The 144179-nt window shown below is 34.9% G+C and overlaps 13 protein-coding genes and 1 long non-coding RNA gene across 19 annotated transcripts; 10 read left to right on the top strand and 4 right to left on the bottom strand.

Moving 5' to 3' along the window:
- Window positions 1-22093: 22093 nt before the first annotated feature.
- LOC141711864 (kinesin-like protein KIN-5C) lies at window positions 22094-29864 on the bottom strand. Its single transcript, XM_074514559.1, has 23 exons — window positions 29602-29864; window positions 29338-29467; window positions 28642-28800; window positions 28203-28552; window positions 27989-28127; window positions 27698-27795; window positions 27396-27552; window positions 27124-27193; window positions 26927-27003; window positions 26567-26620; window positions 26402-26482; window positions 26219-26330; window positions 26055-26141; window positions 25772-25947; window positions 24893-25054; window positions 24671-24778; window positions 24302-24460; window positions 24132-24215; window positions 23845-24050; window positions 23612-23713; window positions 23408-23517; window positions 23105-23256; window positions 22094-22618 (listed from the first exon to the last, which is right to left on the bottom strand). The coding sequence occupies exons 1-23, from the start codon at window positions 29655-29657 to the stop codon at window positions 22415-22417; spliced, it is 3033 nt and encodes a 1010-aa protein (XP_074370660.1). The 5' UTR covers window positions 29658-29864; the 3' UTR covers window positions 22094-22414.
- A 29821-nt stretch (window positions 29865-59685) lies between these two features.
- On the top strand, window positions 59686-63399 carry LOC141711863 (uncharacterized). Its single transcript, XM_074514558.1, has 3 exons — window positions 59686-60512; window positions 62522-62690; window positions 62801-63399. Exons 1-3 carry the CDS (start codon window positions 59763-59765, stop codon window positions 63259-63261), a joined length of 1380 nt encoding a protein of 459 aa, XP_074370659.1. The 5' UTR covers window positions 59686-59762; the 3' UTR covers window positions 63262-63399.
- A 1139-nt stretch (window positions 63400-64538) lies between these two features.
- Window positions 64539-64919, bottom strand: LOC141713942 (auxin-induced protein 15A). The gene has a single exon (XM_074517501.1). The coding sequence runs from the start codon at window positions 64917-64919 to the stop codon at window positions 64539-64541; it is 381 nt and encodes a 126-aa protein (XP_074373602.1).
- A 3641-nt stretch (window positions 64920-68560) lies between these two features.
- LOC141711862 (putative small nuclear ribonucleoprotein G) lies at window positions 68561-71908 on the top strand. The gene is made up of 4 exons (XM_074514557.1): window positions 68561-68694; window positions 68808-68830; window positions 71492-71613; window positions 71702-71908. The coding sequence occupies exons 1-4, from the start codon at window positions 68660-68662 to the stop codon at window positions 71762-71764; spliced, it is 243 nt and encodes an 80-aa protein (XP_074370658.1). The 5' UTR covers window positions 68561-68659; the 3' UTR covers window positions 71765-71908.
- A 1748-nt stretch (window positions 71909-73656) lies between these two features.
- Window positions 73657-76050, top strand: LOC141711860 (rho GTPase-activating protein 5-like). Of its 2 annotated transcripts, none has more exons than XM_074514555.1 (5): window positions 73657-74141; window positions 74503-74623; window positions 74740-74859; window positions 74948-75178; window positions 75297-76050. In XM_074514555.1, exons 1-5 carry the CDS (start codon window positions 73987-73989, stop codon window positions 75807-75809), a joined length of 1140 nt encoding a protein of 379 aa, XP_074370656.1. In that variant the 5' UTR covers window positions 73657-73986; the 3' UTR covers window positions 75810-76050. The 2 variants fall into 2 exon arrangements, with proteins under 2 accessions (XP_074370656.1, XP_074370657.1); XM_074514556.1 differs by having other exon boundaries at window positions 74003-74141; window positions 74413-74623.
- Window positions 76051-76254: 204 nt separating this feature from the next.
- Window positions 76255-77171, top strand: LOC141710612 (uncharacterized). The gene is made up of 2 exons (XM_074513179.1): window positions 76255-76774; window positions 76874-77171. The coding sequence occupies exons 1-2, from the start codon at window positions 76658-76660 to the stop codon at window positions 77024-77026; spliced, it is 270 nt and encodes an 89-aa protein (XP_074369280.1). The 5' UTR covers window positions 76255-76657; the 3' UTR covers window positions 77027-77171.
- A 1699-nt stretch (window positions 77172-78870) lies between these two features.
- LOC141711859 (uncharacterized) lies at window positions 78871-84217 on the top strand. Of its 4 annotated transcripts, none has more exons than XM_074514553.1 (9): window positions 78871-78957; window positions 79413-79719; window positions 79844-80019; window positions 80331-80395; window positions 80488-80589; window positions 80726-80881; window positions 82173-82292; window positions 83589-83718; window positions 83803-84217. In XM_074514553.1, the coding sequence occupies exons 2-9, from the start codon at window positions 79712-79714 to the stop codon at window positions 83907-83909; spliced, it is 864 nt and encodes a 287-aa protein (XP_074370654.1). In that variant the 5' UTR covers window positions 78871-78957; window positions 79413-79711; the 3' UTR covers window positions 83910-84217. The 4 variants fall into 4 exon arrangements, with proteins under 4 accessions (XP_074370654.1, XP_074370652.1, XP_074370655.1 ...); XM_074514551.1 differs by having other exon boundaries at window positions 78876-78957; window positions 79564-79709; XM_074514552.1 differs by having other exon boundaries at window positions 78878-78957; window positions 79413-79709.
- A 119-nt stretch (window positions 84218-84336) lies between these two features.
- On the bottom strand, window positions 84337-86428 carry LOC141711858 (putative pentatricopeptide repeat-containing protein At3g11460, mitochondrial). The gene has a single exon (XM_074514550.1). It carries the CDS (start codon window positions 86328-86330, stop codon window positions 84408-84410), a length of 1923 nt encoding a protein of 640 aa, XP_074370651.1. The 5' UTR covers window positions 86331-86428; the 3' UTR covers window positions 84337-84407.
- Window positions 86429-86786: 358 nt separating this feature from the next.
- Window positions 86787-87707, top strand: LOC141710611 (uncharacterized). Its single transcript, XR_012570974.1, has 2 exons — window positions 86787-87162; window positions 87391-87707. It is a non-coding gene; the product is annotated as an uncharacterized LOC141710611 (long non-coding RNA).
- A 1156-nt stretch (window positions 87708-88863) lies between these two features.
- LOC141713941 (protein FAR1-RELATED SEQUENCE 5-like) lies at window positions 88864-89870 on the top strand. Its single transcript, XM_074517500.1, has 2 exons — window positions 88864-89382; window positions 89487-89870. Exons 1-2 carry the CDS (start codon window positions 88864-88866, stop codon window positions 89868-89870), a joined length of 903 nt encoding a protein of 300 aa, XP_074373601.1.
- A 9349-nt stretch (window positions 89871-99219) lies between these two features.
- On the top strand, window positions 99220-104967 carry LOC141711856 (heterogeneous nuclear ribonucleoprotein Q). Its single transcript, XM_074514548.1, has 9 exons — window positions 99220-99379; window positions 100340-100841; window positions 100953-101069; window positions 101158-101298; window positions 101396-101569; window positions 103182-103389; window positions 103477-103652; window positions 104014-104096; window positions 104558-104967. Exons 2-9 carry the CDS (start codon window positions 100374-100376, stop codon window positions 104754-104756), a joined length of 1566 nt encoding a protein of 521 aa, XP_074370649.1. The 5' UTR covers window positions 99220-99379; window positions 100340-100373; the 3' UTR covers window positions 104757-104967.
- Window positions 104968-105380: 413 nt separating this feature from the next.
- On the bottom strand, window positions 105381-106906 carry LOC141711857 (uncharacterized protein At3g28850). The gene has a single exon (XM_074514549.1). It carries the CDS (start codon window positions 106758-106760, stop codon window positions 105594-105596), a length of 1167 nt encoding a protein of 388 aa, XP_074370650.1. The 5' UTR covers window positions 106761-106906; the 3' UTR covers window positions 105381-105593.
- A 12401-nt stretch (window positions 106907-119307) lies between these two features.
- Window positions 119308-120603, top strand: LOC141711855 (uncharacterized). Its single transcript, XM_074514546.1, has one exon. The coding sequence runs from the start codon at window positions 119458-119460 to the stop codon at window positions 120346-120348; it is 891 nt and encodes a 296-aa protein (XP_074370647.1). The 5' UTR covers window positions 119308-119457; the 3' UTR covers window positions 120349-120603.
- On the top strand, window positions 120338-125594 carry LOC141711854 (uncharacterized). 2 transcript variants are annotated; one of them, XM_074514545.1, is made up of 3 exons: window positions 120338-120459; window positions 123134-124141; window positions 125355-125594. In XM_074514545.1, exon 2 carries the CDS (start codon window positions 123160-123162, stop codon window positions 124138-124140), a length of 981 nt encoding a protein of 326 aa, XP_074370646.1. In that variant the 5' UTR covers window positions 120338-120459; window positions 123134-123159; the 3' UTR covers window position 124141; window positions 125355-125594. The 2 variants fall into 2 exon arrangements, with proteins under 2 accessions (XP_074370646.1, XP_074370645.1); XM_074514544.1 differs by having other exon boundaries at window positions 123160-124141; window positions 125355-125589.
- Window positions 125595-144179: the final 18585 nt, after the last annotated feature.

The following is a 144179-nucleotide window of genomic DNA, read 5'->3' as shown; positions in this document are numbered from 1 at the left end:
AAGTATTATACATTGACGATGGAATATATACAATAGTCCAATAAATATATTTTATCCCAATTTTTTACTGATAATATATATTTAATTTAAATTAATTATTATATATAACTAAATTATTTATTCAATTGGATTCATCCTATAATATTTATAGAAATATAATCTTATTAATCATGACAAATGTCATAAATTATTAAGTATTATACATTTTAATTTCTAATAAAATCCGTACTAAAGTTTTTTAAAAAATAAAAGTAGTTTTTTGTCTTTTTATACCAAATCCCAATAACCATTATCCATTTGTCTACTTCTACCCTAGGGAATCGAACCTAGGTTTTATAATTGTTTTGGAATAGTTTTAACCAATGTGCTACTTAAACCATATGTGTTGTTAATCATACATATATTAGGTATGCTTGTGTGTCTTTAAATGAATAAATATTTGGTATTTCAATTATTGAGACTTACTAATAATTTATAATTATATTTTTTTGCATTTGCTATTTTTTATCATATTATATCATATAGTATTTTTTTTAAAATAACATATACGTAATATTTCGTTAAATACACACGATATGAAGCAGAGTTAGCCAAATTGTAATTAAGTATTATACTTTGACGATGGAATATATACAACAGTCCAATGGATATATTTTATACCAATTTTTTACTGATAATATATATTTAATTTAAATTAATTATTATATATAACTAAAATATTTATTCGATTGGATCCATTATATAATACTTATAGTAATATAATCATATTAATCACGACAAATGCCATAAATTATTAAGTACTATACACTTTATTTTCTAATAAAACCCGTACTAAAGTTTTTTAAAAAATAAAAGTAATTTTTTGTCTTTTTATGATAAAATCTAATAACAAAACTTTGTATATGTAATTGTCATACTTTTTTTCTTATTTTTTTAATTTTTTAAATATATTTACACAAATTTTTAAAACTGAAAGCTGAACATATTAATAATTAGACCACGTTAAGTGAATGCAAATGATAAATTGTTGAGATCGGTAAACAAAATGATATATGAGTTTCATTTCAATGACCATTTTAATATCTAACATACTGAAAATATCATAAAAATACCTGATATTATATTAAGAATATCAATCTGAAACTAAGTGCATTTCAAGTTAAAATCATAAATATATTTCGTTTTCCAACAATTTGAGAAATGCACTATCACATGTGTCTTGTAGTGCTTAACACTTAGAAAAATTGACAATAATAATGATTCTGGTATGAAGTTAAAAAATAAATGGATTCTAAATCTCCCACAAAGATGTTTTTCTTTTAATATAAAAAAATATTATTATTCTACATCCATATATACTTTAGAACTTTGCTTTTTTACAATTTATTTTTCTTTTCATAAAAGATATATAAATATAATTATATGTCATGAATAATTGAAACTTTAAGTTTTCAGTTTTATCTTACTTCTTCATTCAACTTGCATGATTAAGAACGTAGAAATTTAATTATAAAATGAAATTTTTTTGATTTAACAATTTACATCCAAAATGATAATCGACGAATATTTTGATAATTACTGAAGAATGGTCAGTGACTCGTATGGATTTTTATGCTAGTTGTATATATATATACGAGAGATCTACTTATCTGAAATAAATATTTAATCAAAACATTTTTTATTATTTCTTAATAATTGAAATTTATTGTACATACACATGGGATCACAAATCCTAGCATGTCATATTTTAATTTAGAAAGTACGCGTATTATGTAAATTTAAAATATATATATATGTTGGCATGAAAATCATAAAACCGTCATACTGATAGGAGTAAACGGAAGAATAGGGTTGACCTGCCATAGTCCTGGATATGGGCATTAGCTACTGACGGCTGAACATTGAACAAGGATACACCCACGCCCCCAAATCTTGGAAAATATTATTTATATTTTCCGCGATTCTGACTGACTATTGGACCATAGAAATGTCATAAAGCAGAACCTGTTTGGCTCAGACCATTTTAGGCATTCAATATTCCAAATCCAATGTGTTTTTGCTGTGGGTCACCGAGAAGATTTACACAGCAACTTGCACCACTATTCGTTGTCATAAATTATAGTAGTAAGTAAATAATAACACGAGTAAGAATATTATATTCATTATTTTAATATATAAAATATTTGATTTGTCAACACTCAACGGTATTATGCAAAAAAAAAACACTTGCATCATTACCTTTTCTTTAAGAAATATTTTCTACCTCCAGTCAGCAATTGCAGCATGTGACTATAATGTCGATATGTGTTAGTCATAATATCGGATAGTTCAAAAGAAACTATTAAATTATATTGTAATAAGCAGCAAATAATGATTTAAATTGAGTTTTGGGCTGATTTCAGTATAGGTCGTCGGAGTGCATCTCCTCCTTTCCTATTATTGTATGTTTGCAGTGGGCCAGCAGGCCCAAAAATGAGTATGGTCCGTATGGACCATCCTTATTAACTACACGCTCGGTGCATCCAATTTAATAAGGATACCGCGCCATACATGCGCATCGCATATGGCTAATATTTTATTACTCAATTACCAAAACTATACTCGAACACAGGTATGTATTTTTGACTAGATCTCTAGCATTTAAAATCTTGTCACCAGAAACAGTAAGTCGGCGAATATATTATTCTTATCTAATAATGGAAACTCTAGGGGTAGATAACAAAATAAAAAAAAAACGATAAAGTTTTGAATTAACTTATTGAACTGGAACATGTCTAATTTGCTTTGTCAAAAGACGAACACATACAAAATCACTTCTGTCTAACTTGAGGAAGAACCATTAACATTAAACACATGCTTCATTTAACTTCCCTCTATATTTCTTATAGCATAACACTTGTTCTGTTTCCATACTTGTTTCTTATGTTGACAATGAAAATGAACAAATGTACTCGCTCTCAGAGGGTTTGAATCTTCTTAAAACGAGGTGAGTGTTTGAGTGTGTTTTATAGCAATAAAATATAAAATGAAACTGTACTATTTCATCTTGAGTAAGCGGTGGACGTGGAATCAGAGACAGGTTGGACTCTTTAGCATCATGCGATTTAGGCGTCGTGTTCTCGAAATTTCATGACATACAACACAAGGGTGTCCAATGCCAAGTGAGAAGTGCGCCAAAATCTACGGTTCTGGTTAAATATATGATCCTATTGGGGCCTTCATCTAAAACTTACCCCAATAGGATCATATATTTAACAAAGCTTGGTATATTCTCTTTTATTTTTCTATATGTATCTTATTTTGCTGTCATCTTAATAATTCTGAACTTGAAATCATATGTTAATTGTTTGCAGATTGATAATTCCGTTGTGGAAAGCTTTGGAGCTAGAGGAAGGACTTGCATATCATCCAGGGTTTATCCTACTCTAGCAGTGTATGAGAATGCTCATTTATATGTCTTCAACAATGGCTCAGAGACCATTACGGTAGAGAATCTGGCTGCGTGGAGCATGAAGAAGCCCTTGCAAATGAACTAGAGTGATGCAAGAAGAAAAATAGATATTGCCTTGCACATTTTCGTTTTTAATCAGGGAACAGTCTTGTATACTTTTGAAGCTAGAGGCCTCTATAATGATACGTAGTATGAAAAAAAAGGAACTATAATCTTCTACAAGTTATAAATGTCTGTATAACCGGTATTGATATAGAAAGGAGGCCTAATATGCATGGCATGTATTATAGCTGCATCTTTAAATGAAAGAAATAAAATTTCTTAAGCCTCTCTTTTAATTCTTTCGTTTCTTTATCTGCTCTTAATTTTCATTGGTAGGTGCTCACCTATACTCACTCATGGAGTCCACGGGTTTGTTCACCTTGTGAAATAACCTTATCCTGGGCTCCCAATGCAAACAAGCACCAGAAAATCACAAACATACTTTCTGCAAAACAAACGGAGACTTAGTTCTCTGAGTTCACCTATTGTCGAATCTAAATGAGGGCACGGTAGATATTTCTATTCAATTGTCAGTGTATCCGTTCTAGTAGGCTGCTGAAATTTATTGAATAACAATCACTAAAATACAATAAATAGTCACTTGCACAAATGGAATATGATGCTACCCTGTGTCTTTAGGTTCCAACTATAGTGATCTAAGTATCTAACATCAACTGGTTGCAAAGCATAGGCTTAGAGCTAGTGCATTATTGTGTGTCTGCACAAGAAGCCCCCTCAAGAACAATTGGCAAGTTTTCTTCTAATAAAGATTAGTTTGCATATGTTCAAATAATCTTGCTAACTTGTAAGTCTACTGGGATTTACAACAGGAAGTTTCATTAGGGAGATTTAATTTCCAGAGTGGTTAGCAAACCCTGTAATGGTGAAGAAGTCCAATGGAAAATGGAGGATGTGTGTGGACTTCACTGATCTAAATGATGTCTGTTCTAAGGACTGTTTTCCGTTACCAAGGATCGATACTTAGATAGATGTCACTACTGGGCATGAGATGCTTAGCTTCATGGATGGATTTAGTGGATACAATCAGATCAAGATGCATAAAGACGATATTCCAAAGGTATCATTCATCACTGACTTTGGTGTTTATTGTTATCTTGTTATGATATTTGGTCTTAAGAATGCAGGAGCCACCTATCAAAAGTTGGTAAATAAAATTTTTAAGGTTCTTATTGGCAAGACTATGAAAGTCTGTGTTGATGACATGTTAGTCAAGAGTCTAGTAAAGACTGATCATATAACCCATTTTAGGGGAGCTTTCGAGGTCCTGAGGTACCACAAGATGATTTTAAATCCTACGAAGTGTGCTTTTGGAGTAGGATCTGGAAAATTTTTGGGATTGATGGTCTCCAAGAGAAGGATCGAGGCCAACCCGGATAAAATAAAGGCAATCCTGGACATGGAGCCACCAAAAACTGTCAAAGATGTTCAGAAGCTCACGGGAAGGGTTGCTGCGCTGGGACGATTCATCTCCAAGTCAGGAGACAAGTGCTTGTCGTTCTTCAAGTCCTTAAAGAAGGTCAAAGTTTTTCAATGGAGTGAGGAAAGCCAGAAGGCATTTGAGGAATTGAAGAAATATATGGCTCAAGCCCCGTTGTTGGCCAAGCCAGTTTTAAACGAGGTTCTATACTTGTACTTGGCCGTTTCAGAAAACGCCTTGAGCGCTGTGTTGGTTAAGGAGGAACTGAAAATCCAGAAACCCGTATACTATGTCAGCAAAATTCTGCATGGAGCTGAGTTGAATTATTCAACCATTGAGAAGTATGCTTTAGCTCTGGTAATGGCTTCAAGAAAGCTACGTTCTTACTTTCAGGCTCATCAAATTGAGGTTCCAACAAATCAACCCTCGAGAAATATAATCCATAGTCCCAAGGCTAGTGGGAGACTGATCAAATGGGCAATAGAGCTGAGAGAATTCGACATCAAGTATAAGCCACGAGCGGCAATAAAAGCCCAGGTATTGGCTGACTTCGTGGTGGAATGTACCATACCCAACCAAGAAGTCGGGGGGCAGGAAGATACCATACCTCGGGACAAGGAAGTTGATAAGGGGGACAAAGAAAAGGATGATAAGGAGAAAGAATATTGGGTTCTCTATTTTGATGGAGCATCAAAAACAAATTCAAGTGGGGCAAGTTTGGTTTTACAAAGCCCTGATGGGTTCTTGATTGAGTATGTCATGAAGTTAGGCTTCCCAACCACAAACAATGAGGCAGAATATGAAGCTCTGATAACTGGTCTTGGCTTAGTAGGGATACTTAGAGTCAAGAACTTAAAAGTCTGTGGAGACTCGAAGCTGGTTATATCCCAGGTGAAGGGAGAGTTTGAGGCAAGGGATGATACGATGGCTAAGTATGTCCGCCTAGTAAGGGCCGTAATGACCCAATTCGATGAATGTCATGTTGAGTACATTCCAAGGGAGGAAAATGCTAAGGCAGATGCATTATCAAAGTTTGCTTCATCTGAGATAGAAGAAAGTTCGGGAAGTGTATACTTTCGCGTTTTGAAAATACGGAGTATTGATGTTAAGCTTGTGGCTCCTATAGGCCTGGGGACGTCATGGATAGATCCCATTAAGGCTCACATTCAAACTGGTTGGTTGTCAAATGATGCTATTGAAGCACAACAATTGGTTGTTCGAGCACTAAGATACTCTTTGATGGATGGAATTCTATACAAAAGATCTTTCGTGGTTCCCTACTTAAGGTGTCTCAGGCCCGATGAGGCACGTTTGGCCCTTGAAGAAGTACATGAAGGCATATGTGGGCAACACTTGGGGGGCAGGGCCTTAGCTCATAAGATAACCCGTTTAGGCTTTTATTGGCCAGAAATGATGGATGATTCCAAAGAATATGTGAAAAAGTGTGACCGCTATCAGAAGCACGCACCAGTCGTTAGACGACCCCCCGAGATGCTGAACTCCGTCAACTCACCCATCCCCTTTGCTATGTGGGGAATGGATATACTGGGGCCTTTCCCCATGGCCATGACACAAAGGAAGTTCTTGATTGTAGCCATTGATTATTTTACTAAGTGGATTGAAGCCAAGCCTTTGGCCAAAATCACAACTAAGCAAATTGCATAATTCCTGTGGGAAAATATCATGCCGTTATGGAATTTCCCGCATCCTAGTCACTGACAACGAAACACAATTCAACAATGAGGAATTCAAGAAATATTGTGAGGAGAATGAAATTGAGTTGCGATTCACCTCTGTGGCTCACCCGCAAGCCAATGGGCAAGCGGAAGTGGCGAATCGAATAATCCTGGATGGATTAAAGAAGAGGATCGAGAAGTCAAGGAATAACTGGGTGGATGAAATACTCCCAATACTATGGGCCTATAGGACTACCTGTAGAGTCACGACTGGAGCAATTCCCTTCATCTTAGCATATGGTGCAGAAGCAGTTGTTCCTGTAGAGATATCACATTCCTCCCCCAGGATTCAAGCTTTCAATGCTGAGGAAAATGAAGACGGGCAAAGATTATCCCTGGATCTAATTGATGAAGTACGAGATGAGGCACATGCAAAGATAGTGGAATATCATAAAAAAGCTTTGTTCTACTACAACCTAAGGGTTAAAGAAAGGTTCTTCAAATAAGGTGACTTAGTCTTGAGAAAAGTGGAAGCTTCTAGTGTAGGGCAGAAAGGGAAACTTGCCCCAAATTGAGAAGGGCCATACAAAGTCAAGGGCGTTCAGGGTAGAGGAACCTACAAGCTGGAGACTATGGATGGTTTTGAAGTTCCGAGAACTTGGCATGCCCAAAACCTGAAGCTTTACTATGTATAGAACAGTTAAAGTACGATTCTCACTTGTCAGAGTGACAAGTAGGTTTAAAAGCACCTTGAAGCTTTGCTTGCTTAGGATTTTTTATATAGAAGATATGTTTAGATTTTATCAGGGTTGAACCCATTTCATGTAAGGTATCAAGAATACCAAGTTATAATAAAAATCGTTCGACTTAATCTTAGCCTATTAGATTGATGCATTGTGAAAGATAAAACCAAGTTATAAACTTGAGTTTAAAAACTCGAAAAAAATAAGATGATACTTGGGCAAATACAACTGAAAATAATAAAAGTCAATTACAAAGTTCAGTATTGTCTAAGAAAGAAGAAATACATAAAACTTAGGCCTTGGAAGGCTCAGATTCTTCGGAACCACTATCCGAAGTCTCCTCGGACGTCTCTTCAGTCGGTCCCTCGGAAGTCTCTTCGGAAGTCTCCGCAGAAGTTCCCTCGGAACTATCCTCGGACGCTTTAGATGTCGTAGGAGACGCTGGCTTAGGAGATGTTGGTTTTGGAGACTCTTCTACCCTGGCCTTCTTTATAACGGGCTCAGGCTCCTCTTCAGAAGAAGATTCCTCCTCTTCAGAGCTGGATTCAAGCTCCTTCCTTTTTTGGCCTTGGCCTTGACTCCCCGATGGGTCGTCCTTAATCAGATCGGCAAGCTTATCTGCAACGCCCCCAAGTGCTGGGACTTTAACAGGGCAGGGGAAAGGAGATTGTTCAAGAACCTCAGGAAATTCTTCCTGGATAGTCTCCACAGCAGCCTCTTAGCCTTCCTTGTAGCTGACTGGATGTAGGAGGGCGTCATGCTCCACCATTAAATCCTTAAATTCATGAGTATCCATTCAGCCATCAAAAGCTTTGTCTTTTTTAGCCTTGAGAATAACATTCTCAGCCCGGGCCGTTTCAAGGTCAGAAGTTGATGAGGCAAGTTGGGCTTCAAGAGCCTCTATCCTCTGGTTGGCCTCCTTCAGCTTCTTGTTTGCATCCTTTAGGCCAACTTTCCAAGCCTTGGCTTGGTGAATCGCCCCTTGAAAATGGACATTCGCCTACAAGATACAAAGCAAAAGTGAGAAATGAGAAAAATTACGGCAAAAAGCTATGAATGCCAAAAGAAAAAGACGTACCGTCGCCAAAGCCTGATCTCCGAAAAGCTCGTTAGCCTCCAAGTCATGTTGAAGGACAAGGTCATGATAGTCAACCGGGGAAATGGAATGCATAGACCATTCCTTGGCAAGCGTTATGTTGCCAACAATCGAATCCTTTCCCCGGATTCCCTAAGCGGGTTGGAAGAAAGCTCCTGGTTTTTGTTTAGTACGTAAAGGTTGGCTGGGGCCTTCCTCGCCTGGTTCCTTCGCCTGGAGTAGGAACTCCGGGAAACGATCCCCGAGGCACGGGTCTTTGAAGACCTTCCCAGCACGTTTCATCCTGGTTGTCTCCAGGTCTTTAGGCTTTGTAGCCTCCTCAATCTTCTCAGCCACTGCAACAAATAAGATAAGTGAGTTGAGAAGTTAGCAAAGTAAAAGATGGAAGAAACGAAGACAACTAGAGAAGGAAGGAAACATACTCTTTCTAGGAACGGGAGAAAGGCCTCGTTCTACAAGAACAGTCTCCCTGATGAGATCCCAGGAGTGGGAAGTCCCATTATCTTGAGTAAGGAGGTTGAAAGCTCTGGTCTCCTCCTCAGACAAAACTATATCATTAGGGCTCCCATCTACAGCTAGCCCAAAAGACGAACGAAAGAGGGTATCCCAATCGCCGCCCTCCCAAAGAACGTACAAAAAAGCTTTCTTCCACCCCAAATTATTGTCAGGGATGGACTTCCCATTCACTATGTGGGGAACGGTAGGGCGCTGGTTCAAAGAAACCCACCCCGGATTCTTGTCGGGACTGTTCTTGAACTGAAAAATCCTTCTAAAAACGGCAACCGAAGTAGGGACGTTGTGCTTGGCGCATTGCGACAAATAGCACAGAATCAACCTCCAAGAGTTGGGAAGGAGTTGGCAAGGGTTGATTCCCACATCAGCTAGCAAAACAGGGATAAATGGGTGAAAGGGGAGTCTAATGCCTGCCCTTAGAGTGTCCCTGTAGACGCATAGTGCGTCCTTCCTCCATTGATAGGCCCTGTCGGCCGGACCCGCAAGAACTAGCTTGAAAGGTTCCTTGATTTTGAAATAAGCACTCAACTTGTCCAGCTCCTTGGGATCCCGCAAGACACTGATATGGTTGTGCGCGTCTAAATGCGTATCAGACAGGTACTCATCCCCTCGGGTGTTGATCATATCAATCAGGGAAGTGTACCTTGATCGAATGGGGAATTCATTAGACTTTCTGGCCACGTTCATCTTGGCTAAACGAGTCATTTTCTTATCAGCCATCTGAAAAAGGGGCACATAAGAAGACAATTTTAAACGCAGGCTGTGCAAAAACAAGCACAAGAAGGAAAAAAGGAAAAGTATTTACCTGAAGTAATGCTGCTAAAATAGGCTGGCTTTCTTTGGGGCTCGAAGAACTTCGACCTGCAGTTATTTCTATGAGATCCTTAACAGAAGAAAAAAGAAGGAGAAGTTAGAAATGAAAAAGTGAGGAGCAATAGACCCTACTCACTCCTTTATATAGGAGAAAAAGAAAAGTTGAAGGGACAAAAAGCCCAGTAAGATTAAAAGCCCAAAAAAGAAAGCCCAAAAATGGAACGTTCCAGAATACTCCAAGGAATTCCAAAGGAAATAAATAAAAATTCCCGAGAATTCTAGAGAATTCCAAAGAAGGTGTTTTAACATATTAAAGTCCAGATTAATATGGAAGAGGCCCAATAGGAGGCCCAAATCCAATTAGGATTTGGAAAAATATAAGGCCCAATTCCAATTAGGATTTGGAAAAATAGAAGGCCCAAATCCAATTAGGATTTGGAAAACTAGAGGCCCAAGTCCAATTAGGATTTAGAAGAATACAGACCCAAGTCAAGGCCCATATCAAAGCCCTAAAGAGAGAAGGCCCAAACAAGGACCCGGTCCAAATTGAATTAGGAAGAAGCCCAAAAAAGACCAGGATTGAGGTCGAATTCCAGGTCGTGAATTCTATTCGAATTCTTTCGAACAGATACCCAAAAATTACGGGTAAAAAAGATCAGGATTGAGGTCGAAATCCTGAATCAAGCATAATATTTTTCGAAAATAAGTACAGAAATTTCGACCAAAATTCAGGTCGATGGTTCGTCTAGGATCTTGGTCGAAATCCAGGTCGTGTCCTAGTCGAAACCTTATGACCAAGAAATAAATTTGTACAGAAATTTTGACCAAAATCCAGGTCGAGGGTTCGACTAGGATCCTGGTCGAAATCCAGGTCGTGAATCCTAGTCGAAACCTTACGACCAGGAAGCAAAGAAAGACATAAATTTCGACCAAAATCCAGGTCGAAGGTTCGACTAGGATCCTGGTCGAAATCCAGGTCGTGGATCCTAGTCGAAGTCCTTCGACCAGGATTGAAAGGCTGGCCCAAAATTCGACTAGGATCCAGGCCAAAATTTCGACTAGGATCCTGGTCGAAAAAGGGCTGAAAATTTAAAAATATTCGTGAAAAATTGCAGAAAATTTGGAAAAATCTCGGGAAAAAAGGGAAAATTCCTAAAAAATACCAGAAAATTCCTAAAAATAGGGAAAAGGTAAGAAAATAAAAAGGAAGTTTTTAAACGACCCTGAAGCCGCGTACAAGTCAAATCATTGTAAACGTGTAGGTCGCTCCACACTTTACGCAAAACGATACCCTGAAAGGGAATGAACGAACTTAACTTTTGCGAAATCTTATACGGTTTCCCAAAAGTTGGGGGGAAAATGATAGGGATAAATAAATCATGATTGTATAATTAAATATTATATTAATTATACATGATTTGGGCTACTAGGCCCAATAAGAAGATGTATGATATTCAGACCAAAAAGGTTAACACATTGATCAGGCCTGATGGACCGGATTAGGACTGATGGAACAAAGAAGGCCCAAATCCTTGCAGATTAGCCCCTAAGGAACCTGGAAGGAGAAGGAATCAGTTTCCTACTATTTAGGACTCCAAAGTCCATTCTAGTTCTGAGACTTGGCTACCAAGTCTCCTAACCCAAGTCCAATTCAAGGACCACCAACAGCTATATAAGGGGTCTCACCCCACAAATCAGAACTACATTTTTTGACTTGATCCTTGGCAATCAGCAAGGTACGTAGGCATCTTGTTAAGGCAGATTGAGTCATGAAACACAAGAGCAATCAAATCGAGCCTCGAAACTCACGTTCCTTAGTAGTTAATACAGCAATCATATACTTTAGTTTTTAATCAATAACACATGCATAAATAATAAAACAGATAATCATATTTAGATTAAATATTTATTCCAACAAACTCCCCCTTAATCTAAAAATGATTAAGGTCCTTGACTCCCAGCAATTTACGCATTCTTTCGAACTTAACAATCGACATGGGCTTGGTGAGGATGTCTGCTCTCTGCAACTCAGTACTAACATGTTTGATGACTATAGAACCCTTCTCTACACATTCTCGGATGAAGTGATAACGAACATCTATGTGTTTGCTGCGTCCATGAAACACTGGGTTTTTAGCAAGGTCGATAGCAGATTTATTGTCAATATAAAGCACTACTGGCCCAGCTCTAACATTCATAATCTGACTTAACAGACTGTGTAACCATATTCCTTGACACGCTGCATCCGTAGCTGCCATGAACTCACCTCCGCAGGATGATAATGCTACACAACATTGTTTTTGAGATACCCATGTGATTAACGATTCATCGAGATAAAAAGCCATACCACCTGTAGATTCCTATCCACAACATCACCTGCAAGGTCACTGTCTGAAAAACCAGACAACATGTAATCACCACGACCTCTAGTGTATACTAACCCGTAGTTCAGTGTCCCCTTTACGTACCTCATTATTCATTTCACTGCATTTGAATGCAACACTGTTGACCTCTCCATGAATCTACTTACCAATCCTACTGCATATGCAATATCATGACGCGTATGCACTAAATACCTTAGACTCCCCATCATGCTCTTATAGTCTGTGGAGTCGACCACCTTTCCTTGTTCATCCTTGTGTAACTGGATCTTTGGTTCCATTGGAAACCTGGCTGGATTACAATCTGGCAGATCAGCTTTTTCTAGTACTTATTTGCATAAGCAACCTGCTTTAGCTCAATATGCTCATCTCCTTGTTTCACCTCGATGCCAAGGTAATAACTCAGCTTTCCCAGGTCGACATATCAAACTTTTTGCTCATCTGCAACTTAAAACCAGCAACACTGATAACATCAATACCTGTACTGATTAAATCATCCACGTACACGCCTACAATTAGTGTCTCATTTCCCCCCTTCTTGTGTACACAACATGCTCCAGGGGGCACTTAATAAATCTCAGCTTCTCAAGATTTTTATCCAGCTGAACATACCAAGCTCGGGGAGCTTGTCTGAGTCTGTACAATGCTCTGAATAATATGTAGACTTTTCGCTCTTGCCCTGTCTTTTCGTAGCCTTCAGGCTGCTGTACGTACACCTCTTCATAGAATGCCATTCAGGAAAGCTGATTTTACATCCAAATGATGGACTTCCCACGAGTTTTGAGCTGCCAAAGTTAGTAGAAGATGCACTGTTTCCATCCTTGTCACCGGGGCAAAAGCCTCTTCAAAATTTATCCATACTTTTGCACATACCCTTTCGTGATTAACCTTGCCTTGTGCTTTAGTATCTTCCCTTCAGTATCCCTCTTGACTTTGTATACCCATTTAAGAGCAATCATCTTTTGACCTGGAGGTAAGTCTGTCAATTCCCAGGTCATATTCTTTTCTATGGAGCTGATTTCGCAGTTCATGGCTTGTCTCCAACAATTCTCTTTTACTGCCTATGCGTAATACACTGGCTCATCAACTCCAGAAAATAATAACTCATCAGCCATGTCTTCATCTAGCTGCACCTCCTCTGTTTCATCGTATATATCACAAAGAGATCGAAAATGGCGAGGTGACACACTGCCATCATATGTGTTGTCAACATTATCACCTGTGTGTCATTGACTTGCACTACTGTCACCACGAACTAGCAAAATTTGTGATGACGTCGTCTGAGGTGATTGTGTAGAGGACTGTGACACAGTCTGAGTTGACTGTGTGGGTAACAGGTAATTATCTCCTGAGCTTGCACTTTCACCATGGAAACCACCATGATAATTGTTGTTACTGTCTTCGTTACTATCTTCGGTACTGGATAGTACCTCATCCTAAGTTGCTTCACTGAAAACCCCTGCCTCAACAAAAGACGAGGGTGATACAGCATTTTCTTTTTCTTCATTATTCCAATTCCATCCATTTGCTTCATCAAAGACAACATCACGACTGACGTGCACACGACCTGTGTTAGGATTGAACAGACGGTAGGCCTTTGTTCCTGCTTCCCGACCGAGATGAATAACACGTATACTTCTGCTATCCAACTTTGTTGTATGCACATTAGGAACCTTCATATATGCAATGCAGCCAAAGATCCTGAGATGCTCAAATTTTGGTTTTTTTTTTCGACCATGACTCATACGGTGTAGCTTCCTCAACTGCTCTAGTTGAGAGTCGATTTAGCAAATAAACAGCATGCCTTATGGCCTCTCCCCACATATTTGAAGGCATGTTTCTTTCTTTCAGAAGGCTCCTTTGCATGGCAATCACAGTCATGTTGCGTCGCTCCACAACTCCGTTCTGTTGTGGAGTATAAGGGGCTGTAAACTGATGAGTAATGCCCATTTCTTCACAGAATTTTATAAAATCACGGGAGCAAAATTCTACTCCTCTGTCTGTGCAAAGTACTTTGATGACCTGGTTCGATTCCTTTTCAACTTGTGCCTTGAATGTCTTGAAGTGTACAAGTGCCTCGTCCTTTGTCCTGAGCATATAAACCCACATAGCACGACTAAAATCGTCAACAAATAACAGGAAAAATCTATTACCAGCTCGACTTTTTGGTGAGATTGGACCACAGATGTCTCCATGGATGAGTTCAAGACGTTCTTTGGCATAAAAATTTGACTGCGCAGGAAACGGACGTCTAGCCTGTTTGGACATGAAGCAGCCTTGACATATGTCCTTCTGGTGTGAGAAGGTTGGTAGCCCAAATCCCATGTTATTCTTAGACATCAAATACATGGAATTAAAATTCACATGACCGAGCCGTGAGTGCCACAACCAAGTCATTTCATCCGCTTTTGTTAACAGGCACATACCATCAGTATCATTTATCACCACCTTATATAATCTATTATTTGCTCGCTTCACTTGCATTATCAAGACATTTTCTTCATTATGCACCCATAAGAAATCTCCCTTAATCAGTATTTTGCTACCATTTTCAGACAATTGACCCAATGAGATAATATTATTGCATAAACTTGGAATAAAATATAACTCCTTGAGAGTACATTCTTTGCCATCCTGAGTTGTTAAATTGATTGATCCTCTGCTCTGTATTTTGACTGTAGAGCCATCCCTGAATTTGACTTCACCTTGCACTCTTTCGTCCAAATTAGTGAACTTGGAACGGTAACCTGTCATGTGGTTACTGGCTCCATTGTCACGATACCACACACTTGTGTCCCTTTGCCCTTCATGACCTGTTCCATTCAACCTTGGGTGCATTCCTTCTTCATTCAACAGGATCATTTCATCCTTAACCAGCTTACATTCTACCAACAAAAGGGTAGGTTCATCATTGTTTATTTGGGTCAAGTTCACCTCATGTGATTGATCCCTCACTCGCCTGGGCTTACGGCACTCTGCAACATAGTGACCGTAAGCACTACAATTGAAATATTGAATTTCGGCTTTGTCCTGGCTACCCCTGGAAAAATCTTTTCCCCTGGTTTCATCTCTTCCCGTGAGCTCCCCTTCTTTGCTCGTTTCAACCACTCATCTCTCGTGACTAGTAACTGGCCATTTTTGTTCTCCTTCTTTATCCATTCTTCTTCGGTTAGAAGGAGCTGTTGTTCACTGTTCTCAGTTTTCCCACGTACTCGTTCTTCGTGGACCTTGAGAGAACCCACGGTTTCCTCGACAGACATCTGTTCCAGATTGCCGAATTGCTCGATGGATGAGGCCATCTGCAAAAACTTTGTGGGTACAGCTCGCAAAATCTTTTTGACCACGTATGCTTCTTCAATCGTCTCTCCTAAGGCACGAATTTTGGTCACCAAACCGTTCAGCCTCATACAGAAATCATCTAGTTGTTCAGTATCTTTCATAGTGAGAGCCTCAAATTCGGATTTTAAAGTCTGGACCTTCGCTTTCTTTACCTTATCCACACCTAAGTGTACCGTCTTGATTGGACCTTCGCTTTCTTTACCTTATCTACACCTAAGTGTACCGTCTTGATTGCCTCTTATGCCTGTTTTGCACTTTTCTTGTCTGAAATTGATAACTGTAAGTCTTCAGCGATTCCCTGGTATATTATGGCCATTGCTCTTTATCTATCTTATCCTCGAGAGCTGCTTTAGGATCTTTAGGCTCTATGGCATCCCACACACCATGGGCTTGCATGAATACCTTCATTTTGAGTGACCATGCCGTATAGTTTGTCTTGGTAAGCATTGGATAGCTTATACCAAAACTCTCTTTTCCCTTTCCAGCTTTCATGGAGTAACAGGTTTCGTGGGTGAATGTGTAAGCTCTGATACCAGATGATGTATACGGATAAAGTAATATTAACTAACAATAATGACTAAACTTGCTTTAGTGTTATTTCTGAATAGATAGAATTGAAGTATTACTAAAACAAACTACATGCAGTTGTTTTTAAACGTGAAAGACTATCATATAAACCAGGAACTACATACCTACCTTATCTCCACTACTTCCCTAAATAAACTCAACCTCTAAGACTGATTCTAACTGCATATAACAACGTACATACACAGCTGATTTAGTCCAACATTACATGCATAAATAATAAAACAGATAATCAAATTTAAATTAAATATTTATTCCAATAAAAGATATGGATGTGAAGGTTTGTAAAGGACTGGTATAGCCTACCTTTTGGATCTGATGTTTGAAGTCATCATCCAGCAGCATCATTCGATCATGGAGGAAATAATAAATTCGATTAGCCAACAATAATATAGACCATTGATTTATTATCTAAATCTTAGCATACAAATTATCCAATTATTACATTATCACAGAACTGAAAACAGATGATCAGCCTTAAAGTCAAATGTAGCTAAAATTTTCTAGAAATGTTGAACATGAATGTTTTATTGGGACGGAGGGAGTATTATGTAAAAAAAAGTGAAAAAATCGGTACCAAAAATATTGTAGTGTTAGAATATAACATCAAAGAAGTATAAAATGACTACCGTATGGACAGGGGCCACTTACCATTAATCCAGTTTTGTTTGGGTTGAAAGTGGTAGCCAGTTCTATGTAGTTGCGAAACATTCTCAGCCTCAACAGACTGAGGCTGAGTCACTCTATTATGTAGAATGTAGTTGTGGTGATAAAGAATATGAGAAAGAGTGATTGAAAAATGAGAGTGACTCATAATTATTGTTATAATATCTCTGGGATATTTTGCTCCCCATGATGAAATGTCAAAATCTTTATGATGTATCTAAGAGTGAAGAAGAAAAAGATGAAGGAAACTGACGGTGGAAAAATGCAAGAGATCATGATATATATAGGCCGGAGGATGCACCTCAAGGAGTTGTGAATAAATTATAAAATTCCAAAATTTATAATATTCACGCAATGTAATAGTTACATAATTGACCAGAAGAATTAAAATAAATAAAACCCATAAACCCCAAGTCCACATGCAAATAAGTAGGTCAACTGTGCTTACAGCCTACATGAACTGGGGAGAGACGCATAACATATATTTTACCTTTTGCGTTGGTTTTTTTTCCCTTTTCGTTTTTTCCAAATTGGGCTACCTAAATAATAATAATTATTTAATAAAGATTGTACCATTAAAAATATATAAGTGAATATTATAACATAAAATTTATTTGATTTACTAATAACATTTATCGATTTAAAAATTATTTTGTTTACTGAAAATATAAAATAAAATTATTTTCACCAGTCATGTTGGAATCGAAAAATATTATTTATTTGTAAATATAAAAGAGTACGAGAATTCTTAAAATACGTTTTTAAATCTCTAAAATTTTAAGAATTTGTTTTTGAATCCTATTAAATTCTACAAATTCGTTTTTGAATATCAATTAAATCTTTTGAAAACTTTAAAAAAATCTTTTTGAATATTTGATTAATGATTCAAGTATCGACTTTAAAAATTAGAGTAAATTACAGGGATGTGGCTAACGTTTACACTCATTTTCAAAATATTAGCCGGATTTTAAAATTCAAAAAATGGTGGCTGAATTTCATTTTTGCAAATCAAAAACGTGCCTACTGTCAAGACCGTTAAGTTTGCACCGTTAACTCAAATAAAAAACGTAAAAAACAGGGGTATAAAGGTAAAAATACATTTGTGTTTAAGAAAAATAAATAATGAAAAGAATATAATGGTTTCTGCAAGCTTGCCCCGTCCCTGTCGGCTGTCCCCAATTCCAAATCCGCCCCCAAATCCCCCCCTCCAACTTCATTTAGAATCTCACCCCTGATCTCTCTCTTCCTCCTCCTAATTGTCGTCGCGTTCCTTCCCTCTCCATCTCTCGTCAAAGTCAAAACCCTAAAAATCGTCAACGACGCCCGATCCATGATCTTTTTCGAGAAATTCAAACATATTAAGTGCATACATGACTAAATCCCAAATAAAAACAACAACAATACATACAAACTATACATACACTGGATGTGATTGGAAATTAGGGATTTGTGATGGATTTGATCAAAAATTTTGAGGTTTGTGGTGGATTTGATCGGAAATTTTGGGATTTACGATGTATATGTTAACTGGAGAATTTGGGGGTGTCGGTGGCAGCTACCACCGGCCGATGGCAACGGCGGTGGTGGTAGATGATGAAGACGGAGAGGGGAAGAGAATGGGGTTTTATTATTTTTGAACTGGGGAGGGTTTGGTGGTTTTAAATGATCGTAGACTGAGGAGATAGATGGATGATGTTGTGCTTATGTTGTGTGTGTATTTTGTGTGTTGATCGGAAAATGAGTGGGATTGAGAGGTTTAGTATGAGAGATTAGAGATAAGGTTGAGTGTGTTGAGTGGATTTGTGTGCGCGGCAGGAATAGGGCGAAGCCACCACCGGCGGCGATGGTATTCCCAAATATAAATAAAGAAGAAGATGATGATGAAAAGCTGAAGTGAGGACAGAGGACCGGCCGAAACAGAATTGAAAAATAGGACAAAAAAAGTGAAGAAAATGATAGGTAATTAAATGAATAAAGAATATTTTTATTATAAATAAAAAAAATCTGAAAATACCCTTTGCTCCGTTAGAGCTGTTAGGCTATATTTGACGGGAGACACGTTTTTAAAATGCGGGAAGAAAATTTAGTCACTATTTTGTAAATTTGTAAATTTGGCTAATATTTTGAAAATGAGTGTATACGTTGGTCACACCTCTGTAATTTACTCTAAAAATTATATAACGATTATTAAAAGGTGAATGTATATTTATTTCATAAAAATAAATTAAAAAGTAAAATTAAAATGAATCTCATCCGATTATCTTTCAAGAGTGTTCTCCCTCGTAATAACCAATTTTCATTTAGTATATTTCATCATAAAAGAATATTTGCAACACAATTCATATATGTTATATGTAGTATATAAATTTGAAAAAGTTAAAATTTATACTAAATCCGTTATAAATAATATGTTCTTTTCGATCAACAAAAATAGAAAAACGAATTCTAGTTTTGATAGAAAAACAGCATTGAGAATTTAACTAATGCAAAAAATTGTAAATAGTGAATGTTAGTGAATTTGTTTAGAAAAAAGAAGAAAAGACCATAAATCATCTTAATTAACTAATGCAAGTTTCTTATTGAAATCGTTTTGTGTACTTAAAATAATTAAAATTATAAAAATAGGGTCAAATAAGATGAAAACCCAAAGTGGTGCGTCACAAATTTAGAATGGAATAAAAATATTAATATAAAAAATAAATAAATGTAAATACGATAGTTAATACATGGGCTACCGCCTTTGATGCACGACGTTTGTTAACAGTTTTTGTTGTGCCACTTTGACTACTGGCAATTGCGAGGAGAATATTGAAATATCGGTGGAATTATTAATTTTAAATTAATTAAAAATTGAAAATTAATCAAATTTAGACTAATCGGAACAAAAATTGGATGTGTTATAATATTAAATAATATTTAATATATTATTATGATTATATTAGTTATTTATTATTAAATATATATTTATTATATCAAAAAATTTATAATTATTCATATTTAATTTTAATATAGTATTTTAATTTTATAAATAATTATAGATACTCCAATAAAGAAAAATTCGTAAGGATTAATTAAATTTCAAAAATTGAATTGATCAAATATTTTGTAAAAAATTAATTAGAACACTACGCGCAATACATGCCTCTTGCGTGTGGTATTATTAGCATGTTATTTACAATTGTATTATTGTTCATTTACCTACATATTTAATATATTATTATTTGGTCTTTCTGTTAATAGGCTCATCTGGAAATTTAGTAACTATGTTGACGAGACTCTGTGTATTTCTTCAATAATAAATAACTAGCGTAAAAATCCGTACATCAATGACTAGCGTAAAAACCCGTGCGATGCACAGACATATATATATTAAAATATTAGCTTGAACAAACTTATCTATAAAGAAATAATTTTTAATACATAAAATAATTATTTTAATTTTATTTTATATTCGCATAACAATTACATAATAAAGAATAATATATTTTTTATAAAATTTGATTACATCTTGTAAATTTAAATAAATAAAAATGGGATGACATAAAATTCGTCACTGAATTGTCATACTTTTTTTTTGTCATACATATTGTTAAAGTTTGATTAGATAATTTAAGTGATGAGAGTTTATTTTCGGTAGTAGGGTTCGATTATCGTTCACCGCGTGAATTTTGAGATTAAATACTTAATGTAAGATATATAGGACTAATTATTAAATAAATCAAAATTATGTTATTATAACAAAAATATTTGAAGTTTATTTGTAGGGATATGCATTGGATCACTTTGGGATCCGGAAAATGTTATCACCGCCCTAACCCTGAACGGAAATTCTTTTACTCTCTGATCCCCGAACGGGAATTCCCACGGGATTCGGGAAATGATTACAAATAATAATCTTATAATTTTAATAATTTTTATGATTAAAAACAATATACTAGTTCTTATTATATAAAAAATACTAATAATATCTAAATTATTTAACATCAAATCATATTAAAATTGATTTCTAATATAAAGAAATGACACGTTTAAAATTAAAAACCTATATTATACTGCATTGTAAAAAAATGGGTCACGAAAAGCATAGATTATTTTAAAAATATATTAATAGTATAAATCCTACTATATATATAAATATATACACACATATCGTGGTGGGGAAGACAGTAATTAATCTTAAACTCCGCCTCGATCCCTAAAATATTTATAAAATTTTCCCCGTCCTCCGCCTCCTAAGAATGTTCTGAATCCTTGACATAAACAGGACGGAGATCCTATCGGGGTCAGGCGAGGCGAGATTAATACCCGTCCCTATTTGTAAAAAAAAAACGAGTATATTTATTACAAATTCGTGTCACTCCTAAATTTTTAACACTTAGGTTAACTAAGTAGGTTTTATATATGTAGGGGATGGAATAAATTAGAAAATTATTAGATTAATTAATATGAGTGTAAGACATATTAAAATTAATGAAAACTGACAGGCTCCCTTTAAATATAATAACAAGTGAATTACATTTAGAAAAACATCATGATAAAAAACTAAATTGACCAAAATGAGAGTGTAAATTATCGTCTAATTTAATAGAACTTTTAGTACTAATTTTCTTATTTTAGAAATATACTTAATAACAAATAATGAAATATACTATATTTAATACAATATTTATATTAGATAAAATTTAATTTTTTTTTTACATCTTACTCTCCCCATCCCTTGCGAAATCGGAATATATTTGGTATTTTTGGTTTGATTTGTCCGACTAATCCAATTCATTGTTCAAAAACTCGACCGTTTTAACCTATATATCGACCGAGTACACATACTCGAACATATTCAAGAGCTGATTTTCATTAGTCGAATAAAATCCACATTTGAGTCTAGTTCGGATCAAACTCGGTGCTACTCAGATTAAAGATTAAAAAGTCTAAATATAAATAATAAAATAAAATATTGAACCAATATAGTTATTCAATTATTTAAGAGTATTACAAAATTTACTCATTCATCTAACTATGTAATATATATGCCCGATTTTATAAAAAAAATAAAGTTTTTCACGTCCGTAATGAATTATAATTAAAAAAATTCCGTTATCCATGAGATATATACAATAATGATAAAAATAAGAGCAATATATATTTTTCTAGGTGGTTTCATTTTTAAAGTAATATCAAATTTTTATATTATACATATCTATACCTGTAAATTAATTTTAAATATATTTAATTTTTTATCCAAGCACTCATTTCAAGTACTACCGAATTAAATTGAATATTCTTGACCCACCAAACTCATTAATTCAAAATTAATTAAACCGGATTATGATTTTTAAAAAACAGATCCAAATACATTAAAAGGAAATATTTAATATTATAAAAAATATAAATCGTGACAATTAACAAAATTAACATTACCAAAGCAAGCATCATAACACCTGCCTTACAAATTTATAAAATCACAGAGCTCTCCCTTTTTACAAATTGTAATTAATCTACAGGATGAATCCCGAGTAGGGATTTACATGACCTTTTAACTAGGAAAAGTTTACAGACCAATAGTTCTGATTCCATACTTGTATTTCTCAAAAATTAATAGGAGCGGTATACATGAGAACTACAAATACACACGATATTTAAAGCACATTTTACCAAAGAACATCAAACTACACTACACTTGGTTGATCTGGGTAAGAGGTGGGCGTGGAATGAGTGATACCTTTGCTTCTTTAACGTCATGTGAATCAAAAGAATGGTTTTCTCGAAATTCCTCCACAAGGCTGTCCATTGGCATAGCACGAAGTGATTCTATAGTTCCGTTGCTAGGAATCTCAGGCTCACATCTGATTGGTGTACTTCCAGTTGGTTCGTAGTCCTGAACGTTTAAAGAAAATAACTTAAGACAGGCCAACATGAAAAATTTTAAATAAACAAAAAATTGTTTGCAGACTACCAGGTCCTATCTTTCTCAACCCAAGGGGGTCTATACGACAGTTAGAAAAAAAATTCTTACCCTATAACCTATTCTATAACTTATTTCACAATAGCAAAGACAATAGAGTAGATTAACAACAGTGTAGTCTAGTGGCTTCCCCTCTTCCCTCACTAACAAGAGGTCTCAGTAGTCAATGGAGTCATGTGATTGTGAGTATCTAAATTTTGTAGACTTTTATGAGTTTATCATATTTTTTTTTTTTAAAAAAAGATATCACAACAGACTTGATTAATCGACTCTCAACTTCCTAAAACTGGCACAAAGACATGGGATCTTTGTAAGTCAAGACTTCTATCTGACTTCACTTTTCCCATTTCGTACTACAAACTGCAAGGACAAACAATTTTAGACACCAAATTGGCATACCATAAACTTCATCTGGAAAGTATCAACGGCTCTCTGTTCAATTGTTGAAGTTTGTGCAGAATGATCATCCCAAAGAACCTCGATTGTTTTTGCATGAGCTTTTGCAGCTGCTAATATTCCAGATATTGATCCTAGTTCTTCTTCTGACACACCTGTAGTATAATCCCAAGAGAAAGTGAAATGTATGTATTATACACATTGAATATATAGACATGTTCACTAGATAGTAGTTACATTGTGTAGTTTGTTTAACAAGGATTTAGTAAAGTTGATAAATACATTTAAAAAATCGTAGATACTCACTATTAATGTGATGAATGAGGTCTTCACTGGATTTTACTGCATCATCTTCAGCTGCAATCGTTGCGGATGCAATTTCAGCGTCATGCTGGTCATTACCATTACAAACATTCCTGTAGCAGACATGTATTCTTATTGGCATTTGCAAACCGATGAGAGTATTCTGTATCTTCACAACTTTGGACAAATATTAAATCAAAAACCAACCTGACATGCGATGACAATGTAGATGCATGCTGCTTGCCAATTTCATTCATGGAATCGTGCGTCTTTTTCCAGTGCTTAGAAGCTTTTTTGTTAGTATCAACACTAAAAAGGAAGCCACGAAGTAAAAATATACATCAATAAGCCACTTCAGGAAAATGCTATGTTGCAAAAGGCCAAAATAAACACAATTGGAAGTTTCCAATAAAAATAACATTCCAAGATCCATCGTATACCATTCTTGTAGCACCAACTCCATACGGCAATGTTTGGCAGCAGAAAAATCAGAACAATCTTTCACATCATTTCCTGCTTGTACAGAAAATTCTTCCCACTTTCTTTTAGCATCTGTTGTAATGCCATCAATGGATGAAACATGGCTATCTAAAAATGTCTTATTTCCAACAACAGTTTCTTTTAAACCAACAAGCTTGGCATTAACCTGTAAACATGTGATAAATCGATTAAGATTCAGAAAATCGTAAAATAGAAAAAGGATGAACAGCTAAGAGAATTAGCTAACCAGCTCTTTTTGACGACATATGTGATTAGAGACCAAACTAGTCATATCAGCAATAAGCTTTTCAGCATCAGATCTCGATTGCTCCTGAGAATTTTATTTCTCCAGTGTAAGAGAACTCATCTTAATTCTTACACACTATTGAGACTCAAATTTGAATAACAAAAATATACCTCATAGGCTTTTTGAAAGTCAGTTATGCTCTTTGTCTGTACTTCATCAATGTCGCTGGCATGACTTTCAAGCTGTTTTGCTTCTTTAATTAGACTATTTAGAAATTCGTGAATATACTTTGATATATTTGTTGAAAGATCAATACTTGCAGAAAATTTCTGCACAAATAAATTGCAATCTATTAGTTTATATGAAGGAAAGACATAACTCAAAAGAATGTTTATTAAGTTATTAACGTGGTATATTGAAAAACTGTTACAAGTCTCAAGTTAAAGTGCATTAACTATCAGTTTTTAGATCTACAAAAATAATTAAAAGAAATCACCAAACAAAAATTACATGTTAAAAAGCATATAAAGATTTCAAACCTGACGAAGCTCGCTAGCAAAAATGGCCAGCTCTCCCTGTTGGATTGACAAACTTTTGTGTAGTTCATCAAATATTGAGTTTGCTTCAATCGATTCTGCACCTAAAAACTGATTGAACACAAGAAGCAAGAAAACACGAGAAAATACATTATTAATAAAATGACCATGCATGATCATTCGATAAATATAAAAAGTACGACAAATATTCCTGAGCCTCCTTACCTCTTCAACTGATTTAACATTAGCAGCAACAACAGTTGAAATATCCTCTAGACCAGCATTCGAACAAGCCTTATGCAGTCGCACAACATTTTGCATTGCCTCGATGTGGGAAATATACAGTGATTGGGAAGCATTAACTTTCTTCTTCACATCCATAACAGCCTATACATAAAATTTTACCCAAATGATTGGTAGAAATTAAATAAATATATTTAACACCATTTATCCTCCAAAAAAAGTTACATGTTCGTACTTTTCAATGCCAAAAATAAAGCATCCATAAAACGAAAAAATGACACAATAAGATCTCCATGTACATACATAAATACAAGGCACGTGTTAATTTTACAAAGTCTTCTTCTGTTACCGAATAGACAAATTATGTTGGCGCTAGCATAAAAATTATGTTACATTTCAGATATATCACATACAAAGAATTGTGTAAAACAGGAAGATGCTAAAAAGTTATTAGAGCATCATGAGATGAACATCAGCAGTCAAGAGGGAAACAAAATCTATTGGGCATTTGCTTCAAAAATAATTCATGCACTTATGTATTTAGTGATATTAAAAATCTCTTGGTTTAGCGGTATCTCCCTCGCTCCCTTTACAGGATATCGAGGCCCGAGAATTGGAAACTTGTTAAAGAAAAAGGAGGATGCGTGAGTGTGTCTAAGTATCAAAAAAAGATTAAAGTGACAAACTACCTTAGCAATGTTATTAAAGTATTATTACACCATTTAAATCACTGCGGCTATTTAAACACAGCAGTGAAATAATACTTGGTGAAAACAGAAAACAACAGTAGCGCATAAAAACTCTGATTCACATCACAACATGCATATATTAGATAACCCAGAACTGCCAAAATGAGAGTACCTTGACATTCACGTCTGAAAAAGAATTACAAAATTTCTCAATGCATTGCAGATGTTCATTTTGTTGACTTATTGATGCAGCCACTGTGTTGCAGAGGGTACGGATTTCTCGTGTCAATTCTGCTTGATAATTATCCACAACTGATCTATTATCAGCATTCAATTTATCCTCTCTACCTGTGAAATAGTTAAATGACAAAAGGTACAATAAACATGTTTAGGAAAATCGTAATAGATGTAAGTGATACAAGTATCATAAACAAGAATAACTCTATTCTGCATACCAATTTTTGAAAATAGTGATGCATTATCTTTTAGGGACTTCTCCAAGTCCGCCCGCAACACACAAGCTTGGTGAGCCAGAGCATTTTCTGTTTCAAGGTATTTAAGATTATAAACACGGCAACGTAAAAACAATGTTTTAAAATTCTATAATAACAGAATGTACCAGCTTTCTTCTGTTCAGATATAATGAAATCCCGTTCACTTATAGCATACTGACATCTTTTCACTTCTTCCTCAGTATTGACCAGCAACTTACTGGTTTGATCCAAATTTTTCTGCAAACCTCCCACTGGTAAGAATAGATGCATGTTTTACAATCTTGCAATGAAACCAAAACAGTACCCACCTCTGTGGCATCAAGTTTGATGCTCAAATCTGAGCACTTCAGGACCTCAGCATCAAACTTAGTTCGTAATTCTTCAAATTGCTGAACATAAGTAACCAGAAATGAGTAGACAGTTTTAGGATAGTACACACCATAACTTAAAAGAATCACATAATGAAATCAGACCTTCTGATGGTTTTCAATTGTAACTCCCATCTGTTCAATCTGATCTGACATTGCCTAAAAGTGAAACAACAAAGAACCAAAAAATATATTAAATAAATCACTAGACTATGTCCAACTTTAGTACACTTTATTCAGGAAGGACTGTCATATTAGCATCAACTCACTACCACAAATCACATAACGATATATTTCCTTGTCACGATAAAAAATTGTATGAATTGATAAAAATATTAACACTAGAGAACTATGAGCACGAGACAGGTAGCAAACAGAATATATTGAAGGCAATATTAAATTAACCCTGAGAGAGCAGCAGAGCTACAAAACTGCTTATTTAATAAACAGAGCAAGATGCAAAACCTTTCTTTCGCTTTCCTCCTGATAGTACCGCTCCTTTGGCATATAAACACCATTTTTCTCACGTGCAGCATATACCTCTGGTGAATTGTAATTGTAATTGATCAAAACATTGACAGACTATTCTCTAACAAATATATCAAAATTCAGATGTATTTTCTCTAACATATATATCCGCCATTAAGAAAAATAATACGCACCCGCTTTAAGTCTATCGATTTCACCATATAGATCTTTGATAAGGGTTGACTTCATCATCTTCTGATTAACCTGAAAATGTGAAAATATTAAATAAAAAACAAGGAAGTCCCAACACATACTATGATATACAGAGAAAGAAAGAGTATTATAGCAGCACAGTTATGTCATCTGAAACAAAATCCATGACATAAATATATCTGCTTTTGACCCTATGATGCAAAATGGAATATTGTATAACTTAGCTAGACACACACTCAAACAAATAACAAACCTCAGGTTTATTCCTTATATTCTTTGCTCTGTGGGCATAATCCAATGTGCTCAAAGTTTCTTCAAGGCAATGCACTGCAGGTGATACAGTAGCAATGATACATGTCTTTGTTTTTCCACCCAGTGAGTCACGAAGCAAACGAGTGAGTTTGCTATCCCTGCATTGAAGTTTCAGATTTGGTTGTAGACAAAAGTTTTCAGTCAACAGTTGGATAAAAAATTATGATATCGTTATCTGTTGCTATTATTCATTTGTCTTTTCTTACATACAAAAACTTACACACACAAAAATAATTTCCAAACCTGTAAGGGATGTGCCCAAGATGCTCCACAAGAGCATTAATTACTCTACCTAAAGTAAGTAAGCTTTTGTTTATCTCGCCAGCTTCTCTAGCACGCCCCTACACATCCATGTTCAAAACAACAGTTACAAATCTGCTGATTAGTAGACATGTTGTAGCCAAAAGACCAATAAATTAAAGAAAAGCAACACATTTTGACTGATGTAAAATTCTTTAGCAATTTCAAAAAATAATAATCAATCACTTTGAAAGCTTGAACCTAATAAAAAAGAAGCTTAAAGCTAACTGTTACCTCCCTAGCCCCAGAACGGGAGATATTTTCAGAACCAGCCAAATCAACTAAATTCAGCTTGCCACATTTGATAAGTTCTTCGCCTTCTGGAGTTGCTTCCTTAATGTGTATAGTTATTGAAAACAGAGAGTGTGATCGACTGTAATACAGAACACGCTTTAAAAAAGAGCAAGTGTACTACTTTATAATAATGGCTAGTTCAAACAGTTCTGACCTAGATTGTTTGTTTAATAGCGTTTCTGCAGTTCGCCTTTTGGCAGATCCTCTTTCCAATAAAGTAAAAATTTCACTTGCAGTTGTCACAATTTCCTCCTCTAATCCTCTAACAAGCACTCCCCCCTTACCATCTTCCATAAGTGGCAGTTGCTTCTTTTGTTTATCTTCCACAGGAATTCGAGATAGCTCTTCAGGTGCTAGCAAGTCGGTGATTTCTTCATTATAAAGCTCTAGGAATGTGACTTTGACACTGTATTCGGCATTTTGACCCTCCAAAGCATCAAATATCTGTTGTACAGCTCTAGGAATAACACCTGCCTCTGGAGGCAACTCTCCATTTGGTCCACTCTGTCAAATAAAATTATTAAAAATTGAAACTTGAATAGGTAAAAGTTCTACATTACAATGAACAGCAAGCAATCAAAAATATAAATTACCTTTGACCTTTTACATTCACCTTCCATGGTGTACGTTTTACCAGTTCCAGTTTGCCCGTAAGCAAAAATGGTACAGTTAAAACCCTCCAGGACTTCATTTACAATGGGAATAACTGCTTGCTCATACAAATCACTTTGGCGAGCTGCAGGACCAAAGACCTGCAAGTCCAATAATTAAACCCACCATTTGCACACAGTATGGAAGTTCAAAGAAACATGAATAACAGTTGGTCAACTGATCACATTTACCAACACCATTTGAGAAACTAAAAAACAACGCCTTTATAGTACCACAAACAACACTTTTGGAAATTATATACTCTAAATTTAGCTGCAATGAAGGTCTCGATATGCCAACAACATTTTTCATCATCTAATTTCTCTCAATTCCTATAAATAAATTCAAAAGATACTAGTTAATTCAAGGAAATTATCAATTTCTTCCATACAAATTAAAACCAATACCAGTTTCTTTAAAGGTGCTAGCCTGTTTTACAATACAGTAAATTACTATCCTATACGATGACAATTAATACAAAGTCTTTAACTTATATTAGAGTAATCTTATATCGATAACATTTTCACAACTAATTGAGTTTCAAACTAATGTCCTATTTATTGTGTCAACAATAATTAGCTCTCAATTACGAAAAAACAAACATAAGTAAGCACAACAAAATTTGGGGAAAAACAAACCCTGTCGAAAGTAAAAATCCTATCAATTTGCTTCCCAGCAATATTCTGTGAAACGGCAACCTCGCGTTGAAAATCATTACAAGTAACAACCTGAGGCGCATTATTTCTCAACTCATCTCCACTAAACGGCCTGTCAATTACACCAAAACTCAATTCAATTGAACAGATCTGAAACTCAAATCGAACAATATGACAAAAAATAAAACCCTAATTTAACAAAAATGCAATTATATTAAAAAAAGGGTTATTTAATTATTTAATTACCTGCAGCGGAGAAGGACTTGAACGTTGACGCCTTTTTCTTTGTCGCGACCGGACATTTTGAAGCGGCGAGAAGAAGGAGAGTCACTGTAAGAACCTATGTTAGTGTTTGATTAAGTTTGGTTTTGAAATTTGAACCTCGATCTGTATGTGTGTGTGTTCGTCTCGTTGTTATTGCAGTTTTGTTGTTTTATATGGGAAGGAGCGGGATAGAGTGAATTTTTGAATTTTCAGATGTACGCCCTCTTACTTTAATCTTTGCTCTACGCCTTTTCTTTTCTGGTTTTCCCAGAGTGTAGTAGTAATAGTTTATAGGCCCAACTAAAATTAATGGACCTTCTAGTATGAACTATGAAATATGAAGTAAACTATTTGGCCCAAATTTTTATAAGTGCTTAATTTGGGCTTTTTGGCGGATGTGAGACACCTTTTGTGCCCGTTTTCATTGGCTAAATTTATTTTCCTTATTTATGATGGGGAGATTTTTGGACAGAGAAGAGATGGTTGAAAGGAGAAAAATAAAAAAAAAATTAGAAAAAAATTTATTTTTTAATAGACTTCTTTTTAGAATGAATCTTTCATAGATTTATAACAGGAGAGAAAGTAATAAAAAAAGACATGTAATATTATTTAAAAAATTAGGTTTCCCGATCTTCCCATTTTTGAAAAAAAAAACAAAAAAAAAAACTTTTTCTCCGGATTGCGGAGGGCGCTGACCCTAAATGCCCAGCACAAGAAAAAGATGGTCCAAAGTGCTCAAATCTAGACACGCATTTTGTAAATGCTCATCTAGACCTGGCAATGTTTTGTGTCGTGTACAAACGTTCCGTGTACTTTCGTGTTTTCGTGTACCAAACCTTAAACCCGAACTCGATCCAGATTTACATTCATGTACCAATTTGGTGACACTAACCCGGAACTAATATATTCGTGTTTACCCGCTTTAGTGCATTAAAGTACGCGAATTATATACGAAAAATATTAATCGTTAAAAAATGCAATAAATAATTAAATGGTGAAGTGTTCACTCATGTAGTCAAGGAACAATAAAATATATTTTAATATTTACAATTATATGTTATTTAGAATAGGTACAATGACTTTCTACCTTTAAATTGGTGTATCTCAGATGAAGATTATTTTCAACAACTAGCTGAGAAAATGGTTAGAGTCTGGGTTGTATCTCTAAGGGAAGTTAGAATTTACTATGACGATGGATCCTTCACGTTCCTTGGATGTGCCTTAATGGATTCTCTCTCTCCCACAGAAATCAAGAGAGTGATAAGTCTGTTAAAAGATAAAGATACTGCTACAAGAACATAGAGATCAGTTTTGGCAGAGTGGTTGATTATAAAGGAGGAAAGAAAAAAAATGAGGCAGAATATGAAGAAATAAAAAGGAAGTATGATGAGGAGATTGAGATGTTCATTAAAAGATCAGAAGAACTCAAGGCAAAAGGAATGAGCAGAATCTCTAAGGATGAAAAGTTTTTAAACATTAAAGCTGGCAGATTCTCAAGATTTATGATTGATTTACTAGACAGTGGTTATCCAAAGACAGACAGACTCAAACTTGTAGAAGCTCTAAGTGGGACACCTATTATAGAAGAACTTGAAGTTCTTGATTACTTAAAGGAGCTCATTAGAAAATAAGCAGAAGCAAAAACTGTCTTTACCTAATACTTGTAACCATTTAAACTCTGTAAATCTCCTAATGTATAAAAGTTGTAATTGTGTCAATTTTCATGTATTAATTTTATTTTCCATTTTAACTTGGGGTTAGTCTTGTTAAGAGACATGAATTTTTGTTAAGCAATCTTCTCACAAATTGGGGAAGATGGTTGTGAAAGACATGCATGTACTTTAACAAGACTAAGTCAAATTGACAACCCTAAGTAAGTTGTATTGTAATCTTAGTTTGTATTTTGTATTGTAACATTTAAAGTCTGTAAAAATGTCAAAGAGCAGACTGAAGTCTTTTTCTTTAAACAATATCAAGCCTAAGAATTCTATCTGAAAGAAGATCAAGAAGATCATGCCTTAGAAGAATTATGAAGAAGTTTGGAGTTGAATAAATTTGTTTTGAGAAAAATGTTATAAGTCAAGATCTCTACAAGTCATAGAATTATTGTTATAGAGAAATCATTCGAGAACTCCGGAATGACTTATAGAGAACTCAGGAAAGCTACTAGATAATTCAGAGATATCGACAATCCAAATTGAAGACATAAAAATTGGACATATCGACAAGTCATTTCTTCACTAGAGAACTCAAAGTTATCAAAATGTCAAATATTACTAGAGAACTCTGAGTTATCGACAAGTCAAATATCATTAGAGAACTCTGAGATATCGATAAGTCAACTATCACTAGAGAACTCTGAGATATCGACAAGTCAAATATCACTAGAGAACTCTGAGTTATCGACAAGTCAGTTAGTCACTAGAGAACTCAGAGATGTCTATAAGCCAAAGTGAAGACATGAAGTGGAGAGATCTCGATAAGCTAAATTCTCTTATAGAGAACTCAGAGACCTCTACAAGTCAAATCAACTATAGAGTAATGAGAGATCTAGATAATCCAATATATTTATCGAGATGTCAAGTTTCCTATATACCAAACTGGAGATCTCGAGGTAAAATCTCAAAGTACAAATTACAGACCAGTTCAATATCCAAGATTAACAATCAACAAATAATCCAACCAGTTGGATTGAAAAGTCTAAAAAAAGCAGCTTGAAGAGTGTGCAAGATCAAGGATGAAGATTAACTGACAAAGGAAGATCAAGTTAACACAGTATGCAAAGATATGTTAAGCCATAAATGGAAGATATAATTTTCCTAAAATGGAATGATTAGTGATAGTTTACTAAAGTGAATAGCATCTCTTAATATACACTGTGTAAACCGGTGGTTAACTATCATATAAAGTTAACACTGGTCCTTTGTTAGTTGTAACAAACTAGATCAGGAATTTTTTGTATTCTCTCAAGGAAGAAGTTAAGCTCTTTATTAACAAAGAGCCTATAAATTTTGTAGCAAAATATTCTTAATTTTAATATAAAATTAAGTGAGTTTTGAAAGGTCTATGTTATTCATTGTTGCATGTTTAAATTCAACACTAGCACATTTTTCTATAAGATTTAATTTACTTTGTTCATAACTATAAACACTTTAAGAAAATCATAAAATCATAAAAACACATTCACCCTCCCCCCTCTGTGTGTAATTCATTACCTAACAAGTGGTATCATAGCTAAATCTGAAAGCAAACAGATTCAAGATTTTGGAAGAGTGAATACACAGAAAACCGGTAGCATCAAAATCCCTACTTTTGACAAAGCTAACTACACTCTTTGGAAAAAGAAAATGTTGTTGTTTATCAGGATGGCCAATCCACAATACATTCAGATTCTAAAAAATGGGCAATCACTCCTGTGGTTAGAGTTGAGGAATCTACAGATGGATACATGGTCATCCCAGCTCATTATGCTCCCAAAGATCCTTATGAGTTCACTTAGCCTGAAAAAAAAAGTCTCCCTGGACAGTGGATTGCAGTTGATCCTAATAGAGTCTCTTGACGATATAATGTATAATAACATTATCAACTGTGACATTGTTAAGCAGATCTGGGAAAAGATTGAAATACTTTGTGAAGGAACTAAGAAAGTTAGATCTAATCAAAGAAGGATACTTATTTCACAGTATAAGGGTTTCATGGCCAAGACAAAAGAAAGTATCACTGATGTGTTTGAAAGGTTTAACAAGCTGATAAATGACTTGCAGTTGCATGACAAATACTATGAAGCTGAAGAAGTGAACTTGAAGTTTTTTCTTACCCTCCCTGATCATTTGGAACAAAAAATTTCAGCAATCAGAGACGGGAGAGACTTGAGCAGAATAACACTGGAAGTTCTATATGAAATCCTTAAAAAATATGAATTAGAGATGATTCAAAGGAAATCATTAAAAACTGGTCAAGGGCATGTTGTAGATGGTTCAAATGCTCTGATTTTCAATGAAGGCCAAACCTCTAATAACGAGCCAATATTCCGGACTCCAGTTGCCTCAGCAAGTGAGCAAAGAAACAATGATTCACAGGAACAGGTCATTCTGGAATTGGAAGAAGATGAGTTTTACACCCTAGATGAATTTGATGAGCTTGATCAGTCAATGGCCTATATGTCAAGGAAGTTCTCTAACATTAAAGTAAAGAAGTCAAGATTCTTCAAGGGTAAAGGACAATCATTCAAAAAAGACAGCAGCTGGAAAGAAAAAGGAAAGTACACATCTGATAGCAAAAATGGTTACAAAACTGGATATGTTGACAAATCAAAGATAAGGTGCTATAACTGTGATGAACTAGGCCATTTTGCTACAGAATGCAGGAAACCCAAGAAAGCAAAGAAAGACAAAGCTTATCTTGAACTGGAAGCAAAGTATGAAGCTCTTCTGAAGAAACAGCAAAGCAAAGCTTATATTGCAGAGGGAAAAAGTTGGGATGACTCTGATAATGATGAAGATGAGGAAGTCGGAAATTTTGCACTAATGGTCATGGAGCAAGGAGAGTCATCCTCATCAAAATTACAGGTACCAAATCTCATTATCATTGATTTAAATGTAAGTCAATATAAGGAAACTGTAGAGAAGATGAGCATAGAAATGTTTCACATTCATACAAGTATGGTTGCTGTTAATGAAGAGGTTAACAGACTGACAAAGATAAATGAGAAGCTTGAAAATGAGAAATAAGAAGCTGAATTGTTGCCGGTAGAGCTTGAAGCTGTAAGACAAGAGAATGCAAATCTGAAGAACAAGCTCAAGTGTGCAAGTGAAATTGAAGCAGTGTTAAGGGAGAAGCTAGAAAAGAATGAAGTAAAGTTGAACTACTTCAAGAATGCATCTGAGTTGGTTGGAAAATACCATGAGAAAAACAAGTCATGTGCAAATATTGCTACTGGTCTTGATTATGATGCCTTGAACAGTAAAAAGAAAAATATAGGTGACAAAGAAAAGGCAACAGAAAATGAAAATGTTCCAGCAATGCTGAAAAAGGTTGGTTCACCTATGTTCAAGGCATGTGTAGTTAACTTCAGTAAAGAAGAGTTGATTATCAAGCAAGAAATTGTTGATGAAGACAATGAGAAGAAAAATGCAGAAGCAACTCAATCTTCCGAAGCTGAAGAGAAGCTCATGGACAACCAAGGTTCCAAGTCACCTGTCCAAGAAACCAAAACTGAAGATGTAAGAGAGAAGAAGAAAAATAGAAATGGGAAAATTGGGATAAACAACAGCAACAATTTTGCTTATGTTGCAGATTATCCAAGAAAGAAATTTGAGAAATGTGGCTTTGTGAACCACCTAACTCACCTTTGTAAAAGGGTAATTAGCAAGCCAATTGAAGGAGCGTGCAAATATAATGAAGCAGATGTAAATGATATGGTCTAGAAGTTGAGAGTAGACCTCAAAGAAACAAAAATTGGGTCTACAATAGATAGGGAAAATGCACAATAGTCCATGAATTCTATTTTATCTGAAATAACTCATTCTACTTCTGCTAAATCAGTTAACAAGAAGAAAGTGCCCAACACTGCTTGGGTTGCTAAACACACTTAAAACTCATTGTGTGCAGGGCAAAATGAAGAAGGTCATATGGATCATAAACAGTGGATGTTCCAGACATATGACAGGTGATAAGGCCATGCTATCACAGTTTGAGGAAAAGGATGGCCCTTTGATGATCTTTGGAGACAACGGTAAATGATTCACAATGGGATATGGCAAGATTATTTCTGGAAATATTATCATTAATGATGTAGCATTGGTGGCTGGTCTTGAAATAAATCTTCTCAGTGTCGGTCAATTTCCAGACAAAGGTTTTAAAGTTCTATTTGACAAAGAAGAATGTATTTTCATCAGCAAGAAAACCAATGAAGTTGCTCTGAAGGAAGCAAGGAAATGAAGCTTGTTTGTTGCAGACTTGGACTCAATAAATGAGGATGGTATTTGTTGCTTATACACCAAGGCATCAGAAGAACAAATAAAGTTATGGCATAAAAAGTTGTCTCACTTGAATTTCAAGGCAATTAACACCTTGGTTAAAAAGGAGTTAGTAAGATACATGCCTAATCTAGAGTTTGTTCAAGTTGAAGTTTGTGAAGCTTGTTAGAAAGGAAAAATGAAAAGATCAAGTCACAAGTCAAAAACTGTGAATTCTATAAGTGCACCATTGCAACCCATTCACATGGACTTGTTTGGGCCAACAAATGTTTTATCAATTTCAAGGAACAAATATGCACTTGTGATGGTGGATGATTTTTCAAGATACACTTGGGTAGAGTTTATGCACTCTAAAGATGAGACTCCACACATCATAATTGAGCACATAAAGAAGATAGAAAAACATGATGAAGATCAAAACTGTGTAAAGAGATTGAGAAGTGATAATGGAACAGAATTCAGAAATACAACATTAAGTGAATTCTGCAAAAACAAAGGCATTGTTTAGGAAATCTCTGCTTCAAGAACACCTCAACAAAATGGGGTAGTTGAAAGAAAGAATAGAACATTGGTAGAAGCTGCTTGAAAATAATATTGCAAGATGTCAAGTTACCAACAAGTTTTTGGGAAGAAGCTGTTAACACTGCATGCTACACTCAAAACAGATATCTCGTTAACAAGGCTCATGGCAAATCACCTTACTCAATTATGTCTAAGAGAAAGCCTACCGTAAAGCATCTTCATGTGTTTGGAAGCAAGTGTTACATTTTAAAAGACGACTCTGAATATGTGGGAAAATTAGACTCAAAGGTTTTTGAAGCAATTTTTTCGGGATAGTCATTGGAGAGAACTGCCTACAAGGTCTATGTAATTGATCAAAAGAAGATTATGGAAAGCATAAATATGACTTTTGATGATGACAAATGTCCAGACTTGGAATGCCTTGATGATAATGAAGCTAAAGCCCTTGCATTTGAAAATCTCAATATTGATAGTGATTCCGATGGAGAAGATGAAGTCAATGCACAACAGATGATGAATGAAGAGACTACTGGACAGGAAAATCATGGGAATGGAATCTCATCTCAAATACCTGAATTTGACAGCACAAACTCAGGGGGAGAAAGAGAAGAAGGATCTACCAGTCATACCAATAATGAAGAAAATGATGAAGGCACAAGTCAATAAACTCACACAAGTAAGTGGGATATAAGTCACACTAGAGAAGCAATTATTGGTGATCCTACTGCTGGTGTGAGAACTAGAAGTGCAACTGCTAATGAGTGCCTACATGCATATTTTCTGTCTCAAGTAGAACCTAAGAAAACTGAAGAAGCTCCAATGGATCCTGATTGAATATCTGCCATGCAGGAAGAGCTGAATCAGTTTGAAAAGAACAAAGTCTGAGAGTTAGTTCCTGCACCAAAGAACAGAAGTATAACTAGAACAAAATGGGTGTTCAGGAACAAGATGGAAGAAAATGGTATAGTTACCAGAAACAAGGCAAGGTTGGTTGTTAAAGGCTACTCACAGGAAGAATGAATTGATTATGATGAAACTTTTGCTCTAGTTGCAAGACTTGAAGCAATAAGGATTTTTCTAGCATTTACCGCACATTCAAATTTTAAAGTGTATCAAATTGATGTTAAAAGTGTCTTCCTAAATGGTGAGCTAGAAGAAGAGGTTTATGTGCAACAGCCACGTGGCTTTGAAGATCCAAAATTTCCATATTTTGTGTACAAGTTACTCAATGCTCTATATGGACTAAAGCAGACACCTAGAACTTGGTATGATACATTGTCAGAATTCCTACTTAAACATGGTTTTACTAGAAGGACTATAAACAGAACTCTCTTCAACAAGAAACATGGTAATGATATGATCCTAGTTCAAATTTATGTGGATGATATCATCTTTGGTTCTACAAATGAAAAGTTGTGCCAAAGATTCTCCAGGCTTATGCAGAGTGAATATGAAATGAGTATGTTGGCGGAATTAAGTTACTTTCTTGGACTACAAGTCAGTCAAAGAAGTGATAGAATCTTCATCAGCCAAACTAAGTATGTCAAAGATTTATTGAGGAAGTTTGGTATGGTTGACTGTTCACCTGTATCTACACCTATGTCTACAGCAACAAAGTTGGATGAAGATAAAAAGGGCAAAAGTGTAGATATTTCAAGCTATAGAAGGATGATTGGATCATTGCTTTATTTAACTGCAAGTAGACCAGACATCATGTTTGTTACATGTTTGTGTGCAAGATTTCAAGCCAATCCAAAAGAATCACATTTGATGTCTGTAAAGAGGATTTTCAGATACTTGAAGGGGACTCCAAACTTGGGATTATGGTATCTTAAGGGAACTGGTTTTGAAGCTGTTGGCTACACAGATGTGGACTTTGCTGGATGCAGGGTTGACAGAAAGAGCACTAGTGAAAGCTAACAGTTTCTTGGACAAAGACTCATATCCTGGTATAGCAAGAAATAACAATTTGTTTCAACTTCTACAACAGAGGCTGAATACATAGCTGCAGGAAGTTGTTGTGCTCAAGTGCTTTGGATTAGAAATCAGCTAATGGATTATGGTCTAGTGTTACACAAAATTCCAATTATGTGTGACAATACTAGTGCTATATTTATAGTAGATAATCCAGTTAACCATTCTAGAACAAAGCACATTGATGTAAGGTACCATTTTATTAGAGAACATGCTACAAATGGTACCATTGAGATCATTTTTGTTCCAACAGAAAAACAATTAGCTGACATTTTTACTAAACCTTTGGATGAAACAACTTTCACTAGACTTGAAGGAGAAATTGGAATGCTTAATTCTTCATCCTAAGGTAAGAACTCAGCTAATATTTTGCAGCAGATTAATTTCTGGTAAATCAACACTTATTTGATTTAATTGGAAATTAACTGAAATATGTACTATAAATATTTCAAAATTCTCTGCATATTTATTTTTCAAAAACAAATTCAGCTTGCAATTTTCAAATTATAAGTAAACTGCCTAAATGTTAGTTTACATCGTCAATATGAAAAATTAACACAAGACGGAATCAAATTGATCAAAAGTATATAGAGAACTGAGTTGTCGATAAGTCTAACTGACTTATCGACAAATCATTTTAAGACTTCTCGAGTGAGTTCTCGATAAGCTTTATTATGACTTATTGATAAGTCATTGTAGAGTTCTCTAATAGTGTTAATTCACAGAGTTCTCTACAAGTATAACTTTTAGACTTATAAATAACACAGAACTGAAATAATTTAATCTAATAAATTATTTTAGTCAAATACTTTTGGCAAAATTATTCTGATTTTATTTTGGTTTATTCAAATAAAAATTGGAATCAATTCAGTCCATTTTGAACAAACTGGGTATTTATTTGACATCTCGATAATCTTTTTTTAGGTTCTCTACAAGAATTATTATAATGACTTATCGATATATTTTTCATATTTCAAAATGATTTCTCGATAAGTATACTCCAAACGTCTATTTTTGACTTCGCGACAAGTCATTTGCTTTTGCTATAAATACTCAGACATCTCGATACATATCCATACTTACACCTTCGAGATCTCAAGTGACCTAGCTTTTCAATCCAAAACTGATTTCTCTCTTGTTTTTACTCCTTTCTCACTAATTTCTCTTACTCATTCACTCTCACTAAACAACAATGGCACTAAATATTGTTATAGCTACTATCCCTGAGAAAGGAACAAATTACCTAGCTTTTACTGATGCTAATCAAGCCACTGATAGTTTCAAGGGGTTTGTAAATTTCTTGTTTGAGTCTTATCTTGCAGGAGCTTTAACTGCTAACCCAGTCTTGTACATGGATGTTATGCATGAGTTTTGGACAACAATTATGGTAAGGACTGTTATGAATGATAACTCTGTATCTCTGGTGGTAACTTGCTCAGTTGGAGGCCAACAGATAGAGTTCAATGAGCAAGATATGAATATAGCTTTGGGTCTTCCAACTGCAAACTTAGTGGAGGTGCCAACCCAGGATGAACTGACTGAGTTTATGAACTTCATCAACTATGGTGGAAGAATCAACTTCTCAAGTTTGAACAAGACAAACTTAAGGAAAGAATGGTCCTTTGTGTTTGATTCTGTAGTGAGGGCCTTCACATGCAGGAAGACAGGGTATGCCAATATTTCAAGTGTGGTGGAGAAGCTGGTGTACTCAATAGCCCACAAAAGACACTTGAATGCTGGTTTATTGATCCTGGAAGTACTTGCAACTAGGCTGACCATGCCCCAATCTGCTAGAGGTAAGAAAATTTTCTTTCCTAGATTCATTATGTCTACTTTTAATCATAAAGTAACATAAATATATTTGTTGAATGGTATAGATAGCACCAAAATAGGCAATTGTAAGCAAGTGTCCAAAATAATATTTGGTTCACTTTTTTTTTATGAAATATTTGGTTCACTTACTACAAAGAACAAGGTAAATGTGAGTCTGAAAATCACTCCATTCATGATGGAGAGATTTAGGACTTACCCTTACGCAATGCCTGATATGAGATCAAATGCACAGTCTAGCACAACTATGGTTCCTGAACCTGTGCAAGTACAAATACAGGAACACCCACAGGGACCTTCCCAAACTGAGACCACTTCGTCAACCCAACTAGCAGCTAGGAAACCAACCACTTCATCCTCTAAAAAGGGTGAAGTGAGTAAAAAGAAAAGAAAGGAGATAATCCTAACAACAATAGATGAGAGTGGTGAGGATCATACACAAGTTGAGTCACCTTTGGTCAGAAAGACAAAGAAGGCTAAACAAACCGAGCTGACCACTCAAACCACCTCTGTATCCTATCAAAAGGATGCAGTTGTAAAACTGGGGACTAAACAGACTCTAAATCCATTCTCTCAACATGATGTGTCTATTGAAAAGAGCATTCATCTCAATGCACCTTGTATAGAGTCTGCACAACCAACACCTGAAGAAATTTAAGTGTATGGTAGAAGAAATAAGGATGGCAAACACTGTGAGAGCACATCTATTAAAGCTCCCTCATCCTTTCAGGGGGAGCTGCCAACACTCAATTTTGAGCAACAAATCTTAATCTCATAAATTTTTTCCTCTTCTACAACACTTGAATCCATTTCTCAAGTGCAAGCTAAATCAAGTGACTTGGTTCAAGAAACTTTACTCACCACCCAGACACTACAATCAGATGGTGAGAGGCTACTAGCTGGGGTAGACCTTGATGACATCATCAAAACCATGGGGGATTCATCAGTTTTTACTGAAGACCACATGGATGTCACAAATGCACCTTCATGTACAAATCAGTCTTCACAGACTATTAGGTTTGAGGATAGTACTCCTGAGGGGGGCTATCTAAATCCTCTCTAATTCAATTGGAGGTTCCTAATGTAGGAACAACTCCCCTCAAAAGCGTAACAGAAATTGCATTAGCAGTAGATGCTAGGAGTACAATTGCCAATGACCCTGCTATGGGAGAGACAAGTTTATCACATTTAAGTGGCAGTGCTTTACAAGAAGCACAAGGGTTTGAGGTTGGTGTACATGTCAGTAACCCAGTCAAATCCCCTCAAATTCAACTGAAGGTTTCCACTACAAGTGGAGGACAACACACTGTCATAAACACAGAGCTATCTGTGAGTAAAACTGTGACTTAAGTCACAGGTGGTTTTGATCCCTCACACCAACCTTCAACCTCACAACCTCAACAACAACACCTTCTCTCTCAATGGCTGCAAACATCCGACTCTCAACTTACATATGTTGATGATCTTCTTGTTGAGCGGATTTCTGGATTAGCAAATATCTCACAACATCTACTCACTTCAGACATTTGCAATCAGGACTATCAAGCCATTATGCTAACATACAATGAAGATGTTGAAAAATAGAAGGAGAAGATTGTCAATGATGCAGAACTAGATGGGAATGTAGATGCTTGGCTATCTCAGGACTTTGTATTGGAGATGGATCAAGTCTTGGCTAGGTTTAGGGATGAATAAATCACTATTCTTGGAAGCAATGCCAAGGTCTTGACTCCACAGGATGTCTATGATGCAGTCAACGAGGTCTACAAAGCTCAACTCAAGGTTTTTCACCTATTTGGTAAAACTCTAGAACTCAAGCTGACTGGTCATGAAGACAAGATAAGGAAGCTGGTGAAGGAGAAAATGGATGAGATCATACCATCTCAAGTCCAGATCACGTCTAAGTTCAAGCATTTTGTTGATCAAATGACAAGGATGGATCTGACTACCCCTAAAAAAGAGGTCAAAAATCTAAAACAATCCTTCATTGCTCTTCATGAAGTAGTCCAGAAGCAAATCACCAATACAAATGACTCAAAGGTCAAACTGGAATAACTTCACTAGAGCATATATGAGCCTTCTGCATTGCTTATGAATGGCATCAAACAGGTTGTGAAAGCAATTTTTGGCTCCTCAACATCTACAAGCTCTCATCAACCTGTCTCAATCTCTACAAATCTTCAAATTCAGTCTCTTCAAGGTCAAGTCTCCACTTTGCAAGCTTCAAATGACCAGCTCACATCTCAAGTGCATACTCTCATTACACTGGTGAAGATTCAACATCCAGACATTCAAGCCTTGGTGGACTCCTACAAGCACCTACAAATGCAAAATTCAGTTGCTTTGGGAGCCATCATGGGTAAACTTAATATACCATTGCCTGCACTTCCTGAAGCTGTGAGGCCTGAAATTCCTACTCCCCTTCTCATGCCTGCCAACAAGACTAAGGGGGAGATAGAGGCCAGGCTATCAAGATCAAGATCATCTAATCAAAATGTCCAAGCTGCTTGTTAGGAATATATGTGCATTAGTTTGATGATATGTTTAACAAAACACTTAAGTAGAAATCTAGTGTTTGTAGCCTCAACGGATAAGACCACTTTGGCTATCCGTTGATGGTGTAGCTTTACTTAGAAATAAGTCTAGTGTTGTAGCACATTTCAGTCTCTGAATTTGAGATATAATTCTTAAATATTGAGGGAAATTATAAGTCATGTTGACTACTAAAGGATATGCAGATAGGAAGACCAATTGTAAATATTTCATGCCTTGTAATTTTGTATAAATGAAATGGTGTCAACGGATAACTTAAAGACCTTCAACGGATGAGAAACAAAGCTTCAACGGATGTCTCTAAAGCTTCAACGGATAACATCCTTCAACAGATGAGTGCATCAACGGATAGAGCTTCAACTGCTAACACATCAACGGATAAAGCCATCAACGGATGAAGGCTTCAACGGATGTTCTGTTAAATAGCAGTTGACAAGTGGTAGTTGTACCTACAAACAGAGGCACATGGGTTGACAGAGACAACTGAGATGTGGTAGCCTATTTCAGGAACATCAGAAAAAGCAGCTGTTCTACTCTAGTATAAAGAGGCAATAGTCAACAATGCACTGGAGTAAAATGGATAAGAAACAAGTGGAGAACTTATTTTATTATTGTACTTTTTATCTTTGTCTTCACTTGTAAACTTGGTGTTATATAAACCAAGTAGCAGCTAGTAATTAGATAAGAATTTTTCCAGAGCTGTTTAGAAAAATCTTGAGAAAAATTATCTAGTTTGTACTAGGATGCAGCTGTGATCAACTTCTTGAATCACAGATTTTCTGAAATACCATCTCTGGTGGAACAACAAATCCACCAGAAAAGTTTTTAAGGTCTGTTGTGTTCTGTACTTTTGTGCTTGAATATATATCTGTCTGTATTAGCTTAAAGCAATTCACACACTTGTTTATCTTAAACACACAGCCTTTGAAACTGCTCAAAACTTGAAAAAGTTTTGAGATTTACATTCAACCCCCCTTCTATAAATCTCATTGTTAGTTCACTAGGAATAACAATTGGTATCAGAGCAGGCTCTTGACATACAAAGAGTTTAAAGTTCTTGGAAACTAACAAAGATGAGTAAGAAGGATATTGGAGTAAAAATCCCAGTTCTTGACAAAGACAGTTATCACCATTGGAAGGTGAAAATGCACCTTCATCTACTCTCCCAAGATGAAGGTTATGTAAACTGCATTGAGAACGGTCCTCACATTCCCCACAAAGTAGCCACAGTTGCTACAGCCACAATTGTTGTTGGTCAATCCATTCCAAAACCTAGAGCAGAATGGACAATGGAAGACACAGAAGAAGTCCACAAGGATAAGAAGGCTATGAACATTTTGTTTAATGGTCTTGACAAGGATATGTTTGATAATGTGATAAATTGCACAACTGCCAAAGAGGTTTGGGACACAGTTCAGCTACTGTGTGAAGGTACAGAACAAGTAAAAGAAAACAAAATGCAGCTTCTCATTCAACAGTATGAGTATTTTCATTTTGAAGAAAATGAATCTTTAAATGACACATTCAATAGATTCCAAAAGCTGTTGAATGGACTGAAGCTGTATGGTAGAGTGTACCAGGTGAAGGATTCAAATCTTAAATTTTTAAGATCCTTGCCAAAGGAATGGAAACCCATGACTGTCTCCTTGAGAAACTCTCAAGATTATAAGGACTTCACTCTTGAAAGATTATATGGAATCTTGAAGACTTATGAACTAGAGCTGGAACAGGATGAGGTATTGGAGAAGGGAAGAAAGAAAGGAGGTTCAGTTGCCTTGGTAGCTGAAAATGAGAAAGAATGCAGACAAGAAACTGTGAGATCAACATTAAACTCCAAAGATGGCACAAGCAAATCAGAATCAAGTAAGGGTAAGGAGCAAGTTGCTGAGAATGAAGACAACTCCAGCCAAGATGACTCTGATGGTATTGATGAGCATCTTGCATTTCTGTCCAGAAGATTTGCAAAGATGAAATTTAAGAAAAACACTAGAGCCACTAAACCTCATAAGAACATGGTGGACAAATCCAAGTTCAAGTGTTTCAATTATGGTATAAGTGGACACTTTGCAAGTGAGTGCAGAAAGCCAACTTCTGAAAAGAAGAAATTTGACCAAGCAGATTACAAAAAGAAATATTTTGATCTGCTCAATCAAAAGGAGAAGGCTTTCATTACTCAAGAAAAAGACTGGGCAGCTGATGGAGAAGAAGAGGATGAAGATGTGGAATATGTCAACTTGGCTCTCATGGCTGATTCTGAGGAAAATGAAGTTAGTTCATCAAGCAACCAGGTAATCACTACTGATTTAACACAGCTTACTAAAGAAGAGTGCAATGATGCTTTTAATGACATGTCTACTGAATTGTATCACTTGCGTGTGTCTCTTAAATCTCTTGCTAAAGAAAATAGTAGGATTAAAGAGAACAATCTATTTTTAAGTAATAGAAATATTGTGTTAGAAGATAAGTTGATTGACCTAGAGAAAACTAAGCTACATTGTATATCTGTTGAAAATGAACTAGCTGAATCTGTTAAGAAAGTAGAAATACTTTCTAATCAATTAGAGAGAGAGCAAGAGGTGATTAAAGCCTGGAAGACATCTAGGGATGTTAGTGCTCAAATTGTCAAGGTCCAAGGAATTGAATCATTTTGTGAAACTGCCTGGGATAAAAACAAAAAGAAAATGGAATTAATTGATGGGCTGTCAACGGATGTGGAATCAACGGATGATGAAAATTATCCGTTGAAGGAAGAAAAGGAGCATCCATTGAAGGTTCCTCAATTAAAACAGGCAGATGTTTCTAAAAGTGAAAATCTAAAGAAACTCAACAAAAAGTTTGGTTCAACTTCCAAGAACTTTGTCAAAGAAGAAGCAAGCACATCCAAAGATTTCAGTAAGGTGAATATAGGACACATGACCTTAGAACAGTTAAAGAATAGGCTCAAAGTGGTTGAGGATAAAAAGGAAACTAAAAGGAAATCTAATAGAAATGGGAAGGTAGGGGTTAACAAACATAACAATTACACACCTGATAAGTATGCTCCTAGAAAAAGCTGTGTGCATTGTAATAGTGTTAATCATCTATCTGCTAATTGCAAATCTATTAAGAAAACTCCCATACCTGTACCCTCTTCCATGCCTAATATGTCTGCATCACCTCTGCATGCTATGCCTGTTATGTCTCAACAGAATCCTTATACACATTTTGCAAACATGCCATATTTTAACAATCCTTATCTTGCTGCATTTAGTATGCCTCAAATGCCATACAATATGCCTATGTGGAATAACATGTTTGCACAATCCATGCCTTATCAAATTCCAAATATGCTAAATGATTCTGTGACTAACCCTACACCTCAACCAACTACATCTAAGATCAAGGTTGACTCAAAGTTACCTAAGTCTAAAGATGCAGGAGGAATGAAGTCTAGGAGAAAGGCTAACATGAATGAACCCAAGGAAACTTGGGTACCAAAATCAACTTGATTGATTTTATGGTGTGCAGGGAAACAGAAGAAATCTATGGTACTTGGACAGTGGCTGTTCAAGACACATGACAGGAGATTTCTCCCTGCTCACAGAGTTTAAGGAGAGAGCTGGCCCTAGCATAACCTTTGGAGATGACAGCAAAGGGTTTACTATGGGATATGGCTTGATTTCAACAAGGAATGTCATCATTGATGAAGTTGCATTAGTTGATGGTCTCAAGCACAACTTACTGAGCATCAGTCAACTATGTGATAGAGGGAATACAATTTCCTTCAATTCTGAAGCCTGTGTTGTCACCAGTAAGAAAGACAACAAAGTGGTTCTAACTGGAGTTAGAAAAGGAAATGTATACATAGCTGACTTCAACTCTACTGATGCAGAATCTATTACTTGTCTCTTAGCAAAGCAAGTCCAGTTGAAAGTTGGCTATGGCACAAGAAGCTATCCCATTTGAATTTCAAGACAATGAATGATCTAGTCAAAAAGGACTTAGTTAGAGGAATTCCTCTTGTTGAATTCTCAAGGGATGGTTTGTGTGATGCTTGTCAGAAAGGCAAACAAAGGAAAGCATCATTCAAAAAGAAGCTTGAAACAACAATTGATGAACCATTACAGCTGCTACATATGGATTTGTTTGGACCAGTCAATGTATTGTCAATTGCAAGAAAAAGATATTGCTTAGTGATTGTAGATGATTTCTCAAAGTTTTCATGGGTCTATTTTCTTGGATCAAAGGATGAAGCAAGTGAAATCATTATCAATCACATCAGGCAAGTCAATAATCATCCTGACTTGAAGGTTAGGAATATCAGGAGTGATAATGGAACTGAGTTCAAGAATTTGACAATGAGGCTATTCTGTGAAGAAAATAGAATCATGCATGAGTTCTCAGCTCCAAGAACACCTCAGCAAAATGGGGTAGTTGAAAGAAAGAACAGATCTTTAATTGAGGCTGCTAGAACAATGCTTGAAGAATCAAAGTTACCAACATATTTCTGGGTCGAAGCTGTTAATTGTGCCTGCTACACTCAGAATATTTCTTTGATCAATCAAGCTAAAGGCATGACTCCTTATCAGTTGTTCAAGAGAAGAAAACCAACTCTAAACTTTCTTCATGTCTTTGGATGTAAATGCTTTATACTGAGAAATCAATCTGACCATAAAGGGAAGTTTGATGCAAAGGCTGATGAAGGGATATTTGTTGGTTACTCAGCTGGAAAATCTTATAGGGTCCACAATCTAAGAACCAACATTGTTATGGAATCTGTGCATGTTGTGTTTGATGATAAAAAGATTGATGGACTAACAGATGAGGGACACCATGAGAGACTCAAATTTGACAACATTGAGATATATTGTGATGATAGTGAAGAGGAGACTGATGGAGATGACACTTCAAAAGGGATTCAAAACATGCCCTTGGATAATGCACAAAATTTTGCATCCGTTGATAGAGGCAATGCAGTATCCGTTGAAAGACATAATGCATCATCAGTTGATAGAACTCCAAGTTCCCTGCAAAGGATCAACAACTCAGGGGGAGTTTCAACTAATCAACACTCTGTCTCACATCATGACAATACTGAGGCCACCTCATCTAGAGTATATCTTCCACCTCAAAGGAAATGGACCAAGAATCATCCCTTTAAACTGATCATTGGTGATACATCATCTAAAGTGCAAACAAGAAAAGCTACTCAAGATGAATGTCTGTATAGTAGTTTTCTATCTCAGGAGGAACCTAAGAAAGTGGAAGAAGCTTTATTGGATCCAGATTGGATATTAGCTATGCAGGAAGAGCTGAACCAATTTGAGAGAAACAAAGTTTGGAAGCTGGTACCCAAACCAAAGAACAAGAGTCCTATTGACACAAAATGGGTATTCAGAAACAAGATGGATGAAAATGGCATTGTCATAAGGAATAAAGCCAGATTGGTTGCTAAAGGCTATTCTCAACAAGAGGGAATAGATTTTGATGAGACATATGCTCCTGTTGCAAGACTTGAAGCCATCAGAATTTTTCTAGCCTATGCAGCCCATGCCAATTTCAAAGTCTATCAAATGGATGTCAAGAGTGCATTTCTAAATGGGAAATTGGAGAAAGAAGTTTATGTAGGTCAACCTCCAGGGTTTGAAGATCCAAATTTTCCAGACTATGTGTATTATTTGTTGAAAGCACTCTATGGACTGAAGCAAGCACCTAGAGCCTAGTATGAAACCTTATCAAAATTCCTTTTGGAGAATCACTTCACTAGAGGTACTGTTGATAAAACTCTCTTCTTTAGGAATGTTAATGGCTCTAGTATACTTGTTCAAATTTATGTAGATGACATAATATTTGGATCTACAGATGATAAGCTTTGTAAAAAGTTTGTTAAGCTAATGTAAAGTAATTATGAAATGAGCCTGATGGGAGAACTAACCTATTTTCTTGGTTTACAAGTTAAACAAGTTAGTGATGGAATTTTCATTAGTCAAACTAAATATATTTATGATCTTTTAAAGAAGTTTGACTTAATAGAATGTTCATCTGCAAAAACTCCCATGGTCACTGCCACCAAACTTGAATTAAATAAGACTGAAAGGCCTGTGGACATTACAAGTTATAGAGGCATGGTTGGTTCACTTTTATATTTAACTGCCAGTAGACCAGATATAATGTTTTCTACATGTCTCTGTGCTAGATTTCAAGCTGACCCTAAAGAATCTCACTTAGTAGCTATTAAAAGAATTTTCAGATATCTCAAGGGGACTCCAAATCTAGGAATTTGGTACCCTAGAGAGTCTGGTTTTGATCTAATTGGCTACTCAGATGCAGACTATGCAGGTTGCAAAATAGACAGGAAAAGTACAACAGGCTCCTGCCAATTCCTGGGAAACAAGCTTGTATCATGGTTTAGCAAAAAACAAAATTCAGTCTCTACTTCTACAGCTGAGGCTGAATACATTGCTGCTGGAAGTTGCTGCTCTCAAGTGTTATGGATGAGGAATCAACTCCTTGATTATGGACTACATGTTGATAGAATTCCTATTTTTTGTGACAACACAAGTGCCATAGCCATAACAGAGAATCATGTGCAGCACTCAAGGACCAAGCACATTGATATCAAGTACCACTTCATTAGGGAACATGTGATGAAAGGTACAGTGGAACTTCATTTTGTTCCAAGTGAACAACAAATTGCAGACATATTTACCAAGCCACTTGATGAATCAACATTCACAAGATTGGTAAGTGAGCTAGGTATGCTTAATTACTCTTAAAATTCATGTCCTCATTGCAATTTGAATTGAAGCCTGAAATGTATTAGCTGCAAGAACAAATTTGATTTTTAACACAGATTATTTCATCAACGGATATTCCCTATCCGTTGAAAGTCAAAATTGTTCTGTCAACGGATGTTCATTATCCGTTGAAAGTCATATACATTTATGGAATTTTTATCCGTCAACGGATAAAACTGAAGTGCTCTTCAACGGATGACAGTTTACCTTATCCGTTGAAATATCACATCAGTCGATTCAAGTATTTCACAGCCGTTGATTCTATTGTCTTAACCGTTGATACTCATACATATAGTTGTATGTATTTGTTTTAAAGGTAGTTTTCAGAATACTTACAGTTTATTCTTAAACGGCTGAAATTCACTTACACATATTTATTGTTTAATCTCTTATTTATGTTTTTTTTATTATTTGAGAAAGTATATAAGCCCTTCTGATTTTTCATTTTTACTTTACGCTTTCTTGAAATTTCAAAGCTTTTACCATTTTCTCTCTGCAAAACCTTCAAGTTATTCTCTGCAATTCCTACTCACAACAATGGCACCAGTAGTAAAGATTATGTCTCAATCTGGGTTCATCTATGAGAAGAACAATTTCATAGCTTTGGTAGAAAAGAATGAAGCCCACTCAGATTATCACAAAATGATGGACTTCATCAAAAACTGTAAACTTAGCTATGCAATGCTGGAAGCCCCAACGATTTACTGGGAAGTAGTTGAGGAGATTTGGACATCTGCTGAGTTCAACTCCATAGATATGACTATCTCCTTCACTCTCAAAGGTAAAAATCACTGTGTTAACTGTGATGACTTACTAGCATGTTTTAAATTACCTGAAAATAATGCCATGACACCACACACTGATAATGATGTATCCAGCATGTTAGATTCCATAGGTTATTCTCTTAACTCTGCTAGTTTAGGGAGTATTAGAAGAAAAGGCCTTAGGAAAGAATGGAGTTTTCTTGGGGATGCCTTTATCAAGGTTTTCTCTGGGAAAATTAGCAATTTTGATGCCATAACTTCATCTCTTGTTAATATGCTCTATATGCTTGTTTCTGATAGGTATTTTAATTTTAGCAACTATATAATGCTAGAATTGGGTACTAGATTAGGTAACAAAGCTAATAGACCTAATAACATCTATTATGCTAGATTCTTTATGTTATTGGCTAACCATGTTGCTGAAGGTTTGGTCATTACAAATGAGAATAATAAACTCAAGTGCTGGGCACAAGAGAAAAGAGTTCTTGCAGATTTATTGAGAATGGATCTCAACAACAGTGTGCCATTGGTATATTTACCAATCATGAATGTACCACAGGTAGGTGAGGTAATTGCTTCTACAACTCCTACTTCTTCCAACCCCTCTATTTCTTTATCTTCTAGTGTGGCCATGGAATCTGTGACAATGCCCCAACAGATTCCTACCAAGGTCACCAAAACTAAACTTTCAAAATCAAAGACAAAGAAAACCACCTCTGTTGTTTCTCAAAAGACAACAGTTGTAACACCTACCATTAACCCTGAGGGGAGTGAACAGGGTGTGAGTGGTGAGGGGAGGGGTGAACATCAAAGAAACCCCCAGGATAAGGAAGGAGAGAAAAGTGCTTCCCAAGCTAGCCAAGCCACAGTTTCTCAAAAAGCTGTGGTGGTTGAAAAGGTTACTAGCATATCCCTAGCTGCATCCTCCCAAAAGGATGTAACTATTGAAAATAGTTCCCAACCAGGAACACACAAACGAGGGAGGGACACTAAAGCCAAACACTCACCAACAAAAGCCTTTATTAGAAGAAAGAGAGCTAGAACCCAATCTTCTACACAGGGTGCACACACTGCACAAATACATCCATCTGTATCTATGCCTTCTCAAACTCAGTTTGATATGGCTCCAACAAATGTGGAGTCACAGCCCCATTCTCTCACAATTAACACACATCAATCACCACACACTTCTTCACCATCTCTAGATGTGGATATGTTATTCCCATCAATTCCTGATTCTCCCTCTTTACAACTCAGGGAGGAGCCCCACTCAAATACAGGTGATCATCATCTTTTAGATGATTTGTTGGATCACCCGCAAATTCTTTCAGATGTAATTGAAGGATCTGTGTCACCAAAACTCATATCAATCTACACAGATTCAACAGTTATATCACTTTCAATTTCTACTTCTTTTCCTTCTTCAACGGATATCACTCATCCGTTGATAAGTGGTTGTTCTTCAACGGATAAGCTTAACAGCAGTTATCCGTTGATACCATCAGTTTCACCTTCAACGGCTATTCCTCATCCGTTGATAGTCTCTACACACACAACTGAAACAATTCCAAGTGTAGAAGACTTAATTACTGTACAATCACTTCTAGGACTGAGGGAAGAGAGTGACAATTTGAGTGAGAGGCTGGGTTGCTCCCAGGCAAAAGGAGAGATTGAGAGCTCAAATATGCATGCTATTTCTTCCAGCATGGCAAAAGTAAGTGAGAGGAGTACCACCTTAGTAGGTGAAGGTGAGGGAGTGAGTTGTGTGAGCCAGGGGGAGCCCCTGATGCAAGAACATAGAGAAAATGAGAGAAAGGCAGGTACAACAGATATAAGAATGGATCCAGCCATTGCTAGTGAGTCAATGATTGTGAATGATGCTGAAAAGGAAAGACAATTTCAGCAACATTACAAAGCTGTAATTGATAACATTTCCTTGGATGCTGACACTTTTACTCATCCTGTTTCAGCCTATCAAGTATTGGCTGCACAGGGTAATGTGGAGGCAGAAAAGACACTACATCTAGTACATACAACAACATCCCTTCAAAGGGACAAAACTGCTATTAACAAGATGCCTTCAACAGCTGGTGAGTCATTTGAAGAATTTGGAATAAATTCTGATGATGATGACTTTGTTTCTTCTGATGGAAGCATGAACTTAGGGGGAGATGAAGGCCCTAGTTCTATTCCAAATCTACCTGAATGGGCCTTCACAAAGGAGTCTATAACAGGGCAATTCAATGTCTCCTTAGTCAAACAAATAAGTAAAATCAAACAGGCCATTCAGAAAACTTCTCATGCTGGTACAAAGGCTATCCTTACAGCTCACTTGGACTCACTGCATCTCATGAAGTTGCAGCAAGTAAGACAGAATCTGAGTGTGGATGAACTCAGAAAGGATATTGCTGACTTGAAATCCTACAATTCTGAAAAATTGGATTCAGTCATGCTCTTTGGTACAATGCAGGACATTTTGTTGAGATTGAAAAAGGAATCACATACTGAAAAGAGGCTGGCCAAATTAAGAGACAGAGTTCAAGTTATTGAAGATTCTGTGGCCACCATTCTTCACAACCAACAATCTCAGACAAATCTACTTATGCAGTTGGCAAAAGCACAGGGCTTGACCCCTCTCCTTGATGATAACAAAAAGGGGGAGAGTAAAAAGGAAGGGGAAGGAGAGCCATCTACAAAAATCCAAATATCTAAAGTGCTAGTTCCTGCCATCACTACTTCTCCAATCATTCAAATCAAAGGAAAGCCTGATGGAATTGATTTAATCCAGCTAGCAGCAGCTGAAATTCAAGTGAAAGAGCAAAGGAGGAGAATTGATGAAAGGATGCAACAGTTGTTTGGCTCAACACAAGATAAATCAATATCTGTGAAATATAGCACAAAGGTTGAACCAATCAATATGGAGCACAAGCCAGAAAGGAGAAATAAGGTTGGAGAGACTTCTTTCAAGAATCTAAAACCTATGGTTCTCAAGCCCAACACCAGATCCAGCAAGGACTCCACAAAGAACCCTCTAGACTTTGCTTGATGAAAGAAGTGGATTTTCCTCTTCCAAAGCCTGATGAAGACAAAGTTTTGGGTACTAGCATCATAAAACACAAGGAGACCATGGATGAGGCAGTAAGGAGAAATATGACTATTATCTTTAGAGAGGGAAAGAGCATATGTGTGATGCAAGGACATCCCAAATTCTCAATAGCCAAGAGGGAAGAAACCAAAAGGTTAAAGAAAGAAGCTGAAAAACTCAAGGCTGACAAAAGAGCACAAGCAAAGCTTGAACAAAAGCTAAAGTCAAGTCTAGTTGAAAATGAGAAAGGAATTGAAGTCAGGGGTGAAGACAAGATTGCAAACTTAGATGAGGTTTTTGGGAGTATATTTGGTGAAAGCATGGAGGAAAAAGAGAAATGGCAGAAGGGAAACAGAAGGGAAACAGAAGAAAGGCCAAGGCACATAGAAGGAGTGAAGGCAACACTGAAGAAACTAAATCTCTACCTTCCATACCTGAACCCTTTGTTGCTGATCCCACTATAAACATCCATGGTGAACCAATCATCCCAAAAGAGGAACCTATTGATTGGGACACCATCAATTTGCCTACCTTTTTAACCACTCTTCCACTACCAAAGAAACAGAAAAGAAAATCCAAATCTACACCTCCCCTAAACTCTAAGAAATTCACTCAAAAACACAAACCTAACCCTAAGCCACCCATTTCTAAAGATGATTATGTTCACATCTGTGACATAAAAGAAATTTCAGACATTGAACTCTATATGGATGAGCTGGAGGATGTAAGGGGAATTGCTGCTTACAGACAGCTACCAGAGAGATTGGTGTTCAGATACAAAGGAGCTGGGGAAAGAACATGGCCTCTCCACAGGATTCTGAATGAAGGCTACTCTACCTTGATCAGAGTCTTTTCAGCCATACAAAAGGATTCTGGCTTTACCAGGACTGCCAAGACTGAAATTCTCAACAAGATTGCCAACATAAGGAAAACCTGGAGGGAGCCCAATGCTTTGCCCAGAACTTTACTCATTCAAGAAAGGGGAACTACAATTCACAAATCACCTCATTGGTTGATGGAATTCAGAGATGATAAAGGAGTCAGAAGATTTTTCAGACTTGAAGACCAACTCAAGATTGCCAGCAATGAAACTCTCAAAGAAATGCAATCTAAGTTGGATATCAGTGATGAAGATGAAGCTGAATTCTTCAGACAACTCCAACTCCAAATTGAGGAAAATGACAAAGGGCTAGGAAAGAAAACCATGGATCAAAGAAGAAAAAGATGACTTGCTCAGGCTACAGGAGCACCCTTGGAAACACTGTAAATCTTCAATTACCTTCTAGTACATACACTTTTGCAGCACTTTTAAATTTCTACTTAGTTTCAGTTCATATATTTGTTAAGTGTTTTGTTATCATCAAGTTAACCTTGAATTTATGTCTACAATTCTTATAGACATAAATAGGGGGAGATTGTTAGGAATATATGTGCATTAGTTTGATGATATGTTTAACAAAACACTTAAGTAGAAATCTAGTGTTTGTAGCCTCAACGGGTAAGACCACTTTGGCTATCCGTTGATGGTGTAGCTTTACTTAGAAATAAGTCTAGTGTTGTAGCACATTTCAGTCTCTGAATTTGAGATATAATTCTTAAATATTGAGGGAAATTATAAGTCATGTTGACTACTAAAGGATATGCAGATAGGAAGACCAATTGTAAATATTTCATGCCTTGTAATTTTGTATAAATGAAATGGTGTCAACGGATAACTTAAAGACCTTCAACGGATGAGAAACAAAGCTTCAACGGATGTCTCTAAAGCTTCAACGGATAACATCCTTCAACGGATGAGTGCATCAACGGATAGAGCTTCAACTGCTAACACATCAACGGATAAAGCCATCAACGGATGAAGGCTTCAACGTATGTTCTGTTAAATAGCAGTTGACAAGTGGTAGTTGTACCTACAAACAGAGGCACATGGGTTGACAGAGACAACTGAGATGTGGTAGCCTATTTCAGGAACATCAGAAAAAACAGCCGTTCTACTATAGTATAAAGAGGCAATAGTCAACAATGCACTGGAGTAAAATGGAGAAGAAACAAGTGGAGAACTTATTTTATTATTGTACTTTTTATCTTTGTCTTCACTTGTAAACTTGGTGTTATATAAACCAAGTAGCAGCTAGTAATTAGATAAGAATTTTTCCAGAGCTGTTTAGAAAAATCTTGAGAAAAATTATCTAGTTTGTACTAGGATGCAGCTGTGATCAACTTCTTGAATCACAGATTTTCTGAAATACCATCTCTGGTGGAACAACAAATCCACCAGAAAAGTTTTTAAGGTCTGTTGTGTTCTGTACTTTTGTGCTTGAATATATATCTGTCTGTATTAGCTTAAAGCAATTCACACACTTGTTTATCTTAAACACACAGCCTTTGAAACTGCTCAAAACTTGAAAAAGTTTTGAGATTTACATTCAACCCCCCTTCTGTAAATCTCATTGTTAGTTCACTAGAAATAACACTGCTGAAAAGAGCTTAATTCAAGTAGTAGATATTGGTATGGAGAGGTTCATTAGGGCCGCTGAAGGACCAAGTCTGAGTAGAAAATTTGATGAATTGCTCAAGGCTCTAAGGGCTTCTCTCAACAATAACTTCTTCACCTACAAAAAGGCCTTGGACAGGACAATAAATTCCGTAAGGGTGATCTTGGTGACTGAGTTCAATTTTCAGGAGAAGAGGATAGTGGTCAACATAAATGACTCAGGGGTAGACATGTGTATGCAGGTGTCCCTCAATTATCTTATAACTAGGAGGGCATTTGAGTTGGATATTCTAATAAGCAAAGTCAGAGTGGTGATCCATTAAGACACTCAATTGCTAACTGAACTGAAAAATACTCAAGTGGCTGCTTTTCCTAAGCATACCTACAACCAAGCAAGAGAGTGGCATACATCTGTCCTACCACCAAATACTTTAAACACTTCCAAATCCCTAAACAATGTGTCATGGCCAACAAAAAGCTTATCATGACTCTGAAGACTGAGTTGAAAGTAAAGAAAAATAAGACTGTTGAAGATGAAGAGTTGATTAAACTGTTGTGAAGATATCTAAGGAATGCTGAAGCCAACGTGCCCAAAACTCAAATCAACAAGGATAATTTGGATGATGATGAGCAGAAGAAAGATGATCAAAAACCTTCTGGCTCAAATCCAAGTCAATCCTCTAGGGCAGCTGGAAGCCAGTATGAAAAGAAGAAGTATGATGAGAAGAAGGATGGTGACAAGAAAAGAGGTGAAGAAAGAAGGAGCAAGAAAAAGCATGATGACTCAGGATCAGAACCACAACAACAAACCCTAAAAATCCAAACAAATCTAGCTCAACCTTCAAATCCAACAACTTCAATCATCAAACCACCTCTAACCTCTAAGCCAAAGTTTATAATTTCTATACAAACAAACTGCAAACACCTTCCTAAAAACACCAATCACCTCAAACCAAACATCTCTCAAGAAAATCACAAACTTACCTTTAGACAAGCCTTCACTCAAAATTCACTACAAAACTGTTGGGAGGAAACCTAAGAAGGCTGAAAAAGTACAAGTTACTGAAAGGGCCATATGGAACTGTTTCAAGCAAAGTGACTTTCTATCTTTAAATTGGCGCATCTCAGATAAAGATTATTTCCAACAACTAGCTGAGAAAATGGTTAGAGTCTGGGTTGTATCTTTAAGGGAAGTTAGAATTTAATATGAAGATGAGTCCTTCACATTCCTTGGCAGTGCTTTAATGGATTCTCTCTCTCCCACATAAATCAAGAGAGTGATAAGTCTGCTAAAAGATAAAGATACTACTACAAGAGCATGAAGATCAGTTTTGGCTGAGTGGTTGATTATAAGGGAGGAAAGAAGAAAAAGAAATGAGATAGAATATGAAGAAATAAAAAGGAAGTATGATGAGGAGATTGAGATGTTCATTAAAAGATCAGAAGAACTCAAGGCAAAAGGAATGAGCAGAATCTCTAAGGATGGAAAGTTTTAAACATTAAAGATGTCAAATTCTCAAGATTTATGATTGATTTACTAGACAGTGGTTATCCAAAGGCAGACAGACTCAAACTTGTAGAAGTTTTAAGTGGGACACCTATTATAGAAGAACTTGAAATTCTTCATTACTTAAAGGATCTCATTAGAAAAGAAGCGGAAGCAAAAACAGTATTTACCTGATGTTTGTAAGTATTTAAACTCTATAAATCTCCTAATGTATAAAAGTTGTAATTGTGTCAATTTTCATGTATTAATTTTATTTTCCATTATAACTTGGGGTTAGTCTTGTTAACATGCATGAATTTGAGTTAAGCAATCTTCTCACAAATTGGGGGAGATTGTTGTGCAAGACATGCCTATACTTTAACAAGACTAAATCAAATTCAACCCTAAGTAAGTTGTATTGTAATCTTAGTTTGCATTTTGTATTATAACAAATAAAGTCTATAAAAATGTCAAAAAGCATACTGAAGTCTTTTTCTTTAAACGGTATCTAGCCTAAGACTTCTATCTGGAAGAAGATTAAGAAGATCATGCCTCAGAAGAATTATGAAGAAGTTTGGAATTGAATAAATCTGTTTTGAGAAAAATGTTATAAGTCAAGATCTCTACAAGTCACAGATTTAGTGTTATAGAGAAGTCATTCGAGAACTCCGGAATGACTTATAGAGAATTCAGGAAAGCTACTAGAGAACTCAGAGATATCGACAAGTCAAATTGAAAACATAAAGATTGGAGATATCGACAAGTCATTTCTTCACTTGAGAACTCAGAGTTATCGACAAGTCAAATATCACTAGAGAACTCTGAGTTATCGACAAGTCAAATATCATTAGAGAAATCTGAGATATTGATAAGTCAACTATCACTAGAGAACTCTTAGATATCGACAAGTCAAATATCACTAGAGAATTTTGAGTTATCGACAAGTCAATTAGTCACTAGAGAACTCAGAGATGTCTATAAGGCAAAGTGATGACATGAAGTGGAGAGATCTCGACAAGCTAAATTCTCTTATAGAGAACTCAGAGACATCTATAAGTCAAATCAACTATAGAGTAATGAGAGATCTCGATAAGCCAATATACTTCTCGAGATGTCAAGTTCTCTATATAGCAAACTGGAGATCTCGAGGTAAAATCTCAAAGTACAAATTGCAGACCAGTTCAATATCCAAGATTAACAATCAACAAACAATCCAACCAGTTGGATTGATAAGTCTACAAAAAGCAGCTTGAAGAGTGTGCAAGATCAATGATGAAGATTAACTGACAAAGGAAGATCAAGGTTAACACCGTATGCAAAGATATGCTAAGTCAGAAATAAAAGATATATTTTTCCTAAAATGGAATGATTAGTGACAGTTTACTAAAATGAATAGTATATCTTATTATACACTGTGTAAACCAGTGGTTAACTATCATATAAAGTTAACATCGGTTCTTTGTTAGTTGTAACAAATTAGATAAGGAAATTTTTGTATTCTCTCAAGGAAGAAGCTAAACTTTTTATTAACAAAGAGCCTAGAAATTTTGTAGCAAAATATTTTTAATTTTAATATAAAATTAAGTGAGTTTTGAAAGATCTGTGTTATTCATTGTTGCATTTTTAAATTCAACACTAGCACATTTCTCTACAAGATCACTAAGACGGGATCACTAACTAATACTAATCTTATATAATAGAATATTAGAAAATACTAATTTGTTCATAACCATAAACACTTCATTCAAGAGAAGCAGACTAACATAAAAATACATTCACCCCCTGTATAATTCATTACCTAACAAATATTAATCACAATCAAGGTTTAAAATTAGTAATATATTCAAATATATATTATGCTTATTGTGTTAATTTTCATTATAAGATATTGTTCACAATTTAATTTTATAAAAAGATATATTCCTCATTCCCTGTGGGGGGTCGAAAGTAAAATAATTCATTTTCGGTGATGGGGTGTTGCGAATTACTTCACACGATCTTATAGGGGTATTGTTACTTAATAACTAGTTAATTAACTTAATTAGTATTAGACTTTTAATATGTGATCATATACAAATTCATGTATACTCAGTTGATATCATACTAATAATGAGAATGATGGCTGACTTGCCGTTCAACAGGAATGAGTTCGAAAAATAAATTTTAAAAAACTCTCGAGCACACTTTAAACTAAAAAGAATATCTCACCTTCTCTAAACTAGGGAACACCACAAATGAAAATGATCTTCTTTCCAAAATTCCGCCACATGTATATTTCGAAAGAGAATTTTTTTATTTTTTATTGCTAATGCTTAATTTATTTATCACTCTTTATTGTTATGATATTGGCTATATATATGATCCATCTAATCATGTTCCTTTAGAGTACTTCACAAAAAACCCAATATAATACATTATCTAAAAATTACACAATTTGAAATGTTGAAATATATTGTGTTGTGATCTGACTGTCACGCAAATACAAAAGTGTACTAATATTTTAAGCAGTAATTAAATAATATTTTATACATGAAAAATATCAAACGAATACAATTTAAAGCTGTCATTGTTGCTTATTATCACAAGTCAATACTACTTGTAACTTGTGAATTGTGATAACTTAAGTTGAGATATCAAATCAGCAATCCAATAATCCCAAAGTCTTTCCAACAAAGCAAAACATGTCCGAACAACAACACAAGTCCCGCCCGGTCGGCGGCACAGAGTACAGCTGGTGCAAAGCAGTTCCAGGCGGCACAGGCATTACTGTCTTAGCTCTCCACTTAACAACTCCACCAAACATTCCATTTCTCCAAAATGCCCTCCACTCTCTTCAACTCTCCCACCCTAATCTCCGCTCCAAGCTCACCTTCAACTCCTCCACCAACACTTTCTCACTCACCACTCCCCCTGGCCCACACATCCAAGTCCACGTCACTCATCACTCCTCCACTTCACACCTCATCACTAACGATCCACTTGTAACTGCTTTCCAGGTTGTTGTAGAACATGAAATGAATGACAATGCCTGGATCAATCCTGATGGGACGCTTGTTGAAAATGCTGATGTGTTGATCGCTAATGTGTATGGCCTGAGTGAGGCTGAGTGGGCTGTGGTGCTTAGGATTCATACTGCTGCGTGTGACAGGACCGGGGCGTTGTCGTGTTTGAGGGACTTGTTGGGGATGATGAAGAGAGGTGAGGATTGTGGGGGGTTTAAGGAGGAGTGGGAGATTAGTTTGGGGATTGAAGATTGTGTTCCTGATGGGAAAACGCATAAGCCATTTTGGGCACGGGGTGTTAATATGCTTGGTTACTCTTTGAATTCTTTGAGGCTGGCTAATTTGGATTTTGAGAATACCGAGGTGTCGAGATCATCGCAGTTTGTGAGATTGAAGATGAATTCGGATGATACTAGTCGGATTCTTTCTGTAAGTGCTTTTTTATGGCGTTTAATTTTACTTGAGTTTATTTTGTGTTTTCCTAATATTAGACCTATCCAGCTACATTGATATGTTTAAGGTAGATTTTAGATTTTAGAGGAATAGACTTCACATATTGTTTATGTAGTTGTTGATTGTTATCTTTGTTACAAATCAAAGGTATTTGATGCAGTATAATCGACTAGGACCTGAGTTTAATTAGGTTTCTTAAGATTTTAAAGGGATTGTGTCTTTTCAATTTGGATTGTGTCTTTTCAATTTGGTCTATTGAGAGCATAAAGAATTCACCAGCAAAAAGAAGTGAATTTCAAGATTTTAGAGGGATTGTGTCTTTTCAGTCTAGTGAAAGCTTAAGTAGTCTGTAAACATATGTTGCTTAGTGTCTGTCCTTACACGGATGTCAGTGGAAGAGTTAGATACTTTGAGAATTGGTAACAGGGGACTTGTCTATGTTTTGGTTGCACATGAGTACACGATCAACAAGTACCGATACTTAATTAAACAAGTATATTGGATAACTTATCGTGACAAAACTAAACAAAAAATTCAAACAAACCATGATTTAGTAGTACTTGGGACTTTGCAAGTACGCGCACTTGTATCTTTAAGACTAAAACATATATATGGGATTCCTATTGTTAGTGAACATCTTTACATCGATACTGAGACCACATCTTCTTCTTTTTGCTTCTTTAGCATCTCACATGAGGTAAGAATCAGTCAATGCAGGACAGCCGAAACTAATGAGTCACAAAATTAAAACTAAAGAGGTATCGGGCATTATTGATCCACCATATTTACAACAAATTGTTCACAATTGTTCAGATATGCCTGTTGAGTGACCAAGTGGGTTATTTGAGTACTCAATTGGTTGAGAACTTGAGATGCAATACTACACGTAAGAAATTCTAGCACATGTCAGTGTGTGCCTAAATTAGCAAATAGGGTCAGACATTATTGAAATGATATCCAGATTTAGTTTATAGAACTTTAGGAAGGTCAATTATATTAAACATGATGTGTTAAAGCAATCTCAATTTTCTTAAAACATGCTCACTGCCACCCAATGATGGATGTAGAAGGGGACAGAGTAAGCATCCACCTCCACTCGATATTGTAGGCAGAATCAGATGTTGTAAATTTTCAACAAAATGTCTCTCTCCCGAACTGATAACATTGTTAGTACTAAATTTTAAATTTGTCAGAAATTTGAGTAGATAATTTATAGCAGAATCTTTCATAAGATGTTGCGGGCTTGAAATTATAACTTCACTAGTTCCTTATCGTTTTGATATGCTTCTTCCTCGCTTCTCTCTCTAGAAGTTCTCATTGTCCTTCCTCTAGCTTTGAAAATTAATTGCCTTTATCTTAACTTTATAATAATTAAGTGTTAAAATATATTTAGAAAGTTATAATGTCCTAAATTATTCTTCTGGATATCAAGATATTTGCAAAACAGAAATCATCCCCCTTCACCCTCTGAAATTTCTGGTCGCACATTGCACCCTTCCCATGTCAGCAACGTGATATGTTTCCATTTTCTGACTCAGATGACAGTCACACAAGTACATAAATATAAGATGATGCATTTACATGTAATTATGTAATTCAATTTCTCCGCTAGTCTGAAGACTGTTAACTGCTAGTCTTTCTATAGTCCCAAGCTAAGAGTTGCAAAAAATCCTAAATCTGCCTAGTCTTAAACCTTTATAAATATTATTCAATTTTCATTACACATGCCGTCTATACTTAATATCTGTTGCTGATCACATTTGGCAAGTTCTGCTGAGGTCTGCTATATCTAAATATACAAGGGGATGGAAAAGTTTTTGTTTTGTGATTTTTCATTTGCTTTACCTCTAGACTCCTGGTCAATTTTTTTAAAAATATATACATGTACAAAAGAGAAGTATTATCTGCTGGGAAAAATCAACCAATGTTCTTGTATATGCAATATATAAGAGTTGCATAACCTGTGAGAAACTTGTGAATTTCAGGGCTGCGAATCAAGAGGGATCAAACTATGTGGGCTTTTGGAGGCCGCTGGATTAATTGCAGCTCGTACATCTAAAAACCTTCCCGAAGGACAATGGGAGAAGTACTCGGTTGCAACACTCACTGATTGTCGTTCTCTTCTTGACCCAATACTTACTTCTGGTCATGTGGGTGAGTCTGTACTTGGCATTGAGTCGTTGGTATTTTTGTGTTCATGTTGAAGGAGAGAGTTCACTGAGCAAAATGACTAATATGATAACTTTATATGATTACTTATGCAGGTTTCTACCATTCTGCCATCATAAATTCACATGACATACAGGGAGGTGAAAATCTGTGGGAGCTTGCTATAAGAACTTATACGGCTTTTGATAATGCTAAGAAAAACAACAAACATTTCTCAGACGTGGCTGATCTCAACTTTCTCATGTGCAAGGCCATTGACAACCCTGGTCTGACACCATCAGCAGCACTAAGAACTTCACTTATCTCAGTGTTTGAGGACCCTGTCATTGAACACACTAACCATCTACGCGGAGACATTGGACTGGAAGACTATGTAGGTTGTGCCTCAATTCATGGCGTAGGCCCTTCTATAGCTCTATTTGATACAATAAGGGATGGGGAACTGGACTGTGCTTGTGTTTATCCGTCCCCGTTACATTCGAGGAAGCAAATGGAAGATTTGATTAGTGATATGAAGAGAATTCTTTTGGATGGTTGCAAGGAGGAGGAAGCTTAGCTTTGTTCTGTCAAATATGTGTGTGTGGCTATAACTTTTATCTACAGGGGGTCATGTCCAATGCCCCATGTCTAAAAATTAGTATCGTCGGCAAGACCTTAATCATTAATGGCTTAAATTTCTTTTTGTTTCCAGAAATGTTTTTGCTTGAAGTAAATTATTGGGCAGGGCTAGGTAGGTCAAGCCAATACTGGTTACAAATAGTGTACATATAAAATTGACCCCTAGGCCTAGCCATGGATCATAATACTATATATCATTGCGAAGTTTCATGTACTGTCAATCTGTCGTTTTTTAAGCAAATTATTTGGCTCCCAAATTTGTTTTCACTGTGTGTTGGTGATGGTAACAATAAGGACTAATATAATTTTCTTAATAGATTCCCCCTGTATAAATCTGTTAAATGAATTTGCTATATTCCAATATGGAGAATATCAGGCCCCCAGTTTAAATTACTACTAATCTACTACATTCCCACCTTACTGTGCAACTAACAAAAAAAATTGTCTTCAGGCGCTCAGTAGCTAAACTATGCCTAATTGCCTATGATTGGTATGAATGTTTAATTGATTCCTTCAGCAACAATGCCAAATTTCTTAAAATTTTCGCAAGGCCGGTAGACGAAATTTTGTTGACTTGAGCCAATGGAGAACTGCGTGTGCTGCAACTACCGTGAGGAAGTAAAGAAAGGGCTCCTGCATATCAGTATTAGGTATCATTTATGTGTGCCTACCACGATCGAGAAGAGCAGATACATTAGCACAGCACACCATGTCATACTCATGTCTCTCATTCTTAAAAAACTCGAACTGTTACCGAGTTGGGTCAAGGCAATGATTGGCAAGACTACAAGAGGTAGTTCTTAACCGAAGCTTGAGGAATATAGAGCAAATGACATAATTTATAGTTGTGCCCAGAATTTAGTATTGTCACTTGGCATTAATATATCTACTTTATTCTTGGTTTGCTGGTTGAGTAGCCTGTCATGTAACTGTGATATATTTGAAATTAAGTTAGGAGAACTTTACAAGGCAGAAGAGGTTAAACATGTGTTGTGTTTTAAACTACCATATATACTTGTTTTACTTGGATCTGAGAAGAGGACAATGAGCTTAACAATATATCAATTTTATGCCGTCTGTACATGGATAATAGAGATCAAACAATGAAGTACACATTATCTAATTCCAGAAATGCATCATTCTAAGTACATGTACAAACATATCATCATTTTACTAAACACGAAAACATGGTGGGGATTACAACTACCTACCTACCTATGAAAGGAACTCCTCAACCAGGTTTCCAAAATCAAAATTCCCATTGCAACATTCAAGAGCATTTATCACTCCTTGAAATGCAGCTACACTACAAGGAACCACCAATCCGTTCATTTGCTTGAAACCAAACTCGTTGTATGCCTTCTCTAGCAGCATCCTGAATAAAGGATGAGACAGATACCCCGTGGGAACAACGAACCTTTTCCTCTCCTCTCCCACATACACAGCCAAAAAGCCGGTAGGGGTTGAGGATTCATCTTCCTGATCACCACTATCTTTAAGCAAAGAGTGATGTTGTGACGGTTCTTTATCGACCTTCTTCATTGACTGAACCTTCTTGGCTAGTTTCTTGACTGCATAAAACTTCTTCCCCAACATTCTGTTCAGTTTGTTGGGGAGAGAAACAATATTTCTTCTAGACTATTGTTGTCTTTTGCGTTGAGGGAAAGGATGCATGTAGGTCGTACTACTTATTAGTAGAGAATGTCTCAAGGGCAGAGACTTCTGACTTTTTTATATAAATATAAATAAAGAAATCTAGAACATACGATTTCATATCGCGATTAAAATTTTAAAATAATATGAAAATAAGCTGAGCTTCTTCACATCTCAATGCATCGCATTCACCTACTTTGACGTGTTAACGTTTAGGAAAATAATATATAGTTATATAATATTGAATACATAGCCACTTCCCTATCATATGCAAGTACAATTGTACATAATGTGAGTACATAGTGCAGAGCTGCAGGCCAAAGATCCAACCTTGTGACAACAAGATTAAAAAAATGAAGTTAGTTTAGGCAATCACCCACGTCTGTGCTAATTATTCAGATCGTTGCACGAGGAAATTAGATATGGATACATAAAAAAACATTAAGATTGATGAGAATAATATGAATATTAAATCTGGGATGCCAATTGTTTCGTATTAAGGAAACTAAGCATTAGTCGGAAACAACAATAACAACAACGATGACAACAACAATAACAGTATTGACATATTCTTTTTGGCGCTTATAACCCTTAGCAGTGTTGAGTACCAGTCTGAAGGCCCCAAAATATGATTATATAGTTAACAAGCAGATGCTATACTGTACAAAGAGCATGAGGTTTTTAACACTCAGGTCTGTTATATTTAAGTTCTGCAACTGATTATTTTGAAATATAAAGCTACGAATGTCTGAAATTGAAAGTTGACTACCGGAAAAATGAATATGTGAACCAAGGTCAATTATGCACTCTTTGTCGTATATACTGTGATAATGAACTTTTAAGTTGCCAGAGTAGGAGTTAAGGGATGATAGTTGCAGTGCAAGTAATCTGGTAGTGGTAGTGTAAACAGAATGATATAGTAACATTTATCAGTCAAAAGAAGAGGGAATCCAGAATGCCTGATGACGAAGAAGTGGTGTAGGACTCCTAGTTGTGAGTTGTGGGGGACATGAACAAAGTAGTTGGTAGGCCTCCCAAGTTTATAATCATATTAGTCAAACAATTGCAAATGCATATATGAGCGCCGAAGCTGAGATGATAATATATTCCACCCTGTAACCCTACAACTACACGCAGATTTTGTGATTTTTATTTAAAATTTACCTTGAATATCCAATATTTATATGTTCCTATTTTTTCATTTAAGCAAATATACTGCATATTCATTTTAATGCGAGTCTTTTGGGGAGAGGTTTAAAAACTCGCACCGATTGATAGGTTATAAGCAACCTGGTTAGGGTTCAACCCGGATCTAGGGTAAGACAACCAAGACCCTCCTCTCCCAGTTCAATCAAACGTAGAAGCCCAAACTCAGGTCCAACAAGGATCTGGATCATCTCCCAACCGGGGTCCAGCCTATGACCTGGATCACCCCCTACCGGGATCTAGCTTAGAGCCATAGCCAGAATCATCCTGAGGGGTCCCAGCAGGTATATGCACACTCCACAACCCACCAAGAAAGGGCATGTGACAGTGATAACTATCAACAACCAACATATCATACAAACACGACGCGTGTCAAAAGGCCGTTAGAACACCCTGAAGGTGGTCCTGTCTGGACTCGTACCCCAAAAACCAACGACCCTAATCTAAAGGTACCAACCCCTAAATCCTACATTTGGGCTATATATAACCCCAAAGATGAAGGGTTTAGGGGTTTAGAAAAATATTCACACTTTGGCACACTCACTCTCACACATCCATATACACACACAACAACCTTTCCATTACTTACATACATCTTCATCTTCTCCAAAACCCTATTCTCATTCTTACACTGGAGGCGCCGTGGAAGCCAAACCCCCCTTCCGGTGTTGTTTTGCAAAAACCCGACGAACAATCACACCTCATTTATACCTAGAAGGTCGTCGGACGGAGCCGCCCGTTCACCGGAGTAATCACTGATTTTTAAAGTGGAAGTCGTCGGAGCTTAACATGAAAAATTCGACATGAAATTTTAGTTTAATCGAGATTTTAGCCTAAGCTAGCCATTTTGATTCCGCGCTACCACTTTAATTTTGCACATATTTTAGTTTAACCTAACCGAGATTTTAGTCTAGATTAGCCCTTTTGATCCGCGCCAACACTTTAATTTTGCAAACTTTACACCACATATTAGTTAAACCGAGATTTCAGGTTAGCCCATTTTTTCTCCACTTTAGTTTTGAAGATGTAAATTTTAAATACATCAAATGAACTGTACGATGAGATATTTTGTTATGTTATACTAAAAAATCATCAAGAACAGGGAGCTTGAAATCAGCATACTACCTAGATATGCTGTACTGATGTAGTAAAGCTTTGTTGGATGCTAGGGGTAGGGAGGGAAGAAGCTAACGAATGTGACATGAGCATTCGTCCATTTGTGGTGTGCTATATGGGTGTACAAACGAACCGCTCAACCGCATCTAACCGCTCGCAACCGACCGTATTTTGCGGATAATCGCGAAACGCGAGTTGGTTGTGAATTTAAATTTTAAAAACCGCTCATTCGCGGTTTGGATACGGTTTTAAATTTTTGAAAATCGCAAAATCGCAACCGCAACCGCAAATCGCAACATATATTTATAATAAAATATATTTTAAAAAATATAGTTGATATTATATAAATTAATAAGTATACACATTTATTAACTAATCTTAGGTTAATGTTAGGATTTCGTTCATAAGATTTACAATCATTATAAGATATATAACCAAACAAATGGAAAATGTAATCAAGGTGTAATTTTTGTTTATTCTTTTCTTTTTTCTTTTCTATCGCCCCCATATTTTTGTATGTTTTTAATATTTTTGCTCCACACGTAACATTAGTTTGTATTTTATTTTTAAATGTAAATTTATCACGTAATTTAAACTTGAATTTATTAATAATCTGAATTTATTTTTTTACAGAATTTAATTATTTTAAAATAAGTGGTTGAACCGCAAACCGATCCGCAATAACCGCAAATTCGCAACCGCAATTGATGCGGTTAACCGCAACCGCAAATGCGGCTGCGGATGACAATTTTCTAAAACCGCTCTTCGCGGTTTGATTCGACTTTTACCCCAAAACCGATCTGATCCGAACCGCGTACACCTAGTGTGCTATAGTCTTCACTCTTCAGAAAGAATAACAATATAATAGAGGTCAAGAATATTTTTGAATTGACCCTAAGTACCATTGCTCTTGGCAGTCAAATGTTTCAGCTCGTAAGACTCTTGCCATTCACATTTTTTGTCAAATCGCGGTCAAGAATAATTTGTGCAATTATCTTATATTACCTTTACTTTTAGGATATAACTTTCAAGTACCTAATTCCGAATCAATTATGGGCCGTAAAATTAAAAATATTTTCGAACACATATTTAATTTCTTTTTCATTATGAAAGAACAAAGAAATAAATTTTTCCGAAAATTATTTTGAGAAGCGGACCGCAAACTCACCTAACAACAAGAAAGGCCCATAAAATTGTGTTTGGTGATTTGGTCGGACTATAATAATATCATTGGGCTAAAAGAAAACCCAAATACTTCGAATATAAATATCGTGCACATATTTTTTTAATTTATTATCACCAGGGTTTTGCTGAGCGAGCTCACAGTCTCTCTCCGTCGCCTTTTTCAATCAATCTCCGCGATGAGTCGTTCAGGCCAGCCCCCAGATCTAAAGAAGTAAGTTATTTTCTCACATCGTATCTATTTTATTATTTGTTAAATAAAATAAGTGAATTGGTTTATTGAGGCTGGAGATTAATTTACACTCTTTAATTTTTGTATGATGATAGGTACATGGACAAGAAGCTTCAAAGTAAGTCTGATTCAACTCTTTAATTCCCTTTTATTATTTTCTTTTTTTTTTAATTTTTATTTTTTTAGCTGCTTGCAAATTGTAATATTGTTTCCTCTGTTTTGATTTTTTTAGTTTATTTGTTCTGTAACAATTAAGGACAGGGCCTTGAACAATTAGTGTGCTTAATTCTAGGACAAAACTCGAAACTAATGCCTAATTCGAAGTTTTATAATAAGCTCTACTAATTGAAAACTTCTGATTAATTCTAGGACATAACTCGTAATTAGTGTCTAATTTGAAGTTTAATGATGTCAGCTCTACTAATTGAAAACCTATGTACAGAGGTCAGAAGTTAGGATTTGTTTATCCCAATCACAATCTGTATTTGTTAATTAACAAGTGTAGCGTCGATGAGTGAGATAAATATTTTTTGGGTTGTATAAAGAGCTTTTCCTGGCTGATAATAGATGATACAAAATTAATTAGACAACGGGAGTGAGGAGACCCGCTAGAAAACTAGTTTTTTTATTATAGGCATTTAGTTTGTGTTTACTTCGAAGGGATTTATTGGAGAGAATGGAAAGAAATTTGTACTCTTCGGTGCCGGGAATGTGTTTAATTTCCATAGCAATGCATGCACATGTCAAGTTTTAAAATGCGGTGTACATATGAATGCATAGGAGTCCACAAATTTATGAGAGGCCTTTAATTATAACTTGTATACTTGTACTTTCATCTATTTGATAAATCCGAGATTTATTTGGGACTCACAGATTCTTTGTGGAAATAGGTAATTTATCCCTTGTTTTATCTTTAGAACCTTTGTCTTACTTCAGGAAGAGATTCGATGGAGTCGCAAATAAATTCTTAGATTACCTAATAATGGCAATTCATATATCTATCTTCGATAAAAAATGATGTGTACAATTGTATATATAGATATTCTTATACTTGGGAGAATAAGTATGATTCTACGTAAGAACAAACTAATCCTAATTGATAACTACTACCTAAAAATTCATTGCTACCATAGAGAGAACAATTATCTAATTCTAATATTATACTATAATAAATATATTTATAATACCAATTAGTACCAACTAATTGATTTTTACCAATTAACATAATATAATTAAGGATTAAATTCTTGATTTTGTGCTCCGCGTGTCATAATTTATTTGTGAATCCACTAATTCTTTACTGAGATAGGGGATTTATATTTATCTCTCGTTCTTACCCTTTACAACCATTTTCCTACATCACTCGTTAAATTCGTGTTGAATATATAATGTCAAAATTTGTCATACACCCTTCTAAAATAATGGTAATCAATCTCACACCAAGGCTATATTCTTCCATACTCCATTGTTGAGCACCATCATCCCACAACAAGCTCCAACTGACAACACCGTCGTTCCAACCACCACATTCATTATGCTATAAGAAAGCCAATTATGACACCCATGCTTATTGGCAGTTCGCCTTCCATTTATTCTTTTGATGAAGGGGAAGCTAAGAGCATAAAGCAGTACAGAGCATAAAGCAGTTTGTGTACAAGGCTAGCTATAATTTGCTATTTTGTAATTTGTACCTAGACCTTTGAATTTAATGTCGTGGAGATCATATAAGAACATAATATACTGTCTCCTTCAAGATGTCAAAGAGAGTTTAGTAGTATGTACATATTGAACATTAAATAAAAATTATTCAATATTCAAGGGTTATGTAATTTTGATTGGTCAAATCTATAAGTTATATTTAGTAAGCATAGCATAAGAAATATTAAGATTGTAGTAGTAGAACAATATATGATTTGTTTGCTTTTGTTTAGGTTTTTACTTTATCCTCCAAGTTTTTGAAATCTATATAAACTCTTGTAGTACCCCTCTTTATTTAGACAATGAATATTATGATCATTGATTATTGGATAAATTTGATAATATATTTGTGTCCTCTCGTATTCTCTGCGGATATAGGTTTTTAATTAATTTATTTGTCAGATAAATTGATACAAGCCAAAACATTGTTAGATTCTGCTGCATTTCTATTAAATTAAGATCTGGTGATTTTTGCCAGTTTTAAGCTAAGACCTGGTTGACAAGTTCAACAATTTATGATAGCAAACACTAGAATTCAAAAATAACATAGCCTCCCCTAGCCAAGAACGATGAATTGTAAACTTTCGAAGGCAAAAACAAGTTACCTTGATAATAAAACTGCATAACATAATTAAGACAAGGAAAACTTTAATTTATAAGATACATGCGCTTGACACTTCCTTAATGATTTGCGTTTTTTTTCTTTTTTACATTACAAAAGAAAAACCTTTTTTTCCTCAGGTAGTCTATGCTGCACTGCATTATTCTGTTGAGCTCGAATGCTACATATTATACCTGTTTTCTCAAATGCCCCAAGCGGGGCAATTTTGTGCTACAACCATATACTTGATGTAGATGATTATTGTCTACTACTTCTGAGAGAGAATAAGAGGGAATAAAGTTCTAAATGTACCTTCAAATTCTTGGTCATCGATGTTCTTTAATATCACATTTATTCTTTGTAATTAATCTCTTTGGATACTGTTGCGTCTTGGCTTTTATGTAGCCATTGACGGTAAATTTTGCGTGTAACTTCCAAATTTGACATATTAACACCGTGGTTTCTATTCTTAAATTGCAGTCAAGATGAATGCTAATCGCATGGTGGTTGGTACTCTTCGTGGTTTTGATCAGTTCATGAATCTGGTGATTGACAACACCGTGGAGGTGAATGGTGATGAGAGAAATGATATCGGCATGGTGGTAAGTTTCATGGTTTCATGCTTGTCCATCCATATACATTTTTATTTCTTGGCAGTCCTTAACTAAATGTTTGTTTTATGTCAATCAGGTTATTAGAGGAAATAGTGTGGTCACTGTTGAAGCACTTGAGCCAGTAAGCAGAGGACAGTAGCTTCATATATGAATTTGTATGACAATGTATGTAGTACTTTTAAGAGACACTTTTGATTAGAACCTTTGAGTTTATGGCGGATTACATAAAATGACTTGTGACATTTGTCTTGCTTAATATTGTAATCTTAATCATCTTACATTACGGGTAGCCTGTTATGATCAGTCCTAGTCTAAGGTTTAATTGTAATTGAATATGGACCTGTCCTAACCTCTTGGTTATGTTGCATTATTCCCATTATAATTCACCTGGCTTTCTTGGGTGTTCTATGTGATATTATTCCCCAAAATTGTTATGTCAATACATTATAGAAATTTACGGAGAAGCTGATCATGATAGTGACAACATTCATCCAGTTTTCTATACTGCATGGAGTTCATATTATATTCTTCTTAAAACCGCTAGTAGGCAGTAGTCATTAATGCTAATGAAAGTTCATTACCTGCGGTTAATTCTCTTTCCAAGGAAAACTTTAAGTGCATCCTTAGATATTTTTTCGGTTTTTCTAATGTGTGCCCAAGGCACACAATAAGCACTAACTCCCATGAGTTTGGTGCATTTTTATTGGTGGAGTTGTTGTAAATACAGGGGGTCCATCAATATTTATGATTAGAGGACCAATCAAAATACATCAAACTCATGAGAGTTAGTGTATATTGTGTGCCCCTTGGGCATACCATAGAAAATCCCATATTTTTATTTCAAACCTCTTACATAATACTCTTTCTATTTTTTTTATTTGTCGTTTTGACTTTTGCACACATTTCAATGTGCTTTGACTGGTTACCTAAAATTATCATTTGTAAAATTTTCTTTTTATAAATAAAAGTAGACAACTTATATTTTAATTTACAAAAATGAAATTTTTAAAATCATATTTGTAACTAGCCGGTCAAAACACATTGAAATGTGTGTAAAAGTCAAAGCGATAAATAAAAAAAAAAAGGGAGTAATTCGAGTAAACAAGTTTAGGCTCTAACCTAATCACCTAAAGTTCATAAAAAATACATCAATTAGTGTCAAATTGAAGCACGCGGGACCTAGGACTAAAAACCTATGATTCTACCAAAATTTAGTTAAACCATTGTTCTAGCCATTTCTTAGAATACAAGCGTAGCCTTCTGCTCTGTTTGGGGATTACAATACATAAATTACAAGCCTATTACTACTATTTTACTAGTAGAAATTTAGTTGAATAATATAAACGTGGAACAGCTCCAAAATTACTGTGACATGGTCCCTGTAAAGATGCCGATCCTTCAAGTTTGCAAAACTGGCGTGGTCCAAACCTATGCAATAGGCTGTAGGCATATAGTTGTCCAGGTCCTGTCTTATCATCCAACCAGGATCCTTCTAATCGACTTTACTGAAAAAATCTCCAACATTGATACCTCTCAAATTCTCTATGAGACTACACAAATATGAACTAATAAGCTATGACTTGATAACCCAAAAGGATAATCTACCTAGCTAGTGCACCAAACTATTTCCCTCATTCCTTCACTTTTGGTTCCTTAAACACCAAATTTAATGTTAAACTAGCGAGAACGTATATACTTCTAATACTGCACTTAGCTCTTGGTACATACATCAGTTCGATAATTCAACTATTCAAGTGTTTCTAGTTAACATAGGGGAAAACAATTTGAGAATCGAACTTTAAATCTTACATAGTACTAGAGTCACATATTTAATCATCTCGTATTCTTGTAATCTCAAAAGTATTGAAGCACAATCTTATCATAAATGTCCAAAATATTAAGATCAGCAAAAGTTTAGCACACGAATTTGGAACAAAATTCATGGAAATAAGAACCATAGTGATTAGTACTGCTTAAGGATAAATCTAAATTTTTTTGTACCAAAGATTAATTTGTTCTGTTAATACGGAGTTGAAAAGTATTCAAACTAAAGGTAATGACGTGAGAAGCAATACGTAATACCACAGTCCATCCTCATCAGCTCATCTGTCTTCTTCTCCAAGCTCAGTATGCATCCATCTTAAGTAATGATTGGTTATACCAACAATTACAAATGCAAGAGACTTCGTCCCTTATTTGCAGTCTCAGTACATAACTAATGCTGTACGTAGTATCATACATGCAGGAGGAGCATATAATACAACATGAAAAATGAAGAGAAAGGTAGGTTTAGAGAGAGATCAACTGTCTCTGTCAGGTGTTTAATTTAGAGTTTAGCAAGTCCTCATAGTAAACAAATTAATGAAGAGAGGTAATAGAGAAGCTGTAACTATGGAAATTGGGGCTCCTACGAACGTAAGACATATAACTCATGTCACCTTTGATCGATTCAATGGCTTTCTCGGCCTACCCCTTGAGTTTGAACCTGAAGTTCCTAGGAAGCCACCTAGTGCAAGGTCTGTGTAATTAATTATGCATTTGTTTTGCTTTTTTTCCAACATAAAATGATTCAACGTCTTTCGATCTATAATGTTTAGCTGGATTGTTGTTCCAATAATGAAGAGATTCATATGCTAGAATTCGAAGTAGCTTGATTTATAGTATTATAAGTACAGAATTCAAAACAAAAGAATTCACATGATGGAAATGACTAGATCAGGTGTGTTGCTGAGAAGGATTTTTGCTATTTGTTTTATTTTTCTAGTCAGTTTTCAGTTTCTGTCTCAGGATATGATGCAAGTGCTTGATTAGTTCTAAGATGGATAGTTGGTATTGCGTCTTGTATAGCTCATAAGAATGTGCTTTTTCACTACGTAGCTCAAGTGTGTTTGGAGTTTCAACAGAATCAATGCAGCTTTCATTCGACTCCAGAGGGAACAGTGTGCCCACGATACTTTTAATGATGCAAAGGCGTTTGTATGAGCAGGGAGGCTTGCAGGTGGTGTTTTTGTGTTGGCTATTTTCTATACTATCCTCATAGTAACATCTGTATCAATCTGAAATAATTGTTCAAGTATTGACACTTTCAAATTTGAGTTGCACTTGGCTGTGCAGGCAGAAGGAATCTTCAGAATAAACGGCGACAATGGACAACAAGAGTCTACAAGGGAACAACTAAACATGGGACTGGTACCAAACAACATAGATGTCCACAGTTTAGCCTGTCTAATTAAGGTAGTACTGTTGCAACCTAAACACTCCATTTACAAGGCAGTCTGAAGCCTAACATTAATCTAGGAAATTTGTGCACTTGTTACTCTAGGCTTGGTTTCGGGAACTTCCAAATGGATTATTGGACACTCTACCACCTGAACAAGTTATGCAGGCTCAATCAGAAGAGGAATTTTCTCAGCTGGTGAGGCTCCTTCCACCAACAGAAGCTGCTTTGCTGGATTGGGCAATCAATTTGATGGCTGATGTTGTTGAAATGGAATTTTTTAACAAAATGAATGCTCGCAATGTAGCTTTAGTGTTTGCACCAAACATGACGCGGGTAAGCACAAACTTGTTAAGTTCATGTATGCACAAAAAACACGCTCAGCATAATCATCTATAAGGCATAGTCCAAAGGAGTCAAAAGTATTGAAATATATCCATTTTGTTGATTGCAGATGGCGGATCCCTTGACAGCATTAATGTATGCAGTAAAAGTGATGAATTTTCTCAAGACACTTGTTGAGAAAACAATGAGGGACAGAGAAGACTTTGTTGTGTTGGAATCTGGTCCTGCATATGACTCGGAGCCTTCAGATGAAAGTGATCACAATCACCTATCTTTGCGATCAATGATTGAGATAGAAAATGAGATGAATGAGTTGAAGAGGGTATTGATAGACAAAGAATCACTATATTATAGCTCTGCACGCCTTTCGATTAACTCAGAACCAGAAATCAAAAAACATCATGCATCTATAATACGTAGGAATAGTACAGGGAAATGTGGAGGGGGTCAAGAGAAAATGACACAGATGCGCAGAGTTAGATATTGTGAATTATGCGTGAAGAAAGGGGACGGGAAAGGCAATGAGCATTCTGAGATTCGTCTAACCGGAGGCAAAAGCAGGAGAGCAGCCAGCACTAGTCGCTCGAATTCAAGAACAGAGAGAAATGTAGCCTGGAGGTGAATGGTGAATTATGTTTGTTGCAAAAATTAAGTGTGCAGATAAAATAGTCGAGTACTCAGAGTGTTCCTGCAGTGATTTTTGGATATCATATTATCTATATATTAATTTACATATATGCCTGGTATGATGTTTCTTTCATGCACCTTTGTTTGATGGATATATTGTTTTCCTACTTCGAAAGTGTAATCAAGTTATTTCCCTTAAACTTTTATTTTAGCTCTGTTATTCGACTAGTTTAACATGTTCCCGGTGTCTTATTTCCTCCAATTACACAAGCTGAGAGTTCTGAATGTCTGCATTAAGTCGAGCTTTGATGCTTTTACTAATCTTAGACGAATTGATGAAATCTAATTAAAAGCGACTCGAATACTTTGGTTTGATACATTTTGTTAGAATTTGACTGGAATTGTTGATATTGCATGCCAAGATTCCGTTCTACAAAATAAAAACACCAGTAAAGTCCAGGAGACTTCATCTAAACTATGTTTCAGGTGGACCGTGATTGCAATCTTAGACAAAGGAGCTATTGCGCGGTTAGAAATATGCAGTCTCCACGAACAAATGGATATCTGAATTGGTCATTCATAGTCGATGTCCTTCCAAAATCAACCAAAAATAGAAAGTTACAGCAGAAGAAAGAATTCTGATCAATGTACATCATTCAAATACATATAATTATCGACAAGTGTGAGGTGATGCATTCTTCTCAGAAACTTGAAACCACACGTATGATCTGTCTCTAAACCACTCTTAACCTTTGAGGCCTTCAAGTCTATGCACATCAATAAAATTCGAGACATATAATCAATAAGTACGGGCACGTGCTAGCAAGATCATAATTACAAGAAATGGAGAACACCAATTATTCATTTCCGGCTGCAGATGTAGAAAAAGAGTTGAGCCCGGGTAATAACACATCCGTAGAGGTGGATTCAGTTTCATCAGAAATCTCAGAATTTAGAACGGTAAATTTTGTGTTGTCAACATCCTATAATTTGTAGACACGCGGGGAAAAGAGTATTTGAATATTTTGCGGAAATGTGATGATATTAGTGTAAATGCAGGAAAAAAGTGAAGACAAGAGTGAAGAGAAGGAGCAAGGAAAGAATGATCCGATGCAAAAATTTAAAACCACCATGATTGTGTCAGGAGTCGTCATTGTGGTGCTTGGTGTAGCAATGGCGGTTTCCAAGAAACTTAAAGAGAACAGAGCTTAATGAGTTAGATGAAAAATCACCTGACCTGGATATAAATTAACGATCAGCTCACTTCTTTTATTCATGAAGTTCAGTTGCACACCCCCCAGTGGCACAGTCTGTGGGAGGTTATTGAGCGTTGATCTTATAACAGAAGTTTTGTAATTCTAAGTTTGTCTCTAATTAGCTAATTCCTCGTAGTTTTTTTTTTATATTGTATTTTAGAAATCAGCTGAGGCGATCGACGTAGATGGGAAAAAATAAAATTAGGTGAATTAAAGTGAAAATTTTGCTTTATTTGAAAAAATAATGAAAATTTCTGAAAGTAATTTGATTAATACTTACACTCTGGTTAAAATGAGAAAGAATAATGAAAGTAATCACTTTTTAATTTCGAAGTGTTCAAAATACCCATAAACTTACCTTCAAAATATCCAAGACGTAGTCAATATATAAATTTTCTTAAATTTTAATAAAGAACACTTAGCAAGCGTATTCAATAGGCTTTTTAAAATTTACTTGTTTTATATATTAAAAATTATTTTTATAATTGTTAATGTATATTTGTTGCTATTTCTGATGTTGTGTTTTCATTTTGATACAATAAAAAACATATATGTATATGTAAAATTTAATTATTTTTTTAAAGAGAGGATAACTATATTTTTGGTCACATAATTATGTCTAATGAGTCACAATATTCGCTTAAATACGGTTTATCTTCGTTCAAGTGATTTGCAAGTTATTAGTGAGCCCGTATGATTTACCCAGTGTGCAATCGAAGGCTAGCGACCGCATGTTATCTACGATTAAAAAAACTATACTCTATATAGAGTAAAATATTTAATCACATTTAATCTAAAATTGTGTTATTGCATCATATATTAGAGTTTGAATAATATTAGAAAATAAAATTCGTTTATATTTATGATTGGTTGAAATTAAACATCTAATTTTATTTCATCTAATCACCTCATTTTATTTTTTCCCATCCCATCTTATTCTATCTTATTGAATCTTGATGCTTACCCTTCTTTAGTTTCCGGAAATTGCATCTACTTCCCGCCTCAGTTCGATACAACGTACTAGGTAACTCCTATTTAATTATTTTTAGAACTTCAATCCAAATTAATAAATAAATTTATTATTTTTTTAACTAAAAATGTTCCTTTTTGAAATTCTAAGTTGAATACGTGGGGTTGAGTATGCGTTACGGCTAACTAAAATTGATTTATATTTGAATATATGCTCTCAGCAAATTCATACTCGATATGTAATGTAAAAAATAAAATAGAAAAAAGATATTTTGTAGAGTATTAATTGAGGTAAAAAATTTCTTTTAAATTGAAACATAATTATTTTTTATAAAAAAATCTAGAGATATCAAAAATTTATATATCTCTTTTAATAGTATTGTCTTAATTCTAGCTAAAATGCCTCTCACTACAAAAATATAACGAACATATATATATATATATATATATATATAATTATATCAAATTATATTATTTAAAAAATTAACATAAAAATTTTCATATCTTAATTGAAAACTTCAATTAATATTTTAAAATTAAAAAAAATCATAAAGTATTATATGATTTTAAGCTAGGATAGTTATAAAATTTGAAACTGTATTTTTGTAAATATTTTCTCAAAAAAAATTGTATATTCGTATTTTTTTCAAATTAAAATATTTTTATAATACTTTAATAAAGCCAGTATTTGTTATGAAAAAACTTTCTACTATCAATTATTTTTGAAAAAAAATCCTTTTATATTATTTAGTTAGACAAATAAATCATTTAAATATATTTAATTTATAAAACGTAAAAGTTTTGAATAATTTATCAAATTATCAGAGAAAATTAAATCATATTTTTATCCAATTTCATTCACAGACCGCTCACAAGAGGGAAGGCGACGCCATTCCTGCGATTGAGATACAAGTCCCGGTAAGCTCTTTCCGTCCTTTCTAATTATCTTCACTAATTCGATCTTTAATTTTAATACTCTTCTTAAATTTCATTGAATTTTATGCTATACTTTTATACCCCCTATGCTCCGCCCTTATATTTGTTTTAGCGGTTCAGTGTTTGACTCTAAGTGATAGTTTGTTATATGTAGCGCACCATGATCGCATAGATATTCCAAGCTTGAATGTGTTTGTTTGTCAAATGTTTCGTAATTTAAAACCTCTATATTCTTGTAAGCAACTAATTAAGTTAAAGTGATGTGATTGTTGTATATATTCCGTTAAGCACACAATTGAGTGTGTGATATTTTTACTGTTATGTGATTATCGAGATATTTTTGAATTTCAGTTAACTTAGAATGCTGATCTAATGTTACTTTATTATACTTTCACACGTATCGCCATTGTTTTACCTCTAATTACTTAATTTCACAGTTATTGCTACATAAATTGATATATTAAGTGCGGATCCTGTAAAGAAAATCGATCTTACAACTCAGTAGATTCAGATTATTGACTTGTACTAGTAGTAGCCGGGGAATATAATTGATGATCGTTGATTGTCGTTGATCATGACATAATATAGCATTGTGGAAGAAAGATCGAGAAGCCTTCAGAATTTATGTTTCCGTACCTGCGTGGAGTAAGATTCACAATGAGGATACAATGCCTGGATACAAAGTTCTTTAGTTCTTCAACTTCTCTGGTCCCGATGCAACTTCCTTCTCGAATGTATGATTTGGTATTGCAATTAAGTTACCGTGTTTTTCTATATATTGTGTGATCTTTATTTGATGTTTAGTTATCAGCATACTCAAGGTCTCTTGTTGCTTGCATTTAAATGTTATATATTTTCTGAGATGCAGGGAAACTCATCTTTGGTATGTTAGACCTAATGAAGTGAAAAGTGAACAACTTTTAAACAAATACTTGGAATTTCTACCAACATCTGAGAAAGAACATGTTTTTAGTATGCGTGACAATGAATTGAGAAAAGGAGCTCTGCTAGCTCGTGCCCTTGTTCGAGCTACTATTTCCAGATGTATGACCATGTGATTTTCTATCTTAATCTTTTTCAATTTTATACTTATGTTATATATTTACATTTATCAGATTATTTAAAGTAAATGTAATCTGGTGGAAAAAGCAAACTCAGTCCTATCCAGATAACGAAAAGATGATAATGTCCGTACAAATTTTCAAATGATGATGATGATGCAAAAATAGATAAAAAAAATAGTTTTATTTGAAACTTGGGTTTATTTCTCTATTACATCACTGGGCTGTTGATAACTTAGACAAAATGTTCCTTGAAGGAGATTTGATAGCTGAATTCATTTATCTTTTTCCTAGATCAGACAAATCAAGTTAGTCCAAGGTCCTTGAAGTTTAAGAAGAACATCCATGGGAAGCCTGAGGTTTGTGTGCTATTGTTTTATGTACTAAGTCTTTTCATTTTCTAATGTCGTAATTGTACACCTATAAACACTAGGCCTGTATATATTTGTAGGTAGACTGGCAACAGATTGAGGAATGGTGCCCTCAACAATTACATTTCAACATTTCACATACTGAATCCTTGGTAGCATGTGGAGTGACTACTCATAATCCAGTTAGTGACTGTCACTTTGTTGCTCTATATAGAATGCATATCTTTGATATATTATCGTGTAAATAGATTAATTTTCTAGTTTTCTTTTATTTTGTTAAGTAATGCATTCAAATGTTTTCATGAACATATATATTAGATTGGCATTGACATTGAAGAAAAGGATCGGAAGATAAAACACAGTGTCTCATCATTTGCTAAAAGATACTTTTCCCAGCAAGAAGTGCAACTATTAAGTTCTATTTCAGACCCCGAAATTCAGCGCCAGGAGTTTATAAAATTATGGACACTCAAGGTTAATGCTGTTATCAGAGACTAATTTAACGTGCTGCATGTGTCTTATACTCTTAACCCTCTAAAAAGACAGGCTTATAGTTCTAATTTTGTATTAAATTGAGATTTAGTGCCTCTTGATATCTTAACTTTTTTCTATTAATATATATGTTTTTGGTTCGAATAGTGAACAGTGTTATAGTACGTGGCACAATCTCAACACATATAGAAATAGGTTAGTTGACATAATTCATCTAATTTAAAAACTTAATTTCATTAAGATTGTTTAATTCTTTGTCTATAAGAGCTTAAACGTAAAGAAAAAGCTCAATGGGTTTGAGGTGAATGCGTTTTTTATCAAATACCTAGCATTGTAAATCACTTCTTCAACTCCATGAGCAGTCGATACACCATAAGATTGATCCCAATAGCAGTGCATACATCATCTGAATGACCCCAATGAAGGAGAGGGAGGTGAGAGAGAGTGTGGCAGAAAAGCAAATGCTTCTGTTTTTGTAAGAAACAAAGACAGACGTGATTATGGTTCTGTATATATAAATATTTTTTCAATCGAGGACAGTTTAGTCTCTCTGCCTAAATTCTTAATAGGTACTATGAGTTTTCACGTTTGACACACATTTTAGTGCCGAATTGTTACTTGCATGAAAACACTACTTTTTTACTTGAGTTTGTGCCTACTTGTAAAGCTGACTTTTACAGTGTTCAGTCTATCAATAAGTAGTCAGCTGCGGCTAAGCTTCCTGATCTGGCTTTAGATTCTGTGAAGAAAATCTGTATGAAATTTTATATTCCTTACATACATAAACAATATAATTTATCTAGAAATACACCTGAGAATTGTAAAAGTAGTACTTTATCTAAGGGCTATCGGTTTCAATGTTTTATGCGTTTTGATTGTAGTTCTTGGGCACAGTGCTATTTTTAAAAAAAAATGTTTTCAGATATTATTCCTTTGTTTTCTTAAATATGAAAGAGTTGGATATAGTTTATTTTTATACTTTCGCCTGGCAAATTGTAATTGAGGGTTTTGTAATCTTTCTATGCGTTATGTAACTTTATATTTCTTTGTGTGTAACTTGCAAAACATCGACATTTTCTGTTTGGCTGTAATGTATACAGTACTTCGTAGTATCCTGTTCATTTGTTATCTAATGCAAAAAACTGACACATACTTGTGATTTATTTTTTCCGCCATCAATATAATTAGTCAGTTGTGCATGATTGGTGAAGTCAATATATCAGTTACACCCTTTTCCCTTATACCTTTCTCAACCTAGGAAATTTATCTTCAGGAGGCATATGTCAAAGCTTTAGGAAGGGGATTTTCTGGATCACCATTCAAAACCTTTACCATCCGGTCTGTAGCTGCTAGCAAAGAAAGCATCTGTCTTTCTGAAAGTTCCAGTTTCAAGGTATTTGATCACCTCTGGACTTTGTTGAGGAGTCAATATATCATTTGTATTTTATCCTCATTACTATGCTGTCGTTGAATTATGTTGCTTTCTTACATCCATAAGTTTTGCTTTCAAATCGTAGACTTGGTGAATCATCAAGATTTTCTAGTACTCAGAGTACATAGAGTAGTTGCAGTTTTAAGTTTTTTAAATGTAACATTGTGGCTCGTAGGAGCTATGGTAAATAATTATATGTTCGTTCGATGTAAAGAGGGATTTTGCTTTCTAGGCTCCTAGTTCATCGTTTGTGGTATCTTATTTCTCTTGTTGCTCATGTAAGATACACACAGTACCTCTAATAAAAAATATGAAACTGAGATGGTAATTTTAGTTATTAAGTTAAAATATTTTGCATTTTAGTTGTCAATAATATGTATCTTTTTAGCCAATTAAGAATTGAAGTTATTACTGAAAACTAAGAAACTAAATTTAATTCTAGCAAGGAGATTTTCCATTAAGTGATAAAAAAAATAGAAATTTAATATTAACTGCTAATTATGATATAGTATTATATATTTTCTAATTTTAAACAACAAAAATTTTAGTCAATTGATTTTTTGTAAGTAAAAAATTTGATCAAATAAAGAGGGAAAAAATACAATAGAAATATTTAGATATTATATAAATATTAGAAAATGATAATCATTGATCCGATATTGTTTATGCATAAGATGGTTTTGTTGGTTGCCGTCGTGGTTGGTATAATATACATACAATATTCTAAACTTATCTAATAATTATAATATAAAATATTGTGTATTTCTTATCAACCTAAAAAGTTACTAAAAACATAAGAGCTAAATAATAATCTAGTAAGTAGATTGTCAAAAAATATCATTAAAAAAAATTAAATCTAAATATTGAAAAATACTAGTAATTACATTATGATATCATGTTTATTATAACTAATTTAACAGCCAATTTAAGTATTAGTAGAAAAAAAAAACTCATCTAAAATGTTTATGTTTTGCTTTTCTGCCGAAGTTTGTGGTTGGTGCCATAGTTAAGTGTCTGCTTGTTATCTGCTTGGTCACAAGTTTGAACCTTAAAAATCACCTCTTTATGTAAAATAAAATATGGTTGCACACATCAGGATGTTCCCGAGAGCCCTGTTGCAGTGGCACAGCCCTATGCACAGGCCACGGGGCATATGCCTTTGTTGAGCATGCCAAAAATGTTAAGTAATATGATACAAAAGATTTCATTTTAATTATTAATTATTTGAAGTACTAATAACACTACAAATGCCATCAGAATTCTGAAATAGTGGTCGAGTCTTTGGAGGATTCTGCCAATCACACAGCTGATTGGCAATTTGCACTCATGGAATTGGCTGGGTCTCATTATGCTGCCATTTGCTCAAGAAAGGGCTGTGCCAATGATGGTAATTAAATTGCATTATGTTTAATGAATATTGTGGCAATATAAAAATGCCTGTATACTTAAAAATGTGTTATTAAACTTGTAGATAAAAGCCATCCTATGAAAATGAGAGTGTGGAGAACAATTCCACTTGTTGAAGATGAATATGTTTCTGGGACTGATTCTGTCATAGCTGTTGGGGGCTTAATGTAAAATAGCAATTTTTTTTTGTGTTACTGGTTATTGCTGTTGGTGGCATGATGTAACCAGAATTCTTATTGGAAGTATTTAACTAGTGAACAGAATATCCCCCAAATGCTTTTCACTGAAATCAAGATAATCAAGATAACTTGATCTTTTTGATCTTGTATCTAGGTGCCGGGACTCAGAACTGTGTAGACTAGAGAGGTTAATTAGGATCACAGTAGATCTAATATAGTGGAATGTGTTATTTATCTGGTTGCAAATTGCAATTGTAAAGCTCGCCAATTTTATTTGAACAGCAAGATCATTGTTGCATATGTTGTACACCTTTTGCATAAAATCTGGTTTAGCGAGGGTATGTTGCTACTAACGAATTTCATTGTAATTTGTTCGCAAAAACAATAAATAGTAAAATTTTATCTTTAGACCAGCAAAAGTTTATTACCAGGTCAAAATGTATGAGAGCCGATTAACTTTGGTTTTTCCAATGTACATATTGATAATGTATTACCAATAGTCACTGCAAGAACAGGCCCCATTTTGGAAATGGTGGAAACGAGTTGCATCTCTAATGACAAATAAACGGTCAACAACTTTGCTAACAAGCTTTATAAAAATATGACAATCTCCACAGACCCTTAGGTTCTTTGTCACAAGAATCTGAGTCCCCGGAGAAGTGTTCATGAGTGCAAATGCAATAGCCAGCCTTTCACTGTGGACCCTTGTATTGCTACCAAGTTCAGAATTTCGTCCATCTTCATCATTCTTCTCAGGTTCATTGGCTCCCTTTGCTAGATCTTCCAATCTATCCAACATTGCGTATATCCCCTCTGTTTGAGGATGCCTTCTATCACCAGCCATAAAGAGATGGGTCCTCCCACTGTACTCAACACAACTAAACCCAGGGTTCTTTCTAAGTTTTCGTTCTCTCATCATCACCCGCACTTTCAGTATCCCTTCCATGTTCTTGGTGTCGGAGTATAAATTTGATAACAAGACATAGTATCCAATATTTGTTGGTTCTAGTTCAGTAACCCGTTCAAAAGCCAACTCTGCTAGCTCCACATCCCGATGGATCTTGCAAGCACCCAAAAGTGCACCCCAGACAGCACCATCGGGTTTGTCTGACATTGATTCAATGAGCTCTCGAGCTTCCTGAAGTCGACCTGCCCGGCCCATAAGATCAACAACGCAAGAATAATGCTCTGAACCAGGTTGTAGCCTGTATTTCTTCTTCATTAAATCAAAATATTTCAATCCCCTTTCCGTTAACCCTGCATGACTACATGCAGACAAAACGCTAACAAAAACGGTTTTATCAGGATGAATGCCTGCATCAATCATCTGGTCAAAGAGCTGCACAGCAATTTCTCCATATCCATGTATTCCATAGCCACCTATAATTGCTGTCCATGACACTAAATTCTTCTCGGGCATGTCATTGAAAATGGCGTGCGCTCTCGCCAAATTACCACATCTAGCATACATATTAATCAAGGCATTCTGAACAAACAAGTTATATCCAAAACCTCTATGCTTGATTTTCTGTTCTACCTCTGTACCAATCTCCGAAGCACCAAGATTAGCACAAGAAGACAGAACAGCAACAAAAGTCACAGGGTCTGGCGACATACCCTTCAGTTCCATCTCACGATACAGGTCCAGAACTAAAGAAGCATGACCATTTTGCGCATACCCAGAAATCATAGCATTCCAAGTTATCAAACCCTTTTCAGGCATATCATCAAAGAACTTCCTACCACTGCAAACCAATCCACACCGAACATACATCGTAAGCAAACAATTCCCCACCGACACATCACCATCCAAACCACACTTAACATTCAGACAATGCAATGACATCCCAAATCCCAAATGCAACGGAACAGTACAACCAGGAATCAAACCCAACATAGTAACAGAATTAAGAGACACATTCAACAACCTCATTTTACAAAACAACAACACAGCATTACACAACCCAGAATTAAGTGTATAACCAGCTATCAAGGCATTGTAACAAACAGTAAGCCTTCTAGCATAAGGACTTTGGTCGAACAGCTTACGAGCATTTTCGACTAAACAACATTTACAGTACATGGACATCAAAGCAGTTTGAACAAAAGGCTCAGAGTGGCACCCAGTTCTAATAACATGGGCATGAAGCTGTTGGCCAGGGACAGGAAGATACAATGCAGCGCAAGATTTGAGAGCAAAAGGGAAAGTGAAGGCATTTGGAGAAGCCCCGGAGCTGAGTAATTGTGGGTAGAGATTGAGAGCTTTTTGATATTGGCCTTGTTTGGCTAGCTCTCTCAGTTGTGTGTTCCATGAGCTGCAATTACTACTATTACTACTGCTATATATGCACCTCTTGTTGCTCATAAATTTGGTTATGCTATTGTAGCATAGACTGTTGGCTGTTCTGCTCATAGCCTTTTACTTACTTTCGCTGGTCATTTCATCTGATTTTTGTATCTTTCTCAGGGATCAGTGTAACAGTACATTGTATGAACAAGTTTGAATTCGAATTCGATAATATTGATAGTTCTATAAAAAGATGAATTTATTTTCGGAATAAAATATCCATTTAATAGATTCGGAGAGTATACCTCAATTCAATTAATCCTTTTAAACCAACGAACTCTTTTTCACAGTTTATTTAGTAAACAATCTAAACTTTTCACAATGATTTTTGAAGGCAATATTAAATTTTACGATATTGAAAAGTACAAAGTAAATTATTTTCATAATTTCACGACATATTTATATTCACGTCAATAATGTTAATAAATGTCGAAAATGAGACACTTTATATTCATGTTCGTTAATAATGTTGATAAATGTCAAAACCCAGGCACGAGCAAAGTCGTGGAAGCTGGAGATCACATGTAGCCTATGTTTCAGGGGACCCCGGGATTGCAATTTTAGACAAAGGAGCAAATGAACCGGAGAGACAGGTACATCCACAAAACAAAGGATACCTCTGAATCAGTCATTCCTATTTAGTTTCCTTCCACAATTAACCAATAGTTTAGGCAGAAGTATCATCCAGATATATTCAATAATCTTTGTGGCTCTCCTTATACATTTTTGTATCTAAATTCGATCTTAACGTTAGAGGTTAGGCCTTCATCGAAAAAAAGATATGGAACCCGCCAATGATTCGTTTCCGGCTGCAGATGTAGAAAGGGAGTTGAACCCGGGTAATAACACGGAAGTAGAGGTTGATCCCATTTCATCTCAAATCGCAGATAACAAACCGGTACCTAATTTATGTTGTCACACCCTGTATTTTTGAACAATGCTGATAAATGTGATACAAACGTACAGTTAAACCTCGATAAACTGGAAAATTATATTCATTTATCCAGGTTAATCATAGGCTCTATTATGTTAGGATCGAGAAAAAATATCACTTAGTAAGCTTTTGAGGTTATGCATTTGTCGTGTATATGCTTTTCTAGGTTCTATTTTGTTATTGTATGTGCAGGTAAAAGGTGAAGAGAAGAAGGATAAAGGAAAGAATGATCCAATGCAAACTTTCAAAACAACCATGATTGTTTCAGGAGTCCTCATCGTGGTGGCTGGTGTAGCATTGGCCATATCCAAAAAACTGAGAGAGAATAAAGCTTAAATTTTGAGAGAGACGATACAATTTATACTCAATCTCGATCACACAACTTTTACTCTCCCACCCCTACAATCTGTGCCCTGGGGTGAGGCTAGAAAATCAAGGAAACAATGATCTCTGTTATTTTTTGCTTTGTAACGCAACTGTATGACATTAGATTCAAGTTTTATTCTTTTCTTTTTTTGGGTAAATAATTCAAGTTTTACTCTTTGCTTCCTCCTTTAGAGTTTTGTGTATATATATTTATGGGTCTAGTTCTCAGGGAACTCTTAACCAACACATCACTTCCTAGCCGTTGAACCATTAACCAACACATCACCGTTGGATGAACAATCCAACGGCCAGGATTTAATAAAGTTTCGCCCTTCCGCGTTTTTTTTCCGCGGACTGCTACCCTTCCGCGCTTATTTATTGCGGAAACTCTTTCCCTTCCACAGATAATATTAGCGGAACGACTGTACTTGCAGTTTATAACCCTAAAACGATCACACTTTCCTTTTTGTGCAGCATTTGTTAACTTGGAGAGTAAATTTGGGGAAATTCTTGGTTTTGTTCATCCTTACTCACTAATTACATTTGGTAAACTCAAATTCTTGCTTTTTTCTTGTTGTAGTTATGGATAAGATGTCTGTTAGGTTTCAAGGTTGAAAAGGTTTGAAAAAAGGTGATAATGTTGTAAATAGTGAGGTTGTTGATATTAGTGGTAGTTGCTTACGTGATGATAATGTAAATTATGTTAACCGTGTTGATGATTGTGATGAAGATGTTTATGTTAGTGAACATATATTTGAAAATAAAAATTTGCATGAAAATAGTGAGTTTATGCATGAGAGTAGTGAGAGTAAGGATAAGAGTGTTATTGGGGAAGAAGATATTGTACTTCCTTTCTTGAGTCAAAATTTTCCTAATTTGGTAACCGCTGAAAATGTAATTAGGGCCTATGTTTTGAAAAATGGGTTTGCAATTAAAATCCAAATTACACAAAGGCGTGTGGACAAAACAATATATGCTTGTACTTATGTTTGTAATTTAACGGGAGAAAACCGTGATAAAGAACCCGTAGAGGATGAAGAAGTTTTGATAGGAAGTGTCGGTAGTGAGAAGAAGAAAAGGCGTAGAGATAAACCTACTAGAAGTAGATGAAGTTTAGGATCTATGTGATTAATAGGCGAAATACAAGGCATTGGGAAATCACAATCATGATGTTGTGTCGCCTTCTAAGATGAATTTGATTAAAAGGGAGCGACATGTAACCGCCGCCCAAATAATTTAATTAAGAGTTTACATGTTTCGGGTATTGCGCCTAGACAACAAATGAATATACTTGAAAAAATGCACGGAGGAGAGGAGCAAGTAGGGTTTCATGCCCAACACATAAAAAATGTCGTGCGAGATTTTAGAAAAGATAACTTGGGTCTAAATGATGCGCAAGCGGGATTGGATTTGTTACATAGGCTAGAAGAGGAAAGTGGAGGAAATTTTTTTATTCGGACTCTAATTGATGAAGAAGGAAGATTGAAGTGTCTTTTATGGGTTGACCCGCGGTCGTTGTTGGCCTACAAAAATTTTGGTGATGTGGTTGCATTTGATACAACATATCGAACAAATAGGTATGATATGCCGTTTGTGCCGTTCACCGGGGTGAATCATCACTATCAATCGGTTCTCTTTGTATTTGCACTAATGCGTGATGAATTGAAGACTACATTTGAGTGGGTTTTGGGTACTTGGTTAGAGGCCGTTGAAGGAAAAGCACCTTTAGCTTTTATCACCGATCAAGATCAAGCGATGACGGGGGCAATTCAATCTCAATACCGAACACGACACATTTGTTGTGTTCGTGGAACATTAGTAACAAATTTCCAGAGAAGCTCTCAACCTACTATGCAAAGGAGGAATTTAAAGATGACTTCAATAATTGCATATATCACTCGTTGACCGAAGAAATTTTTTAGGATAGGTGGAAAGCATTGATCTTAAAGTACAAGTTGGAGGATAATACATGGTTGCAAGGCTTGTATAATTTGAAGCATAAGTGGATCGATGCTTATACACGTAACATTTTTTCCGCAGATCAAAAAATAACTTCAAGAAGCGAAGGAATGAATGCATTTTTTGATGCTTATGTAGGGTCTTGCACGGGGTTGAAAGAATTTGTTGAGGGTGCACAAAAAGCATTAGAAAGACAATTTATGTGTGAGAAAGAAGGGGATTATAATACACGTCATAAAATTCGTTGCATGCGAATGAAGACCGCCTTGGAGCAACATGCCGCTTCCATTTATACGAAAGAGATGTTCAAAAAAATTCAAGACCAATTGGTTGAGGACGCAAAGTAATTTGTGGAGAAGGATAGAGACCGTTCCTTAGAAGATGTGGAGGATACGTACTACAAATGTTATCGACCATTAATGGTTGAGTCTAAGAGAACCACTTATCTCGTTATCTTCAACAATTTATCATTTCGGGGTTCTTGCATATGTAGAATGTTTTAGCATTCGGGCATGGCGTGTCGTCATATTATTGTCGTGTTGATAAAGAGGTGTGTGGCCGAATTACCGAAACATTTTATGAAACGGAGGTGGACTAGGGATGCCAATAGAGTTGATGGTATGTTGCCATATCACATGCCCGGAGATGATGCCTCATTCCATGATTTGACTCCAACGGAAAGATTTAATCACATGACTTTACTCACTATGGGGTTTAGTCATAGTTGCATGGCGTCGAAGGAATGTTATGAGTATGCAGTGAGAGTTATTAATCGAGAGACCGAAATTATCGAGAAAATGCCCGTGCATGGGGTGGAAGATGTTGGAATTGAATTTGATACCAAAATTACTCAAAAAATGGAGAGAAGTTGCATGAAACTATTCTTGACCCCCTTGTTTCGAAAACCAAAGGACGCAAAAAAGAGCACCGAATTAAAAGTTCCATTGAAGAACTTGCAAAGAAAAAAAAGAAATGCGGACATTACAACATTGAGGGACATGATGCTAGAAAATGTTTAGTGAAATTGGAAGAATTGAGAAAAAGTCAAAGTGGACAATTGTAATTCAAATTTTATATAACAATATCTTATATATTGTTTTGTCGTGCTTTTAGTAGTTCCACCTCATTTTGCTAACATGCATTTGTTCCGCCTCATTTTGTTAACATGCATTTGTTCTTGTTATATGTTGGTGAAATGGCTAATACTTCGGATGACGAGTCGATGTCTCACGTTAGAAACACATTCTCGGACTCGAACTCCGAATTCGAGGATTGTATGTCACCAACATTTAGCGAGTTGGATGTAATCGCTCGTAAATGGAGCGAGGAACTAGCACGGTTTAACAAAGGATATCCCCTAGTGGAGGAACAAGACCCGGAGTTGCACCCTCCAGAAGAAGAGGCATATCGTTCAAGGCTTTGGGCCGAAGCATGCCACTGGTTAACCCTTCCTTGCATGTTTGTAAGAGTTTGGAGCAATGTGCCGCCTTACTTTCTCCTATTTTTGAACTAAGGTAAGGAGTCCCCCGATGGCCCTTGGAGACTGTCCGAATGGGATGGCGGTAAAATTGTGAAATGTGATAGGATCGCGGACATACGTAAGTTGAAGCCTCGTGAGGGTGCCACCCGGGACCAAGTACGAATTGATCACGTCAAGGGTTGGGTGTCCCACTTACGCGGTGACGATACCACCGCATGGGCTTGGAGGCGTGCACCATGGTTCAAATTCACTCTCTACGATGGGTCAAGCACCATTCCTGTCACAATATGGAATGATCACGAGACCCATGTCGAAGTCACTGAAGGTGTGCTCCGCGAAGGATGTGTTGTTGTCCTCTATTGGGTTACATGCATTGTCAGAACCGACGCCCCCCCCCGGGGGCTCAACGCACCGACTATCGGGCGACTTCTCTAACTTTTTAGAGATATTTAGTTAGTTAGGGTAGTTCGTACGATAATTCCCTTTGTTTAAGTATTTTGTTGTATTTCGATGTAATTTTGTCAAACTAGACAAGTTATGCACTTATTTGGATTTGAATTGCGACAATTGTGTAATTTCTAATTTGTCATTAATCCATTACTTGAAAACTTATTATGTCGAAACACAGCTCTTTTAATGTGATATGAAATAGAATGCACATTTATTTTTGTAATATTTATGCTTGTCATGCATGGGAATTTACATGCAAAATTGGCAAAATGACCATATGCTAGTCATTATAGTCAAGTAATTCTTAAATTTTGGAAGTCGTAAGAAACAATGTTCTAATCAACATTTTATTGCATAATGCAGTTCATATAGTTGAAATACATCATTATTTTACAGATTTCACATAAAATAGGGGATAAAAATTTTAGAATTTTTCTGTCCTTTCCGCGGAAAATAATCGCGGAAGGCATTAACCCTTCCGCGCTTATTTTCCGCGGAAAGGACATAAAGTTTTTTGGAAATGTGCCTTATGTAAAGGCACCATCCCACCTTGTAAAGGCACCATCCCAACAGTATATGCACAGTCAAACAACAGCAACCTGTAAATTGTAAAAAAAAAATTTGCCAAATTTAGGCACCCCTCCAAATATGGGCCAAATCACCAAAAAATTACAAAACCTCAAATTTTGAAATTTTTCCAAACCTTTTAAAAATTGCACACAAGTGCATGTGGGCCATTATATATATAAATTAATAAAAAAACAGAAATAAAAAAACTAAAAAGGGTACGGGAAAGGGACACGGTCGATAAACGACCGATACAAACAAAACAAGTGTCAATTGTCATTAAACCAAATAAAGGGTACGCGATGATGTTCGGGTGTAACGAAACAAGTTCAACTACACTACACAAGCATAAGATTAAGTCACAAGTGCAACTAAACTACACAACTAGACGAATGACCTAACTACCACTCTTTCCGGTTACCCTCTCCAACTTTTGCCTCATGCGATATGTTGGTATGGGTTTAGCCATCCCTCTTTGAAGCTCATTCGCAATCCTATAACGAAAGGTATCCACATCCGAGGCATCCCAACGCACTTTAGCGAGGTCATATCCCTGCAAGGTGTAGTCCATATATTTACACATGTACACATCGCAATCTGAGTAGTTCTGAGTAGTTATCTTGTTTAGGCATTGCATCCCAAACATGAACTAAAGGCAATTACATACGCAATCATATATACACAGTGAATAACGAAAATCACATATATATACGAAATTACATACGCAGTTTTTTAATTATATAACGAACCTTAATGCCGTTGAGTTGGGAAATCAAAAATGAAGTGATGGATCGCCTGCAAATCGCTATAAAATCGCCTTCAAATCGCTTGAAACCGCTCTGATTTAGTTTTCTAGGGTTAACACAGGGAATGGGTCGATAGAACCCGTTTTATCTGATTCCCAGGTCTTCCACGTTAAATAACCGCGGAAGGCGATTAAGGGTACGAAGGTAATTACCCGTTTCACGGTTATTTTACGCGGAGTGGATATTGTTTCGCGGTTCTTTTGAGCGAAAAAGCGATTTTTTTTTAAATCCTGGTCGTTGGATCCAACGGCCAGGAAGTGATGTGTTGGTTAAGGGTTCCCTGACACATGATTGTCAGGGAACAGGACCCTATATTTATATACATTAACTCCAACAATTTTTATATTCTTGTCCTACTATAATAATATAGTAACAACATTTTTATTGTCAAAATTGATAGAAGATTACAGTGGAACAACCTTAAAAATAAGATAAGTGGGATGTAATAGTATTTTAAGGCATCACTTTCTAAACCACCATCATTAAAAGGAAATATATTAGGAGGAAATACACATATATTTGAGATTTAATTCTATCAATATAGAATATGCACACAACAATATATTTGGTGTGTAAAACCCACGTCCCAAATTATATTATTAATCAAAATAATTATTAATCAAAACAATTATTAATAGTACATAATCAAAATTAGAATCCTCAAGCCTAACATACTCAAACATCCACTCTCGAGTGATATTTAAGTCCTACATCTTGGGCATTCTCTTACCAATCAAACAATAACACCTCAACGATGTTTCAATCGATACTTGAGCCAACCAATGCTCAAGTATCTCTCAACCGATACTTAAGCAGACTACATCTCTTAAACATACATGAAAACAATAACATGACTATGTATATATAGCCATCACAAACTTAACCAACAAAACATACTTAATCTGATTATAATAATAATTATCTACCCATACAATTATTACCCAATCCCATTATAATAATAATTATCAATACATATAATTATTAACCAATTCAATTATATCTTGTATCATCAAGCTGATATCACATATTGGGTTTAAACCCAACAATCCTCTCATTCAACCAATACAATTTCACAACCAAATTAACGATCGCTAATGCCTCCTGTCGAACAAGAATCCCTTCATCTTGTTCTTCCAACTTTTGAGAATCAGTAAGACTCGTATAGTGATCTTCAATAACTTCAAACTTTCGTTACTCATCATAACGATATATCCATCCATAAAATCACGTGCATCAACCACGAGTGCCTCCTTTCACCATTGAGTCACCCGATCCTTGATTTCACAATCCTTCGGCCTCTTTTGAAGAACATCACGAGCATTATCCAAATTATTCACCTGGTTGATCAACCATCAAACCATTCCATCCATAAAATCACGTGCATCAACCACGAGTGCATCCTTTCACCATTGAGTCACTCGAACCTTGCTTTCACAATCCTTCGACCTCTTTTGAAGAAAATCACAAGCATCATCCAAATTTTTCAACTGGTTGATCAACCATCAAACCATTAAAACTATTACAATGATCATGTCCATCTTCCACCCCGAGTTCAAACGAATTGATCCACGATGCAAGTCAACTGCAGTACCGTACATAACTTTGTCAGCGATGCATTATGCACTCCATCATACCAATTGAACCTCGAACGTTCCTCCAACCCAATTCATCATAAACCTCAAATCTCGGCTCTTGATATCACTTGTTAGGAGAAAACACGCACACACATATTCGAGATTTAATTCTACTAATACAGAGTACGCGCATAACAATATATTTGACGTATAAAACCCACGTCCTAACTTATATTATTAGTCAAAACAATTATCAATAATACACAATCAAAACTATAATACTCAAGTCTAACATACTCAAGCATCCGCTCTCGAGCGATACTTAAGTCCTACATCTTGAGCATTCTCTTACCAATCAAACAATAAAACCTCAACGGTGTTCCAATCGATACTTGAGCCAACCAATGCTCAAGTATCTCTCAACCGATACATAAGCAGACTACATCTCTTAAGCATACATGAAAATAATAACATGACTATGTATATATAGCCATCACAAACTTAGCTAAAAAGACATACCTAATCTGATTATAATAATAATTGTCTACCCATACAATTATTACCCAATCTCATTATGATAATAATTGTCGACAAATACAATTATTACTCAATTCAATTATTTCTTGTATCATCAAGTGCATACCATATATTGGGTTTAAACTCAACAAAATCCATGTTCCCTCTTTGAATAGAAGGAAACACGGGTTTTCTCACAACCCTTTCATCACGATCAAAAGTAAGAAGTCCAACATCTTTGCCCAAAACTAAAACCAAATAACAATTCAACAATATTTTATTCTTGATGAATAGACGGATGCCTCAACCACGAGCATGAAGAAGTAACTATTAAGGAAATAGTCGCTCTAAATTTAAAGATTTTAGAAATATTTCCCTTATATGACCTTATTTTAATTCTAACAGTAACATGCCCGGTCCATACGAAAATCCTTGTCTTCAACAGAGGTATATCACCTCATATTATGTTATTGTTTTTGTTCTAAAGGCAATACTATTATGTGTTGTTTATGACATGAATTATTAATATTTATTTCTATCGATTATTCTCTTTATAATTTATTATGTCTTTACAATTTTCCTTGCGGTCCAACAATCAGAAGACTATGATTTGACCATGGGCCATCCATTTTGTTAGAATTAATATCTCAAGCTACTGTCCGTTATGTGTAAATAACACTGAAGGGTTATTTTGCTATTTAAATACTTAACATAAGTAAAGTATGAATAAAAATCTTAGAGAAATTTTCCCATTGTTATGGAGTATTCATCTTAATTTATTATATTATTATGCAAGACATGCCTGTATAATAATAAAAATAAGTCATATTGACAGTCCTAAGATTAAGTCGTATGATAATCAATATTTGTATTATAAAATTATATTCCTTGGGTTTATAAAAAATGTTTTGTAGATTAGACTGGGGGATTTTTCTGTGAACAGTTTTCAAGCTAAGGAATAAACTCTGGAAGAAGAACAAGTCCTGATCGTGTCTCGAAGAAAATTGTAGAAACTTGGAGTTAAATAATGTTGTTCTAGGAAAAGTATTCTAAGTCAAGATATCGACAAGTCACAGATCAAGGAATATCGAGAAATCCAGTCGAGAAGTCCAAAATGACTTGTAGAGAAGTCCCAAGAGATATCGACAAGTCATTTCTGCATGTAGAGATCTCAGATATCGACAAGTCAAATGATGATGTAGAGAATGGAGATATCGGCAAGTTAATTTCTGCATGTAGAGATCTCAGAGATATCGACAAGTCAAATTTCGTATGTAGAGATCTCGGTGATATCGACAGATCCGATTTTTGATGTAGAGGTCTAGAGATATGTACAAGTCAAATCTTCACGTAGATAACTCAAGATGCCGACAAGTCAAAATTCTAGATCGAGAACTAGAGATGTCGATAAGTTATTTTACATGTCGAGAACTAGAGACCTCAACAAGTCATTTATATATGTCGAGAACTCAAGATATCAATAGGTCATTATACTTATCGATATGTCACTTCTCTACATAACAAAAGAGATATTGAGATAATACAGACAAGCTCAAGATTCAATATTACCAGTCAACAAATAATTCATTCACTGAATTGGAAAGACTACAAAAGTAGCTTGAAGAATACAAGATCAATGGTTAAGATTCACTGGACAAAGGATGGTCACATGCCTGCAAGATTCTGCAGAGATTTGATAACACGAGAAAAGGAAATAGACAAGGTTGGTTTTTTTTATTGGTTTAGTACATTTTAGTGCAAGTTTTGTAAACCCGTGATCCTAGTATATAAAGCATGCACGAGTCCTTAGTTTAGAAGTAACAAACAAATATAGTAAAATCTTGTATTCTCTCAAGATAGTAGTTGAGTTATTATTTTCTAAGAATAGAGATTTGTAGCAAGACAAACTTAATTAACACAATTAAGTAAGTTTTTGATATATTGTGTTTGTGTGATTTCTGTTAAACATAATATCTCTACAATTTTTAACTGATTTATTCAACCATTATCCAAACAGTTTTAATAAACAATTAAAATTCAAGAAACACATTCACCCCCAGCGTTATATTTCTTTGCATTCAATATCTAACAAGTGGTATCAGAGCAAAATCTGAAAGAAAACAGATAAAGATATTGAAAGAATAAGTGCTAAGAAATTAAGCAGTATCACGATACCTGTATTTGACAAGATCAACTACACACTATGGAAAAAGAAAAAATGTTGCTCATAAGAACAACTAACCCTATGTACATTTAAATTCTAAAAAATGGACATTTCATTCATATGAAAAGGGTTTCTGAATCTACAAATTGAGACATGCTCATACCAACATATTTTGCACCTAAAGATCCCTTAACCTACACAAAGCCTGGAAAACAAAGTTTCACTGGATAACAGTTTACAACTCATATTAATTGAGTCTATTGATAATGTAATGTATAACAATATTTTCAACTGTGATTCTGCTAAACATATCATATCTGGGAGAAAATTGAAATACTGTGTGAGAGAAAAGAAGAAGTTAGATCTAATCAAAGAATGATCTTGGTGTCACAATATGAGGAACATACTCGTGCTTACCTACCGTGTAGGGTGATAGTTATGGTGGGAGGGGTAGAGAAATGATATGGGTGAGGAAGATGATAAGATTTAATAGAATGTCTCACATTAAATGTAGTTTAAAATATGTGTGAAAATGATTATATTTCATGTCTCATTCTAATATTGTTTTCATTTGAGTAATTGCCTATATATATTATCAGTTGACTATTGTAACATTTACTTTAATCCATTTTATGTTATTTAAAGTAAAATATTATATTGGTCGGTAATTTGAAAGGATTTATAAAATTTTATCGAATTGAAAAATACTTAATTTTAGAAGAAATAATATACAATATTGTCAAATTATTATAAGAAGAAAAATTAGAATCATAAACGGAAAAACTTGAAAATGATTTGAATGAAAATATTAATACAAATTTTCATCAATTTTTGAGGAAAAGCACGTGAATATCAAATATTAGTCTTTACAATATATAAATATATATATATATATATTATTTTTATGTCGCAACCATGATTCGTGCTCCATTAAGAAAAATTAGATATTAACTGTTTGTTTGTGTTATTGCGACTCCAATACACAGACACACACCCACGTATAATTGCAATTGATTTAATAATTACAAATTTTGAATAGTTATAAATGTATATTATTTGGGTAATCAATCGACTAATCAGATGTAATAATGATTAGACATTTACATAAATAAGATAATTAACTTATGAATAAACGAGACCCACATAATTTACTAGAAAATATAACAAATTATTGTTAAAGATTCAATACTAATTTTGTATTTAGATTCATTGATACACTAGAAAAGACAAATAGTCTTTTATCTTGTGAAAGTGAAAATGATCGACTGAATTTAACATTTTTTTCAACTTGTTTAAAACTAGATGGATTATGCCTGTTTTAGTTGATAAATTATGATTTTTACAATTACCATCATCTTATGATATCAGGACTTTGTTCGGTAGATTAAAAACTAAAAAGACCTTGCCAACTTTAGTTAATGAATTATAAAATAGACAATGATAGAACATTAAACTAGACGTTGAATCTTAAAAACTAATATTTTTCATTAAAATTTAATATATATTAACAGTAGTGTATATTATACTTTGTTGAATATTATAATTATAGGTTTTTATGATTTGTGATAGGCATTATTAATCTTTTTTTTTAATTCGAGGATCATTACACATAAATTATTTGACCAAAACTCAATATTTTGCTTAATTATGCATTTAACATATGTGTTAATTTTTAATTTTATTTTTGTGAACAGACTGACAAAATTCTTTAAATTAATTTAAATATATTTTAAATGTATAATGACTATCCTAATTTTATTATTAAGTAAATACGAATTACACGCTACAAACAGGAAAATACATATTTATATAATGAGCTGTTTAGAAACGTAGCGTATGTTGTTAATGTATTTCACGAAAATCGTATATATTATTAAACACTCGACTTGTATTTGATATATCTAAAGGGATGCATATAATTTTTATTAATAAGAAACAATCAAGAAGGTTATTATGCTAATACTAATTTGTAACACTATATACCCATATTTGTAATAAAAATATTGTATTTTTTACTCGTTTTTAATCCTGCTAGCCATCACATGACTCGTATCGGCTCGTTAAAGAGACCCGGCTCACGAATGACGACTGGCGAGTGCACGAGGGGGGTAAAATGGTAAGTGTGTATAGGTTGTTAAAACAGTTGAAAACCCCGATAATAATAAATCACGAGCTCTCAGAGTCAGAGTCAGAGTGTGTGTCTAATTAAATCTAGGGTTTCTTTCGAACCCTAAAAATAAACGAGGCTCGACGTCGACGAACAACACCTCCTTCCTCGCCATTCTTATCACTCTCTTCGGTAAGCCTCTCTCTTTCCTCTTGTTCAATTTATCTTCCTTCAATTAGATCTATTGTTCAATTGTTTCCTTGTTTAATTTGTTCTGCTTCTTTCATTCGTGCCCTAATTAATTTTACATATCCTTTTTCATGTCTTAATTGTTTATGTTATCATGTCATTTTTGCTCTTGCACTTGGATTCAATTTTATCTAGGTTGCTTACATTCTCCGAACATATACCGGCCCCTCCTTGATTTATAATTTCTTGTTTACGACTTTAAGGTAGTCCCAGATTAGAACTTATAAGTCAGAATTTTTGCTTCATGTATTATTGAATCGCTATCTAGAGGTTTAAATTTCTAAATTCAGATGTTAATATTAAGGCTTCATATTCTCATTATATAATTGCTCATTGCTGTTTAGCTTAAAGCACTTTACTTTTAGATTCTAAAACTATATTTTCCGGGAATTGTGTTGCTTAGTTATTGTTATGTTCATTACCTAGCCTTTCAATTAACATGAATTGAACTTTTGTTGCGTAAAGTTGCACTTGTATTACCATTTCTCATTTGTTATTATTTGCTCTTCTTGTTTCTTGGTTCTTCTTCCCATCTTTTTTTGTGAATGCATTATTCCTGATAATAGTTAGCCTTAAAGTTTGGCCATTATTTTTTGGGCATCGATCGGTATCTGATTTTCGGGAAAATCGTAGCTTCTCTTTTAACCTATTGAGCATTATCATCCTCTTGAGTATCATTCACAGTTCGCTCTTGCCTGTCTCTATTAGTATTTGTACCATGCTTTTAATCATCCTTTATTGATAATTAATCACATTGAAACTCCTTGAAGCCATATCTAATGGCACAAACTCAATTGAAATTCTTACTCTTGAACTCCTTTTGGCCTCTCATTTTGTTTCGGCCTGCCCATTTTTGTATCTTTTTCTCTTCAAATGCTTGTGGCTTCTGTGCTTCTACCACAGTTGCTGTGCAAGCTTATATTTCCAGATATACAAGATGCCGAGGACAAGGGGAAATGCTTCGACAGTTAAATCAAGTGAAGCGGAAAAGTCTGCAGTGGCAGAAAAGCCTGTCCAGCTTGAAGAGCAGGTAGAGACTGATGGAGATAATGATGAGACAATTGAAGAAGAAGTTGAGTATGAAGAGGTAGAAGTGGAAGAAGAAGAAGAGGAGGAAGAGGAGGAAGTTGAAGAAGAAGAAGAAGAAGAGGAGGAGGAGGAGGAAGAAGTAGAGGAAGAGGAAGAAAAGGATGCCAGTGTCTCCAACAAAGCTGGCTCATGCAAAGGCCAAGATAGTGATGATGAGATGATACCTGCTGATGCAGCAGAGGATGAGGAGAAAAAGCATGCTGAATTACTTGCGCTTCCTCCTCATGGTTCAGAAGTATACCTGGGTGGTATTCCTCATGATGCTTCTGAAGACGAGTTAAAGGACTTCTGTGGATCCATAGGGGAAGTTACAGAGGTAATCTTAGATACAGTCTAGATGATTGATATGTAATGTATTTAACAGTGCTCTGTGTTATGTACTATATGACAGACATTTTATTTGTTCACTTTATATGTTGAAAAACAGGTTCGTATAATGAAAGGAAAAGACTCAAGCGAAAATAAGGGCTATGCTTTTGTTACCTTTAGAAGTAAGGATTTGGCTACCAAGGCCATTAAAGACCTCAACAATACTGAATTTAAGGTACATATATTATTTTTCAATTCCTAGTTTTATGCTGCTGTGTGTGCACTTGGAAATGACTCATATCTAGCTTTATTTTTCTTTTCAGGGTAGGAAGGTCAAGTGTTCAACATCTCAAGCGAAGCATAAGTTATTTGTAGGTAATATTCCTAAAAGTTGGGGAGAGGAAGATATAAAGAAGGTTGTGACGAAGGTAGGGCCAGGGGTCCACGGCGTGGAACTGCTTAAGGTTTGTGAATTTTGTTCGTTTCCATATATATGTAGTGCAGCTTATTTACAGAATCCATCTGTCTCAACTTTGTATTTGTGTTCTGCTTAAATTGCAGGACCCCCAAAATTCTAGCCGAAATCGTGGTTTTGTATTCATTGAGTACTATAATCATGCATGCGCAGAGTATTCCAGGCAAAAGATGTCGAATTCAAAATTCAAGCTTGATGACAATGCTCCAACTGTGAGTTGGGCTGACCCGAAAAATGCAGAATCGTCTGCTTCTTCACAGGTGTTTGTTTTTTCTGCAGTCACCCTCAAATGATTACTAATTCTTTGAACCCCGCCTGAATGATTTTCATTTATAGTTTGCACAGTATATAGTTTGCACAGTATATAGTTTGAATTACGAATTTGCGTCAGGTCGGCTTCTGATATATTTTTAAATCTTAATGTCGCTAATGTTACATTTTGGTCACTTGTTTAGTGACAGTGTTGATAGCAACTTCATGATCAATTTTCATTTTAAAAACACTTGTTAGTGGACCAACTTACATGTACGGAAGGTAGTTCTATATATGTGTATATATATAGTACAATTACCTCCTTATAAGTCATGTAGAATTTTATCAGAACATAGCAAATAATTATAGTAAATTTTTGTTTATATCTACTTTGGTGATTAGCTGATAGCTGTTCGAGTGTGAAAGGAACAAGCTTGTATACCAGTTGACCAGTTGATAAGACAATAACCACTAACTTGTGTAGAAATATGTCAGTTTGCTGTCATTGTTATCACGGAAATGACTAGTCAACACGAGGGTACTCGGGCGCTGAGAGCCTCGAAGCCCGACTTGTCGACGACTAGTTGTTGTAAAGGTAATCGGGTCGACGCTCGATTTGGGGCGATTTTGGTGTGCAATGACTCGATCAAACCCCCGACAACACATAAGAAAGATATGAAAATGAAAATGATATTAAGATGGATAGCTTTGCTTGATATTCATCATACCTATGTCTTTATTTGCTTGCATGTGTTTGATATTTGGAATATGCATGTTATTATGTAGTAACTATGCTTATTTGAGCTTACTATTCTATTTCTTTTGATTTAAATAATGGGATTGGCGTGTTTGGTTATATAATATATATTAAATCTAGTAAGTATATGTACAATCAACGCTTTGTCGACTAGTCGAGCGACTTGTCAACTAGTCTTCTCGAAGGTCATTGTTATCACGGAAATGTCTAGTCAACACGAGGGTACTCGGGCGCTGAGAGCCTCGAAGCCCGACTTGTCGACGACTAGTTGTTGTAAAGGTAATCGGGTCGACGCTCGATTTGGGGCGATTTTGGTGTGCAATGACTCGATCAAACCCCCGACAACACATAAGAAAGATATGAAAATGAAAATGATATTAAGATGGATAGCTTTGCTTGATATTCATCATACCTATGTCTTTATTTGCTTGCATGTGTTTGATATTTGGAATATGCATGTTATTATGTAGTAACTATGCTTATTTGAGCTTACTATTCTATTTCTTTTGATTTAAATAATGGGATTGGCGTGTTTGGTTATATAATATATATTAAATCTAGTAAGTATATGTACAATCAACGCTTTGTCGACTAGTCGAGCGACTTGTCAACTAGTCTTCTCGAAGGTACTCGGGTGTTGAGGCTCGACTTGGCCCGTGATAACCATGGCTCACAGAATTTGTGGTAGTTATAACTTACAAGTTATCAAAATTAAGCTCCCATGTTTTAATTGTGGTGGCCTAATGTTGTATATTATATGGAATTGAACACCAGAGTCTGTTTTTGTAGTTTTCCAAACATAACAAATGCCACTTGTTGGCTTTTAGAAATATGGTTGTAATTTGTTTTGGCTGGTACTGCAGGTTAAAGCAGTGTACGTGAAGAATTTACCCAAAAACATCACCCAGGATCAGTTAAAAGATATCTTTGAGCACCATGGGAAGATTACAAAAGTAGTTCTCCCCCCTGCAAAGGCTGGACAAGAAAAGAGCAGATTTGGTTTTGTTCACTTTGCAGACAGGTCAAGTGCCCTGAAGGCTTTAAAGAACACCGAGAAGTATGAGTTAGAAGGTATGTCATGGTTCTTGTTACTTGCAATTGGGATTGTAATACTTGAAAATGAATAAGCAATGATGACTATGGAATTTATTTTTCTAGGCCAAGTGTTGGAGTGCTCTCTTGCCAAGCCTCAAGCAGATCAGAGGTCATCCGGATTTTCAAGTTCTTCAAAAGCAGCCTTGCTTCCTAGTTACCAGCCTCCTGTTGGTTATGGGTTAGTTGGGGGTGCCTATGGTGCTCTTAGTGCTGGATATGGCGGTGCAGGATTTGGGCAGGTAGAGTTTTTTCTCTTGACATACTTTGTATCTTCTCAATATATATTTTTTTCAATATTAATTTTGTTGTGTAGTGATTATTTGAGGATTTACTGTATAATAAATTTGATGTTGCAAAAAGTGCTTGCTATTAGACGTCTACATTATAATTTAACAGTTTGTACTTCCAATCTTCCATCATTCATGTGTTTATGAATGGGGCTCTAGGGGTACCATCAAGTGAGAGTACAAGAAGCAATGATTTTTTTGATCAAAAGAAGCAATGACTTTTTACATATCTAAATGACATCTTTATTTCTCTGGTTTACAAAGTTACTGCCTGGATTTTATATGGTGCTGATGTAATGTTGTATCTCTGTAGCCTCTGGTATATGGACGGGGAGCCACACCTGGCATGGCAATGATGCCTATGCTTCTCCCAGATGGAAGAATTGGATATGTTTTGTAAGTGTTTTACTTCCAGACTTCTCAATTATGAAAATTTGTATTGATTCATCATCTTAGTTTTTTAACTGTTGAACTTCGATCTTGAAATTGTTTCTAAATTTCTAGACCACTTGGTCACCAATTTGTTAGGTGGAGAATTGACACTGCTTGGGACAAGTACATTTAGCTTTATATAAATAACCATGAAGACTTGCAACTATTAATGTGTGCTTATAATTGACAACTGATAGAGATTAGACTGCTGACTTTGACAACTGATAGAGATTAGACTGCTGACTTTGACAACTGATGATCGTCTTGACTGATATATCAAAAGTAGCATATTTTGCAAAACAGGGTGTACAAAACTAATGCGTCAACTAATGAATTTCCGGTGGCATTTTTGTTTGCCTAACTTGTGTGCTTTTTTCTGTGTTCAATTAAGCAAACAAAATTAATGAAGTTGGTTACTTTTACAGGCAGCAACCAGGAGCACAACCTTATAGTAGTCCACCACCTCCACAACAACAAAGAGGTGGTCGAAGTGGAGGCGGGGGAAGAAGTGGGAGTGGAAGCTCCAGCAGTGGAAGGAGTGGAGGAAGAAGTGGGAGTGGAAGCTCCAGCGGTGGAAGGCGTGACAGTGGCAGCTATGGTCGAAACCGTTATAATCCGTACTAATAATCTGTATAGCCTTCAAGGATATTTACCTGACAAAATTGTGGAAGGCAACAATTGTTCATCAAATTTAGAATGTTCTGGTATTTAAATTTTCATTGCTTAGCATAATTCTTAATCTTCAGTGTTGTGATCGAAGTTAAGTTATAACTTCTGATTTGGGGATTTGATTTTAGCTAACGAGTTATGTTAAGCAGTTAGCTCCGTTTTATCATCAACTTCTTATACTACATATATATTTGCAATTGCAATATTTAAGAGTGTCGACGGCTAATTGGCTATAGGATTTCACTGCCTGCAGAAAAAAATGGTAAAGGATGTTGCAGCTTCTAAAGTAATATGAGGCAATTATATTCAGTCAATAGTACATTCCTTTGGCCTATACTACAGGATAACTAGTTCATAGATCAAGTCGAGCTTTGTTTGTGCACACGACGTTATAGTGATTAAAAAAATATAGGAGTCTTACACAGCAGTAGATGTATCCTTTCATCCTATCTTAAGCAGTTCACTGAAATAAATACCGAAAAGCACTACAATAGCATTTGACTTGTAACTACTAAAGATGGACCAAAGAAAATTGCCAAAACAAATTATAAAAATAAATCACCAAAGCACAATGGAATCTATCAGCAAATTTTCAATTTCCATAGTTAAGAAACAATACGCATAATTTACACCCAGTTGTTCATTAAGGTCAAACAACAATCAGATCATTCAATCAATGAATCAAAGTAACATCCAAAAGCACTCACAATGGGGGTCTAACTGAGAACTAATAACTACAAGCAGGAACCAAATTGACAGTGAGCGGGGAAATCAGAAAACTCATCTCCCAAATCAACAACAAATGGGGCACTGAATCAACCCATTCTCATTGCACTCATCGCACTTCAGGGTTTTCCTCCCATCTTCATTGAACAGTTTACAACTCCCATTGCACTTGACACACATCACAAACCTCACTCCACTGCACCCTTGGCAACCAACGCCTGCCCTTGGTATCCGATCAAGCAGTAATCCGAGTTTCCCCTCCTCATCCAGCTTTAATATTTCATCAGCTCCACCTACCAGTCTCCCTTTAACAAACACAACCGGAACTTTCACTTGCTTTGTCTCCATTAGTCCTCTCAGTTCCTCTTTAAACCCAGAGTCCATTGACACATCACGCTCAAACATCTGAACATGATGCGACTCGATGATAGACCTGACAATGTTGCAATCCTCAAATGTCTTCCTAATTCCTCGCAGTGTTGTCGTGTAAATGACAACCGCATTTTCACCACCAGGCGGGCAGATTTTATCAAACACTTGAAGAATACTCTCCGAATCCTCTGAATTTTTAGCCTTCCAAGATGAGGCAGATTCAGTCACCATTTTCTTGATCTTTTCCTCTCCTTTACCAGGATCAACATTTTCCGGATCAAACAGTGGACTCAAACTCCTCCTCCTAAACGAAACCCCCCCAAGATCCAACTTGGACATATCACATTTCACCGGAAGCCTAATACTCGGTGAATTCTTCCTCGAACTCTCCAATACATTACTCTGCTTTAACGCCCTTTTAGGACTACAATCCCACCGTGCAATACCATTACCATGCCCCTTATTCTCTTTCCCAACGGACCTCTTACCACTCTTCGGTGAACCAATCTGATTCAAGAACTTCAAAGGACTTTTGACATCCAAATCAGCAAACCCGCGAAGAAAAGCCCTGGGTTTAGGACTACTTTTCTTGGGTTGAATAGCAATGGGAGCCCCTTCTTCAAGCCCTTCCATCAACTCCCAAGCATTAATAATCTCGGGCTCTTGTCGCGACAAAGACTTCCTAGGTTGAACCACAGTCACACATTGCTGTTGAGGCAAGGGATCTTTGTCAAGATTGAGAGCACCATAAGTGGATGAAGTGAGAGAAACAACATGGTTAGGACAATTTGGGGCATTTTCAAAGTGAATAATATCTCGTTTGAGATCTTTCTTAAACATTTTTGAAGATGCACAACCCATTGGAACTACTCCAGTTTCAAATTTGTGTTGGGTTTTGCAAATTAAACAACACTAGAAGTGGAGTTACTTATTATTACAAGAAAGTGGAGGTTTATTTTCTTACGGATGATTATACTAACCGTTACTCTTGTCTTGCCAAAGGGCCCCAACGGTCACATAATTCAAATGGGGTCTTAGATTACCCAGTTTTTGTACTTCTTCTTTTATATGCAAACACATGCTCCCTTTTTCTTTTTTCTGATTTATTGTCATTATATTCAGGTTTTGTATTCGTTGCTTGTCTATGGAATTTTATTTGTTTGGTAGCTTTTTTAAATTATTTTTGAAATAGTACATTTTTTAATCTTAACTTGTTTATCAATTGTTCTTTATATTTAATTTTATATAAGTAACATCCAACATGATTGTCATTTGATGTAATAATATAAATAGAATTTTGATTGATTCAAAGTTAAAAGTTGCACAGATTTTTGAAATTTAAATGAAAGTTCCAAATATGTTATGCATATGGTTTAAAAACTAGTCTTTAATGTGGTTTAATATGGTACTATTAAGTGGAATAGATTGTAACGTTTTTTTTAATGTTTGTTTAATACACTCTCAATGACTGGGATATAATTTCAATGTCATATAAATATATATTTGAAATTTTTGAGAGTCATTTTAGTTAGTTATAATAAAATGGATCTCTTGTAATAACAAATCATCTCGGTTAACATATCTCATTCTGCCAAGTTATTTTTCAAAAGAAGTTTGATTTCTTTTTTAAAATATACAACATTACTCTAAATAATAGAAAAAAAGTAAAAGAAGAACCTGCATGTTAATTTTCCAATATTTCATCCATTTGGACTTAGGTTATGAAGATTATTTAATGTAATTTAAATGGGTACTCCCTCTTTGTGTCATGTTTTAACTAGTATATATTAAATTATTTAAATTTTGATCACAAATTATACTTAATATATAATAAAATAAGATTTCAAATTTATATAATTAGAAAATATATTTAATCTTCCTTAAAAATATATTTTCAATTTATAAAAATAACACATAATTCTTTCTTAATTATCCGTCAAAATTTAATTAATTTAAGAAAAAAAATACATACAATATGAGATGGATACAATATAAGATAGAGGAAGTATTAAAAAAAATTTAAATTACAAAGTCAATTTTTTTTGCTGGGAAATACAAAGTCAAATTCATTGACCCAATTCCGGTCAATTTACTAAAACCCTACATTGGTTGACTTATAAATAAATATAATAATATTACACTTATGGCAAAAATCACTTCGGAGGCCTGACCCAAGAACTGGTTCATTTAGAAAACTTGTAATCCGGTCTATCTAACATTAACACTACACGCTATTACCTTTCTCCCATTTTTCTAAAACAACTTCCCTTCCCCTATCTATATGTAATTTCCACAAGTTATCAACCTAAAAAGAGAGTGAAAAAATTAAAAATAATGAAAAAATTATACACATTGTAATAATACCTAGCACCATTTCAGGATTATTTATAATCTTACATATCTTTTTTCTGAATCGGAGGTATCAAACGAATTATTTAAAAAAAGTAGAGTTTGCTATTTAAAAGAAGAAAATTCATATAACTATTAATATTTTATAGAGTGGAGATCATAATATGGGAGCTTAGGTTTTATTGATTCCGATGTAATTAGATTTTTACACTTATTCTAAAGAATATTTGTAAACTTCTTTATTATTTCGTTCATTCCATCAATTTTCAAATGTAATATTTCACTAATTTCTTACTCATGTTCCCTGTTTCATACATTTCATTTCTCCTCATAAATAATTTATCAGCTCATTTTTATTTACTATTGTTCCCTGTACTATCTGTTTGTAAATTTTCACCTACATTCGATTATTTTTAGGTGAGAATCATGTCAATTGTCCAAGATTTTGTATTCAGTTTCCGAAAAATCCTAAAGATATTACGAGGAAAGTTTATTTTAATACTTAAAAGCGGGTTATTGATTTTTTGCCAATAGTTTTAACTTGAACTTGTTAGAATGAAAATTCCAAATAACAAATAATTTTTTTACTTTTGTTCGTTTTTTAAATTTTAAACTAGTTTGATCATTTTTTTGTCATGAAACTAGTTTGATCATTGATGCTGTCTAAGGCCATTAAATTCAAGAGCTTTAAACTTTTGAATCGATTGCTTAATACTCCTACGTATATTATTAACCGTAAATATCTAATGAACTATTGGACCCACTTTTCTCGTTAAAGCCCAGGATTGAAGTCTGTCTCTGCCTATCCAACATGCTCAAAGGCCTCAACCATACACAGTCCGTAAATAATGAAATGACTTGTTAAGCGTTTTCTGTGCATGTTCGGGGAATCAGTTTGAAGGCTCATTTATCTATTTAGCTACCTGTTTGGCAATTTATGAATGTGATGATAAATGTTCATTTTTGACACATAAATGAAAAGTTAGAAATCCTAACTTTTAGGACCCGTTTGGAATTTCTTAAAAAATGGTACTTATAAAGTTGAAAAGTGTCGCATAAGTGATATAAATAACGTAACTTATAAGTTATTTAGTGTTGAAAAATTAATCTAAACTTATTTTATTGTGTTAAAATTTTATTTTATTTATTTTAGGTCAGTTTGTACATGTATGACTAGGTCATGCATTCAGTAGAGAATAAGTCGTGGTCTCACTAATAATCAGAAGTACCGGAGAAAAATCAAGAGTAGTTGCTATTTTATAGGTTTAGTTGTTTATGCACGTTGCACACTAGCTGCTTTATATTTACTTGTAATCATTCATTTTATTATTAGTGGTATACATTATTTAATATATACACCATGAGTTTTTGTCATAGGAAGCTGTGTCACTGATATACTTATATATATATACACATAAACAGCTGCTGGTTTTCTACATTTGGTATCTGAGCATACGGTTCTTAATGGTGACCTGCTGCTGTTAAATGTGGAAAAGAAACAACCATACACGATATGATGCCTTGTCGGAGTCTAAAAGAGAAAGAGAATGCAGTTTTTGTTTTACTTGAGGTAGGCGTTGCACAAGGATGGTGGCAAAGCTGCATGTGTAGTATGGGATGCATGTGTAGTATGTGGCTGCCGAGAAAGATGAGACGGTGCCAGAGAAGCCTGCAAAAAGCAGAAAACGAGATACATTGGCAGGATGTCATGCATAACAAGATGGAACACTTCTTGGAGGTGAACGTGCCAGAAGGGCAAATAAGTTGAAGGTCAGACGAGCAGGAAGAGTGTTAGACGGGAAAACATTAGCCATAGGGGCTCAGTTTATTAGCCATACATGCTCAGTTTATTAGCCATACGGGCTCAACAATTTATTAGGCATACGGGCTCAGTTTATTAGCCATACGGGCTCAGTTTGAAAGCCATACGGGCTGGGAGGATTGCATGAGACAAGTTTAGATTAAGGGGGAGATTGTTGAAAAATTAATCTAAACTTATTTTATTGTGTTAAAGTTTTATATTATTTGTTTTAGATGAGCTTGTACATGTATGACTAGGTCATGCATTCAGTAGAGAATAAGTCGTGGTCTCACTAATAATCAGAAGTACTGGAGAAAAACCAGGAGTATTTGATATTTTATAGGTTTAGTTGTTTATGCACGTTGCACACTAGCTGCTTTATATTTACTTGTAATCATTCATTTTATTATTAGTGGTACATACATTATTTAATATATATACCATGAGTTTTTGTCACAGGAAGCTGTGCCACTGATATACTTATATATATAGACACATAAGTTGATAATGTGTTTGGTAAATGATTTTAACTTATAAGTTATAATTTTTTTAACAAAATTAAAATCTAAATTTTAAATTACATGAATTAATAATTTTGATAAATTAATGTAAAAGAGAAAATGCCCAAAATACCCACATTTCAGCATCAACGGCCCAAAATACCCAAATATGAATTGTATGACCTTAAATACCTACGGGATACGCATTTTGAAAAAAAATATCCAATTTTATAAAAGACACGCATTTGTAAATACACATCCAGGGACTTATTTTTTAAAATTTTTTAACAAAAGTTACGCATTACACAAATGCGTATTTTGTTTCAATTTTTTTTGTTTTTACTTTTTTCAATTTTTGGCTACTAAAATAAAAGGAAGATGTGTATATGAGACATGCGCTCACCTGTAGACCTGGCCACTTGTGCGGGCTGGGCGGTCCGGGCCGGGCCGCACACGGGTTGGGCACTCGTAACCTTAACACTGAACCGGACCATTGAATTACGAATCGGGCTCGGGCCGGGTTTGAACCGGAAAATAATAACTCGTAACCGGCACGCGAATAATTACGGTTACGAGTTGACCGGGCCGTGCACGAGCTGTGCGGGCCGAATTGTGCAAAGCAGCATGAGGCTCTTAATTCCTAAATACAAATGCTCAATTAATGCATCTATAAATGCAATATGTGCCTCTTTATTTTTTATTTCTGTACGGCGGTTCATGAATTTTTGAAATCGGGTATTTTGATGAAATTATATTTTCTCATTATTTTAAGTTTTATTTTAAAAATAAATTTTGTTAACTATTAATTATATTGTGTTATTAATTATATAATTAAAAAATAAAAAATTAATTTAAAATATCATAAACTACAAATAATAAAATCATTATTTTATATTAAACCAAGTTATCCAAATTTGAATCAGTTTGGATCACTATTGAAATGAAATTTGGGATAATTTGCCCATAATTTAGATATTTGGATCACTCTTGAATTTGCCCTAACAATCAACACATATGTAGGTAAAATTTTAATAATGAAGAAGAATGAGCTTTTTGATGAGACAATCATAATTTAGATAGGATGGGAACTATAATTGTTTATATTGTTTTTTTATATAAATATTTATTATTATTTAGAGGTAAATTTTAACTGTTTTTAAAAAATATTTACTAATTTAAAAAAATATTTATTTATTTTAATGAAAAACTTATTATGAAAAGGAGTCAAAAGACTGCCATAATTAAATGTGTCTATGAACTAATTGATTCTAACTTATTCATTTATTGTTACAATTTTTTTTAAAGATTGGATTTATTTTTTAAGAAATAGGATAGTACGAAATCCAACAAAGCAAAAATTTACTGTGCAAATAAAAGATTCAAAAAAAAACACCAGGGCTGGATGACATAGTTTGCCAAGTTTAAATAGTAATTTTGGGTAAAAAATATTTTGACCTGGGCTAGGGCCCACCCTAGCCCCTCCGATGGTCCGCCCCTGAACCCGTGCGAAGCACGGATCCCAAATTAAAAATAATAGTAACATATTATTATTTAGATAAAACTGAAACATATAATCCGTGCAAAATACAGATCTAAATATAATATATAAAATGTTGTTAAAATATGTAGTTAAAAATTCGAAATTAAGCGTAACTCTAAAATTTCACCGTATAGTTTCAGTTATGTATGCACCTAATTAGTTACTTATATAAATCTCACATGTTAACTCACCCATCTGCTTTTTGCAGATGATAGTTTTCTTTTCTTCAAAGCTACAAGGGATGAGGTTCTTTGTATTAAAACCATCCTGATGTCATATGCTGAGCGCTCGGGGCAGGCCATTAATTTTCAGAAATCAGGAATTTTCTTCAGCTCTAATGTTAGGAGAGATAAGCAAGAAGAATTCTCAAATATGTTGGGGGTCCATAATGATGTGGCTAGTAGCAATTATCTGGGTCTCCCCTCGTTGATTGGAAGATCAAAAAAGAAGGTTTTTGGATTTCTGAAAGAGAAGGTTAGTAAGAGAATACAACAGTGGAAGGCTAAACCAATTTCTAGAGCTGGTAAGTCCGTGTTACTGAGGAATGTGGCGCAATCAATACCCTCGTACTGTATGTCCTGCTTTATGCTACCTCAAACTCTATGCCTCGAAATAGAAAGATTATTTAATAATTACTGGTGGACTTCAGGTACGAATCAGAATAAAGGCATCAAATGGCACTCCTGGACGGCAATGAGTACGTCGAAGAGTAAGGGTGGATTAGGTTTCAGAAGCCTTCATGGTTTCAACATTGCTCTCTTGGGGAAACACATCTGGAAATGTCTGCATAACCCTCAGTTGCTTGTTTCTCGAGTGTTGAAAGCTAGGTATTTCCCTAGCACAAACATCTTGAACTCTACTAAAGGACAGGGGTCAAGTTTTATTTGGGTTGGAATCTGGCAAGCCAAGGAAGCTTTGGAAAATGGTTTTCGGTGGGTTCTGGGGGATGAAAGGGACATTGTAGCAACAAAAGACAGGTGGTTAAGGGCCAAAAGTAATTTTAAAGTGGATGATCTCCATTTTTATGTGGGACGAAATGATCTTGTGTCTTCACTTTTTTATCCAGGTACCAAATCTTGGGATATCGAGAAGGTGCAGCAATCTTTTTCAATTGATGATGCTAAAGCTATTCTGGCAACTAGGGTGCCTCAACAATCTGTTGGTGATCGAGTAGCTTGGTCCAGGTCAAAGGATGGTTTATATACGGTTAAATCTGGATACAGAATGTGGCATGATCTTAATGTTGGAAGTTCTGCAATCTCTCAGTCTAAAGGTTGGAGCAGGATTTGGAGATTAACTCTCCCTCATAAAATGAGGATATTTGTGTGGCGTTTCTGTCGGAACAATCTCCCTGTGAGATACAAACTACGAGATAAGGGAGTGATTCTCCCTATTACATGTCCCATGTGTAACACGGATGTTGAACACCTTCTACATGTTTTCTTTGACTGTTGCTTTGCTCAAAGTTGTTGGCAACATGTGGGGCTTAAATACGACATGAGTGAGGTTTATTCTGCCCCTGAGTGGCTCTTGAACAAGCTACAGGAGTCCGCACAAGATGAGATTCTTAAAATCTGTACCACTTTGCATGGGATCTGGTTTTGGAGAAATAAGAGAATCTGGGAGAACAAGACGACAACAGGAGACATCGCTATGGGAAATAGTTTTTTGCATGTTAAAGAATGGAAAGATGCCAGAGTAAACAATTCTGGAGGGGAGACGCAGCAATATTCTGGTACAAAAGACAACTTGCAGAAGTGGACTCCTCCGGAGGTTGGCATGTACAAGGTAAATGTTGACGCATCATGGTTTCCAGGAGCCGAAACGTTCTCTATTGGAATGGTTTTGAGAGACAGTGCAGGTTGTTTTATAGAGGGCAGAAGTCTGACTCTACAACACACGGAAGATGTCCTTGAAGCTGAGAGCATTGGTGTGAGGGAAGCCCTATCTTGGGTGATGAGTCGTACAGAACGAAAGGTAGTAGTGGAGACGGACTCGAAATCAACAGCTGATGCGATAAATGGCCAACTAGAGTACGTGACAGAGGTTGGGCATTCTATCGAGCAGTGTATTCACTTTCTCCGCCTAATGCCAGACGTTAGTGTCAAACATATTCGAAAGCAAGCAAACAGGGTAGCTCATGGATTAGCTAGATTGCCTTGTATGATTAACTGCTTTAATGTTTTTACATTTCCTCCTACTCACCTGGTGGAAATTTGTATGCTTGATGCCTCTTTTGAATGAGAAATTTCAGTTGCTTTCAAAAAAAAAAACAAAAAAAAATTGAAGAAAAATAAAATTTAGAGAGAGTAGAATTTAATTTTAGTCAGTTGAGATTTTAGTACATAAAATTTTAAAAATAGTTGTATAATTATCTAGTGAGTACCAAGATTTGGGACGCTTATTAGTTTAGATAGTTGATAACCCGTGCGAAATACGGGTCCGAGACTAAAAATATCGGATTAACATTTGTAGAGAATTATTCATGCGAAACATGAATTAAAATTAATATATCAATATCAAATATTAAATTGTTTCTTGCAAACAAATATTTCTGTGGTTAAAAAGCATCGAATCAATTATGAAATTTTCCACTATAATTTTAGTTTTGCATTGTTTTACTTGATATAGAAATCTAACATATTAGCATTATTTTTGTGAAACGAATTGTATCTCTATCTTATGAACCAAATATTTGTTCTTTAGATAATTTAATATAATTAATATAATTTGATAATTATCTTATAATTAGCATTTTCAATATAGTTTATTTAAAATTACTTATTATCGATAAAAATTAATTTACAAATTAAAAGTAAATAGATGTTATTAAATTTAATTTAATATTATTTAATATAACAAATAATATTGTTAAATCAATAATTTTCAGTTTAAAAGTTAGTAAATGTTACTAAAGTCATTTGCTATTACTTAATTATTTTTAAAATAATGGTATAGAAAATAAAGTTTACAGAGAATAGAAGTCATTTCGTGTTAATAATTTACTTTGTAGTTAGTAGTTTTTCAAAATAAAAGTATATATATATATGTGATTTTACTTAATTTAACGTAACTTAATAATTTTTTAATATACTTTATAAATCATTAATTTTTTTTTATAAAATAAATAGACAATTGGATGAACACTAACTAAAAAAAAAAATACAAAGAATGGAAGTTGATTTGTGTTAAAAATAAAGTTTACATAGAATACAAGTCAACTAAGTACCAAAATTTGATATTTTGGTACTTTATACACCAAATTATACATGATTTTGCTTATTAATATAGAGTACAGATTCGCTCAAAAAAATTAATTTATATAGAAATGACAGAGTACATGCACTGTTTGACGCCGTTATTTAATAAACTGTTTTGATTATCCGAGTTGGTCATAAAAGATTGAATTTAGTTATTTTAAATAAATTGGTTTTATTAAATTGTAACGAATTTTTTTTAATTTTTTTATATTAAAGTGTTTGTATCGGATTGGATTAACTAGTTTGAATTGTTGATTCAGTTTTGACTAGTGTACGAAACAAAAAAAAAATTAAAATTAATTTTTTGAGAATAAATGCTAATTCAGTTTTGAGAAGAAACTAACTATCGTGTTAGTCAGGATTTTATTAAAAATGTGTAAGAGTTTTTGTAGTTTTCAATTTAGTAGTATAAATTTTATAAAAGGAAGATATCAAATTTGGTAAAAAAAAGTATAATATTTATCATATATGTGTGTCATATTTTAATTGCTTATACACTTACACTGCAGTAATTCAATTGAAAATCAATTTTCGTGCATTTACTCCGTTTTTAACTAATAAAAGTTTTTTTATAGTATAAAATTATTAATAATATTAATGTTGTATAATAATTTTTGGCATCGAAATTAGTACAAATGTTACTTATATCTTATTTTAAAACTTCTTAAATCCGACACTTAAATATATATGAGCCTGTGCCCGAGTTAAAGTAACAACAAAGCTAGAAAATCATCGTTACTTAGCCAGGAATGTACAATGAAATCGTCAAGGTCTCCATTCATTACCAGCTAGGAGCTTGCTGCATTAGTTGTTAAATATTTGTTTGATAGTTGGCGTTTACTCATTGAAGATTAAAATATAAATTTTATTAAGAACTAATTATTACTTTAGTTAGACTGCTACGTCCATAGGAATTTCAAAGTAGGCGACGTTGAATCATAAAATTACATGGTCTTTGTCCAGTTCTGTTTAACTAGAATTTTCTCTGTCAAAACTCTTTGTCTTCGTTCTGTTAGAAATTTGACAGAACCGTCGTCAAATTAATAAAAAAAATGTAATTTTCTTTAAATCGTTGAATAGGATATATAGGGCCAGTTTGCGGTTTCCTAAAAAGTGGTACTTACGAATTAAAATGTCACATGACTGATATGAACAATATAATTTATAAATTATTTAGATTTTTGGATAATTTTACAAATAAATTACTTAAAGTTGATAATGTGTTTGGTAATTATTTTAACTTATAAGTTATAATTTTTTTAACAAAATTAAAATCTAAATTTTAAATTAAATGAATTAATAATTTTGATACATGAATATAAAAGAGAAAATGCCCAAAAAACCCACATTTCAGCATCAACGGCCCAAAATACTCAAATCTGAATTGTATGACCCTAAATACCGTCGGGACACGCATTTTGAAAAGGAGTATCCAATTTTATAAAAGATGCGCATTTGACGCATCTTGTCAAATGCGCATCCAGGAATACGCATTTCAGGTTTGCGTGTCTGGACTTATTTTTTAAAAAAATTTAACAAAAGTTACGCATTACACAAATGCGTATTTTGTTTTAATTTTTTTTTTTTTACTTTTTTCAATTTTTGGTTACTAAAATAAAAGGAAGATACGCATGTGAGACATGCGTATTTCGTGACATCATAAATCTATAAATTATATTTTGGCATATCTTTCATTCTTCATTCTTCATTCTTCATATTTTGGCATATATTTTGGCTGATGGTTCCGTTCCGTCTTCTCCGTTTCCTATTTTTTAAATTTGCATAAGTGTAATTTTAATTTATATAACTTCTCAAATTTTTAAATTTGTCAAAATTTTTAAGATATGAAATTTGCTCATTTAAAATTTTGAAGTGATGGGTAGTTGTTTTTTTAATTTTAATTTTATTTCAGCTCATTCCAACCATATAATCTTTTTAACCCGTATGGATAGTAAATGTAAAAATCTGAATAAATTTTGTGTCTTTTTCAAAAACCGTATTAAATCTCGATTCTGAAATAAAATGAATCATACCGACCTAAATGCAACCAATTTAGGTAAACAACAAATTCACCGCGGGCACCCAAAAAATCATGATTTTTTAGTTGGTAGTGTTATTTTGCCTCGTAAACTTAACTCACATATTATAATATGTGGAATTGGGTGTTACTCTATATATATTTTTTTTATCGTAGATAACCCGCAGCCGCTACCCTTCGGGTGCGCACTGGGTAAACCCTACGGGCTCACGCAATAGCCTGCAAACCACGTGAACCAAGGTAAACCGTATTTAAGCGACAGACTCTGACTCAGGAGGCATAATCATAAATTCTCCTCTCGTGGGATTCGAACCTGTGACCAAGAGGACAATTTCCCTCTCTTTAACCAACTGAGTCTACCCTTACTGGCTTGTTACTGTATATATTATTTTGTTTTAAACCGAGATTATTATTACACCGACTAAATAAAATCCAACTAATGGTATTTAATTTTGATTTTTAGTCGGATCAATAGTATAATATTTTTTTTAGCCGGGATAAATAATGTATATGCATATATTATATAGTTTTATCCCGAGGTCATTATCCTTTTTTGTAAAATTTTTGTTTTGTATTTTATATTGGGTGATGCCCTAAATACCCACCACAGATTACAGATGAGCCAAAATGCCTAAATTCGGAACTGATGGCCCAAAATACCCACCTGACACGCATGTAGCACATGCGTATCCAGGTGAGTAGAGCTGGCCACCTGGGCGGGTTTGAACCACCCGCTCGGGACCGGCTCATACGGAAAACCGGATTTATTCGGCCCGAACCGGGCCGGTTCAAACCCGCACAATTCGCCTAAATCAACGGATCGAATACGAATACAGAATTATGGAATCGGGACCGGCCCGGCCCACACGAACCAGCGAGCCGCACGAGCCGCGCAGCACGCACAGCCCGCGGGTTCGTGCACGCGCCAACCCCCGGAAGTTCTACCACATACTGCTAGAAGCCTAAAACTATTATTAATATACTACATACCACTATCCCCTACACTGACTACGTTTTTTACATATATATATATACTAGTATTTGGGAAAAATATATTAATTCGGAAAATTAGTGTGTACCAATGATATTTTGTATGTTAATTATTGCAATAAATGTGTTTTTTGTGAATTAAGTGCACAATTTTAATATTTTTATGTGTATTATTTTTTTTATTTAATTAATTTATGATATGTCATATAAATTGTTAATAATGATTAAACGATAAATTTAAGAGAAAATTGCTTAATATGATATTTATATATTATTATATGTAAAAAATAATTTGGATCAAATATTTAGATCAAACTGTTGGAGTTGGTCAAAAATTTGGATCAATATTTGGATCAGTTTTTGGATCAGTTGATGATTCAAAAAATTTGAATTTTTGGATCATAAATATTAGAGATAGCCTTAGTACCTCCGGATTTCCTTGATGCTCCCACGTAAAAAGAAGTCAAAACCGTATTAATTACACTGCTAAATTGAACAAGTTCGATTAATTAAGGTCCTGCAATGCTAGGATAAATTGTTCAGTGAAAAACTTTGAGTGTATGCACTAAGTGTAACATAGAACACATGTCGTTCTGTAAAATAAAATTTTATCTTTTTTATTAATATTTTTTTAAAAATATACAAAAATATCTCTGAAAAATTTAAAAATATAAGAGTGTATTTATAAAATATGGTCGGTAACCCCGAAGTATAATTTTTGGATCGCTCGGGCTTATGAGTACCACTAAGATAAATTGTAGTTAAAGCAAATTTTAGCCCCTATAATTTTATGATCCTAGAGTCCGCCACTGCACGGGTTACCGACTAGTATCTTACAATTTAAAAGAGTTGTAGGGAAATTTCCATATTCCAATAATTCGTTACATGTACTTTATAACAAAGGCGAAAACCTAAATCAATTATATTAAAAATAAAAACTTGTAGGTTGTGAAACATACTGAACAGTATAGACGATTGTTAAAGTTGGCCTAGTCACACAACTCGACTTTAAATTCCAAAAATTCAACCCAACCATCTTCATTTCCGCAAGTAATTTTTATTGGCACTTTCCTCTCTAACATGCCACCAGCTGATCTAGACGCCTTAGTTTCCGCCTGCACCACCGCCGCCACCGATCGCAAAATCGCCTGCGAACCACTTCCCGATGTCGACAACAACTCACAGTCGCAGTCGCACTCCTCCGCCGCTGCCGGAGACGAAGAATTCACCGAAGTACCTCCCGATTTTCCCGCCGAATCGTTTTGGCTCTCTCAAGACGCCGAGTTCGACTGGTTCGATCGCAACGCATTTCTCGAACGCAAAGAGTCAACTCGAGGAAACATATGTAACTCAACTAATCCAAATCAGTCAAACAATACGACGTCGCAGCGATTTTCGAAACATTTGAATTCGAAAGCTGCGATACTTGGAATGCCTAACACTCAGAAGAGTAATCATTTAGATAATAAGAGAAGGCAGAGTAAAGCGCCGATCATGAGATTGTTTCCGTCGAAACGATCGGAGTCGATTAAGTCCACGGCGGCGACGGCGGAACCGTCGTCTCCGAAGGTTTCGTGTATCGGAAGAGTGAGATCAAAGAAAGGCCGGAGAAGAAAAGTTACGGTTAAAGCGGCGGTGGAGAGGACTAAATCGGCTGATGAAGTGAAGAAGAAGAAAGGTTTTTACTCCGGTTTAAAGTCGTTGTTCCGGTCGGACCGGAGGTGTACTAATAAAAGCTCGGTTAGCATAAGTGAACCGATTTGTATTAAGAAGAGTGAGGTTAGTAAGAAATGTGATGACTCGGTTCGGGCGAGCTGTGAAGCGGAGTGTGAAGCGGTGAGTTTGGGAGGGATGACTCGGTTTGTTTCGGGTCGTCGGTCCGAGTCGTGGATAGTCGGGGAAGAATCTGACGTGGCGAGGAATGATTCGTTAGAAGCGGTTCGTAAGAGTGGGTCCACTAGGCGGCTGTAACAGTGTGGGAGGGGTTGAAAAAAACGTTATAGTTTTAGAGGGGAGAAAGTGTGTTTGGTGAGCTGACGTGGCATGTTGAATACAAACGCTGTCCCTCTCCTTTGTTTTAAGGTAAAATATGAAGTTGGTAGACTTATTATTTTGCGCGAGCTTTCTTTTTGTCAGTAGAAATATGAAATATGAAATATGAAATATATCATACATATTATTCATTTTTCTGCCAACCTGTAAATTTATACAATCTAGTTTTTTTCCCCTCCGTATTTTTATTTATATGAATTACTGTGAGCTTAGCGTGAGTTTAAATAAAGAAGTTGGTTTATTTTTGTTCTCAAAATGGCTGTCAAGAAAAAATATTGAATTGCTTAATTATTCTTATAATTCTTTTTATATCTTAACTTTTCGGAATATATTTACAATCTTGGTAACATAAAACAAAATAAGTCATCATACATCTGATAAATAATGACATTTAGAACGTATAGTAAAGTCCAGGAATGATAAGATTAAATGTGGAGATGTAAATATCCACAAAAGTTATGTAAAAATATTTGGAGAATGAGATGATTTATGAGTACATATGCCCATGGACCATGGTCAGCACGAATAAAAAAAAAATATTAAATTATAATTTCCATTATTTTTAATACCCACGGGGTTACATAATTGAGTAAACTTTTGTCAGAGTTTAAATAATGATACGAAAATAATTATAATTTTTTTGTTGAGAGAGAGAGAGTCATAAGAGCATAAATTATGAAATTATGATCACCGAGTATAAATTACATGCAAGAGCATTTTGAATTAGTGGGTAATTAGTTGGTAATTTTGGTATATAAACAAGCATATATAAGGTATCTTCTGAAATTGCATGGCCGTTGATATGTCATTATTAGAGACTAGACTTGCTTTTTTTAATTTGCCTACCATAATTGACTAACATTATTTTATACAATTTCATGTTTAACCATATTCATACTTTGTTTTGTCTGGTTTCAGAAGTATCGTCCCATGCACATTTGTTGAATATTGTAACCCCCATTACCTCTTTCACAACAAACACACCACCATTCCCAACCTACCACACCCATCTTGCCACTATTTAATCAAATCCCAACTTCTTTATCAAGTAATGATGATGATATAATCTACATATATAATTATTCTTAACTAAACTGTAAAATTCGTAATTTTATTTTTAATTTATTTATTAGAAATTAGATATTAATTTGTCTAGATAAATATTTTAAAATTAGAATATTCTGAAAACATTTTGTGCAAGGTAGTTGATTTGTGAAAAGATTTGTTATTTGTGGAAATAAGTGTAAGAATAATTTAGAAAATCGAAATTTTTTTAGTTTAGGTAATTGTGTGTATCAAATATTTTATTTATGGAATTTACTTGGAGAGGTTGTAAATCTTTAGGAGGAAATATTATTATTTCCTAGTTGAGATATAGGGTTTTGTATCGTTATAAATACACCATATTCGTATTCCTTGTTTTTATCATTAAAATTCGTAGGACTTTCTCAGCAAAAATCAGCTGTTTTGTAAAATTCGTAGAAAATTCATCGTAAGTCAGAATTCAGTGATTCTGGACTTTTCAGAAAGGTCTTTTCGTTATCTTCAGATTTCGTGTTTCGTGTTTTTCAAGAAAATATCGTTTAGAGGGTCAAAAAGAGTAAATTCAGATCTGGTCAGGCTTTGAGGTAAGTACTTTTGACTTACTTTTATTTTTCGGAAAATATATTTCAGTTCTGTTTTTAATTTCGTATAAGATATAAGAATTTTGATTTCGAAATTATAAGATATAAGTATTTGTGAATTTTAGAACCCAGTCTCTACGTTTTTGAACCCGTTCGTAATTTACGCTATAGTTCCGGAACTAGCCTTAGATACCCTTAGTAGGCGCACAAGTGTGCAACTTTAGATACCTATTAAGGGCGCGTAATTATTGAACTTTAGATGCCGACCACTGGCAAAGTGTGGTATAAAGAATAAGAATAAGAATTAGATGCCGGCTACTGGCAAAGTGTGGCCGTAGATCAAGACTGTGGTATTTATTAGAATTATCGTTTTGTTCTATTTTATTTTGTTCTGATCTGTTATAAAATCTGCTCTGTTCTGTTTTAAATTCTGAATTTTAAAATATAAAACTTGGGTTGGATCTACTTAACAAATTGTTTTACAAAATTATTATTGTTTGAGAAAAATCATTTTATTAAAACACCCATTGTTTTTCTGTTTAAGAGATAGTCAATTTGTACTTGCTGAGCTGTGTAGCTCACCCCTTTTAACATTTCAGGTTCGGAATTTGGAGCATATTAAAATTAAGGAATGAGAACTATGTGGAGATCTGTGCTGCTTCGTTTTGTGCTATTTGAATTAGAATAAAGATTTTGTTTTTAGAGAATAAATTTAATTATCTGTTAGACAATTATTATCGGATTTGTGGAGCTGCGTCTCTGTTTTTATGATTTTGATTATTGAGTTTGACCGCTGCTTTGACCTTCGTGATATATTTGAATTACCGAATAAGAATCTATTTTATTTAAGTTTTGGTATTTAGATTTAATAGTCCGGAAGTGCGGGCGGTTACAGTTGGTATCAGAGCAGGCTGTCCTTCGGAGTGTATTAGGTATGGGACTAGTACATTCCCTAGGATGCGATCCTTTAGACTATCGTATAGGTCTTAGAAAATTATTTTGGATTTAGGGCATTTATTTGTGTGATTATTTGATATGTTTGACTTTTGTGTTTTTTTGATTATTGACTATAAGTTTAGAATTTGTTTTGTGTGTTCTAGTAAAGATGGATGGAGAAAATCAGAACAACAATGAAAATCAGGGCAATAATGATGAAGGAGGAAACGTCTTTGACCAGCTGGCTGAAACTCTAGCTGTACTTGTGAATCAGCAACCGAAGCCCAACATCGTCTCTCAATTCAAGCGTTTGAACCCGCCAACTTTTGATGGAGCTACAGACCCGGCTATCGTTGAGATGTGGATCCAAGAGATGGAAAAAGCTTTCGGACTTCTGGAGAGCAATGAGGGACAGAAGGTGACCTTAGCTGTGTACCAATTGCAAGGAAGCGCTTACGACTGGTGGCTTATGGAAAAGAGAAAGAATGAGACGACAAATCTTGAAGAAAATCATGAACCGTACACTTGGGCAAAGTTCAAGAAGGCTTTAGAGGACAAGTACTTTCCGAGAACAGTTCGTCTGCAGAAAGAGAGGGACTTCATTCGACTTCAACAAGGTGGAAGAACCGTCATTGAATACGAAGCAGAATTTGCAAAGCTTGCGAAGTACGCGTCGACCCTAGTAGCAGATGAGAGCAGTCGAGCACGAAGATTAGAGGAGGGACTTCGAAGTGACATCAGGAATTCAGTGGCGTCGTTTGAACTTCAGACGTACGAGGCTGTCCTCAACAAGGCGTTAGTGATCGAAAGGGGCTTGGCAGAATCTGAAAAGGCGTCTGACAGTTGGAATAAGAGGCGGATCACTCAAACTAGTGGGCAATCTTTTCAAGAGGGACCACTCAAGAAGCCACACGTGTACGATAACATCGGGGGTCAAGGTGATCGAGAGACGTGTACCAGGTGCGGCAAGAATCATCCGGACAAAGTCTGTCGTTGGAATACAGGTGCTTGTTTTCATTGCGGAGAAGTAGGACATAAGATTTCGAATTGTCCGCACAATCCGCCACCGCCACCAAGGAATGAAGCAGATAACAAGATGGGCAAAGGACGTGTGTTTCAGCTGACAGGAAATGACAACTATCGCAATTAAGGTATGATTTCTTTTCTTTAGTGACTTATTTAATTTATTTATGTTATGTGAATTTGGGGACCAAATTCTTTTAAGGAGGGAAGAATGTAAAATTCGTAATTTTATTTTTAATTTATTTATTAGAAATTAGATATTAATTTGTCTAGATAAATATTTTAAAATTAGAATATTCTGAAAACATTTTGTGCAAGGTAGTTGATTTGTGAAAAGATTTGTTATTTGTGGAAATAAGTGTAAGAATAATTTAGAAAATCGAAATTTTTTTAGTTTAGGTAATTGTGTGTATCAAATATTTTATTTATGGAATTTACTTGGAGAGGTTGTAAATCTTTAGGAGGAAATATTATTATTTCCTAGTTGAGATATAGGGTTTTGTATCGTTATAAATACACCATATTCGTATTCCTTGTTTTTATCATTAAAATTCGTAGGACTTTCTCAGCAAAAATCAGCTGTCTTGTAAAATTCGTAGAAAATTCATCGTAAGTCAGAATTCAGTGATTCTGGACTTTTCAGAAAGGTCTTTTCGTTATCTTCAGATTTCGTGTTTCGTGTTTTTCAAGAAAATATCGTTTAGAGGGTCAAAAAGAGTAAATTCAGATCTGGTCAGGCTTTGAGGTAAGTACTTTTGACTTACTTTTATTTTTCGGAAAATATATTTCAGTTCTGTTTTTAATTTCGTATAAGATATAAGAATTTTGATTTCGAAATTATAAGATATAAGTATTTGTGAATTTTAGAACCCAGTCTCTACGTTTTCGAACCCGTTCGTAATTTACGCTATAGTTCCGGAACTAGCCTTAGATACCCTTAGTAGGCGCACAAGTGTGCAACTTTAGATACCTATTAAGGGCGCGTAATTATTGAACTTTAGATGCCGACCACTGGCAAAGTGTGGTATAAAGAATAAGAATAAGAATTAGATGCCGGCTACTGGCAAAGTGTGGCCGTAGATCAAGACTGTGGTATTTATTAGAATTATCGTTTTGTTCTATTTTATTTTGTTCTGATCTGTTATAAAATCTGCTCTGTTCTGTTTTAAATTCTGAATTTTAAAATATAAAACTTGGGTTGGATCTACTTAACAAATTGTTTTACAAAATTATTATTGTTTGAGAAAAATCATTTTATTAAAACACCCATTGTTTTTCTGTTTAAGAGATAGTCAATTTGTACTTGCTGAGCTGTGTAGCTCACCCCTTTTAACATTTCAGGTTCGGAATTTGGAGCATATTAAAATTAAGGAATGAGAACTATGTGGAGATCTGTGCTGCTTCGTTTTGTGCTATTTGAATTAGAATAAAGATTTTGTTTTTAGAGAATAAATTTAATTATCTGTTAGACAATTATTATCGGATTTGTGGAGCTGCGTCTCTGTTTTTATGATTTTGATTATTGAGTTTGACCGCTGCTTTGACCTTCGTGATATATTTGAATTACCGAATAAGAATCTATTTTATTTAAGTTTTGGTATTTAGATTTAATAGTCCGGAAGTGTGGGCTGTTACAGTAAACTTACATTAAAATAAGTTCTCAATAATATTAGAAACTGAAAAAAGAAGAGCTTGAAAACAAGAAACAAATTGTCCAATAATTGCATGTGCTAAAGTGGTTGTACGTACCTGATTAACAATACAAAGCTGCTATATGTAAATAATTCTCGCATAATTTACAACAAATAATTGTGAGTAATTCTCGCATAATTTGTTGAATATTGACGACTACATTTCCTCAGCTGCCTTGTGTCCAACTTCCCTAGAGAAATATGAGCATCTTCGGCTTCCACATTTTTCTTTCCCCAACTCTTCCAATTTTCCATGTATCTACATCGATACTGAAATATTTCAGGACTCGTAATTTTTTTTTTTGTTAATTTCATATCACTTGTATTGTTTTTTTTAATCTTTTCAACCGATTGTTCAAGCAGTATACTGCTAATTAATTTTAGAATATATGTTACGGATATAAGTCTCATATCAAAGGATAAGGAAGAAAAGGAAATGTCAGCCTAGCAGCCACATCAGCAAGCTTGCATCTCTCATCTCACTCTTGTAACAGAATCAGTTAGAAAATATAGATACACAGACATTGTATAGTTGAATCTAGACTAGTATAAATACATCATCTCTGTACCCAGCAAGCTAAGCTGAAATATTATTTTGTTCATTACTTTGTTGTTCATCTTCAGCTTCAATTCTGCAACTTCAACATTTCTGATATGGTATCAGAGCCTCGATCTATACACACATAATTATAACTCTATATGTGATGTGATCTTACGCTGTTGCTTTACATACTAACACCTCTCAATCAGCTTCTACATATTCCATGGCGACTGTAATCGACATAAATCATCCATATTATTTGAGTTCATCGGATCATCCAGGCATCTCTCTCGTCACTGAAGTTCTTACAGACTCCAATTATCATCAATGGAGCCGATCTGTTAAAATTGCACTTTCCGCAAAGTTTAAACTCGGATTTATCGATGGAACTCAACAACAACCAGCTACTACATCTCCACAGTTTGCGTTATGGAAACGAAGCAACAATCTGGTAATTTCATGGATTCTTAACTCTGTTTCAAATGAAATTAGGAAAAGTATTGTTTATATGCATACTGCTCGTGAAATCTGGGAAGATCTTGCTATTAGATATTCACAAAATAACGTACCTCGATTGTTCAATATACGCAAAGAACTAGCATCTCTCACACAAGGCACACAATCAATTACTAGTTATTTCACATATTTTAGAGGTTTAATGGTTGAACTGGAAAATCTAGCTCCTATACCTCGATGTTCTTGTTCTACACCTACTACCACATGTACTTGTGATCTGACTGTGAAGATTGTGAATTATGAGAAACAAATGAAACTAAGTCAGTTTTTGATGGGATTAAACGAGCAATTTACTGCTACGCGAGGTCAAATCCTGTTGATGTCTCCGTTACCTGATCTCAATCAAGCATATGTTATGCTTTTGCAAGACGAGAATCAAGGTAGTCATGTGCAACCGATCTCTTTGATGCCTGAACACTCAGCTATGAATGCAAGATTTATACATAACAGTAATCAGAGGAAATCAGGTTCATTTAGACGTGATGATAGGAGGAATCCTAAGACTGCTATTGAATGTGAATACTGTCACTTGTCTGGACACAATCGAGATAAATGCTTTGCTCTACATGGATATCCGGAGTGGCATCATCTTCATGGCAAACCAAAGCCTAAGATTCGTGCACCTTCTACTAAGCAAAGTGTTGCTACTGTCATAATTGAATCTCCTAAAACAGATATGGTGCCTTCCTCTACTAATGTGTCTGATGAACTTTCCGAGTCACATTGTCACCAATTGATTCAGATGTTGCAGTCTAAAATGAAAGCATCTCACTCAGTTCCCTCTTCTTCAGCTCTTTGGCTACATAACAGTACAAATCATGTGGCAAGTACTATGTATCTCTCTACTAATTCTGCCGTATTTGCATCTCCTGTTCAATTTATCAATTCTGATTGCACCTGGATATTAGATTCAAGAGCTACACATCACATTACACCATTTCTTCATCTAGTCAGTAATATCAGACCTATGCAATCTGAACTTCATTTACCCAATGGAGAGGTATCTTCAGTTACTCACATAGGCACTATATGTTTGTCCAAACACATTACTCTACAAGATGTTCTCGTTGTCCCCAAATTTTAGTGCAATTTATTGTCTATCTCTCAACTTGCTCACAATTCTTATTGTCTTGTGTTATTTTCTTCTACTAAATGTGTCTTGCAGGACCCTGTATCGATGATGGTGATAGAGATTGGTAACCTCAGTGATGGTCTCTACAAATACACAGCTTTTATCCCTCCTACTCATATCACTCCAGGGTCAGCTATTCTTTCAAATACTTGTCAGTTTAATACATTTGTGCTATTTAAATGGTATTGGAGGCTTGGACATCCATCCACAATTGTGCTAAGTCATATTCCTAGTATTTCAGTCGCTAAATCTTCTGTATTACCTGATTGTGAAATTTGCCACTTGTCGAAACATACTAGACTACCATTTCCAGTAAGGGATTCCAGAAGTAGTCATGTATTTGATATCATCAATTGTGATGTTTGGGGTCCTTATAAACATGTAACTCATGGTACTTGTAACAAATTTCTTACAATAGTGGATGATTTCTCTAAGAGTACATGGGTGTTTCTTTTGACTTCCAAATCTCAAGTATTTACTTTACTTGCAGATTTTATATCTTATGTTCACAATCAATTTCACACAACAATCAAGATCATAAGATCCGACAATGTGAGTGAATTCACTAATTCGAATCTCCATAGTCATCTGACTCACTTAGGCATTATTCATCAGTTTAGTTGCCCCCACACACCTCAGCAAAATGGCTCTGTCGAACGTAAACATCAGCATCTTTTGAATGTAGCTCGCGCACTTAAAATTCAAGCTAACTTTCCTATCTCTCTATGGGGTGACTGCATTCTTACTGCAACTCATCTCATCAACATATTGCCCACTCTTGTGTTACAATATAAATCACCCTATGAGCTTTTGTTTAATAAAGCCCTTGATTACTCGACATTACGTGCATTTGGTTATTTATGTTATATCTCCAATCTTTATTCCATCCCTGATAAATTTGCTGCCAAGCCCATCAAATGTGTGTTTTTAGGATATCCATTTAACAAAAAGGGATATCGAGTCATGGATTTACAAACCAAGAAATGTTACATTTCCAGGGTTATTATCTTTGTAGAAGATCAATTTCCCTTTCATACTTTGTCACACTCTACTACTGTTCCATGTGAAACTTCACTTATGTTCCCCATCTCACCTTTTCATGAATTTCAGACTGACAATCCTCCTTCAGTTGTTATTCTGGATACTCTTCCTTCTCCACAACACTCCTCTTCTACATCTAACACATCTACCCCTTCTGTTCCACCCTATCCACTACCTATAGCTGTTACAAAACCTACTCGTGTCAAACAAATACCAGCTAAATTTAAAGACTATACAGGGTTGCCAGTCTCTTCTCGTACTTCATCCGCAGGTCTGCTCTCAGGTATGCATCTCTCCAATTCCTGTAAATATCCTATTCAACATTACTTGTCATATACCATTTTTTACTCCCTCTTATTCTCGTTTCCTATGCAATTCTGCCTCCATTCCTATACCCTCTACTTTTAAACAAGCTGCCTCCGATTCTAACTGGCTCACAGCTATGAAGCTTGAAATTCATGCTATGGAAAGTACTAACACCTGGGAATTAGTACCCAGACCTTCTAATCAACACATTGTTGATTGTAAATGGCTCTTTAAAGTCAAGTATTTTCCAGATGGTCGTATTGATCGATACAAAGCCCGTTTGGTAGTTAAAGGCTTCACCCAAACGTATGGTCTTGACTACTTTGAAACATACGCCCCAGTTGCAAAGATGACAACTGTGCGTCTGTTAATTGTTGTTGGAGCCTCTCAATCCTGGCCTATTACTCAACTGGATGTTATGAATGCTTTTCTCCATGACGATCTTCATGAGGAAGTTTTCATGAGAGTGCCTCCGGGTTACTTCCAATTGTCCTCTATTCCTGCCATTAATGCAATTACAGGCACTTCTGCTTGGGTCTGCAAACTGGTAAAATCTATCTATGGGCTTCGTCAGGCACCCCGATGCTGGTTTACGAAATTTTGTCACACGTTGGTTCAATATGGGTTTATCCAATGTCATGGTGATAATAGTTTATTCACCTTTCACTCTGGTCCTCAGTTTGTGGCCGTTTTAGTCTACGTTGATGATATCCTTATTACTGGTACTAGTAAGGATTTAATTCATCATGTCATATCTCATATGGCTACCGCTTTTAAGGTCAAGGATTTGGGATCTTTACGATATTTTCTGGGCATTGAAGCTGCTCGTTCTACCGCTGGCATATATCTTCATCAACACAAATACACTCTTGATATCTTACATGACACAGGTCTTGCTGCTGCACGTCCCTCCAAAGTTCCACTTGATCAAAATCACCAATTGCATCTGTCTAAGAGCCCAGACTTGTCTGATGCTGATGTGTTCATTTATAGACGCCTTGTCGGACGTCTTATATACCTCACGGTCACTCGTCCTGACCTTGCCTATGCTGTGCAAGTTCTATCTCAGTTTATCTCCAAACCCAAGGTGGATCATCTTCAAGCAGCCTACAAGACTGTTAGGTACTTAAAGGCGTCTCCTGGTCAAGGACTGTTCATGGCTGTTAACACAAAACCAACTTTGACAGCTTTTTGTGACTCTGATTGGGGGGGCTGTCGTGTTTCTCGTCAATCTTTGACTGGTTACTGTATTTTATTTGGTCAATCTCTTATTTCCTGGAAGAGTAAGAAACAACACACGGTCTCTCGCTCGTCTGCTGAGGCTGAATATCGGTGTATGGCTGACACCTGGTGTAAATTATCCTGGCTTCTCTCACTGTTTCGCACGTTTGGTTACTTTGATCTTACTCCGGTTACCCTTTTCTGTGATAGTAAGTCTGCCCTATATATAGCTTCTAATCCCGTCTTTCATGAACGGACGAAGCACATCGACATTGATTGCCACATTGTGCGTGACAAACTACAACTCGGGGTTATTCAAACCCGTCATATTCCTTCTGCAGATCAGCTGCTGGTACTCTCTCCAATCTTCTCTCCAAGTTGGGTGTTTGTAATCTATTTCAAACTCCCATCTTGAGGGGGGATGTTACAGATATAAGTCTCATATCAAAGGATAAGGAAGAAAAGGAAATGTCAGCCTAACAGCCACATCAACAAGCTTGCATCTCTCATCTCACTCTTGTAACAGAATCAGTTAGAAAATATAGATACACAGACATTGTATAGTTAAATCTAGACTAGTATAAATACATCATCTCTGTACCCAGCAAGCTAAGCTGAAATATTATTTTGTTCATTACTTTGTTGTTCATCTTCAGCTTCAATTCTGCAACTTCAACATTTCTGATAATATATACCTTACCCTAGCTAGCATTGTGTCACCATTACCCATAGTGAAAAGAATGGCGCCAATTACACTGCTCCTATCATCAGCCCTGTGAACTAATTGAGCATCTAATCTGAAATGTGACTGAAAATGATGATGATCGACATCAATGAAATTAAAAGTTGTTCTGATAGGAATAAGATACATAGACCACAGGCCACAACCAAGATTGCAATAGAATAACACGTGTGGTAATGATCAGAGGGATTTAATCAATTTGAAGTAAGAGAAAACACAAGTTTTTCCTTCAATATTGTGCTTAAATGGAGTATGCCGATGCATTTGTAAGAGAGTATAATTATTGCCATCTACGCTCATAACCCCTGCATTTTCTTCAAAATTTATCTGCAGATGAGTATACCTAAAATCAACATCTGTTATAAATCAATGAAAGGATGCATAAGTAAATACTAAAAAAAAAAAAAAAGAAACAGGGTACAACTTACACGGACGTTGAAGGCATTGTTAACCATGGTAGCATTGTTACATTTGTAGTTCGTGTCTAAGGTCCTGGTCTGGTTCAGATATTAAAAATTAATTTTTTAATTTGATATTTTAATAATTAACAAGTGATTTGACTACTATTTGTAACTGGTATTTATTTCCTGATCGGTATTTTAATTTTTTAAAATTATTTATAAATAATTCAACCGTACAAATGTCAAGATCTATATATTTAAGTGATATAATAAAAAATTTAGAAAAAATAAATATATTTGGTTTGCTATTTTAACAGTTAACTAGTAGTTTGACTAGTACTTCTCCCATATTAATGTTTCGATTTTTTTAAAAATATTTATGAATGATCCAACCGTACGGATGTTAATATCTATATATTTTAGTAATATGACAAATTTTTTAGAAAAAAATAAATGTATTTGATTTGTTATTTTAACAGTCAACAAGTGTTTTGACCTTTACTTATAACTAGTGTTTAGTCTCATATTAATGTTTTAATTTTTAAAAATATTTATGAATGATCCAACCGTACGGATGTTAATATCTATATATTTTAGTGACATGATAAAAATTTTAGAAAAAAATAAATTTATTTTGTTTGTTATTTTGACAATCAACCAATTGTTTGAACAATACTTAGAACTAGTGTTTAGTTTCATATTAATGTTTCAATTTTTTTAAAAATATTTATGAATGATCCAACTGTACGGATGTTAAGATCTATATATTTTAGTGACATGACAAAATTTTTAGAAAAAAATAAATGTATTTGGTTTGTTATTTTAACAGTCAACCAGTGTTTTGACCTTTACTTGTAACTAGTGTTTAGTCTCGTATTAATTTTTGATTTTTAAAAAAATATTTATAGATGATCCAACCGTACGAATGTTAATATCTATATATTTTAGTGACATGATAAAAATTTTAGAAAAAAATAAATTTATTTTGTTTGTTATTTTTACAATCAACCACTTGTTTGAACAATACTTGTAACTGGTGTTTAGTCTCGTATCCATGTTTTGATTTTTTAAAAATATTTATAGATGATCCAACCGTATGAATGTTAAGATCTATATAAGTTAGTGATATGACAAAAAATTTAGAAAAAAAATAAATGTATTTGATTTGTTATTTTAACAGTCAGCCGGTATTTTGACTTGTACTTGTAATTAATGTTTAGTATCGTATTAATGTTTAAATTATTTTAAAAAATATTTATGAATGATCCAACCATACGGATGTTAATATCAATATATTTTAGTGATATGACAAAAGTTTTATAAAAAAATAAAAGTATTTGGTTTATTATTTTAACAGTCAACCGGTGTTTTGACCAGAATTTTTTAATTCAACTCGGCTTGGCTCGACTCGGCTCGTTTTGATGGAGAAAGCTCGTGTTCAGATCATGTTTGGCTCAGTTCGACTCGACTCGATTTTGTTCGATAAAAGCTCGTGTTCGGCTCGTTCGTTAACGAGCTCGAGTTCGAACACAGGTTTTTGTTCGTTAAAAAAGCTCGGCTCGTCAGAAAAAAATTAAAGCTCAGCTCGGTTCGATCAAAACTCGGCTCGGCTCGGTTCGTGAACAGCTCTAGCCCTGCACAATATTTATAGATTCTGAGCATGCCTTGAACTTGAGATTGAGACTTCCCCACATGTAAGGTTCTTTATCACTCAATTAGGCAAATACAATAGCTGATCCAACAAAGCAATCAATCAAACATCTCAGTTTCAAAAAATTTAAAATAAGTAATTTATGATTTAAAATAGGAAATTTACCAAATATACCAATTTTTGGAAATTTATTTGCAACTCTACTATCTTACTTAAAATCTTGCAAATTTACTATTTTTTTAACATAAAAACAATTAAATTGCAAAAATACCATCCCTCTATCTTTTTGATCATCCTCATCCTCCATCACAACCACCCCACACTAATAATTAACTTCCACATAGATACAAACATAAATACATAAACAGAAAAATACTAGATAGACTAATGATCCATCTTAATTTAGGTGCATCCCTGTAATAATTGATTCACTTTGACTTCACTTGGACTTGAATGGAATTGCTCTAATCACGACTACGTGGTACAATGCTGCTAGTGTTGCTCCGATGAAAATCCACTCTCACCCTAATAACATAATTAATCTATTAGATTAACTAATACTAAGCTTACAAAACATAGTTCTGTTTCTTGGCAAAAAAAAACATAGTTCTGTTTTTGGTTGATTTTGGGGTTGTTTTTAGTTGATTTCATGGTTATTTTTGTAATATTGGTATCGGCCCAGCAGGGGCACTCATTTGCAACCACATGAGCATCTTATTTTGCAACTAAATGTAATTTTCAACAATTTTTTTTCAAATTTACATTTGTGCTTGCATATATTGTTACTAGCGGTTGCAGATATGGTTGCAAATGTAACAGCCTATTTTCGCAAATATTTTTTGAAAAATAGTATTTTTGCAATTTGTTTTAAAAACTGACATCAATTTTATAAAAAGTTTGTAAAACTTGAATATTTATGAAAAAAACCCTTTAAAATAAATAAGTAGTTTAAAAGTAACACGCAGATTAATACCTATAATTTATATAAGTGTTTGGATAATTTACTAATAAGTCAGTTTTTTTATTTAAATGAAATAAAATAAATAATTTTTAAATATATTTATCTTAATTCATAAATTTTAAATTAAATTACCTTTTAAAAATATATGTTTTAAAATTAAAGTTAATAAAAAAGAGAAATATCAAAATTAAAGAAAAAATATGTCGTTACTAACATTCAACTTATCAACTTATGTTATAAATTTGATTTATAATTTAGGTTAGACATACAATAACCATAAATTGTTACAGGCCCTTAGGCAAATACAACAGTGATAAAAGATCCAAATTGAGTGCAGATTACCTCAAATTTTATTCCAACAGTGATCCAAATGGTGATCCAAACTTGGATCACTTGTTTTAATATAAAATAATGATTTTGTTATTTGTAGTTTATGAGATTTTGAATTGATTTTTGATTTTTTAGTTATATATAATTAATAACGGTAACAGAATATAATTAACAGTTAACAAAATTTATTTTTAAAATAAAACTTAAAATAACGAGAAAACATAATTTTATTAAAATTTCATTGAAGAGTCAAAGTGCCAGATCCAGAAGTTGAGACTATTCCGATCGATAAAAATACTCGATTCCAAGAATTCATGAACAACCATAGAAAAATAAAAAATAAAGAGGCACATATTGCACTTAGAGATGCATTAATTGAGCATTTGTGGGAAAAATATACTAATTCGGAAAATTAGTGTGTATCAATGATATTTTGTATGTTAATTATCGCAATAAATGTGTTTTTCGTGAATTAAGTGCACAATTTTAACATTTTTATGTGTATTATTTTTTTTGATTTAATTAATTTATGAAATGTTATAGAAATTGTTAATAATGATTAAACGATAAATTTAAGATAAAATTGCTTAATATGATATTTATATATTATTATATGTAAAAAATAATTTGGATCAAATATTTGGATCACGGAGTTGGTCAGAAATTTGGATTAGTTGGTGATCCAAATTTGGATTTTTGGATCACAACTGTTGGAGATGGGCTTATAAGTAAGTTACTAAACATGCCAATAATATACCTAGTAGTTGTTGGAATTTAATCTAAACTTATTTGTTTTAGTTGTTATTATTTAATAAAATAGTTATTACGTGGAGTGTTTTATTTACATGACTTGGTCATGCAGCAGTAGAGAGTTTTTAGCAAGTTTGAATAAGGTCTCAGTAGTGGATACGTGTTAGTAGTCGTGTCAGTAGTTGTGTCTATTTTCATGCCACATTGTTAGGAATCAGTTTCTATTTATTAACGTTGTAACCATCTTTTTTTATCATCACTGATAATATATTTTGTTTTCCCAGTTTTACAAGAGTAAACACCTTTGTTTGTATATATGTATTGTAGTGTTTAGTTTCTACAATAGTATTACATATGCATTATAAACACATTTGATCAAGGATCTTGTATTCATCGGTATCAGTTGTGGCATATGCGGTGAAATGCTAGTTGAAATTACGATCACGAGAAGAGAGAGTTGATTAGTTGCCATGAAATGAAAAAAAAGTAAAACATAAAAGGATGGTTGATTATTTTATTGATTATCGTTCAGAAGGAGATGAATTTTTGTGTGTATATATGGTGAATGGAATTAGGCTGATGGATAGAAATATTCGGCCATTAGTTTGATAATTTAGACACAATAAATTGAAAATTCAATTTTCCTGCTAATTATAGATTAAGAAAATAGAGAATTAAGCACCACCAATCCTCATAAACTTTTGGATCACCTTTGTTGATCAAGAGTGTGCCCTTTCTAATTGCTGCATTTTTCTCTACACAATTTTAGTTTTGATGGACATAATTTGATCACATTGTAACAGTAAAATTTTGTTCATTTTTTAACTATTAATCCCACATTTTATTTCACATTTGGGGGGTTCCATTATTTGCATAGTTGATAGTTGCATTATCAGGACATGACACGGTTAACAAGTTAGGATTATACATGCTAGAAGAGATACAAAATTCGAACGAGTTATATCATGTATATAATGATAACAATGAAAGAACATTCAAACAGAAATTAAGGTTGTCATTTGTAGAAAATGAATATCATGTGTTCTTCCTTATTTCTCTCCTCCCGGCCTGTACATTTGTATTGTAGTATAGGTTATGGCTGTTAGTCTTATTTATCCATTAGCTGACAACTTTATTTTATGTTCTTGTCTGCTAGGGAGTAGTTTCAGATTTTGTCTCTTTAATTGACAAGCTCTCTTCCAGGGAGAGCTGTTTTTGTATATATGTAATAGAGTTTCCTTAGTTTCTTTTATCGAAAATAGATCAAGAAAGATAGAAATTTTTCTCTCAGAAACTTCATCTTATTTTGCTTATATTTCTTCATGGTTTCAGAGCAAGTAGGTTGAAATATCAAGATATTATCTTCATCATCTCAAGATCAAAGAAAGAAGTTGAAGATGACATCAAAAGACAGAGAAGCAAAGGATGGGAATGGATACTCAGATCCACTCTTTCTGGAAAACTCAGACAATGCTAACATACCACTGGGAAATATTATCTTCAATGGTGAAAACTTTCTCAACTGGAGTGGAAGCATAAAGCTGGCTTTAGGATCCAAGAACAAGCTGGGATTTTTGGAAGGAAAAGTAAAGAAACCAGATTCCAATGATGCAAAATATGCCCTCCGGATAAGAAAATAAGAAATGATTACATGCTAAGAGGTTGGCTATGTAGATCTATGAATGAAAAAACTGCCAACAGTTTCACTTATATAGATTCTGTAGAAAGACTATGGAATGAGCTGAAGGAAAAGTATGCAGAGACTAATGCCCCTCTCTTGTATTCTTTAAAGAAACAAGTCAAAAATTTGGAACAAGAAAACATGTCTGTTTCTGAGTATTATTTAAAGCTCAAACAGATCTGGGATGAAATACAGGATGTGGAAGGACTTCCGGAATGCACATGTGCAACAATGAAACAATGCACTTGTAACCTTTTAAAGAAGTTTGTGGAAATTCAAGAAAGAAACAAGGTTATAGATTTTGTGATGGGATTGAACAAGAGGAATGAAAACATAGCTGGAAATATCATGGCCATGGAGCCTTTGTCAACTCTAAACATGGCATTTCATCTTGTACAACTAGCTGAGAAACATAAACAAGTAGCTGAAAATCAATATGTAGGAGAAGCAAGTGCTTTTGCTGTTGGAAGGATGAATCAAGGTAAGAATTTCTCAGGTGCACAAAAAAGGGAAAGTAAAGAGATGAAAATGAAGAAGTGGTGTGACCACTGGAAGAAGAAAGGACACATTGCTGATGAATGTTTCAAGCTGATTGGATATCCAGAATGGTTTGGAAACCCTGGGAAAGGTAAGATGAATGAAGGAAGTATGAGATATGCAGCTAATATGGGAAAATAAGAGACTGAATATGAACAAGATGAACCATTGGAGATGGGATGTGAAAGTGGAAAATAGACCAAGCCAGATGGGAAGTTGGTTGCAGCAGTAGTACATGAGATGATGAAGATGTTCAATTCTCAGCAGACAAATGGAGGAGGGAACAAAATGGCTAACTTTGCAGGTATAATCTTAGCCTCTAATGTTGTAAATATTTCTAGACCTTATAATAAGAACACTTGGATAATAGATTCAGGAGCATCAGATCACATGTGTGGGAATATAAATATTTTTTCTACCTTAAGGGATTTAAAATCATCAGTTAAGGTTGGACTGCCAGATGGGAATGTTAAAGTGGTTGATAAGATAGGTGATGTGAAATTATCTGAAAGACTAATTCTTTATGATGTGTTGTATATTGAGGAATTCAATCATAATTTACTTTCAATAAGTAATTTAATTGAGACTAGCAAGATTCATATAAGTTTTGATACAAAGAACTGTATCTTACAGGACCCTTTCACTAATGAGGTAGTGGGAAGTGGGAAATAAGAGAGTGGTCTTTATAAACTAGAAGTGACAAGAAAGGAAATGAACCAAGTTGAAGCAAGGAAATTTTGGAGACAAAGTAATAATGTAGTTGTGTGCAATGAAGCTGTAAAACTCAATATTTAACATGCTATACTAGGACATAGATCAGTTTCCAAAATGAGACATATTGATTTTTGTAATTCTGATGGTTTAAGAAATTTCTTTTGTTATGCTTGTTGTGTTGGAAAACATCATAAGCTTCCTTTTAAGCCAAGTAATGCAATTGCTATAAATATATTTAATATTATTCATGTTGATTTATGGGGACCATACAAGATTTCAACTATTACAAGAGAAATATATTTTTTCACTATATTAGATGATTACAGTAGAGCAACTTGGACACACATGTTGTCTAATAAACAAGAAGTAAAGGATATTCTGTTTACTTTTTTAAATTATGTTGAGAATCATTTTAAAGTTAAGGTTAAAACTTTAAGAAGTGATAATGGAACAAAGTGCTACAATCAGAGTGTAACAGGATGCTTAATGAGAGAGGTATAGTGCATCATAGAAGTATTGCAGGTGTTCCACAACGGAATGGAAGGGTGGAAAGAAAGCATAGACATTTGATAGAAACTACAAGAACTTTAAGAATATATGCAGGTCTACCAAGATATTTGTGGGGTGAATGTGTTAAGGCAGCAACACATTTAATCAATCTGATGCCTAGTGGAGTAATAGGTTGGGAAACACCTTATGAAAGACTGCTAAAGAAACGTCCAGATTATGAACATCTCAGAATAATAGGATGTCTGTGTTATGCTTTTAATACTGATAGAAAGCTGGATAAATTTGGAGAAAAAGGGATAAGATGTGTGCTAGTTGGGTATGCAAATGAGCAGAAGATATATAGAGTGTTTGATCTTGAAAGAAAAAGAATATCTGTCACAAGAGATGTGATCTTAAAAGAAGAAATATTTCCTTTTTCTTATTTCAAATGAGAATAAGGAAGGAAAGAAAATAGATTTAGGAAATTTTAATTCTGAAATAGAAGAAATGAACTACAGTGAAGAAGATGACGATCCTTTAATAGATGAAGGTGACAAGGAACAAAGGGAAGAAGAAACATTGCAACAAGCAGTGGAAGAGAATTTGAGTAACTTGAATGAAGAAGTTGAACAAGAGGATAGGCTGAATGAAGAAACGAATATGCAAGAACCAATTGCTATTCAAACTGAGGAACAACATGAGGGAAGAAGGAGTGCTAGGATGTCTTCTGTACCTGACAAATTTAAGGATTTTGTTTACAGAATTCCAGGAAAGTCAGCTTCGACAAACATGGCAGAAGGAATAGGATTGAATGAAAGCAATGCAAGCAGCTTTTCAGAGGATTATCTCTACTCTTTGAACAATGTGTTTAAAGTTAAAGAACCATGTAGTTTCAAAGCAGCAAGCAGAGACCCTAGATGGGTAGAGACAATGGAGAAAAAAATACAAGCTTTTGAAAAAAATGGAACTTGGGAGTTAACTGAATTGCCAAAAGGAAAGAAAGCTATTAACAACAAGTGGGTATTTAAAACCAAATATAAGAGAAATGGTGAAGTTGAAAGATTGAAAGCAAGGCTGGTAGCAAGGGGAGACAAACAGATTAAAGGGAAAGATTACACGGAAACTTTCTCACCTGTAGCAAAATTCGCTACAGTGAGAAGCCTCATAGCTCTTGCAACTAGGCAGAATTGGAACCTGCACCACCTTGACATCAATAATGCTTTTCTGCATGGATACTTGGAGGAAGAAGTATACATGACACCACCTGAAGGATACTCAAAAGCCACAAAGGGTCACGTATGCAGATTGAAGAAAATCATATACGGGCTCAAGCAAACATCAAGAGAATGGAACGAGGAATTGTCAAAATTTCTGAATTTTTTTGGCATAAAACAATCCAGAAGAGATTATTATATTTTTACTAAAATTAAGAATGGTAAAATGACTATGGTGGTGGTTTATGTTGATGATTTAATCATCAGTGGTGATGATGAGGAATGTATAGCTGATTTGAAGCAACAACTCGACAAAGCTTTTACCATTAAAGATTTGGGATTGCTGAGATATTTCTTGGGAATTGAAGTCTCTAGAAATGAACAAGGAACCATGCTGAATCAAAGGAAGTATATCGATAATCTAGTTGAGGATGCAGGGTTAAGTGCTTGCAAGGCAAGTAAGTTTCTTCTACAGAAAGGTCTAAGATTGTCTACTGATACAGGAGATTTGTTATCATATCCAGAACAATACATAAGATTAATAGGAAAGTTATTGTATCTGAATTTAACAAGACCAGATATTTCATATTCAGTACAACAACTCAGTCAGTTCATGCAAACACCAAGGAAGCCTCATCTACAAGCTGTGCTACATGTGATTAGCTATTTAAAAGGGACTAGTGACTGGAGGTTGTTTTATTCAGCAACCTCAGACTTGAATATAACAGGTTTTTGTTATACAGATTGGGGAACATGTGCATATACTGGAAGGTCTCTTACAGGTTATTGCATTTTCCTTGGTGATAGTCTTATTTCATGGAAGACTAAGAAACAAAAGACTGTTTCAAAGTCTTCAGCAGAATCAAAATATAGAAGCATGTCACACACTGCTAGTGAATTGGTTTGGTTAGATGGAATTCTTGAAGATATGCTAGTTGTTATTCCCAAACCAATAAATCTTTTCTGTGATAACAAAGCAGCTCATCACATAACACACAATCTAGTTTTTCATGAACGAACTAAGCATCTAAAGTTGGATTGTCATTATGTGAGAGAACAAGTTAAAGAAGGATTTATTTCTACGGTCCACATCAAATCATCCTTACAACTTGCTGATATAATGACTAAACCCCTTGGAGAAGGAACTCATCGTTTTCTATCTTTCAAGTTGGGCCTTATTCCCGGTACCCAAGTCCAACTTGAGGGGGGTTGTAGAAAATGAATATCATGTGTTCTTCCTTATTTCTCTCCTCCTGGCCTGTACATTTGTATTGTAGTATATGTTATGGCTGTTAGTCTTATTTGTCCATTAGCTGACAGCTTTATTTTCTGTTCTTATCTGCTAGGAAGTAGTTTCAGATTTTGTGTCTTTAATTGACAAGCTCTCTGCCAGGGAGAGCTGTTTTTTTATATATGTAACAAAGTTTGCTTAGTTTGTTTTATCGAAAATAGATCAAGAAAGGGAAAAAAATTTCTCTCAGAATTTCTCTCAGAAACTTCATCTTATTTTGCTTATATTTCATCATCATTACTTAAAAAGCTTAATAAAGGGCATGGGAGGTGAACTATAAGAAACTGAACTTACGAGCTTGAACGAAGGACTGTGTCTGTTCCCTTCTCTTGTCAAGAAATAGAAACATGAACTCTTTTTTTACCTTAGTTAAAATTTTACCTCCTTAGCTTTGAGTAGAATCAACTGGCATTAGATTTTCTCATATAAGATGCTACCTATAATAATGTCTCAGCAGCTTGTCTGCATAAATGTCACATCTTCTATGCATAAACAACAAACCATAATTTTATTTGAACAGTTATAATGCCACGGGGATTAATTTTGACAATATTCTTTAATCGATCAGTTTACAAATTACACACATCGAGCACGTTTGGACTTGAGATTGTGTGATGGAATGCTACACTTCGATTTAATTAACATGCCAAATAGCACACAACAGAATGGAAATAACTACTTCAATTATTATAATAGAGCGCTCAAGTACTTTACAACCATGAAAACGTATAGATGATAGATCTTGGACTTTGGAGAGCCCAATTCTCTCCCAACAGGAAATGAAAGTGTAAAATAAGTCCGCAAAAGTTGACTCAGTTGATTAAAGAGAAGATAATTATACTTTTGGTCACATGTTCGAATCTCACGAGAGTTTATTTTGGTCCACGTGATTTGCAAGCTATTATGTAAGCGTGTGAGATTTACCCAGTGCACCCTAATGATAGTGACTGTAGATCCCTGGAAAAAAAGCAAAAAACCAATACTCCCTCCGTCCCATAATATTCTTCCCGTTTTGACTTTTCGTACTGTTCATGATAAGCGATTGACTACTAATTTACGTCTAATTCAATAAGATCAAACATAGTCATGAGTGATTTTGTTGGATTCGTATTTATGAGTACTTTAATACAATGAAATTTTTATATTTAATACTAATACGAAATTAAAAATATTAACAATCAAAACTGTGTCTTGGCAAACGTGTCCACGCAAATATAAAACGTTTTCAGAAACGGAGGGAGTATTAACTTCTCAATCCCTAATTTCTCCTCCCGTTTGTTCCCCTAATTCCCTTCCAGGTGCTATTACTCTTTTATTCTCTGCTATTTTTTGTTCAGACCTTTCTGCCCTTAAAGTCACGTCTGGAATATACTTGCAGTGCACATGGCTTTGTTGGCTGCATTACAGATTAATAATCTGCATTCTGCAGTAACCACAATTACCATTTTATCAGGTAATTGTGCTTCTCTGGATAATCTCGTAACTTATTTAACCTGTTTTTATTGTTTACCCACATTCACCACGTTTTAAACCACAGAAGCCACTAGCTACTAAAACCATGGACTTTATCCCTCATCTAAGAAAATCTTGCACTCAAATGTTAAAAGGATAATTTACCTTTCTTGTAGGAGAGAGAGAGAGAGAGTAGGTAAATTGGAACCAGCACCTTGAGTCCTGGTATGAGAGCTCACTAAGCGAATTCTAATCCTGGAAACAATAGTAGCCAGACGAGTAACTCGTTTTACAACAGATGACATCTTACGTACAGGATCCAGGATTGAATATATGGTGTTGGAATTCTGTAATGGCAGCTGAGTCCCAACACCATGTAAACAGAATATAGACGAATGTCAGCTACTGCCGCCTTGGGAGCCTCCAACGTTTGCAGTCAACAAACAACGATACCTGGCCTATGGCTCGCAATGGTACAACACTGCCCCAGTGGCGATTTAGCAGTGTTCCGCGACCATCTGATTTAAAAAAAAAACAATAATTATTCATTTTGAAAATTGAAAATATGTAACTTACTTGGCTCGCTGGATAAAGAAAATGAGATGGTCAATCTAATATTGCATATAATTTCATTCTATGAGACTCAAATTTCAGTTACTATAAATCATATGTAAATAATTCAACATTATAAGTCAGCATAAGCATTTGTGTATGGTGGTCCTGGTGGAGCATAAGTTTTTTCATCCGTGTATAGTGACTGGTGTATGCATGTAAACAAGAGGGATACATCTCCACAACAACAAATATGGATTATTTCAGACAAAATGCTTCTGACAAATCATCTCTTCCTAAACATACAATAACTAAGCTGTCCATGCATCCTCCCAGTTGCCACACTCTTATTTACAGCTGGAAGATTTTCCTTCCCATTTCCGACAGGGCTGCAAATATACTAAATGACAATTCAGACATATTTGATCAAAAGAATTAACAACACAAAATTAAGTTAGAATACAGATTACGGTTGTCCTCCTTAATTCCCCCACTTTCATTATGTTTATGCAGAAAATAGACCTCTAGCCATGTCTTAGCAGCTGTATTCTGCTTGTTCACACCCTTCAACACATGTTTTCTGCATTTAACACAAGATCATCACTGTACTTTTTCACTTTTACACCAAATTTGAAGCGAAATCACTTTAATAATGTAATTAAACAGAAGAATTACTGTTTCTGTTCGTCTTTATGTAATCAGGACATTGAGAAATGGCATAATAACGTTTTAAGTGTTGTGTTTGCATTAAATAATATTAGTCAGGTTTTGTACTTTTAACACGCTAGGTAGATAATTCAAATTGGGATGGAGTATTACACATATATTACCTTAGCACATCAGTAATTGTAAACACAATGATACAGCCAGACAGTCATCAGAAATGAATTTACATGCATTCTGCAGACTTATCACATTATCCTCGCTGGTCCACTACTATTATGTTGGACTCG

This window comes from Apium graveolens, chromosome 3 (genome assembly GCF_009905375.1).
Source record: "Apium graveolens cultivar Ventura chromosome 3, ASM990537v1, whole genome shotgun sequence".
In the NCBI taxonomy this organism is placed as follows: Eukaryota; Viridiplantae; Streptophyta; class Magnoliopsida; order Apiales; family Apiaceae; genus Apium; species Apium graveolens.
Note: the sequence above shows the minus strand (reverse complement) of the source record. Positions and strands in the feature narration are given on the sequence as shown.

Coding starts and splice junctions, on each gene's coding strand:
- LOC141713942 (XM_074517501.1), bottom strand. CDS start 64,919: ATGTTGGGGAAGAAGTTTTATGCAGTCAAGAAACTAGCCAAGAAGGTT.
- LOC141711856 (XM_074514548.1), top strand. CDS start 100,374: ATGCCGAGGACAAGGGGAAATGCTTCGACAGTTAAATCAAGTGAAGCG. Junction 101,570..103,181: donor AATCGTCTGCTTCTTCACAG/GTGTTTGTTTTT, acceptor CTGGTACTGCAG/GTTAAAGCAGTGTACGTGAA. Junction 104,097..104,557: donor GGAAGAATTGGATATGTTTT/GTAAGTGTTTTA, acceptor TTACTTTTACAG/GCAGCAACCAGGAGCACAAC.
- LOC141711864 (XM_074514559.1), bottom strand. CDS start 29,657: ATGTCCGGTCGCGACAAAGAAAAAGGCGTCAACGTTCAAGTCCTTCTC. Junction 28,801..29,337: donor GGATTTTTACTTTCGACAGG/GTTTGTTTTTCC, acceptor TTGGACTTGCAG/GTCTTTGGTCCTGCAGCTCG. Junction 24,216..24,301: donor ACTTTCAAAAAGCCTATGAG/GTATATTTTTGT, acceptor TAAAATTCTCAG/GAGCAATCGAGATCTGATGC.
- LOC141711855 (XM_074514546.1), top strand. CDS start 119,458: ATGCCACCAGCTGATCTAGACGCCTTAGTTTCCGCCTGCACCACCGCC.
- LOC141711857 (XM_074514549.1), bottom strand. CDS start 106,760: ATGGGTTGTGCATCTTCAAAAATGTTTAAGAAAGATCTCAAACGAGAT.
- LOC141713941 (XM_074517500.1), top strand. CDS start 88,864: ATGCACGGAGGAGAGGAGCAAGTAGGGTTTCATGCCCAACACATAAAA. Junction 89,383..89,486: donor GTTGTGTTCGTGGAACATTA/GTAACAAATTTC, acceptor GAAATTTTTTAG/GATAGGTGGAAAGCATTGAT.
- LOC141711859 (XM_074514551.1), top strand. CDS start 79,600: ATGTTTCCGTACCTGCGTGGAGTAAGATTCACAATGAGGATACAATGC. Junction 79,710..79,843: donor ATGCAACTTCCTTCTCGAAT/GTATGATTTGGT, acceptor TCTGAGATGCAG/GGAAACTCATCTTTGGTATG. Junction 83,719..83,802: donor AAAGGGCTGTGCCAATGATG/GTAATTAAATTG, acceptor TTAAACTTGTAG/ATAAAAGCCATCCTATGAAA.
- LOC141711858 (XM_074514550.1), bottom strand. CDS start 86,330: ATGAGCAGAACAGCCAACAGTCTATGCTACAATAGCATAACCAAATTT.
- LOC141711854 (XM_074514544.1), top strand. CDS start 120,421: ATGTTGAATACAAACGCTGTCCCTCTCCTTTGTTTTAAG. Junction 120,460..123,159: donor TCCCTCTCCTTTGTTTTAAG/GTAAAATATGAA, acceptor GTTCTAGTAAAG/ATGGATGGAGAAAATCAGAA.
- LOC141710612 (XM_074513179.1), top strand. CDS start 76,658: ATGGAGAACACCAATTATTCATTTCCGGCTGCAGATGTAGAAAAAGAG. Junction 76,775..76,873: donor AAATCTCAGAATTTAGAACG/GTAAATTTTGTG, acceptor GTGTAAATGCAG/GAAAAAAGTGAAGACAAGAG.
- LOC141711862 (XM_074514557.1), top strand. CDS start 68,660: ATGAGTCGTTCAGGCCAGCCCCCAGATCTAAAGAA. Junction 68,695..68,807: donor CAGCCCCCAGATCTAAAGAA/GTAAGTTATTTT, acceptor GTATGATGATAG/GTACATGGACAAGAAGCTTC. Junction 71,614..71,701: donor GAAATGATATCGGCATGGTG/GTAAGTTTCATG, acceptor TATGTCAATCAG/GTTATTAGAGGAAATAGTGT.
- LOC141711863 (XM_074514558.1), top strand. CDS start 59,763: ATGTCCGAACAACAACACAAGTCCCGCCCGGTCGGCGGCACAGAGTAC. Junction 60,513..62,521: donor ATACTAGTCGGATTCTTTCT/GTAAGTGCTTTT, acceptor TGTGAATTTCAG/GGCTGCGAATCAAGAGGGAT. Junction 62,691..62,800: donor ACTTACTTCTGGTCATGTGG/GTGAGTCTGTAC, acceptor TTACTTATGCAG/GTTTCTACCATTCTGCCATC.
- LOC141711860 (XM_074514555.1), top strand. CDS start 73,987: ATGAAGAGAGGTAATAGAGAAGCTGTAACTATGGAAATTGGGGCTCCT. Junction 74,624..74,739: donor ATGAGCAGGGAGGCTTGCAG/GTGGTGTTTTTG, acceptor TTGGCTGTGCAG/GCAGAAGGAATCTTCAGAAT. Junction 75,179..75,296: donor TTGCACCAAACATGACGCGG/GTAAGCACAAAC, acceptor TGTTGATTGCAG/ATGGCGGATCCCTTGACAGC.